This window comes from Pseudophryne corroboree, chromosome 7, assembly GCF_028390025.1.
Source record: "Pseudophryne corroboree isolate aPseCor3 chromosome 7, aPseCor3.hap2, whole genome shotgun sequence".
Classification (NCBI taxonomy): Eukaryota; Metazoa; Chordata; class Amphibia; order Anura; family Myobatrachidae; genus Pseudophryne; species Pseudophryne corroboree.
The window spans coordinates 494353981-494463443 of record NC_086450.1 but is presented as its reverse complement, the minus strand read 5'-3'; the positions used below and the strand labels follow the sequence as shown (position 1 = coordinate 494463443).

General features: G+C 50.8%; 2 protein-coding genes across 4 annotated transcripts; one reads left to right on the top strand and one right to left on the bottom strand.

Moving 5' to 3' along the window:
• Positions 1–15: 15 nt before the first annotated feature.
• On the bottom strand, positions 16–10946 carry FUS (FUS RNA binding protein). Of its 3 annotated transcripts, none has more exons than XM_063935185.1 (15): positions 10860–10946; positions 7981–8005; positions 7172–7335; positions 6949–7096; positions 6600–6850; positions 6324–6498; positions 5016–5050; positions 4099–4134; positions 3732–3838; positions 2638–2767; positions 1252–1356; positions 743–899; positions 557–654; positions 318–477; positions 16–225 (listed from the first exon to the last, which is right to left on the bottom strand). In XM_063935185.1, the coding sequence occupies exons 1-15, from the start codon at positions 10870–10872 to the stop codon at positions 186–188; spliced, it is 1644 nt and encodes a 547-aa protein (XP_063791255.1). In that variant the 5' UTR covers positions 10873–10946; the 3' UTR covers positions 16–185. The 3 variants fall into 3 exon arrangements, with proteins under 3 accessions (XP_063791255.1, XP_063791257.1, XP_063791256.1); XM_063935187.1 differs by having other exon boundaries at positions 1267–1356; positions 10860–10945; XM_063935186.1 differs by having other exon boundaries at positions 6600–6844; positions 10860–10945.
• A 31010-nt stretch (positions 10947–41956) lies between these two features.
• On the top strand, positions 41957–84688 carry LOC134945732 (up-regulator of cell proliferation-like). The gene is made up of 2 exons (XM_063935184.1): positions 41957–42119; positions 76350–84688. Exon 2 carries the CDS (start codon positions 76365–76367, stop codon positions 81060–81062), a length of 4698 nt encoding a protein of 1565 aa, XP_063791254.1. The 5' UTR covers positions 41957–42119; positions 76350–76364; the 3' UTR covers positions 81063–84688.
• The last annotated feature ends 24775 nt before the right edge of the window (positions 84689–109463 follow it).

Genomic DNA, 109463 nt, shown 5'->3' with positions numbered 1-109463 from the left:
ACCATATAAGAAATGTACGCATAAGGTCAACATTTATTGAGCAAGGACTTTACAAAGACGGGTAAAATTCACAGCGCACTGCGGAGGTAATACAAAGGACATCAATTCAGAACAGCAAGAATCCATAGGATACATTTCATATTAAAAAAAAACAAAACTGGAAACTAATAATGTGCACATCACAGCTAATATGGCCGCTCGCGCCTGTCCTGCCGGTGGTCACCCCTGAAATAGAAACAATACGGGGTCACACTTACTCCACTGTAGTCTCACATTGGTCTCAGAAACACTATTGTACACATTTCACTACAACCCACCTGGAATCCATTTTGCCTGGTCCAAAGCCACCACGATCACCACCGCGGTCACCACCTCTTCCACCCCGGAACCCTCCTCTGTCACCACCTCTTCCTCTGAAGCCACCTCGATCAAAGCCACCTCGTCCTCCGCCCCTTCTGTCATCACCAAAACCCCCACCTGAGATATTGCGGCAAGGTTCAGTAAAGTAATCTATGGAACGATCACTGCATATTAAGAGGTTAAAAGGAATCCTCACCCATGTTGGCACCACCTGGCCCTCCGGGCCCATCAGGCTTCGGAGCCTTGCACTGGTTGCACTCGTTTCGCCATGAGAAATTCATGTTCTCACAAGTCCTGCAGTAAAGGAACCAGAACAGGGAAGGTGAGAACGCCCAGCAAGGGAGAATACTCCACTTAGAATCCCCCAGCAACTGGGACTTACGGGTTTGGACACTTCCAGTCCCCAGCTCTCTGCTGTCCTCCACCTCCACTGGGGTAGCCGCCGCTGCTGCTGCCGCCGCCACCACCACCACCACTAGCTCCACGGCTACTTCCTCCAGTAGGGCTGCCACCGCCAAATCCACCACGTGATATGGGGCCTTTCAGACAAAGAAACTAATAAGCGAGTGTACAAAGTGCCCAAGCATGGTTCTTACAGAGCACTACAGCATTCCCAGGAACCACAAGACCAAATACACTGAAGACCCTACACACTCCTGCACTGCCTTTTGTAACACTCCTATGACACCAGTGATCCCTGGCACACTACTACCAGAGCAGAAAATAATCCCACATTGTGCAGGGGAAATTTACATACGGTTTTACAGTTAAGGGCACAATGTTGAGTTTTCCTGTAAAATGTTTAGGAGTCTGACCATCACCCACCTCCCCAGCCAATGCCATTAGCACTCCCGACCACCACCCACGTGGCTTACCACCACCATTACCCACCTCCCCGCCCTCTACCTCTGCCATTAGCACCACCGCCACGGCTTGTGAAGTCAGCCCTCCGTGTCGCAAAGGAGACCTTTATTGGGTTACCGGAGAACTCTTTCCCTAAAAGAAAAATAAAAGCACAAGTTAGTAACCGTCCAGTTGATGGCTGCATTTATACAATCACACAGAACATGTACCAACATATAGGGGGGCTTAGTAACTGCAAAGAACATAGGGGCAGATGTATTAACCTGGAGAAGGCATAAGGAAGTGATAAACCAGTGATATGTGCAAGGTGATAAAGGCACCAGCCAATCAGCTCCAATATGTAAATTAACAGTTAGGAACTGATTGGCCGGTGCCTTTATCACCTTGCACATATCACTGGTTTATCACTTCCTTATGCCTTCTCCAGGTTACTATATCTGCCCCATAGTATCAATACACTAAATCACTGCACCTCAAAATTCACTACCAGCATAGTTTTAAGGATATCCATCGCTTGATCACGTGACTTGATTTAGTCATCTGTGCTAAACATGGATATCCTTAAAATCTGGACTGTTAATGTGCCTTGAGAAGAGTTTAAGCACTGCGGTAAATAGCCACAGGACATAGCTACAACTAGGTAGTAAACAGAATCTGAAAGCACTCCTACAATGAATGCTGCAGGTGTCTACGCATGGGCCATCCATATACACAAGCTGACCTATTTAGTGCTGCTCATCTCAAACTGCGGCAGTGACCACTCAGCACCGATGGTGGGGAAACGCATCAAGATCCACAGGCAGCAGGACATTCTAAGCAGCCAACCAAGTGCAGAGGAAGAGTCCTCTCCTGCGGTAACCATTACAGCTACTATGGTCTTGAGGCTCTATTGGAAGGGGTCGGGCATTATAAGCAGGACATGAGGCCAGAGCATGTAGGGAGGTCTAATAGGCAGATCATTGGGTGTGTTGAGCATATAAATGGCAAATGTAGTGTTCAGATGGGCATTCTGTGGGCATGTAGAGAGCTCTGGTGGCACATCTGTTGGACAGATGGCAAATGAGGGCTGATGGGCATATAAATAGCATGTATCGTCCCCCTCTTCACTCGCGCATAACCATGTTCAGCCCCACATAACTGAAGCCAAGGATGGCAGGTAAGCACTATTCTCTGCTTTTAACCATTTTGCAGATACTCTCAGTAGGAAAATTTTGGCCACGAACAAAGACTAACGTGCTATAATCTGAGCAAGTTTGGAAACCACTAGCACAGAAGATAGCTGCACCTTGCCACTAAATAACTGCAGAGAAGATGCCACACCTAGCCACAAAACCACATGGAAGAGAGCTGCATCTAGGCACTAAATAACCGCACAGGAACTAGCTGCATCTAGGCACAGTGAGGAGAACCCACCATCAAACCAATCAATTGCAGCCTTAGCAGATGGAGGGTCATCGAAGGACACGGTAGCTTCTCCCTTTAGCTTGCCAGTCTCCCGGTCTGTGTACAGGTTGATCATTGGCTGCCCAGTCTTTTTGTTAGTCTGTTGGAGTAAATATATTGTTAGATTCAGAGCAAACCTCAGACTGCCCAGAGGGAAGAGCATGCTTTACAGTCCTCATTCCCACTGTCGAAGTCAAAAATATTATACAGAAAACATACAAACTCCACACATTACGAGTCTCGTGTGCGATAAATGGTAGCATACGCAGCGATAAATGGTAGCATACGCATTCACACAGACAAGCCACAAGTATATATTCACATATTTCATACCACACAAATTAAACATGTCAAGCACTAGTCATTATAATGTGTTAAATTATATAATGGAGTATAACATCATGTATAAGTATTATTGGAACAGAAGATAAACATGTCATGCTTGGTGTCAAAATAATCAGAGGAATGTGTGGATTAATTTGATACCTGTGATTAGGTTGTAGCACATTGCAATGAATAGTTATGATTGAATGTAGGAACATGAAGCCACAATTCTAATGACAAAGAACATTCCAAAGAAAGCATGTGTGGGCAGGAACCATTGGCCAACTCCTATGTCTGATTCAAGGCTGGACGTTGCTTGCATATGAACTGACCAATGACATCATGAATGAGAAAGTTACCTCCCCATGACCAATAACAGAAGACTCAGTCCCAAACCTGTACTCCCACAATATACACAGTGTATAAGCGATTCCAGTCACAAGTTCTGTTTGCTGGTGTTGAGGCAGATTCATAGATGGAGCGGAAGGTGCATTGAGCAAATAGGGTGAAGTATTGCTGGCTGTAATGTATTCTTTTGTATCTATCTGCTTCTTGAGTAATTGTAACCATGTTTAAATTCATCGATACACTGTTTAGCAATCATGTGCTACAGAGTAAAGCACAATGTGCAATAAGCTGTTCTTCGCTCACTACTTGTGGCACACGCTAGATCAGCTGAGATTACTAGACCTGTATACTTCTAACTACAGCCACACAGCCAAGAGAACATGCACACTGACCTTAATGATTCCAATCTGCTTGAAGTAGTCTGCAACAGACTCCACTGTGACACTTTCGCCCAGGCCTTGGACAAAGATTGTGTTGTTGTCTGAGTTGTCCTGCTCAGCTGTAACAGAAAACCAGTGCATTAGTGACCGGGAACACCACACTGGGTCTTAAGTGACCAGGACCACAAGGACAGATGTACCAAGCCTTAGAAATTGACACAGTGGAGAGGGACAAACTACCAACCAATCTGCTCCTTCTTGTAACATTGCAGTTAGGACTGAATTGGCTGGTACTTTATCTCTCTCCACGGCTTATTACATCACTTCCTGGGTCTTAGTGACCGGAAACAGGAGCCAGCATACACTTGTTAACACTTACCCATGTCTGGTCTGGGAGGTCCACCTTCACGGGGTCCTTGGAGAAGAACAGAAGACAGCCATATCAGACGTGTGAAACACCGTAATACACACAACCCTCCATATATATATACACACACACAAACACCTGAGTTCATTGTCACTACTCGGTACTCAGAGCCTGGCCAACAGACTTTAGTCCCGTCTGTGTTCCTAATTACCAGCCTGCCGACGGGCACGAAATAAGCCATTCCCAGCAGCACACCAACCTTTACATTTAGGCAACCATACCAAGTGTTGTACCCTACTACACACTATGACCACACAATGTGACATTTGTAATGATATATTCCATGAACGTACTGGTGTCTATTACACACTGTCTAGCCTGATATGCACACAGTAGAACCACGTCAGGGTTTGAATGACACTTGTATTTGTGAAGTTCCGGAACCATTGTTTTTTTTTTTTTTTTAGCACATCAAAAACCAGTTTTTAAAGGTAATCTATCTACCCAGTGATAATTTTAGCACCACACGTAGTCATTTTTTTTGTTTGCCATATAAACCTTTTAATAGCCATGGATTTGGTCAGACATTACTACGTCATCTTACACCTGTCAGGAGGACTGTTTTTTTTTTACCAGTTTGAGCTTTGAGTGCCACCAACACATGCATTTACCAATTCCTCCTGCCCAAATATTAACCAAGAGTCCCCAGCGGCTTACAGCAATTGTATTGTAATATGTATTTACTTGACCAACACAAAGGAGACTGAACGTAAAAATAAAAAGTGCACGGGCACCGACAGTGGAATGACGCTCTCCGGCACATCCAAAACACAGGACCCCCTTCCACCTCCCCATCCTGGGTATGAATGACCGCAAAGAAAATGAACAGTACAAGAATTTGTGTTGGAGATTTGCAACTCTTCACTTACCAAGGAATTTACCGAATGTTCCCCGCTCACCACCGCTGAGAAGACAATTAGGAGAAATTGAAGGGTTTGTTTTGAGACTCCCACGGCTACAGAAGATCTTATTCCGTGATACACAAAGTGTCTAGGTGCGCAAGTTACTCTTACTAATACACTGGCTGTCTTGTTGCTACATGAAGCCTTTGTTTCACTTTCAGCCACTTTGCGGCGTACGTTAAAAGGACACTCGTTACACGTTAGCGTCTTGCCTCCTATAGACTAATTAACCACATTTATCTCACAGCAGTGCAGGTACCTGTTTCTATGAGAGATTGCATTTCTGGCATTTGTGAGCAAAGGTTTACGTGTAATTGTGAGCAGTGTAACCAAGCACCATAGCATAAGACGAGTGCCTGATGCACATTGGTAGGTCTGTATAACGCTAAGCTTATGGCTAGATTGTGCGGATAAAGCTAGTGTGAAAGCTGACGACACCTTGAAAACCTGTAGCACATAAAATGCAGAATTTGTTAACACAAAGCAGAACACAGCATACATGATTGGTCAGTTTTATTCCTATCCCAGCGGCAGCCTCCCCCATACTCACCTCGCCCCCGCTCGCCCACCTACCTCCCCCCCCCAATTGTAATACACAATGCAGTATACACACCGTCACACAGACACCTATAGCCTCGGCAGTTTTGGATGGACAGACCCCTTTTATAGACGTTTAAATTATTGTCACATTTATCAAAACCAAGTTATTTCCTAATACAACTATTAATTCAGACAATGTCAGACTCTTCGTTTGGAGAACATCTTACACCTTTGACCATTAACTGCATAAAGCATTGTAACCGTTACACATACCAGAATATAACTTGCATATATACACCTAGTACCGGATATTACAGAGACCTATGTATTGTACACATCTGATTTCCGTACTCGTGTCGTACAGCTGTTTATTGCTTGCGTCACCTTGTCACCTGTTTACGTGGTAACCATGTTTCTCTTCCACTGATTGGAAGGCTTTGTGTTGTACACCATAATCAGACCATTACTGTACCCCACATCCTGCCTATAGGTCCCGCTGACCCGGGAGCTGATTGTTTTTACACACAGAACCTTCGTTGCAGACCTCTAGAACGCTAGACACCCCATCCTGTTACAGGTACAACGTGACACCACTTTCCTCTCTGTTGAGGCATCAGTATGCGGCCACTGTAAGTGGAAGGCTGGTGGATTTTACGGTCCCATACCTCCGGGGACGCTCGCTGCAGCTAGTCACACTCATACGTCCTCACACACCACGCAAAGTCAGACACCTACCCCATGGTGCCCCTCGTTCCACGCGTTCCTCTCCCGCCTCTGTCAAAGCCTCCGCGGCCACCGAACGATCCACGTCCCCTGCCCCGACCGTCTGGCCCACCATAGCTGCCCTGATCAGAGCCACCATAGCCGCCTCCGCCGCCTATGGAGGGAGAGTCCTGATTGTAGCTGCCGGCTAAGGGAAAAACAAAGGAGGCAACATTTTCCACCTGGTCTTGACCTGAAAAGAACATAAGACAAGAACATACAGTATAACGTGAAGACGAGACGACCTACCGCCTCCGCTGCTGCTGCTGTACTGGGACTGCTGCTGGCCGTAACCGCCCTGAGGAGCGCTGTAGCTGGACTGCTGACCATAGGAGCTTGGCTGAGAACCACCATAACCGCCCTGGCTCTGCTGCCCGCCGAAGCTGGACTGGCTTCCGTAGCTGCTCTGCTGGCTGCCGTAGCTGCCGCTGCTCTGCTGTCCGTAGCCGCTGCCCTGTTGGTCTGACTGGTAGGAAGAGGGCTGAGAGCTGCTGCTGTAGCTGGCAAACAAAGAGACCAATTAGGAAGCCACCCAAATGCCAGAGGCACATCAAACAGAACTAATAAGCAATATTACTAAGAGGGCGTAGCAACCCACCTTCCGGTGTTGCTGCTGGCTGGAGGCTGCTGGCTGTAGCTGGAATACGATGACTGGGATGACTGCTGCCCTCCGCTGTAAGGGGCTTGTGAGCTGCTGTAGTTACTGGAGCCGTAGCTCTGAGGTGCAGACTGGGAGCTGTATCCAGCTGTGTAAAACAGAGACCATCAGTAGCTGCACTGAGGCAGACAATAAGTGTCCGCAGTACCACCCATCTACTTACAGCTCTGCTCCTGTCCATAGGATGACCCGTAGCCTCCACTCTGGCCATAGGAAGAGGAGCCCGCAGACTGGCCATAGCCACTGTAGCCACTGCCCTGCTGCCCATAGGACTGGCTGCCCTGCTGGGAAAAGCTCTGTGCGGGCTGGGAGGGGTACGTCCCATACCTAAAGGCAGAGCATCAACAGGGAAAGGTCAAGGGGTGAGGAACGTCTGAAACATATGCCCACCCCTCTATACAGACATACACCCTGCTATACAGACATAACTAACGCTATAAGGACACACACATGCCTCCTTCCCCTGCAGACACGTGCACCCTCACAGGCAGACATACACCCCCCCCAGCATGCAGACACGTGAACTACCACCCCCCTGCAGGCAGACACAGGCACACCACCTCCCCCTGCAGGCAGACATGTGCATCCTCACAGACAACATGCCTGTCCCTGCAGGCAGAAGCTCAGGAGCACCGTCCCCCCTCAGACACACGCACGGCACCTCCCCCTGCAGGCAGGCAAAGGCACCCCACAGGCAGAAACATCGCAGGCAGACAGGCACCCCACCTCCCCCTTACAGGCAGACACAGGCACTCCCCCTCCCCCCTCGCAGGCAGACACCGGCACACCACCCCCCCCTCGCAGGCAGACACAGGCACCCCCCTCGCAGGCAACCACCTCCCCCTCGCAGGCAGACACAGGCACACACCTTGCAGGCAGACACAGGCACACCACCTCCCCCTCGCAGGCAGACACCCCCCCTCCCTTTTCCCATACGGACACTCCCCCTATAGACACATAGATGGTAAGTACCCTTGGCTGGCTTGCTGTGTGTAATCTGTAAGAAATAAGACACATTAGGTGTATAACCAGCAGGCAGGTCACGGTGTATAATACATAGTGTTGCGTTGCAGTTCCTGTGAGCCGCTGTACACATACAGGGGAGCCGAGCTCTGGTGTTACCAGGGCAGACTGGGAGACAATAAGGGAAGGGGGGGGGGGGGGGTGTACAATAACTGGCGACAGACTTCCGGTACACCCATCATGATGTATTGCCCCAACGGAAGGTGGATTTATATACCCCATCATATAGTACCCCTGGATAAGAGGAATTATTACATACCCCATGATACATTACTCTGGGGCAGGAGGGAGGGTTACATACCCCATGATAGGAGGGAGAATTGCATACCCCATGATTTATTACCCCAGGGCAGGAGGGAGGATCACATACCCCATTATGTATTACCCCCAGGGCAGGAGGAGGGAGGATTACATACCCCGTAATGTATTACTCTGGGGGGGCAGAAGGGAGGATTATATACCCCATGATGCATTACTCCGGGGTAGGATTACATACCCCATGATGTATTACCCCGGGGCAGGAGGGAGGATTACATACCCCATGACGTATTACCCCGGTGCAGGAGGGAGGATTACATACACCATGACGTATTACCCCGGGGCAGGAGGGAGGATTACATACCCCATGACGTATTACCCCGGGGCAGGAGGGAGGATTACATACCCCATGACGTATTACCCCGGGGCAGGAGGGAGGATTACATACCCCATGACGTATTACCCCGGGGCAGGAGGGAGGATTACATACCCCATGACGTATTACCCCGGGGCAGGAGGGAGGATTACATACCCCATGACGTATTACCCCGGGGCAGGAGGGAGGATTACATACCCCATGATGTATTACCCCCAGGGCAGGAGGGAGGATTACATACCCCATGATGTATTACCCCCAGGGCAGGAGGGAGGATTACATACCCCATGATGTATTACCCCCAGGGCAGGAGGGAGGATTACATACCCCATGATGCATTACCCCCAGGGCAGGAGGGAGGATTACATACCCCATGATGCATTACCCCGGGGCAGGAGAGGATTACATACCCCATGATGTATTACCCCGGGGAAGGAGGGAGGATTACATACCCCATGTTGTATTACCCCCAGGGCAGGAGGGAGGATTACATACCCCATGATGTATTACCCCCAGGGCAGGAGGGAGGATTACATACCCCATGATGCATTACCCCGGGGCAGGAGAGGATTACATACCCCATGATGTATTACCCCGGGGCAGGAGGGAGGATTACATTCCCCATGATGTATTACCCCGGGGCAGGAGGGGGGAATACATTCCCCATTACGTATTACTCCGGGGCAGGAGGGAGGATTACATTCCCCATTACGTATTACTCCGGGGCAGGAGGGAGGATTACATACCCCATGATGTATTACCCCGGGGCAGGAGAGAGTATTACATACCCCATGATGTATTACTCCGGGGCAGGAGGGAGGATTACAAACCCCATTATGTATTACACCAGGGCAGGAGGGAGGATTACATACCCCATGATGTATTACCCCCAGGGCAGGAGGGAGGATTACATACCCCATGATGTATTACCCCCAGGGCAGGAGGGAGGATTACATACCCCATGATGTATTACCCCCAGGGCAGGAGGGAGGATTACATACCCCATGATGTATTACCCCGGGGCAGGAGAGAGGATTACATACCCCATGATGTATTACCCCGGGGCAGGAGGGAGGATTACATTCCCCATGATGTACTACCCCGGGGCAGGAGGGAGGATTACATACCCCATGATGTATTACCCCGGGGCAGGAGAGAGGATTACATACCCCATGATGTATTACCCCGGGGCAGGAGGGAGGATTACATTCCCCATGATGTACTACCCCGGGGCAGGAGGGAGGATTACATTCCCCATGATGTATTACCCCGGGGCAGGAGGGGGGAATACATTCCCCATTATGTATTACTCCGGGGCAGGAGGGAGGATTACATTCCCCATGATGTATTACTCCGGGGCAGGAGGGAGGATTACATACCCCATGATGTATTACCCCGGGGCAGGAGAGAGTATTACATACCCCATGATGTATTACTCCGGGGCAGGAGGGAGGATTACAAACCCCATTATGTATTACACCGGGGCAGGAGGGAGGATTACAAACCCCATTATGTATTACACCGGGGCAGGAGGGAGGATTACATACCCCATGATGTATTACTCCGGGGCAGGAGGGAGGATTACATACCCCATGATGTATTACCCCGGGGCAGGAGGGAGGATTACATACCCCATGATGTATTACCCCGGGGCAGGAGGGAGGATTACATACCCCATGATGTATTACCCCGGGGCAGGAGGGAGGATTACATACCCCATGATGTATTACCCCGGGGCAGGAGGGAGGATTACAAACCCCATTATGTATTACACCGGGGCAGGAGGGAGGATTACAAACCCCATGATGTATTACACCGGGGCAGGAGGGAGGATTACATACCCCATGATGTATTACCCCGGGGCAGGAGGGAGGATTATATACCCCATGATTTATTACCCCGGGGCAGGAGGGAGGATTACATAACCCATGAGTCAGAGATTGGAGCAGAATATATAACAAATGCCCGTGGCAACACTAAACCCCTGGGGCCCCATAGCTACCCAGTCACAGCCACACTGGGGCACCCTCCATACACTCCGCGAAATGGCGCCGCCCTGCTCCACAAAATGGCCGCCGTGTCGCAATGCGCCGAGAGGACAAAGGAACGATTCGCCACGGGCCATCCCCGGACCGGGCACCGTACATACGGAGCGATAGCGGCCGCTCAGAGCCCCGCACCCCGCCAGTCTTACCGTTGGCTGCCATATTGTCCCGATCCCTGTGACACAGACTCCGGGTCCCTCACTGTCCGCACTGCACTGACCGGGGCGTGGCCACCGCAGCCTGCTATATACACTCGGGACGTACCATCCTGCCGGCGGGGCGGGGGGGGAAAGCGGCGGCTGTGTGTGGTACTGAGGCAGGCTGGGCGTGGTCACACGCTGCATGTGAGGAGGGGGTGTTAGTTACCGGCGCTGCTGCTGCTGCATAGCCCGGCATCATCATCAGTGTACTCACACTCAGCGCTGGGGGTGTTACCACATGGTACAGTCCCACAGCCTATACAACTGTATGGGGCATAGTAATTATCTATACATATCTATAGCTATAAGTGATAATATATATATGTATATTATAATATTTGTTATTACACACAGTGTTGTGTCAGCAGAATCCTCCTTCCCTACAGTATCCCACGCTGGGTGTCCTTTCCTGGCTAGTACAATGGCTTCCTGGCAGCCATCTTGTCCATTGTCCAACCAGCCCACATTATCCAGTGCAATAATTATAATTATAATCAATCTAACCATCTGAATAACCACTAACACACAACTTTTTTATTTTATTTTTACTTAGATTGCTACAATGTCCCCCTTTATGACCCCACTTCAGAGCAGCATGGCTAAAGTAATCTCTCAGATGAAAGGATATTGGAATCTGAGGCAGTGTGTGCCAGTTTCCTGTTACCTTGTGCCCGTCCCTTGGGCCCTTACTGACGTTCCCTGCGCGGGAAGCCCTGCCCCCGCCCGGTACATTTCCTATATATATATATTTATGCTGTGCTGCTGGTCAGTGCCTTGCAGTAATGTGGACAGACATGATGTGAATGAGGAACACAGACGGCCTGTAGGATAGACACGTTTGTCGTGTTACTTATGGGGCGCCTGGTTATGCACCAGGTGTGAGATGTCCTAGTGCCGAGTCCCCCCCCCCCCCCCGTCACCTCTATCCGGCTGCATCGCATCACCCTGGTTCTGCGGTATGGAACGGTTCCAGCGACAGCCGTGGTGCGCGCATGCGGGATGTCGTACAAACATGCAGTTAGAAACTTGTGACTGGAAATGCCCCTATTGTACGCTATGCCAATGTTTTAGCAGATTAGCGATTACCGCCAACTGTACGCTAGTCACACTCGTCAATATCCTTGTACGTAGAAGGGACCGTAGAAGACTGCTGCGATCCCTCTAGTCCTACCAGCAGCCGCACACTCCATAGGTTTCTATGGGGGATGCAATGCTGCCCGATTTACCAATATCCGCAATGTGATGCATTCCTCATATTGGTCCCCGCACCTACCGCCATCTTGGTAGCCCATTGTAGCCTATGGGCTATAGCACAGGTTCTCAAACTCGGTCCTCAGGACCCCACACAGTGCATGTTTTGCAGTTAACCCAGCAGGTGCACAGGTGTATTAATTACTCAGTAACACATTTTAAATGGTTCACAGGTGGAGCTCATTATTTCAATTGTGATTCTGAGAGGAGACCTGCAAAACATGCACTGTGTGGGGTCCTGAGGACCGAGTTTGAGAACCTGTGGGCTATAGAATGCACTTGCGGCTGGCAGAGGGTTTCCCTGGAAACCTCCCCGGGAGTGGCCTCTGTGCTTGTGCAGTCGAGCAGGATACGCGTGCGCAGCGTCCCCGGGAGCCGCCACCGCACATCGCAAGAGCCCCTGCTTGCGCACAATAATACATTCGGGGGATAGGATTGCCTATTGCAACGTGATCCTGGGTAAGATCCCACTCGGATCGCATTCTGTCTATAATCCTTGATAAATGGACACCAGAGTCTGGCTGAGCAGACATCGGTGATGATAAGATACTGGGATCTACATAGTAGCATCTTTGATCACTGTGTGTGTCCTGCACTGGAGCTGTTATTGCTGTGCGAGGCCGCAGCCTGTGTTCACACCCTTTGTGTACGGTAACACATGTAAGTGACGTTGTAGGGGAACAATGGCTGCCGCGGGTGGAGCGGTCCCAGTCATTGTACTCAGGAAGTGGCTGCAGTCTGTGACTCCCCTTCCCAGCATGATATCACAGCTGATACTGACACTGGAAGCCTACGCAAAGCTGGGAGTCCCTAAAACTACGTCACATTTACATTGGAGATTCCTTGGGCCTCCCTAAGTGCTGCCTGTATAGGAGGGGTGGGGAACCTTTTTCCTACCGAGGGCCATTTGGATATTTATAAAATCCTTCGGGGGCCATACAAAAATTCTCAACTTAAAAAATGACCCTGCCCCCCAGTAGGTCTGCCCCTTAGAGGTACTGTGTGTGCGCGCCGGAGGCGCGCGTGCCAAAAAATGGGTGTGGCCAGTTAAAATGGGACGTGATACACATATGCCCCCAATAGTGCGGTGCCAGATCCACAATTGCCCCCACAGTGCCAGGTATACAGATGCCCCCACAGTGCCAGGTATACAGATGCCCCTCACAGTGCCAGGTATACAAATGCCCCTCACATTGCCAGGTATACAAATGCCCCTCACAGTGCCAGGTATACAAATGCCCCTCACAGTGCCAGGTATACAGATGTCCCCACAGTGCCAGGTATACAAATGCCCCTCACAGTGCCAGGTATACAAATGCCCCTCACAGTGCCAGGTATACAGATGCCCCCACAGTGCCAGGTATACAGATGCCCCCACAGTGCCAGGTATATAAATGCCCCTCACAGTGCCAGGTATACAGATGTCCCCACAGTGCCAGGTATACAGATGCCCCCACAGTGCCAGGTATACAGATGTCCCCACAGTGCCAGGTATACAGATGCCCCCACAGTGCCAGGTATACAGATGCCCCCACAGTGCCAGGTATACAGATGCCCCTCATAGTGCCAGGTATAGAGATGTCCCCACAGTGCCAGGTATACAGATGCCCCCCACAGTGCCAGGTATACAGATGCCCCCCACAGTGCCAGGTATACAGATGTCCCCACAGTGCCAGGTATACAAATGCCCCCACAGTGCCAGGTATACAGATGCCCCCACAGTGCCAGGTATATAAATGCCCCTCACAGTGCCAGGTATACAGATGTCCCCACAGTGCCAGGTATACAGATGTCCCCACAGTGCCAGGTATACAGATGCCCCCACAGTGCCAGGTATACAGATGTCCCCACAGTGCCAGGTATACAGATGCCCTCACAGTGCCAGGTATACAGATGCCCCCCACAGTGCCAGGTATACAGATGCCCCCCACAGTGCCAGGTATACAGATGTCCCCACAGTGCCAGGTATACAAATGCCCCCACAGTGCCAGGTATACAGATGCCCCCACAGTGCCAGGTATATAAATGCCCCTCACAGTGCCAGGTATACAGATGTCCCCACAGTGCCAGGTATACAGATGCCCCCACAGTGCCAGGTATACAGATGTCCCCACAGTGCCAGGTATACAGATGCCCTCACAGTGCCAGGTATACAAATGCCCCTACAGTGCCAGGTATACAGATGCCCCCCACAGTGCCAGGTATACAGATGCCCCCCACAGTGCCAGGTATACAGATGCCCTGCCCTGCCCCACCCCCCTCCCACTGTGCTGCTTACCGTGCTGCTTTCGGCGGGACACGGAGGAGAGCGCGGCTATGTTGGGCGGCGGCGGCATGTAGGACTTGAAACCAGCCGCCGGTTCGAGAGCCAATCAGAGCTCGCGGACCGGCAGCCGCGGCTTCTGATTGGCTGCCGGTCTGCGAGCTCTGATTGGCTCACGAACCGGCGGCTGGTTTCAAGTCATACACGCCGCCGCTCCCACCCGACAGCCGCGCTCTCCTCCCTGTTCTGACAGCTGAGACACACTGCCGCCGGACTGAGCGGCAGCGTGTTTCACTGACACAAGCTGGTGGGCCGGACCAAACGGTTTCGCGGGCCTTATACGGCCCGCGGCCGGAGGTTCCCCACCCCTGCTGTATAGGATACGGGACTCATTTCTGAAGCACGATTGGTTTTAGTCCGGTACTTTTAAAGGATGTATTTTGCGCCTTCCTGTTGCACTTTGGTGGATAAGCTCATGTTTAAGCGCACTTTGGGGGTTATTCCGGTTCGTTAACAAACCAGAACAGCACCCTAATGGGCAAAACCATGTGCACTGCAGGGGGGGCAGATGTAACATGTGTAGAGAGAGTTAGATTTGGGTGGGTTATATTCAGTGTCGGACTGGGGCATGAGGGCCCACCGGGAGAATGCAGTTATAGGGTCACATACTTAGGGGTGTGGCTAGCCTAAAAAAGGGGTGTGGCCAGCCTCCACAGAGGCTTAAATTACTCAATAGTTTTGTGTAGTGTAATGCAACATATCTACCATGTATAATACAAGTGCACAGTCTGGAACCTGATCCCTAGAGGAAGGAGTGGGCCCTCAGGCAGTGGGGCCCACCGGTGGTTTCCCCGGTACCCCTGTGGGCCAGTCCGACCCTGGTTATATTGTTTCTGTGCAGGGTAAATACTTGCTGCTTTATTTTTACACTGCAATTTAGATTTCAGTTTGAACACACCCCACCCAAATCTAACTCTCTCTGCACATGTTACATCTGCCCCACGTGCAGTGCACAGGACTTTGCTCCAATTTGGAGTTAGTTAGGACATATGTCTCTCGTTAATGCTTTGCGTGCCAGCAGCAGTTGGATGCAACATTTAAAGTGTATTTATAGGGTAGGTGGGGGGCCCAGATCTACTAAATGGCTGCCCCCCCCCCCCCCCAATATGACATCACGCCATATTGGGGGCGTGCCATTTGCTGGGGTCGGACACATCCGCATAAATTGCAACTCTGTGTGCGTGCGCTAACTGGACGGAAGGGAAAAATCGTCAGTTAAGTGATTAATGGTGTGAGACTATGGGTCCGATTCAGACCTGAAGGCTGCTGTGCGTTTTTGCAGCAGTCTGCGATCAGACAGCCGCTGCCCATAGAGAGGGAAAACCCGCCCAGTGCAAGTGTGCGAATGCATGTGTACGCCGTGCGAAAATTCCGCCAGACGCCGGCCAGCTGCAAATTCGTTCGCAAGTCACTCACCATCTAATGTTTTTACCAGTGTGTGCTGTCTGTGTGTAGCCCGGGACTTACTCCTACAGTGCGATACAAACAGGCCGGAGCTGACGTCACACACCCGCCCTGAAAACGCTTGGGCACGCCTGCGTTTTTCCTGACACTCCCAGAAAACGGTCAGTTACCACACACAAATGCCTTCTTCCTGTCAATCAGCTTGCAAACGCCTTGCAATCGAAATTTTCGCACCATCCTGTCGCTGTTTGGTGTCGTGCCTGCTCATTGCGGTGCATGCGCAGTCATTTGATAATCGGCCGCTGTGTGATTACGCACAACAGTGGCCTGGTCTGAATCGGGCCCCATATTCCACGAAAATGCAAATATATAAATCCAGTGCTAATGGTGAAGCAAAGGTAAAATTAAAGTTAGCTCCTCCGTTCTGCAAAGATCAATTTCCCTGCAACCTGGCTGATTTGCAGTGAATATACAGCAGGGGCCAAATGTAATAGAGTGAGAGTTTCAGAAAGTGAGAAATTTGGTAAGGTTTTTCAGGTTTGTTTAAAGTGGCAATCATTTACACTGCAAAACCAGGTTGATCTTGCTGTGTAAATGACTGCCACTTTAAACAAAACTGAAAAACCTTACCAAATCTCTCACTTTCTGAACCTCTCACTCTGGGGGTCATTCCGAGTTGATTGCTAGCTGCCGTTGTTCGCTGCGTAGCGATCAGTGAAAAAAACGGCTAATCTGCGCATGCGTATGCTCCGCAATGCGCAAGCGCATCGTACGGGTACAAGGTCCATTGTGGTTTTGCACTTGTTATAGCCACGATTCCAATCGCACAGCCGGCCGCAAGGAGATTGACAGAAAGTGGGCGTTTCTGGGTGTAAACTGACCGTTTTCAGGGAGTTCTTAGAAAAACGCAGGCGTGGCAGAAAAAACCCAGGCGTTCGCTGGGCGGGTGTGTGACGTCAAAGCCGTCCCTCCATCGTTAGAATCAACGCACACGAAGAGTAACTACAGGGCTGCTCTTGTTTTGCACAAAACCATTTTGTAGGCGCTCTGCTGCACAGGCGTTCGCACTTCTGCAAAGCGAAAACACACTCCCAGTGGGAGGCGGCATAGCGTTTGCATGGCTGCTAAAAACTGCTAGCGAGCGATCAACTCGGAATGACCCCCTCTATTACATTTGGCCCCAGATATCTGAAGAGAGGTTTGTGCACACTGCCTCCGGCCTGTGACACATCAATGCAGATATACACATCTGTTGTGTCTAACGTTTATGTATACAGCACCAGCATGCACTGCAGCAATTTACAGATGAGGCAAAGAGGTGACAATGACAAAGGTTAGAGGTGACAATGACAAAGGTTAAAAGATAAAATGTAGGGAATAAAATAACACTCTTTGCCGGACCTCCTTGTGTCCGCAGCCTGTACTGCAAGTCACGTAATGACTGCATAGCTAAGTGCTACAGTATCCCCCCCTCCATGCAGCCGAATGGTTTCCTCTGCAGCAGCTCAGCCCTGTCTAGTCCCACATAAAGGACAAAGAGAAGGGGCGGAGGGGGGATTGTGCGGCTAGGGAATATGTAGGTCAGGGTAATACTGGAGTGACTGTGTAATGCGGGAAGACTAATTGGCAGGGGTTATTACGTGTCCGCTGAAGGGGGGCATATTTATCACAAGCCGCATTTTTAATGCAGATGTGATAAATATTTTTTAGTTTCTCTTTACCCGGGGCCCGACGGAAAGGGACCGTAAACATTTGCGAGACAGTAGCCCAGGATAACGCCATCTGGAGATGGCGTTATCCTGTCAGGGCCAAGTTGCTGATTGCTTCGCAGTCTGGAGCTTGGTAAATCTGACAGCTACCCAGTAAAACCTATGGGGGCTGCTGCTGCTGTCGGAAATGGAGGGACTGCAGCAGATTTGGGAGAGATCTGCTGCAGTACCTCCATGGTATATTCAGGGGGATATTTAATATTTGCAGGAACCCCGGCGAAAGCCGCTGTTTTCAGGGAATGTCCTGCAAATATTATTGCTAAATAGGTCCCTAAATCACCACTGTATCACCCAGACTACTGAACAAAGCTTATTATTCTAATTATCATTTATTGTTCATTTAGAAAGCACCGTTATATCCTGCAGCAGTATACGGATAGGCAATAAAGGGGGTATTCAATTAGTGCCGAAAGGCGAATTTGGATTCGCCCTATTCAATTTCAGTGCCCTTTGTTCGACTTGTCAAAAAAACGGCACTGGCAAAAAACACGCGGTCCGTTTTTGCCCATGCCATGTCACCTTTTTTTGGGTCAAATAAGCATGGGCAAAAACGGACCCAAAAAACGGAAAAAAAAATTATAAAAAAAAAGGCATGGGCCATTTGAATATGGTGGGTTGAATTAGTGACGTTTTTTCAGCTAGCCGAAAAAAAGCGTCACTAATTGAATACCCCCCCCCCCCCAAGACAGGTTACAGTGCAGGGACATCACATGAGACATGGGGGTCCATTTATCATTGAATATTTGCAGCTTAATACCCAAAAACACACATTTTCGGGGGTTAACTGCAAATATTAAGTATACCCCGAATGTAATATCTCCAATACCTTCTGCAATCCCTCCATTCCCGCTGACAGCCGAATCCCCCGTAGGTTTCTATGGGGATGCAATGCTGACAGATTTACCAGTATCCGGAGCTTGGCCCCCGCAGCTAGTGGTAGCTCATTGTAGCCTATAGTTAGCAGTTAGCGCTAATATCGCGCCCAGATCGCATTGCGTATGCATTTCTTGATAAATGGGCTCCTAAAGGAGAGTCCTGTTCACAAGAGCTCACAACTTATACTACAAGATACGTGCTTATTACACGGTGGAGTCACATTATTATGACCACCAGCTAATAGCCAGAGTAACCGGCGTGTGCGGCACGGACAGCAGCTAGACGGGCTGATCTGTCGCTTCAGACACACGTCTGGTAGCCCTGAGGTACATTGTGACGGTGAGCTGCTCCGCTGTAGCATGTCAGTCGGTCCTCACTCCTCACGCACCTCCGTAGCCGACATTCTCCTCTCACATAAGTGGCACGAGGTGCTCCGCAGTCTCCACGTCGGTTATTGGCAATGGTGCCATTTGTCCAGTCATGACACACCTTCACCGCAGCACAGGGCCGGTTCTACACATTGTGGCGCCCAGTGCGAAAGTTTCCACTGGCGCCCCCCCCCCCCCCCTGCGGCTAAACAGGGGCGTGGCTTCATAGGGGAGGGTCGTGGTCACAATTATGCCCCCAGTAGCTGTGCCCCCAGATTTGCCCCAAGTAGTTGTGCCCCCCAGTTGATTTGCCCCCAGTAGCAGTGCCCTCAGTATGTGCCCCCTGTAGTTGTGCCCCCTGTACTTGTGCCCCCCTGTAGATTTGCCCCCAGTAGCTGTGCCCCTAGTATTTGTGCTCCCAGCAGCTGTGCCCCCAGTTAATTTGCCCCCTGTAGCAGTGCCCCCTGTAGCAGTGCCCTCTGTAACTATGCCCTCTGTAGCAGTGCCCCCTGTAGCAGTGCCCCCTGTAGCAGTGCCCTCTGTTACTATGCCCCCTGTAGCAGTGTCCCCTGTAGTAGTGCCCCCTGTAGCTGTGCCACCAGTAGCTGTGCCCCCAGTTGATTTGCCCCTAGTAGCTGTTCCCCCTGTAGCAGTGCCCCAGTATGTGCCCCTTGTAGTTGTGCTCCCTGTAGATGTGCCCCCTGTATGTGCCCCCAGTAGTAGTGCCCCCTGTATGTGCCCCCAGTATGTGCCACCAGTAGTAGTGCCCCCTGTATGTGCCCCCAGTATGTGCCCCCAGTAGTAGTGCCCCCAGTATGTGCCCCTTGTAGTTGTGCTCCCTGTAGATGTGCCCCCTGTATGTGCCCCCAGTAGTAGTGCCCCTTGTTGCTGTGCCCCTTGTATGTGCCCCCAGTAGTAGTGCCCCCAGTATGTGCCCCCTGTAGTAGTGCCCCTTGTTGCTGTGCCCCCAGTATGTGCCCCCAGTAGTAGTGCCCCCAGTATGTGCCCCCTGTAGTAGTGCCCCTTGTAGCTGTGCCCCCTGTATGTGCCCCCAGTAGTAGTGCCCCCAGTATGTGCCCCCTGTAGTAGCGCTGCTTTGAAACCCTAAAAGAAAAATCACAATACTTACCAGCCTCGCTCCTGCTTCCGGACTGCTGCTGCCGCTGTCTCCGGCCGCCGGCTTCTCTCTATGGGAGAGACGTCATGACGTTTCTCCCATAGCAGTGCCGCACTGACACTAGGGGTCAATTTTGACCTCTAGCGTGAGTCAGCGACGCCGGCTGCAGCGGGCGCACACGGCGCTCGCTGCAGCCGGGAGCGGGGGAGGATAATTAGTAGCGGCTCTTGCCACGGCGGCGCCCTCAGGGTAGCGGCGCCCCGGGCAAAAAGCCTGCTTGCCCATGGTAAGAGCCGCTACTGCCGCAGCAGCACGCGGACAGGTCACACAATGCGCTGTGTCAGACATACTGCCATGCTAGGCCCGAAAGCCGATAATCATCCCTCTTTGCAACTTGGATAAATGGCCCCTTTTACCCATGACAGCAATGAGTGATATGTGTGCAGGCACATTGACAGGCAGAGGCGGTCGCTGAGCGGGAGGGGGGCGGCCCGGCGGCGTTTGGGGGGAGGGTGGGCCATGTCGGCTGCATGACGTCACACGCAGCCGCTGCGGCCCTCACAGCAATGCGTAACTCCTGCCAGCGCGCAGGGGCTGTGCTGGCAGGGAGTTACTCCTACAGTACAAAAGTACTTCTGTGACGGGGCAGGGCCTGACATGCGGGGCGGACTAGCTCTGTGCTGGGTGTCCCCCCGCATGTCAGGGAAGCTGATTGTAAATTTAGCACATCTACGATCAGGTCTGAATGAGGGCCCTCATCCTCAGAGGAGGTGTCCCTTGTACCCCTGTGGGCCAGTCCAACCCTAATGGAGTACCATCTACTGTCATTTCTGTTGCCATATTAGTTCTGTGTTTGGTGATTACCACGTCCTCCTTGGCTAGGGGGCCATCGAATAATGATGGTTTATTTAGTGTGCGTGCAAGATGAACAGCGGATGTTTGCTCATGATGTAAGCTCTCACGAGCAGGGCCCTCTTCCCTCACGTGATTATCCTTTTCTTACTTTAATAATCCTCAACTGCCCAAATCCTCCAGTTTTCGGCCACCCTGATACTTATCTCAGTATCATCTGCTGATGCAGCCATGTTTATTTACCCTGTACTTGTCCTATATTGTCATCAACTGTAAGTCACTGTTTTCCTGTTTGATTATTTATGTACTCTGTAATTGGGCGCTGCGGAACCCTTGTGGCGCCATATAAATAAAGGATAATAATAATGATCACAAGAGCTCTGCTGTGGACCTGCCTTCCTGGGGTTGGAAGCAGAATGGAAGCCAGTAGCCATCCGATCGATGAGCATCGGTTTCCGATGGCCACCCCTTGTCTTTGGTGACAGCAGCTGCCACAGAACATGGTGAGCAAATCTCCTGGCTTTGCTTCCAGCAGTGAGCTGTCTCCAGAAGAGCGTGGATGATAGATGGTGTAGGACCATTATGGGTGACAACAGAAAACTGAAAATTTAGACAGTGACTGGTTCGTGTTCCATGTCTCCATCTCTCCTCGTTCCAGTCGCCAATGCCGGAGGATGATACCGCTTCTGCCTTACAATACAGCCACCTCCAAATACCACATTGTGGGCCGGATGTACTAAAGCTTAAAATGCAATAAAACCCCTGAAAATCCAGTTTGGGGAGTTTTTACCACATTTCCACAAGTACCAAGCTCCAGAATGCAATACATTCTGGAGCTTGGAGCCGGTGGGTAATGCCACATAACGCCTACTGCGTGTGCGCAAATTTCCACCAAAACTCCAACTGTGTACGCTGTGATTGACGGGGACGGTATCAGAGATGTTTTGGAAATGTGCTGAGGGGTGACTGGCAGGTGACTAAACGCAGGAGTCCATATTCAGACAGGAAATCTCCACCAGGCGCTATTACAGTATCCAGGGCAGTCGAGAGCCGCGCTGGGCTCGGGTACTTTTCAAGGGGTGTGGCCTAATCACAGGAGGTGTGGTCATGCACCCGTACAAAAAAATACTGAAAAAAATAGTATTTTAAGCACCTCCATGGCCACACTGCAGCCCAGTAGACAGCATCATGTGCTGGGCTGAGGAGAAGAGCTGCGGCTGCTGCTGCCAGGGAAGGGGGAGGGGGCCCCTACTGGACCATCACTGGGCCCCTCCATCAAACCTGGGCCCAGGTAATTTGTACCCTCTCCCCCCCTCTCTCGGCACCACTGACAGCATCTAGAAACGCTGAAAGCGGGAGTACACTAAATAAGCTGCATAAAGTTGCAGACGGGCGACTGCCAAAAGATGCGTCTGCGTCAACCTCTCAATAAGGCCCAATATGCCCCACAGACCACAAATAACACTGGATCAGTCAGTTCTTGTCTGTACTATGTGTAAACCCTGGACTTGTTCTCTCTACACATCAGGAAGAAGACATGGCAATGCTAGGAGAGTCCGGACCATCGCTCAGTATTGCTCACCGCCTCTCACCATGTCATCCCTGATGTGGTATGGAATGAAGGGCACAACACTCCTATGTTACCTTCCTGGGCTGTGAATGACCAGTTTAATGCACAATCCTCCGCAGTGCAGGATCACCAGCTACCACGTTCGCTTGAGGGTCAGAGGAGCAGTCCCTAGATGTTCCAGACATTTTTGATCACAGACTATGACTGCCCATATGTGGAAATGGTGTCCCTGGATAGTGAACCCATCCAACTGACTGATGAGGATCGTCTGCAAATTGCTGACGGTGAGACACCTGGATCTTCTGCCTTGGTCCTACTTCGCACTCCAGAGGGCCAGAGAACCAGTTTCTTGATGGGCCTTAAACCTTTGAGAAGATACCATCATTGGTCAAGATTTTGGCTGGTGCCCCCTAGCACCACCGCTAGTTCCGCCTCTGACCCTGCACCCCTTTCCCAGCTCCATCACTCCTCATCCATAGCAGTCCTCATTTTGGCACTCCTAACCCCTATATTTAGGATCAGTACGCACATTCGGCGCACAGCTAAAAAAGGGGCGTGTTCTTGCTGGGTAGGGGCATGGCCACACAATAGTAACCCCAATTCATAATTAGGCCACACAGTAGTGCAACTTTATTCACATTATATCATGCGATAGTGTCCCTTATTCACGTTACATCACACAGTAGTACCATGTTACTTTATATACATTACTCCTCACAGTAGTGCCCCTTATTCACATTACATCAAACTGAATTGCTCCTTATTCACATTACACCGCACCATATTGCTCCTCATTCACATTAGACCACACAGTAGTTCCCTTTCTATACATTACGCCACACAGTAGAGCACCGTATACACATAATGCCACACATTAGTAACGCATTTATACACATAATACCACACAGTAATGCCCCTTACACATATGACACACATTAATAATGTCCTTATAAACATAATGCGCCTTACACATGCCAACCTTTATTAATGCCCTTATACACATAATGTCCCTTTCACATATGCCGCACATTATTAATGCCCTTATACACACAATGACACACATAATGTCCCTTTTCACATATGCCACACATTATTATTGCCCCTATACACATAACACGCATAGTGCCTCTTACACATATGCCAAAAAGTATTGCGCAACCAACCCACCACACACAGCACTCACAGCACACACAGCACTCACATGGCCGCTAACACTGTGACCTCTGCCTCTGCTTGGATACAGATGTGTCCTCATAAATCTTGCCTCAATATGCCATGCAGCCGGAGATGCCTGGCGTGAGTCCGCTGGCAGATCTGCTAACAGCAGGCGCCTTTTTTGACGAAAACACGTCTTATTTGCATTGCTATGTGGCTAGTGTGAAAACACAGCCGACGCGTTGTGTCGCACAGTGGTATAAGAGACGCAGTTACTTTCCTAGCCCTGGTCCTACCCATGGACTACACTTATTGCTGATCTGTATTTGGCTATATACTAGGCAATGTTGTATTATATTGTATGATGTTATTGTTACAAGTGTACAGTTCTGTTTATCTGTTATATTAGGAATATGCAGTTTATTTGGTTATACTGTGAGCAATGTGTGTGATTGTATTCCAGAGTGCTAGTAACATAGTTAAATCAGTTCATTGTAATGTAAATCCTCTAGCTGTACAATCAGATGTGATTAGGATGAGTAGGTTATGTAGTAAACAGATTCTGTATGGAGCTGCAGGTAATCTGATCCTATACACCCCATTGTGTGCAGGAGCCCAGACACCTTGGCCAATATTTACTAAAAATCCGAGTTTGTCCGATTTGTGTTTTTTTTTTCTAAGTCCCAACACGGGAATTCACTAAGCACCAATCTCGGCAGTGTTTGGGCTGTTCGTAATGGTTTGATTCGCAAAGTTCAGAAATACGAATGAATAGACCATTGGTTAAACGCGGCTGTTATTTCATACAACACGGGCATTCACTATTCATTCGTATTTGGGTGTTAGTCTCTGAGTGCTCAAGTGCGGGGTTATTTTTTTGGAATCGTTAAAAAAAGCAGCAAAAAAATAGACCTGCTTTTTCCAGGCGAGTTTGAATAACCATGCACGGATCAGTGAGATCTGTGCATGGTTATCTATGGGAAAGGGTCTGTTTACTGTAAAAACGTTGAAATTTTTTTGCGTGGGGTCCCCCCTCCTAAGCATAACCAGCCTCGGGCTCTTTGAGCCGGTCCTGGTTGAAAAAATATGGGGAAAAAAATGACAGGGGTTCCCCCATATTTGATCAACCAGCACCAGGCTCTGCGCCTGGTCCTGGTGCCAAAAATACGGGGGACAAAAAGCGTAGGGGTCCCCCCGTATTTTTGGAACCAGCACCGGGCTCCACTAGTCAGAGAGATAATGCCACATCCGGGGGACACTTTTATCTTGGTCCCTGCGGCCCTGGCATTAAATCACTAACTAGTCACCCTGGCCGGGGTACCCTGGAGGAGTGGGAACCCCTTAAATCAAGGGGTTCCCCCCTCCAGCCACCCAAGGGCCAGGGGTGAAGCCCGAGGCTGTCCCCCCCATCCAAGGGCGGCGGATGGGGGGCTGATAGCCTTGTGAAAAAAATAGAATATTGTTTTTTGTAGCAGTACTACAAGTCCCAGCAAGCCTCCCCCGCAAGCTTGTACTTGGAGAACCACAAGTACCAGCATGCGGGGGGAAAACGGGTTCGCTGGTACCTGTAGTACTAATAAAAAAAAAATACCCAACAAAAAACAGGACACACACACCGTGACAGTAAATCTTTATTACATACATGCACACCTACATACATACATACTTACCTATGTTCACACGAGGCTCGGCCCACTTCTCCATGTAGACTCCACGGGGTACCTGAGAAAAAAATTATACTCACATAATCCAGGGTAGCTTCTGTCCTCTTTGTAATCCACGTAATTGGCAAAAAAAACAAAACCGAAAAAGCCGAACAACGCACTGAAAGGGGTCCCATGTTTACACATGGGACCCCTTTCGCTGACTGCTGGGACCCCCCCTGACTCCTGTCAAAGAGGGTCCCTTCAGCCAATCAGGGAGCGCCACGTCGTGGCACTCTCCTGATTGGCTGTGCGCTCCTGTAGTGTGATTGAGGCTGCGCACTGAAGATACAATGTAGCGCATAGGCGCTCCATTGTATCCAATGGTGGGAACTTTGCGGTCAGCGGTTGACCACTACCAACAATAGCCCCTACCCCCTGGGTGCTGCCTCCCTGCTGCTTATTTGGGTGGTAGCAATGCTTATACACCTTTGTCCACATCCCGCAATGTTCTGTACTGTAAGTGACCTCTTTCTTGTTTTCATAATGTCTCTGCTCTCTGTACGGCACTGCCCACCCCTTGCACACCCTCCAACATTTTACACAGAAAAATCGGTACAAATTAGGAGAGGGGGCGTGGCCATGGGTAAAGGGGCGTGGCCACACCCCCTTCCTATACTTTCAATGAAAATTTGGAGAGTAAAAAAATCGGTACAAAGCCCTTTTTGGCTGGTATAGACAATTAAAAAAAGGTACAGTTGGAGGGTATGCCCTTGTGACGCCATATAAAGGATAATAATGATACTCATCCTAAATTCTGCACTCGCCCTGTGATGGGATGGCTACAGGAGGAGATAGCTGGCATTTTGTAGCCAGTTAAGTGTAGCAAAGAGAGGCAGAATTCTCTTCCTTAGGTGCCTCCAACAGGTCAGGCTCTTGGGACCAGGGCCTAGAGTTGAAAATCTTCAAAGGCCTATACTGAGAAGGGGTGTATTATGAGTTGCCGGCGGCCGGATCCCAACCGCCAGCTTGCCGACAGCGGGGCAAGCGCAAATGAGCCCCTTGCGGGCTCGCTGCGCTAGCTATGCTGCGGTCACGGTTGTGCTAGGCACGCCACGCTATCTATTCTCCCTCCAGGGGGGTCGTGGACCCCCAAGAGGGAGAAAAGGTGTTGGTATGTCAGTTGTCGGGATTCCGGCGTTGGTATACTGTGCGCCGGGATCCCAACAACCGGTATACTGAATACCACCCTTGAGAAAAAGTGGAGCTGTGACCAGTGCAGGGTGAATGTGACCAGGGGTGGGCAATTATTTCAGCTGAGGGGCCACTTGACATTTCCTGTCAGTATCCGAGGGCCACATACAAAATAGCAGCTCCCCCCACTTGCCAAAAATATAGGGACGTGCTTCATGTGGAAGGGGTGTGGGCAAAAAATAATACAGATTCATATTAGGCTGCACAATAGTCTCCATTATTCAAATTGTGCCACACAGCGCCACTTACACACATTACACCAGGTAGAGCCCCTTTTACACATTACAGCAGGTAGAGCCCCCTTTTACACATTAACATTTTATTTAGGATAATTATTGTGCAGCAAGCAAATTATCCAGTGTCTTATGGCCCCTGGGGAAAGGTGTGACACGGTGACAGAACACGGGGTGTGTGACACGGTGACAGAACACGGTGGGGGTGACACAGTGACAGAACATGGGGTGTGTGACACAGTGACAGAACACGGGGTGTGTGACACGGTGATAGAACACGGTGGGGGTGACATGGTGACAGAACACGGGGTGTGTGACACGGTGATAGAACACGGTGGGGGTGACATGGTGACAGAACACGGGGTGTGTGACACGGTGACAGAACACGGTGGGGGTGACACGGTGACAGAACACGGGGGGGGACAGAAAACGGGGGGGGGGGGTGACACGGTGACAGAACATGGGGGGTGTGACATGGTGACAGAACACGGGGGGGGGGGGGTGACACAGTGACAGAACACAGGGAGGGGGGGGTGACAGTGACAGAACACGGGGTGTGTGACACGGTGACAGAACACGGTGGGGGTGACACGGTGACAGAACACGGGGTGTGTGACACGGTGACAGAACACGGTGGGGGTGACACGGTGACAGAACACGGGGGGGTGACACGGTGACAGAACACGGGGGGTGACACGATGACAGAACACGGGGGGTGTGACACGGTGACAGAACACGGGGGGTGTGACACAGTGACAGAACACAGGGGGGGGGGGGGTGACAGTGACAGAACACGGGGGGTGTGACACAGTGACAGAACACGGGGGGTGGGGGGGCAGTGACAGAACACGGGGGGGTTATATGTGACAGAACATGGGGGTGACATGGTGATAGAACACGGGAGGGGTTTCTCTCACTCACTTTTCCCATTAACGTTACTGATCTGGCTGGCAGTGGCAGGAAGGATGGATCTGTTCTGTACAAGTCTGGCTCTTGTCCCGTGTAGCTCCGCCCCCTGAGGTCCCGTGTAGCCCCGCCCCCTCCTCGACATGTAGCTCCGCCCCTTTTTGGCTGAACCCAGCCGTTGTCACTGGGGACTCTGGAGGAGGGAGGAGGCTGCTACAACGCAGCAGCAGGGGAGAGAGGCGCCGCCGGCAGCTTGGAGGTACTGCAGCTCAGAGCAATGACAAGCAGCTCAGCCGTTTGGGCCGCTTGACATTGCTCGCTGGTGGGAGGCAGTGGGCCGGACAGGATCGGTTTGCGGGCCGCATCCGGCCCGCGGGCCGTATTTTGCCCACCCCTACCCTATACACTATGGGGGTCATTCCGAGTTGATCGCTAGCTGCCGTTGTTCGCAGCGCAGCGATCAGTCTAAAAATCAGCATTTCTACGCATGCGTATGCAGTGGCGCACCCATGGGGGGTTTCCGAGCACCCAGAAACCCCCCTCCACTAAAAAAAAAAAAAAAAAAAAAAATTTTTTTTTTTATTTAGCTGCATGAGTATTATTAATGGCTGCCTACCGTCCTCTGCAGCCTGCTGTCTTCCTGGTGGCACTTGTAAGTGCAATACAAGTTTACTTTATTTTAATTATAGTACATATATTACCATTTGCATACATACATATAAACACACACACACACACACACACACACACACACACACACACACACACACACACACACACACACACACACGTGATATATATATATATATATATACACATGTGTGTGCATATATATATATATATATATATATGTGTACTGTATGTGTGTGTACATATATATATATATATATGCATGTTTAATATGCTATGTATATGTGTATATGTATGTATGTATATATATATATGTATGTGTATATATATATATGTGTAGATAATGATATATGTATATATATATATATATATATATATATACACACACACAGACACACTAATTTTACGGACCCAGCATATACTGGGTCACCTCAGTCCCCGCCCCCGTGATTGGCTCCGCCCAGTTCTGGAAACCCCCCCTATGCAAATCCTGCGTTTGCCACTGGTATGCACCGCAATGCGCAGGCGCGTCGTACAGGTACAATGAGCATCGTGGGTTTGCACAGGGTCTAACGAACATTCCAGTCGCACGGCCGAACACAGGGAGATTGACAGGAAGTGGGCGTTTCTGGGTGGCAACTGACCAGTTTCAGGGAGTGTTTGGTAAAACGCAGGCGTGGCTGGGCGTTCGCTTGGCGGGTGTGTGACGTCAAAAGCCGTCCGTTATTAGAATCAACGCACACGAAGAGTAACTACAGGGCTGGTCTTGTTTTGCACAAAAAGATTTTGTAGGCGCTCTGTTGCACAGGCGTTTGCACTTCTGCAAAGCAAAAATACATTCCCCAGTGGGCGGCGACAATGCGTTTGCACGGCTGCTAAAAACTGCTAGCGAGCGATCAACTCGGAATGACCCCCCATGTGCCCCAATGTCTCACTAAATACATAAAATTGTATAAATTTGTGAGAAAACTACAAAAACAATTGTAATACTTCTGATTTATCATTGTTTGGTCAGCTGGGCACCTGGTGATCATCCTGCTGCCAGGGTGATGGGCCTATTTTTATGTGGAGGCCTGGAGCTGTAGCTCCATCCGCCCCATTGTTAATCTGGCCTTGGTAGGGACAACATGTCGCAGTTACACGTGTCGCGGCTTTGGGGCAGGGTCAAGCTTAGTAAATCTGCGGGATGCTATCCCACCGATAAACGGCTGCAACACTTAAACCTGCAGCTTAGTAAATCTCCCCCCCCCCAGACCGGTGGTGTGAGAGCCCCTGCTATAGGTAACAGTACACGGGTGTGATATGTGAAGCCGCCAGCAGAGGGCGTGACACCTCCTACCAGAAGAGAAAGTGAAAGTTACGCAGCGACTCCCTGTCAGTCTGTGAGGTGTTGGGCTGAGGAATGAGGAGCCGACATTTCCACTGACACTTCTCATACAGCGAATGAGCGGCGAGAACTCAGGTACGCACTCACCTGCCGGGGCTATAGCCTGATCGGGGTATTATGGGGGCAGTGTATTAATGTGTCCTGATCTCTCCAGATATCTGAGTGTCACAGCCGCTGCCAGGAGATCACTGAGTCAGGGATCTATGTACTAAGCCTTGGAGAGAGATAAAGTGGAGAGAGATACAGTACCAGCCAATCAGCTCCATAGGCGTGCGCACGTCACGCCAGGTGATCCGACCATCGCTGTCTATGTGCTGCTGTTGCAGCAACACTACTACAGCAACACACAGACAGCGATGATCGGATCACCTGCTGCACATCGCTGCCTGTTACACCGCCTCCCGCTGCGCCGGTAAGACTCACAGACTGTGGGCGGGTTGGTGGCTGGCCGCATAGCACACCTGACGGCATACCGCGCAGCCTCCCTCGGCTCTCTTCATCCCCACCCGCCCTGCGCCGTGCTCCCACCGGCCGTGCGCTGTCCTCTCGCCCACGCTCACAGTCAGTCTCTCCACTCCGTGTGTGACCGGCCCTGCCCTGCCATTGCTGCACTCCCCAGGACCCAGGAGCCTAGGACTCCGAGCCGCTGCTGGGGTAGGTGGGAGGGGAGGGAAAGAAAAGAACAGATATGTCCTTATGATTATATATATATATATATATATATATTTCTCTGACGTCCTAGTGGATGCTGGGACTCCGTAAGGACCATGGGGAATAGCGGCTCCGCAGGAGACAGGGCACAAGAATAAAAGCTTTAGGATCAGGTGGTGTGCACTGGCTCCTCCCCCTATGACCCTCCTCCAAGCCTCAGTTAGATTTTTGTGCCCGAACGAGAAGGGTGCAGGCTAGGTGGCTCTCCTGAGCTGCTTAGAATAAAAGTGTATTTTAGGTTTTTTATTTTCAGTGAGTCCTGCTGGCAACAGGCTCACTGCATCGTGGGACTAAGGGGAGAAGAAACGGACTCACCTGCGTGCAGAGTGGATCGGGTTTCTTAGGCTACTGGACATTAGCTCCAGAGGGACGATCACAGGTTCAGCCTGGATGGGTCCCGGAGCCGCGCCGCCGGCCCCCTTACAGAGCCAGAAGAGCGAAGAGGTCCGGAAAATCGGCAGCAGAAGACGATCCTGTCTTCAGATAAGGTAGCGCACAGCACCGCAGCTGTGCGCCATTGCTCTCAGCACACTTCACACTCCGGTCACTGAGGGTGCAGGGCGCTGGGGGGGCAGCGCCCTGAGACGCAATAAATCGATAAAAACCTTATATGGCTTAAATAAATGCATCACATATAACTCCTGGGCTATATGGATGCATTTAACCCCTGCCAAAATATACAGAAAAACGGATGATAAGGACGCCGAGAAAGGGGCGGAGCCTATCTCCTCAGCACACTGGCGCCATTTCCCCTCACAGCTCAGTTGGAGGGAAGCTCCCTGGCTCTCCCCTGCAGTCACTACACTACAGAAAGGGGTTAAAAAAGAGAGGGGGGCACAAATTAGGCGCAGTATAAACAATACAGCAGCTATAAAGGGAAAAACACTTATATAAGGTTATCCCTGTATATATATAGCGCTCTGGTGTGTGCTGGCAAACTCTCCCTCTGTCTCCCCAAAGGGCTAGTGGGTCCTGTCCTCTATCAGAGCATTCCCTGTGTGTGTGCTGTGTGTCGGTACGTTGTGTCGACATGTATGAGGAGAAAAATGATGTGGAGACGGAGTAGAGTGTCTGTAATAGTGTTGTCACCCCCTAGGGGGTCGACACCTGAGTGGATGTACTGTTGAAATTGCGTGACAGTGTCAGCTTTGTATAAAAGACAGTGGTTGACATGAGACAGCCGGCTACTCAGCTTGTGCATGTCCAGACGTCTCATACAGGGGCTCTAAAGCGCCCGTTACCTCAGATACAGACGCCGACACGGATATTGACTCCTGTGTCGACGGTGAAGAGACAACCGTGATTTCCAATAGGGCCACACATTGCATGATTGAGGCAATGGAAAATGTTTACACTTTTCTGATAATATGAATACCACCAAAAAAGGGGTATTATGTTTGGTGAGGAAAAACTTCCTGTAGTTTTCCTGAATCTGAAAAATAAAATGAGGTGTGTGATGATGCGTGGGTTTCCCCCCGATAACAATTGATAATTTCTAAAAAGTTATTGGCAGTATACCTTTTCCCGCCAGAGGTTAGGGTGCGTTGGGAAACACCCCCTACAGGGGATAAGGCGCTCACACGCTTGTAAGAACAAGGGCTCTACCCTCTCTTGAGATGGCCGCCCTTAAGGATCCTGCTGATAAAAAGCAGGAGGGTATCCTAAAATGTATTTACACACATACTGGTGTTATACTGCGACCAGCAATCGCCTCAGCCTGGATGTGCAGTGCTGGGTTGGCGTGGTCGGATTCCCTGACTGGAAATATTGATATCCTAGATAAGGACAGTATATTATTGCCTATAGAGCAATTAAAAGATGCATTTCTATATATGCATGATGCACAGCGGAATATTTATCGACTGGCATCAAGTATAAGTGCGTTGTATTCTACCAGTAAAGTGGTCAGGGATTCCAAACGGCATTTGGAAGTATTGCCTTAAAAAAGGGGATGTACCCTAGGTCGCCTCTCAAAATAAGACGCCGTATTATCAGGCGCAGTCCTGGTTGGCAAGCGGACAAAAGGGTTCCTCTTTTCTGCTCGTGACAGAGGGAGAGGAAAATGGCTGCAGAGATCAGCCAGTTCCCAGGAACAGAAACCCTTTTCCGCCTCTGCCAAGCCCTCAGTATGACGCTAGGGCTTTACAAGTTCAGGCACGGTGGGGGCCCGTTCTCAGTGAATTTCAGTGCGCAGTGGGCTCACTCGCAAGTAGACCCCTGGATCCTTCAGGTAATATTTCAGGGGTACAAATTGGAATTCGAGACGTATTCCCCTCGCCGTTTACAAAAGTCTGTTTTACCGACGTCTCCCGCTGACAGGGAGGCAGTTTTGGAAGCCATTCACAAGCTGTATTCCCAGCAGGTGATAATTAAGGTACCCCTCCTGCAACAGGGAACGGGGTATTATTCCACACTATTGTGGTACCGAAGCCAGATGGCTCGGTGAGACCGATTTTAAAATCTAAAATCTTTGAACACTTACATACAGAGGTTCAAATTCAAAATTGAGTCACTCAGAGCAGTGATTGCAAACCTGGAAGAAGGGGACTACATGATGTCTCGGGACATCAAGGATGCTTACCTTCATGTCAAAATTTACCCTTCTCACCAAGGGTATCTCAGGTTATGGTACAGAACTGTCACTATCAGTTCAGACGCTGCCGTGGGGATGGTCCACGGCACCCCGGGTCTTTACTGAAGTAATGACCGAAATGATGATATTCCTTCGAAGGAAGGGAATTTTAGTTATCCTTTACTTGGACGATTCCCTGATAAGGGTAAGATCCAGGGAACAGTTGGAGATCGGTGTAGCACTATCTCAGGTAGTGTTGCGGCAGCACGATTGGATTCTCAATATTCTAAAATCGCAGCTGGTTCCGACGACTTGTCTTCTGTTCCTAGGGATGATCCTGGACACAGTCCAGAAAGAAGGTGTTTCTCCCGGAGGAGAAAGCCAGGGAGTTATCCGAGCTAGTCAGGAACCTCCTAAAACCGAACCAAGTCTCAGTGCATCAATGCACAAGGGTTCTGGGTAAAAATGGTGGCTTCCTACGAAGCAATCCCATTCGGCAGATTTCACGCAAGACTTTCCAGTGGAACCTACTGGACAAATGGTCCGGGTCGCATCTTCAGATGCATCAGCGGATAACCCTGTCACCAGGGACAAGGGTATCCCTCCTGTGGTGGTTGCAGAGTGCTCATCTTCTAGAGGGCCGCAGATTCGGCATTCGGGACTGGGTCCTGGTGACCACGGACGCCAGCCTGAGAGGCTGGGGAGCAGTCACACAGGGGAAAAAATTTCCAGGGCTTGTGGTCAAGCATGGAAACATCTCTTCATATAAACATTCTGGAACTAAGGGCCATTTACAATGCCCTAAGTCAAGCGAAACCCCTGCTTCAGGGTCAGGCAGTATTGATCCAATCGGACAACATCACGTCAGTCGCCCACGTAAACAGACAGGGCGGCACGAGAAGCAGGAGGGCAATGGCAGAAGCTGCAAGGATTCTTCGCTGGGCGGAAAATCATGTGATAGCACTGTCAGCAGTGTTCATTCCGGGAGTGGACAACTGGGAAGCAGACTTCCTCAGCAGACACGACCTTCACCCGGGAGAGTGGGGACTTCACCCAGAAGTCTTCCACCTGATTGTAAACCGTTGGGAAAAACCAAAGGTGGACATGATGGCGTCCCGTCTAAACAAAAAACTAGACAGATATTGCGCCAGGTCAAGGGACCCTCAGGCAATAGCGGTGGACGCTCTGGTAACACCGTGGGTGTACCAGTCAGTGTATGTGTTCCCTCCTCTGCCTCTCATACCAAAAGTACTGAGAATCATAAGAAGGAGAGGAGTAAGAACGATACTCGTGGTTCCGGATTGGCCAAGAAGGACTTGGTACCCGGAACTTCAAGAGATGCTCACGGAAGACCCGTGGCCTCTACCTCTAAGAAAGGACCTGCTCCAGCAGGGGCCTTGTCTGTTCCAAGACTTACCGCGGCTGCGTTTGACGGCATGGCGGTTGAACGCCGGATCCTGAAGGAAAAAGGCATTCCAGATGAAGTCATCCCTACCCTGGTCAAAGCCAGGAAGGATGTAACCGCAAAACATTATCACCGCATTTGGCGAAAATATGTTGCGTGGTGTGAGGCCAAGAAGGCCCCTACAGAGGAATTTCAACTGGGTCGTTTCCTCCATTTCCTGCAAACAGGACTGTCTATGGGCCTAAAATTAGGGTCCATTAAGGTTCAAATTTCGGCCCTGTCGATTTTCTTCCAGAAAGAACTGGCTTCAGTACCTGAAGTTCAGACATTTGTAAAAGGGGTACTGCATATACAACCTCCTTTTGTGCCTCCAGTGGCATCTTGGGATCTCAATGTTGTTTTGAGGTTCCTTAAGTCACATTGGTTTGAACCACTCACCACTGTGGACTTAAAATATCTCACATGGAAGGTGACGATGCTGTTAGCCCTGGCTTCAGCCAGGCGTGTGTCAGAATTGGCGGCTTTATCATATAAAAGCCCTTACTTAATTTTTCATTCTGACAGGGCAGAATTGAGGACTCGTCCTCAATTTCTCCCTAAGGTGGTTTCTGCTTTTCACATGAACCAACCTATTGTGGTGCCTGCGGCTACTAGGGACTTGGAGGACTCCAAGTTACTTGACGTTGTCAGGGCCCTGAAAATATATGTTTCCAGGACGGCTGGAGTCAGAAAATCTGACTCGCTGTTTATCCTGTATGCACCCAACAAGCTGGGTGCTCCTGCTTCTAAGCAGACGATTGCTCGTTGGATTTGTAGTACAATTCAGCTTGCACATTCTGTGGCAGGCCTGCCACAGCCAAAATCTGTAAAAGCCCATTCCACAAGGAAAGTGGGTTCATCTTGGGCGGCTGCCCGAGGGGTCTCGGCTTTACAACTTTGCCGAGCAGCTACTTGGTCAGGGGCAAACACGTTTGCTAAATTCTACAAATTTGATACCCTGGCTGAGGAGGACCTGGAGTTCTCTCATTCGGTGCTGCAGAGTCATCCGCACTCTCCCGCCCGTTTGGGAGCTTTGGTATAATCCCTATGGTCCTTACGGAGTCCCAGCATCCACTAGGACGTCAGAGAAAATAAGATTTTACTTACCGATAAATCTATTTCTCGTAGTCCGTAGTGGATGCTGGGCGCCCATCCCAAGTGCGGATTGTCTGCAATACTTATACATAGTTATTGTTAACTAAATCGGGTTATTGTTGTTGTTGTGAGCCATCTTTTCAGAGGCTCCTTCGTTGTTATCATACTGTTAACTGGGTTCAGATCACAAGTTGTACGGTGTGATTGGTGTGGCTGGTATGAGTCTTACCCGGGATTCAATATCCTTCCTTATTATGTACGCTCGTCCGGGCACAGTATCCTAACTGAGGCTTGGAGGAGGGTCATAGGGGGAGGAGCCAGTGCACACCACCTGATCCTAAAGCTTTTATTCTTGTGCCCTGTCTCCTGCGGAGCCGCTATTCCCCATGGTTCTTACGGAGTCCCAGCATCCACTACGGACTACGAGAAATAGATTTATCGGTAAGTAAAATCTTATTATATATATAATTAGCTTCTATAGGCGCACACACAGGAAACTGTTTGTGTCAACTAATACAAACAAACAAAAACACACACACGTCTCGAAGTGGGCTGGTATGCAGCAGTATGGCATACCGGCACTTCGTTTTCACTGACGTTTTTTTTTATTGAATTAAAAAGAGTGCAGCAGGAGGTGGGGGAAGTAGCCAGCCTGATGCAATAAAAGGATGCCCAGCGCCCACCGAGGGTGCACCCAGCTCTCCTTCTCTGCTATCGCTGGATCGCCACTGGGCGCTCATGTAGGGGGTGCCCGGCTCTTGTCCCTGACGCCGCCGAAGCCTCACCAGGCGTCCACATGTGGTGCACCCTGCACTCGTCACTGCTGCCGGCGGAACCCCTGTACCTGCCAAAGTAGACTGGTACGCTTTAATATTAAATTACAGTTCCCAATATGTCCCTCTCACCCTGCACCCCCCTCTAACCGTGCATCCTCTCCCACCCAGCAACCCCCTCTTTCTCTGTCCCTCTCCCCAATATATCCTCCTCCCTCCCTGCATTACCCCTCTCACCTGGTGCCCCTCTCTCATCCTGCGTCCCCTCTCTTCCTCTGTCCCTCTACCCAATATGTCCTACTCACACACTGCATCCTCTCCCACCCTGCACCCCCTCTCACCCTGCACCCCCCTCTAACCCTGCATCCTCTCCCACTCAGCAACCCCCTCTTTCTCTGTCCCTCTCCCCAATATATCCTCCTCCCTCCCTGCATTACCCCTCTCACCTGGTGCCCCTCTCTCATCCTGCGTCCCCCCTCTTCCTCTATCCCTCTACCCAATATGTCCTACTCACACACTGCATCCTCTCCCACCCTGCACCCCCTCTCACCCTGCGTCCTCTCCCACACTGCACTCACCCTGCACCCCCTCTCCCCCTGCGTCCTTTTCCACCCTGCACCCCGTCCTCTTCCAAGCTGCGACCGCTAAGCGTGTGTGTAAAACCCCTATGTACTACATACACATTGCGTAAGCACGCCGTCACGCTGTAAGCACAAAGTAGCTACACGTGCGGCGGAATACACTTTATAACGCCTAACAGGATAGGAATGCGACACCAATTGTATATGTTATGTTGAGGTCCAACCCAGCAACAAATATTTTCTCAAAGGGGGTTTTAACAGTAATACAATCACATAAGAGAAAAGGCTACAACTCATGGATACATACGTTTGTTCGCCAGCGCCACCCGGTTCCGGTACTCAGTCAATCTGGATAGATGACCTTCAGAGAATGTGCATGACCGGCCAGGAGGCTTGGCTTTTATACATTAGTCCAAATCTTGAAACAATGGAAACTGTAATCTCTTCACCCATAGGTCAAAGGGCTGGTCATTTACAGTACAGGAGGGGTCATAGGCCGGTTTGAATAAGTGGGCGATGCCTGGTCCAGGTGCACTTGCAGATGTCCTCCACTGGGTTCCCGCCGAATATCAAGAGTACAGTAAATACAGTGTAATATTAATATTGTACTGCGCAGGAGCGTGCTACCTTCTGCAAACTGCTACCGGAATATTGCCCTTGAAATACTGTACAGCTGGATACCAAACACCACCTCCTAACCTAATTCTGTCCCCTCATATCCTGTAAAGTCGAATCCCTCTGTTGTTGTACTTTGAAGCAAATGTAACTCGCTGGTGTGGAGCGTGTAGACTATGTGTACATTATGTGCTATGTGGATTAAATATCAGATACGTCTTTGTGGCTTTTCCATGCGAATGCATATGCTACCATAATTACTCATACCACACGCTAATATGCATGACCTCGTGAGCCAATATACGCAACGTGCGAGTATGCGCACGCACGGCAGAACAAGCACGCGCACGGAGGCTACTTGTGTGGAGTTTGTACGTGATGTGGTGACCATAATATTTTCAACTTCAACAGTATGAATATATATAATGTGTGTCAGTGGAAGGCTGCGGCACTCACAGGTCTTGTAATCTGTATGCCAGTTATATACTGGTCCACCTCATCTTAGCATGTCACTCCAATCCATATACAGGTCAACACCTATGTGTATATATATATATATATATATATCTATCTCATACACATACATATATAGTACATACATCACCACTTAATACACTTTAGAAATACATGGTGGTATAAATACCACCAGGGACTGGGAGCGGGAGTTCTGTGATGAGGGAGGAAGGGACGGAGGAAGCTGCCACAGCCAGCAGCTCCCCCCCCTTTCACTTTCACTATGCAGAGAGCTGCGTACTGTAGCTCTCTGCTAGTGCTGCAGCAGCTCCACGGTCGCGATCGCGGCTTTTGCTGAGATGGAGACAGTGCTGTCTCCGTCTCAACAATAAAACATTTGGCTCATCAGGGGGGGTTTACAGGCACTCGGAAAGCCCCCTGCGTGCGCTACTGGAGCTATACACTTTTTAGCCTGCGATGGTTTGTGTACATTTCCGATGGTGGGATGCCTGCGATGGTTTGTGTACATCTCCGATGGTGGGGCGCCTGCGATGGTTTGTGTACCTCTCTGATGGTGGGGTGCCTGCGATGGTTTGTGTACATCTCCGATGGTGGGGCACCTGCGATGGTTTGTTTACAACTCCGATGGTGGGATGCCTGTGATGGTTTGTGAACATCTCCGATGGTGGGGCGCCTTTGATGGTTTGTGTACATCTCCGATGGTGGGGCGCCTGTGATGGTTTGTGTACATCTCCGATGGTGGAGCGTGTGCGATGGTCTGTGTACATCTCCGATTGTGGGGCACCTGCGATGGTTTATTTACATCTCCGATGGTGGGGCTTCGGTAATGTTTTATGCTCATCTCCGATGGTGGTAGGCCTGCAATGATTTGTGTACATCTCCGATGGTGGGATGCCTGCGATGGTTTGTGTACATCTCCGATGGTGGGGCGCCTGTGATGGTTTGTGTACATCTCCGATGGTGGGATGCCTGCGATGGTTTGTGTACATCTCCGATGGTGGGATGCCTGCGATGGTTTGTGTACATCTCCGATGGTGGGATGCCTGCGATGGTTTGTGTACCTCTCTGATGGTGGGGTGCCTGCGATGGTTTGTGTACATCTCCGATGGTGGGGCGCCTGCGATGGTTTGTTTACAACTCCGATGGTGGGATGCCTGCGATGGTTTGTGTACATCTCCGATGGTGGTATTCCTGCGATGGTTTGTTTACATCTCCGATGGTGGTATGCCTGCGATGGTTTGTGTACATCTCCGATGGTGGTATTCCTGCGATGGTTTGTGTACATCTCCGATGGTGGGATGCCTGCGATGGTTTGTGTACATCTCCGATGGTGGGGCGCCTGCGATGGTTTGTGTACCTCTCTGATGGTGGGGTGCCTGCGATGGTTTGTGTACATCTCCGATGGTGGGGCACCTGCGATGGTTTGTTTACAACTCCGATGGTGGGATGCCTGTGATGGTTTGTGAACATCTCCGATGGTGGGGCGCCTTTGATGGTTTGTGTACATCTCCGATGGTGGGGCGCCTGTGATGGTTTGTGTACATCTCCGATGGTGGAGCGTGTGCGATGGTCTGTGTACATCTCCGATGGTGGGGCACCTGCGATGGTTTATTTACATCTCCGATGGTGGGGCTTCTGTAATGTTTTATGCTCATCTCCGATGGTGGTAGGCCTGCAATGATTTGTGTACATCTCCGATGGTGGGATGCCTGCGATGGTTTGTGTACATCTCCGATGGTGGGGCGCCTGTGATGGTTTGTGTACATCTCCGATGGTGGGATGCCTGCGATGGTTTGTGTACATCTCCGATGGTGGGATGCCTGCGATGGTTTGTGTACATCTCCGATGGTGGGATGCCTGCGATGGTTTGTGTACCTCTCTGATGGTGGGGTGCCTGCGATGGTTTGTGTACATCTCCGATGGTGGGGCGCCTGCGATGGTTTGTTTACAACTCCGATGGTGGGATGCCTGCGATGGTTTGTGTACATCTCCGATGGTGGTATTCCTGCGATGGTTTGTTTACATCTCCGATGGTGGTATGCCTGCGATGGTTTGTGTACATCTCCGATGGTGGTATTCCTGCGATGGTTTGTGTACATCTCCGATGGTGGGATGCCTGCGATGGTTTGTGTACCTCTCCGATGGTGGGGTGCCTGCGATGGTTTGTATACCTCTCTTGATGGTGGGGTGCCTGCGATGGTTTGTGTACATCTCCGATGGTGGGGCGCCTGCGATAGTTTGTTTACAACTCCGATGGTGGGATGCCTGCGATGGTTTGTGTACATCTCCGATGGTGGGGCACCTGCAATGGTTTATTTACATCTCCGATGGTGGGGCTTCTGTAATGTTTTATGCTCATCTCCGATGGTGGTAGGCCTGCAATGATTGTGTACATCTCCGATGGTGGGATGCCTGCGATGGTTTGTGTACATCTCCGATGGTGGGGCGCCTGCGGGATGGTGGGATGCCTGCGATGGTTTGTGTACATCTCCGATGGTGGGATGCCTGCGATGGTTTGTGTACATCTCCGATGGTGGGATGCCTGCGATGGTTTGTGTACCTCTCCGATGGAGGGGTGCCTGCGATGGTTTGTGTACCTCTCTGATGGTGGGGTGCCTGCGATGGTTTGTGTACATCTCCGATGGTGGGGCGCCTGCGATGGTTTGTTTACAACTCCGATGGTGGGATGCCTGCGATGGTTTGTGAACATCTCCGATGGTGGGGCGCCTTTGATGGTTTGTGTACATCTCCGATGGTGGGGCGCCTGTGATGGTTTGTGTACATCTCCAATGGTGAAGCGCGTGCGATGGTTTGTGTACATCTCCGATGGTGGGGCACCTGCGATGGTTTATTTACATCTCCGATGGTGGGGCTTCTGTAATGTTTTATGCTCATCTCCGATGGTGGTAGGCCTGCAATGATTTGTGTACATCTCCGATGGTGGGATGCCTGCGATGGTTTGTGTACATCTCCGATGGTGGGGCACCTGCGATGGTATGTTTACATCTCCGATGGTGGGGCGCCTGCGATAGTTTGTGTACATCTCCGATGGTGGAATGCCTGCGATAGTTTGTGTACATCTCCGATGGTGGGATGCCTGCGATGGTTTGTGTACATCTCCGATGGTGGTATGCCTGCGATGGTTTGTGTACATCTCCGATGGTGGTATGCCTGCGATGGTTTGTGTACATCTCCGATGGTGGTATGCCTGCGATGGTTTGTGTACATCTCCGATGGTGAGATGCCTGCGATGGTTTGTGTACATCTCCGATGGTGGGATGCCTGCGATGGTTTGTGTACATCTCCAATGGTGGGATGCCTGCGATGGTTTGTGTACCTCTCCGATGGTGGGGTGCTTGCGATGGTTTGTGTACATCTCCGATGGAGGGGCGCCTGTGATGGTTTGTGTACGTCTCCTGTGCGGGTCCTGCGTCGTTGCACACAGCGCCCCCTGAGCCGCAGCCTGTCACCGTTTGTGGGCGGGGAATACAGAGACCCATAGCTCCGGCAGCCGCAGCGAGACACGTGCTGGGTCTCTTGTTATTAGACATGTGCGCGGATCCTCCGGTATTTCTTTATTTCTTTCACTATTGATGAAAACATCTACAATCATGTGACGTGGACGCACTGGGGCTAATTCAGATGTGGACAGAGCTGCGTCCTGATGCGCAAAGTATCGATATCCGCAGTACTTATTGCATGCGCAGGACTCGGTCTGTGCGTGCGCGAACGGATCCTGCAACACAGGACGCAGTGCGGCATCAGCAGACTGTCAGTGATTTTCAGGCAATTTTACAAACCGATTGTTAGTAAATCTCCGATTTTGCATTGAGCTCGATAGTAAAGTACCGATGTAGCATTTGAATGCAAAGTTGTTCTGCTGGTCCCAGCCTGACCTCCCCCCCCCCTTCCCTTCCCTTCCACACAGAAACCAATTTACCGGGTCAGGTATTGACACGGGTATTTCCTCTGTGTGAATGGGGTATAATTAACCCCCCCCCCAGACTGGTGGTGTGAGAGCCCCTGCTATAGGTAACAGTACACGGGTGTGATATGTGAAGCCGCCAGCAGAGGGCGTGACACCTCCTACCAGAAGAGAAAGTGAAAGTTACGCAGCGACTCCCTGTCAGTCTGTGAGGTGTTGGGCTGAGGAGCCGACATTTCCACTGACACTTCTCATACAGCGAATGAGCGGCGAGAACTCAGGTACGCACTCACCTGCCGGGGCTATAGCCTGATCGGGGTATTATGGGGGCAGTGTATTAATGTGTCCTGATCTCTCCTGATATCTGAGTGTCGGAGACTCAGTGTCCGATTCCTGGGGGTAATTCTGAGTTGATGGCAGCAGGAACTTTGTTAGCAGTTGGGCAAAACCATGAGCACTGCAGGGGAGGCAGATGTAACATGTGCAGAGAGAGTTAGATTTGGGTGTGGTGTCTGCAATCTAAATTGCAGTGTAAAAATAAAGCAGCCAGTATTTACCCTGCACAGAAACAATATAACCCACCCAAATCTAACTCTCTCTGCACATGTTATATCTGCCTCCCCTGCAGTGCACATGGTTTTGCCCAACTGCTAACAAAGTTCCTGCTGCGATCAACTCAGAATTACCCCCCCTGTCTCTGCCGCCTCGGGGTGAATGTAACAGCCTGCGCCACGCAGGCATCGGCGAGTTTCCGGCGAGTCTGCCCGTTAGTTTAGGGCCACTCACTGGTTCTGCCTTTTGTTACAGAGCAGCAATCACCCTTTATCATTAACCGGGGCCATAAAGACTTTGTGTTTTATTAATATTTCTCTATCGTCCTAAGTGGATGCTGGGGTTCCTGAAAGGACCATGGGGAATAGCGGCTCCGCAGGAGACAGGGCACAAAAAAAGTAAAGCTTTACTAGGTCAGGTGGTGTGCACTGGCTCCTCCCCCTATGACCCTCCTCCAGACTCCAGTTAGATTTTGTGCCCGAACGAGAAGGGTGCAATCTAGGTGGCTCTCCTAAAGAGCTGCTTAGAGAAAGTTTAGTTTAGGTTTTTTTCTTTACAGTGAGTCCTGCTGGCAACAGGATCACTGCAACGTGGGACTTAGGGGGAAAGTAGTAAACTCACCTGCATGCAGAGTGGATTTGCTGCTTGGCTACTGGACACCATTAGCTCCAGAGGGATCGAACACAGGCCCAGCCGTGGAGTCCGGTCCCGGAGCCGCGCCGCCGACCCCCTTGCAGATGCTGAAGCGTGAAGAGGTCCGGAAACCGGCGGCTGAAGACTCCTCAGTCTTCATAAGGTAGCGCACAGCACTGCAGCTGTGCGCCATTTTCCTCTCAGCACACTTCACTGGGCAGTCACTGAGGGTGCAGAGCGCTGGGGGGGGGCGCTCTGAGAGGCAAATATAAACCTTATACAAGGCTAAAAATACCTCACATATAGCCCATAGGGGCTATATGGAGATATTTAACCCCTGCCTGACTGGAAAAATAGCGGGAGAAGAACCCGCCGAAAAAGGGGCGGGGCCTATCTCCTCAGCACACGGCGCCATTTTCTGTCACAGCTCCGCTGGTCAGAACGGCTCCCAGGTCTCTCCCCTGCACTGCACTACAGAAACAGGGTAAAACAGAGAGGGGGGGCACATTAATGGCTATATATATATATATTAAAGCAGCTATAAGGGAGCACTTAATATAAGGATATCCCTTGTATATATAGCGCTTTGTGGTGTGTGCTGGCAGACTCTCCCTCTGTCTCCCCAAAAGGGCTAGTGGGTCCTGTCTTCATTAGAGCATTCCCTGTGAGTTTGCGGTGTGTGTCGGTACGTGGTGTCGACATGTATGAGGACGATATTGGTGTGGAGGCGGAGCAATTGCCAAATATGCAGATGTCACCCCCCAGGGGGTCGACACCAGAATGGATGCCTTTATTTGTGGAATTACGTGATGGTTTATCTTCCCTTAAACAGTCAGTTGAGGACATGAGGCGGCCGGACAATCAATTAATGCCTGTCCAGGCGCCTCAAACACCGTCAGGGGCTGTAAAACGCCCTTTGCCTCAGTCGGTCGACACAGACCCAGACACGGGCACTGATTCCAGTGACGACGGTAGAAATTCAAACGTATTTTCCAGTAGGGCCACACGTTATATGATTTTGGCAATGAAGGAGACGTTACATTTAGCTGATACTACAGATACCGTAAAACAGGGTATTATGTATGGTGTGAAAAAACTACAAACAGTTTTTCCTGAATCAGAAGAATTAAATGACGTGTGTGATGAAGCGTGGGTTGCTCCTGATAAAAAGTTGATAATTTCAAAAAAGTTATTGGCATTATACCCTTTCCCGCCAGAGGTTAGGGCGCGCTGGGAAACACCCCCTAAGGTGGACAAGGCGCTCACACGCTTATCCAAACAAGTGGCGTTACCCTCTCCTGAGACGGCCGCACTTAAGGATCCATCAGATAGAAAGATGGAAGTTATTCAAAAGAATATATACACACATGCAGGTGTTATACTACGACCAGCTATAGCAACTGCCTGGATGTGCAGTGCTGGAGTAGTTTGGTCAGAATCCCTGATTGAAAATATTGATACCCTAGATAGGGACAATGTTTTACTGTCGTTAGAACAAATAAAGGATGCATTTATCTATATGCGTGATGCACAGAGGGATATTTGCACACTGGCATCTCGGGTGAGTGCTATGTCCATTTCAGCCAGAAGAGCCTTATGGACACGACAGTGGACAGGCGATGCGGATTCAAAACGTCACATGGAGGTTTTGCCGTATAAAGGGGAGGAGTTATTTGGAGTTGGTCTATCAGACTTGGTGGCCACGGCTACTGCCGGGAAATCCACTTTTTTACCTCAAGTCACTCCCCAACAGAGAAAGGCACCGACTTTTCAACCGCAGCCTTTTCGCTCCTACAAAAATAAGAGAGCAAAGGGCTTGTCGTACCTGCCACGAGGCAGAGGAAGAGGGAAGAGACACCAACAGGCAGCTCCTTCCCAGGAACAGAAGCCCTCCCCGGCTCCTGCAAAAACCTCAGCATGACGCTGGGGCCTCTCAAGCGGACTCGGGGACAGTGGGGGGCCGTCTCAAAAATTACAGCGCGCAGTGGGCTCACTCGCAGGTAGACCCCTGGATCCTGCAGATAATATCTCAGGGGTACAGGTTGGAATTAGAGACGGATCCTCCTCATCGTTTCCTGAAGTCTGCCTTACCAACCGTCTCTTCCGAAAGGGAGAGGGTGTTGGAAGCCATTCACAAGCTGTACGCTCAGCAGGTGATAGTCAAAGTACCCCTATTACAACAAGGAAAGGGGTATTATTCCACTCTATTTGTGGTACCGAAGCCGGATGGCTCGGTAAGGCCTATTCTAAATCTGAAGTCCTTGAACCTCTACATAAAAAAGTTCAAGTTCAAGATGGAGTCACTCAGAGCAGTGATAGCGAACCTGGAAGAAGGGGACTTTATGGTATCCTTGGACATCAAGGATGCGTATCTACACGTTCCGATTTACCCCGCACACCAGGGGTACCTCAGGTTCATTGTTCAAAACTGTCACTATCAGTTTCAGACGCTGCCGTTCGGATTGTCCACGGCGCCTCGGGTCTTTACCAAGGTAATGGCCGAGATGATGATTCTTCTTCGAAGAAAAGGCGTATTAGTTATCCCATACTTGGACGATCTCCTAATAAGGGCAAGGTCCAGAGAACAGCTGGAGACAGCTTTAGCACTATCTCAAGAGGTGCTAAGACAACACGGGTGGATTCTGAATATTCCAAAATCCCATTTAATCCCGACAACTCGTCTGCTGTTCCTAGGAATGATTCTGGACACGGTTCAGAAAAAGGTTTTCCTTCCAGAGGAAAAAGCCAAGGAGTTATCCGATCTGGTCAGGAACCTCCTAAAACCAGGAAAAGTGTCAGTACATCAATGCACAAGAGTCCTGGGAAAAATGGTGGCTTCTTACGAAGCAATTCCATTCGGCAGATTCCATGCAAGAATATTCCAAAGGGATCTGTTGGACAAATGGTCAGGGTCGCATCTGCAGATGCACCTGCGAATAACCCTGTCACCAAAGACAAGGGTGTCACTTCTGTGGTGGTTGCAGAAGGCTCACCTATTAGAAGGCCGCAGATTCGGCATTCAGGATTGGATCCTGGTGACCACGGACGCCAGCCTGAGAGGCTGGGGAGCAGTCACACAAGGAAGAAACTTCCAGGGAGTATGGACGAGTCTGGAAAAGTCTCTTCACATAAACATTCTGGAACTAAGAGCAATCTACAATGCTCTAAGCCAGGCGGAACTTCTCCTGCAAGGAAAGCCGGTGTTGATTCAGTCGGACAACATCACGGCGGTCGCCCATGTAAACAGGCAGGGCGGCACAAGAAGCAGGAGTGCAATGGCAGAAGCTGCCAAGATTCTTCGCTGGGCGGAGAATCACGTGATAGCACTGTCAGCAGTGTTCATCCCGGGCGTGGACAACTGGGAAGCAGACTTCCTCAGCAGGCACGATCTTCATCCGGGAGAGTGGGGTCTACATCCAGAAGTCTTCAACATGTTAATAGACCGTTGGGAAAGACCAATTGTAGACATGATGGCGTCTCGCCTCAACAAGAAACTGGACAAATATTGCGCCAGGTCAAGAGATCCACAGGCAATAGCTGTGGACGCACTGGTAACTCCTTGGGTGTACCAGTCAGTGTATGTGTTTCCTCCTCTGCCGCTCATACCAAAGGTATTGAAGATCATACGGCAAAGAAGAGTAAGAACAATACTAGTGGTTCCGGATTGGCCGAGAAGGACTTGGTATCCGGAACTTCAAGAGATGCTCACGGACGAACCGTGGCCTCTACCTCTGAGAAGGGACCTGCTACAGCAGGGTCCCTGTCTTTTTCAAGACTTACCGCGGCTGCGTTTGACGGCATGGCGGTTGAACGCCAGATCCTAAAAGGGAAAGGCATTCCAGAAGAAGTCATTCCTACCTTGATTAAGGCACGGAAGGAAGTCACCGTGAAACATTATCACCGCATTTGGCGAAAATATGTAGCGTGGTGCGAGGATCGGAAGGTTCCGACGGAGGAATTCCAACTGGGTCGTTTCCTACATTTCCTGCAATCAGGATTATCTATGGGTCTCAAATTGGGATCCATTAAGGTTCAAATTTCGGCCCTGTCAATATTCTTCCAAAAAGAATTGGCCTCTGTCCCTGAGGTCCAGACTTTTGTCAAGGGAGTACTGCATATACAGCCTCCTGTGGTGCCTCCGGTGGCACCGTGGGATCTAAATGTAGTTTTAGATTTCCTCAAATCCCATTGGTTTGAACCATTGAAAAAGGTGGATTTGAAATATCTCACATTGAAAGTGACTATGTTACTAGCCCTGGCCTCTGCCAGGAGAGTATCTGAATTGGCGGCTTTATCTTATAAAAGTCCTTATCTAATCTTCCATTCGGATAGGGCAGAACTGCGGACTCGTCCGCATTTTCTCCCTAAAGTGGTATCAGCATTTCATCTGAACCAACCTATTGTGGTGCCTGCGGCCACTAGCGACTTGGAGGACTCCAAGTTGTTGGACGTTGTCAGAGCCTTAAAAATATACATTGCAAGGACGGCTGGAGTCAGAAAATCTGACTCGCTGTTTATATTGTATGCACCCAACAAGTTGGGCGCACCTGCTTCTAAGCAGTCGATTGCTCGTTGGATTTGTAACACAATTCAACTTGCACATTCTGTGGCAGGCCTGCCACAGCCTAAAACTGTAAAAGCCCACTCCACAAGGAAGGTGGGCTCATCTTGGGCGGCTGCCCGAGGGGTCTCGGCATTACAACTCTGCCGAGCAGCTACGTGGTCGGGGGAGAACACGTTTGTAAAATTTTACAAATTTGATACCCTGGCAAAGGAGGACCTGGAGTTCTCTCATTCGGTGCTGCAGAGTCATCCGCACTCTCCCGCCCGTTTGGGAGCTTTGGTATAATCCCCATGGTCCTTTCAGGAACCCCAGCATCCACTTAGGACGATAGAGAAAATAAGAATTTACTTACCGATAATTCTATTTCTCGGAGTCCGTAGTGGATGCTGGGCGCCCATCCCAAGTGCGGATTATCTGCAATACTTGTACATAGTTATTGTTAACTAATTCGGGTTATTGTTAAGGAGCCATCTTTAAGAGGCCCTTTCTGTTGTCATACTGTTAACTGGGTTTAGATCACAAGTTGTACGGTGTGATTGGTGTGGCTGGTATGAGTCTTACCCGGGATTCAAAATGCCTCCCTTATTGTGTATGCTCGTCCGGGCACAGTACCTAACTGGAGTCTGGAGGAGGGTCATAGGGGGAGGAGCCAGTGCACACCACCTGACCTAGTAAAGCTTTACTTTTTTTGTGCCCTGTCTCCTGCGGAGCCGCTATTCCCCATGGTCCTTTCAGGAACCCCAGCATCCACTACGGACTCCGAGAAATAGAATTATCGGTAAGTAAATTCTTATTTTTATATATTCATTTTTAGGGGTTTATGTACTAAGCCTTGGAGAGAAATAAAGTGGAGAGAGATAAATAGACCTATGTACTACGCCTTACAAAGTGATGACGTGCAGACGGATAAAGAGAGATAAAGTCCAGCCAATCAGCTCATAACTGTCATTTTTTCAAACACACCCAGTAACATGACAGTTATGAGCTAATTGGTTTGGTACTTTATCTCTCTCCACTTTGTTTCTCTCCAAGGCTTAATAAATAGACCCCTAAGTTACATAGCACATTCCATTGCACCTTTACAGATTTGTGTAGAAAGGGACAGACATAACGGAGCAACAATTTGTATTATCCATCTCTGTGAAAACCTTTGAATAAGCCTAAACCCCCTCCCCTCGCAACCTAACCCTAACCCCCCTCCCCTCGCAGCCTAACCCTAACCTCCCTCCCCTCGCAGCCTAACCCTAACCCCCCTCCCCTCGCAACCTAACCCTAACCCCCCTCCCCTCGCAGCCTAACCCTAACTCCCCTCCCCTCGCAACCTAACCCTAACCCCCCTCCCCTCGCAGCCTAACCCTAACCCCCCTCCCCTCGCAGCCTAACCCTAACCCCCCTCCCCTCGCAGCCTAACCCTAACCCCCCTCCCCTCGCAACCTAACCCTAACCCCCCTCCCCTCGCAACCTAACCCTAAACCCCCTCCCCTCGCAACCTAACCCTAAACCCCCTCCCCTCGCAACCTAACCCTAACCCCCTTCCCTCGCAACCTAACCCTAAACCCCCTCCCCTCGCAACCTAACCCTAACCCCCCTCCCCTCGCAACCTAACCCTAAACCCCCTCCCCTCGCAACCTAACCCTAAACCCCCTCCCCTCGCAACCTAACCCTAACCCCCTTCCCTCGCAACCTAACCCTAAACCCCCTCCCCTCGCAGCCTAACCCTAACCCTCCTCCCCTCGCAGCCTAACCCTAACCCCCCTCCCCTCGCAACCTAACCCTAACCCCCCTCCCCTCGCAGCCTAAACCTAACCCCCCTCCCCTCGCAGCCTAACCCTAACCCCCTCCCATCACAGCCTAACCTTAACCCTCCTCCCCTCGCAGCCTAACCCTAAACCCCTCCCATCGCAGCCTAACCCTAACCCCCCTCCCCTCGCAGCCTAACCCCCCCTCCCCTCGCAGCCTAACCCTAACCCCCCTCCCATCGCAGCCGAACCCTAAACCCCTCCCCTCGCAGCCTAACCCCCCTCCCCTCGCAGCCTAACCCTAACCCCCCTCCCCTCGCAACCTAACCCTAACCCCCTTCCCTCGCAACCTAACCCTAAACCCCCTCCCCTCGCAGCCTAACCCTAACCCCCTTCCCTCGCAACCTAACCCTAAACCCCCTCCCCTCGCAGCCTAACCCTAACCCTCCTCCCCTCGCAGCCTAACCCTAACCCCCCTCCCCTCGCAGCCTAAACCTAACCCCCCTCCCCTCGCAGCCTAACCCTAACCCCCTCCCATCACAGCCTAACCTTAACCCTCCTCCCCTCGCAGCCTAACCCTAAACCCCTCCCATCGCAGCCTAACCCTAACCCCCCTCCCCTCGCAGCCTAACCCCCCTCCCCTCGCAGCCTAACCCTAACCCCCCTCCCATCGCAGCCTAACCCTAAACCCCTCCCCTCGCAGCCTAACCCCCCTCCCCTCGCAGCCTAACCCTAACCCCCCTCCATCGCAGCCTAACCCTCACCCCCCTCCCCTCGCAGCCTAACCCTAACCCCCCTCCCATCACAGCCTAATCCTAACCCCCCTCCCATCGCAGCCTAACCCCCCTCCCCTCGCAGCCTAACCCTAACCCCCCTCCCATCGCAGCCTAACCCTAACCCCCCTCCCCTCGCAGCCTAACCCTAACCCCCCTCCCATCGCAGCCTAATCCTAACCCCCCTCCCATCGCAGCCTAATCCTAACCCCCCTCCCCTCGCAGCCTAACCCTAACCCCCCTCTCATCGCAGCCTAACCCTAACCCCCCTACCCTCGCAGCCTAGCCCTATCCCTCCTCCCCTCGCAGCCTAACCCTAACCCCCCTCCCCTCGCATCCTAACCCTAACCCCCCTCGCAGCCTAACCCTAACCCCCCTCCCCTCGCAGCCTAACCCTAACCCCCTCCCCTCGCAGCCTAACCCTAACCCCCCTCCCCTCGCAGCCTAGCCCTATCCCTCCTCCCCTCGCATCCTAACCCTAACCCCCCTCCCCTCGCAGCCTAACCCTAACCCCCCTCCCCTCGCAGCCTAACCCTAACCCCCCTCCCTTCGCAGCCTAACCCTAACCCCCCTCCCCTCGCAGCCTAGCCCTTTCCCTCCTCCCCTCGCAGCCTAACCCCCCTCCCCTCGCAGCCTAGCCCTATCCCTCCTCCCCTCGCAGCCTAACCCTAACCCCCCTCCCCTCGCATCCTAACCCTAACCCCCCTCCCCTCGCAGCCTAACCTTAACCCCCCTCCCCTCGCAGCCTAACCCTAACCCCCCTCCCCTCGCATCCTAACCCTAACCCCCTCCCCTCGCAGCCTAACCCTAACCCCCTCCCTTCGCAGCCTCACCCTAACCCCCCTCCCCTCGTGCCTAACCCCCCTCCCCTCGCAGCCTAACCCTAACCCCCCTCCCCTCGCAGCCTAACCCTAACCCCCTCCCCTCGCAGCCTAACCCTAACCCCCCTCCCCTCGCAACCTAACCCTAACCCCCCTCCCCTCGCATCCTTACCCTAACCCCCCTCCCCTCGCAGCCTAACCCTAACCCCCCTCCCCTCGCAGCCTAACCCTAACCCCCCTCCCCTCGCAGCCTAACCCTACCCCCCTCCCCTCGCAGCCTAACCCTAACCCCCCTCCCCTCGCAGCCTAACCCTAACCCCCCTCCCCTCGCAGCCTAACCCTAACCCCCTCCCCTCGCAGCCTAACCCTAACCCCCTCCCTTCGCAGCCTCACCCTAACCCCCCTCCCCTCGCGCCTAACCGCCCTCCCCTCGCAGCCTAACCCTAACCCCCTCTCTTCGCAGCCTCACCCTAACCCCCCTCCCCTCGCGCCTAACCCCCTCCCTTCGCAGCCTCACCCTAACCCCCCTCCCCTCGCGCCTAACCGCCCTCCCCTCGCAGCCTAACCCTAACCCCCTCTCTTCGCAGCCTCACCCTAACCCCCCTCCCCTCGCGCCTATCCCCCCTCCCCTCGCAGCCTAACCCTAACCCCCTCCCTTCGCAGCCTCACCCTAACCCCCCTCCCCTCGCGCCTATCCCCCCTCCCCTCGCAGCCTAACCCTACCCCCTTCCCCTCGCAGCCTAACCCTAACCCCCCTCCCCTCGCAGCCTAACCCTAACCCCCCTCCCCTCGCAGCCTAACCCTAACCCCCCTCCCCTCGCATCCTAACACTAACCCCCCTCCCCTCGCAGCCTAACCCTAACCCCCCTCCCCTCGCAGCCTAACCCCCCTCCCCTCGCATCCTAACCCTAACCCTCCTCCCCTCGCAGCCTAACCCTAACCCCCCTCCCCTCGCATCCTAACCCTAACCCCCCTCCCCTCGCTGCCTAGCCCTATCCCTCCTCCCCTCGCAGCCTAACCCTAACCCCCCTCCCCTCGCATCCTAACCCTAACCCCCCTCCCCTCGCAGCCTAACTCTAACCCCCCTCCCCTCACAGCCTAACCCTAACCCCCCTCAACCTCGCTGCCTAGCCCTAACCCCCCTCAACCTCGCTGCCTAGCCCTAACCCCCCTCCCCTCACAGCCTAACCCTAACTCCCCTCGCAGCCTAACCCTTACCCCCTTCCCCTCGCAGCCTAACCCTAACCCCCTCCCCTGGAAGCCTAACCCTAACCCCCCTCCAATCGCAGCCTAACCCTAACCCCCCTCCCCTCGCGTCTAACCCACCTCCCCTCGCAGTCTAACCCTATCCCCATCCCCTCGCAGCCTAACGCTATCCCCCTCCCCTCGCAGCCTAACCCTAACCCCCCTCCTCTCGCAGCCTAACCCGCTCCCCTCGCAGCCTAACCCTAACCCCCTCCCCTCGCAGCCTAACCCTAACCCCCCTCCCCTCGCAGCCTAACCCTAACCCCCCTTCCCTCGCAGCCTAACCTTAACCCCCCTCCCCTCGCAGCCTAACCCTAACCCCCCTCCCCTCGCATCCTAACCCTAACCCCCTCCCCTCGCAGCCTAACCCTAACCCCCTCCCTTCGCAGCCTCACCCTAACCCCCCTCCCCTCGTGCCTAACCCCCCTCCCCTCGCAGCCTAACCCTAACCCCCCTCCCCTCGCAGCCTAACCCTAACCCCCTCCCCTCGCAGCCTAACCCTAACCCCCCTCCCCTCGCAACCTAACCCTAACCCCCCTCCCCTCGCATCCTTACCCTAACCCCCCTCCCCTCGCAGCCTAACCCTAACCCCCCTCCCCTCGCAGCCTAACCCTAACCCCCCTCCCCTCGCAGCCTAACCCTACCCCCCTCCCCTCGCAGCCTAACCCTAACCCCCCTCCCCTCGCAGCCTAACCCTAACCCCCCTCCCCTCGCAGCCTAACCCTAACCCCCTCCCCTCGCAGCCTAACCCTAACCCCCTCCCTTCGCAGCCTCACCCTAACCCCCCTCCCCTCGCGCCTAACCGCCCTCCCCTCGCAGCCTAACCCTAACCCCCTCTCTTCGCAGCCTCACCCTAACCCCCCTCCCCTCGCGCCTAACCCCCTCCCTTCGCAGCCTCACCCTAACCCCCCTCCCCTCGCGCCTAACCGCCCTCCCCTCGCAGCCTAACCCTAACCCCCTCTCTTCGCAGCCTCACCCTAACCCCCCTCCCCTCGCGCCTATCCCCCCTCCCCTCGCAGCCTAACCCTAACCCCCTCCCTTCGCAGCCTCACCCTAACCCCCCTCCCCTCGCGCCTATCCCCCCTCCCCTCGCAGCCTAACCCTACCCCCTTCCCCTCGCAGCCTAACCCTAACCCCCCTCCCCTCGCAGCCTAACCCTAACCCCCCTCCCCTCGCAGCCTAACCCTAACCCCCCTCCCCTCGCATCCTAACACTAACCCCCCTCCCCTCGCAGCCTAACCCTAACCCCCCTCCCCTCGCAGCCTAACCCCCCTCCCCTCGCATCCTAACCCTAACCCTCCTCCCCTCGCAGCCTAACCCTAACCCCCCTCCCCTCGCATCCTAACCCTAACCCCCCTCCCCTCGCTGCCTAGCCCTATCCCTCCTCCCCTCGCAGCCTAACCCTAACCCCCCTCCCCTCGCATCCTAACCCTAACCCCCCTCCCCTCGCAGTCTAACTCTAACCCCCCTCCCCTCACAGCCTAACCCTAACCCCCCTCAACCTCGCTGCCTAGCCCTAACCCCCCTCAACCTCGCTGCCTAGCCCTAACCCCCCTCCCCTCACAGCCTAACCCTAACTCCCCTCGCAGCCTAACCCTTACCCCCTTCCCCTCGCAGCCTAACCCTAACCCCCTCCCCTGGAAGCCTAACCCTAACCCCCCTCCAATCGCAGCCTAACCCTAACCCCCCTCCCCTCGCGTCTAACCCACCTCCCCTCGCAGTCTAACCCTATCCCCATCCCCTCGCAGCCTAACGCTATCCCCCTCCCCTCGCAGCCTAACCCTAACCCCCCTCCTCTCGCAGCCTAACCCGCTCCCCTTGCAGCCTAACCCTAACCCCCTCCCCTCGCAGCCTAACCCTAACCCCCCTCCCCTCGCAGCCTAACCCTAACCCCCCTTCCCTCGCAGCCTAACCCTAACCCCCCTCCCCTCGCAGCCTAACCCTACCCCCCTCCCCTCGCAACCTAACCCTAACCCCCCTTCCCTCGCAGCCTAACCCCCACCCCCTCCCCTTGCTGCCTAGCCCTAACCCCCTCCCCTCGCAGCCTAACCCTAACCCCCCTCCCCTCGCAGCCTAACCCTAACCCCCCTCCCTTCCCAGCCTAACCCTAACCCCCTCCCCTCACAGCCTAACCCCCTCCCATCGCAGCCTAACCCTAACCCCCCTCCCCTCGCAGCCTAACCCTAACCCCCCTCCCTTCCCAGCCTAACCCTAACCCCCTCCCCTCACAGCCTAACCCCCTCCCATCGCAGCCTAACCCTAACCCCCTCCCCTCGCAGCCTAACCCTAACCCCCCTCCCCTCGCATCCTAACCCTAACCCCCTCCCATCGCAGCCTAACCCTAACCCCCCTCCCCTCGCAGCCTAACCCTAACCCCCCTCCCATCGCAGCCTAATCCTAACCCCCCTCCCATCGCAGCCTAATCCTAACCCCCCTCCCCTCGCAGCCTAACCCTAACCCCCCTCTCATCGCAGCCTAACCCTAACCCCCCTACCCTCGCAGCCTAGCCCTATCCCTCCTCCCCTCGCAGCCTAACCCTAACCCCCCTCCCCTCGCATCCTAACCCTAACCCCCCTCGCAGCCTAACCCTAACCCCCCTCCCCTCGCAGCCTAACCCTAACCCCCTCCCCTCGCAGCCTAACCCTAACCCCCCTCCCCTCGCAGCCTAGCCCTATCCCTCCTCCCCTCGCATCCTAACCCTAACCCCCCTCCCCTCGCAGCCTAACCCTAACCCCCCTCCCCTCGCAGCCTAACCCTAACCCCCCTCCCTTCGCAGCCTAACCCTAACCCCCCTCCCCTCGCAGCCTAGCCCTTTCCCTCCTCCCCTCGCAGCCTAACCCCCCTCCCCTCGCAGCCTAGCCCTATCCCTCCTCCCCTCGCAGCCTAACCCTAACCCCCCTCCCCTCGCATCCTAACCTTAACCCCCCTCCCCTCGCAGCCTAACCTTAACCCCCCTCCCCTCGCAGCCTAACCCTAACCCCCCTCCCCTCGCATCCTAACCCTAACCCCCTCCCCTCGCAGCCTAACCCTAACCCCCTCCCTTCGCAGCCTCACCCTAACCCCCCTCCCCTCGTGCCTAACCCCCCTCCCCTCGCAGCCTAACCCTAACCCCCCTCCCCTCGCAGCCTAACCCTAACCCCCCTCCCCTCGCAGCCTAACCCTAACCCCCCTCCCCTCGCAGCCTAACCCTAACCCCCCTCCCCTCGCAGCCTAACCCTAACCCCCCTCCCCTCGCGCCTAACCCCCCTCCCCTCGCAGCCTAAACCTAACCCCCTCCCCTCGCAGCCTAACCCTAACCCCCTCCCTTCGCAGCCTCACCCTAACCCCCCTCCCCTCGCAGCCTAACCCTAACCCCCTCCCCTCGCAGCCTAACCCTAACCCCCTCCCTTCGCAGCCTCACCCTAACCCCCCTCCCCTCGCGCCTAACCGCCCTCCCCTCGCAGCCTAACCCTAACCCCCTCTCTTCGCAGCCTCACCCTAACCCCCCTCCCCTCGCGCCTAACCCCCTCCCTTCGCAGCCTCACCCTAACCCCCCTCCCCTCGCGCCTAACCGCCCTCCCCTCGCAGCCTAACCCTAACCCCCTCCCTTCGCAGCCTCACCCTAACCCCCCTCCCCTCGCGCCTAACCCCCCTCCCCTCGCGCCTAACCCCCTCCCCTCACAGCCTAACCCTAACCCCCTCTCTTCGCAGCCTCACCCTAACCCCCCTCCCCTCGCGCCTATCCCCCCTCCCCTCGAAGCCTAACCCTAACCCCCTCCCTTCGCAGCCTCACCCTAACCCCCCTCCCCTCGCGCCTATCCCCCCTCCCCTCGCAGCCTAACCCTACCCCCTTCCCCTCGCAGCCTAACCCTAACCCCCCTCCCCTCGCAGCCTAACCCTAACCCCCCTCCCTTCGCAGCCTAACCCTAACCCCCCTCCCCTCGCAGCCTAGCCCTATCCCTCCTCCCCTCGCAGCCTAACCCTAACCCCCCTCCCCTCGCTGCCTAGCCCTATCCCTCCTCCCCTCGCAGCCTAACCCTAACCCCCCTCCCCTCGCATCCTAACCCTAACCCCCCTCCCCTCGCAGCCTAACCCTAACCCCCCTCCCCTCGCAGCCTAACCCCCCTCCCCTCGCATCCTAACCCTAACCCTCCTCCCCTCGCAGCCTAACCCTAACCCCCCTCCCCTCGCTGCCTAGCCCTATCCCTCCTCCCCTCGCAGCCTAACCCTAACCCCCCTCCCCTCGCATCCTAACCCTAACCCCCCTCCCCTCGCAGCCTAACTCTAACCCCCCTCCCCTCACAGCCTAACCCTAACCCCCCTCAACCTCGCTGCCTAGCCCTAACCCCCCTCAACCTCGCTGCCTAGCCCTAACCCCCCTCCCCTCACAGCCTAACCCTAACTCCCCTCGCAGCCTAACCCTTACCCCCTTCCCCTCGCAGCCTAACCCTAACCCCCTCCCCTGGAAGCCTAACCCTAACCCCCCTCCAATCGCAGCCTAACCCTAACCCCCCTCCCCTCGCGTCTAACCCACCTCCCCTCGCAGTCTAACCCTATCCCCATCCCCTCGCAGCCTAACCCTATCCCCCCTCCCCTCGCAGCCTAACCCTATCCCCCTCCCCTCGCAGCCTAACGCTATCCCCCTCCCCTCGCAGCCTAACCCTAACCCCCCTCCTCTCGCAGCCTAACCCGCTCCCCTCGCAGCCTAACCCTAACCCCCTCCCCTCGCAGCCTAACCCTAACCCCCCTCCCCTCGCAGCCTAACCCTAACCCCCCTTCCCTCGCAGCCTAACCTTAACCCCCCTCCCCTCGCAGCCTAACCCTACCCCCCTCCCCTCGCAACCTAACCCTAACCCCCCTTCCCTCGCAGCCTAACCCCCACCCCCTCCCCTTGCTGCCTAGCCCTAACCCCCTCCCCTCGCAGCCTAACCCTAACCCCCCTCCCCTCGCAGCCTAACCCTAACCCCCCTCCCTTCCCAGCCTAACCCTAACCCCCTCCCCTCACAGCCTAACCCCCTCCCATCGCAGCCTAACCCTAACCCCCTCCCCTCGCAGCCTAACCCTTACACCCCTCCCCTCGCAGCCTAACCCTAACCCCCTCCCCTCGCGCCTAACCCTAACCCTCCTCCCCTCACCACCTAACCCCCCTCCCCTCGCAGCCTAACCTTAACCCCCTCCCCTCGCAGCCTAACCCTAACCATCCTCCCCTCGCCGCCTAACTCTTACCCCCCTCCCCTAGCAGCCTAACCCCCCTCCCCTCGCGCCTAACCCTAACCCCCTCCCCTCGCAGCCTAACCCTAACCCCCCTCATCTCGCAGCCTAACCCTAACCATCCTCCCCTCCTCCCCTCCCATCGCCGCCTAACTCTTACCCCCCTCCCCTTGCAGCCTAACCCTAACCCCCCTCCGCTTGTAGCCTAACCCTAACCCCCTCCCCTCGCAGCCTAACCCTAGCCCCCCTCCCCTTGCAGCCTAACCCTAACCCCCCTCCCCTCGCAGCCTAACCCTAACCCCCTCTCCGCCTAACCCTAACTATCCTCCCCTCGCTGCCTAACTCTTACCTCCCTCCCCTCACAGCCTAACCCTAACCCCCCTCCCCTCGCAGCCTAACCCTAACCCCCACCCCTCGCAGCCTAACCCTAACCCCCTCCCCTTGCAGCCTAACCCTAACCCCCCTCCCCACGCAGCCTAACCCCCTCCCCTCGTGCCTAACCCTAACCCTCCTCCCCTCACCACCTAACCCCCCTCCCCTCGCAGCCTAACCTTAACCCCCTCCCCTCGCAGCCTAACCCTAACCATCCTCCCCTCGCCGCCTAACTCTTACCCCCCTCCCCTAGCAACCTAACCCCCCTCCCCTCGCAGCCTAACCTTAACCCCCTCCCCTCGCAGCCTAACCCTAACCATCCTCCCCTCGCCGCCTAACCCTAACCCCCCTCATCTCGCAGCCTAACCCTAACCATCCTCCCCTCCTCCCCTCCCATCGCCGCCTAACTCTTACCCCCCTCCCCTTGCAGCCTAACCCTAACCCCCCTCCGCTTGTAGCCTAACCCTAACCCCCTCCCCTCGCAGCCTAACCCTAGCCCCCCTCCCCTCCCAGCCTAACCCTAACCCCCTTCCCTCGCAGCCTAACCCTAACCCCCCTCCTCTCGCAGCCTAAACCCTCCCCTCGCAGCCTAACCCTAGCCCCCCTCCCCTCGCAGCCTAACCCTAACCCCCCCTCTCGCATCCTAAACCCTCCCCTCGCAGCCTAACCCTAACCCCCCTCCCCTCGCAGCCTAACCCTAACCCCCTTCCCTCGCAGCCTAACCCTAACCCCCCCCCCCTCTCGCAGCCTAAACCCTCCCCTCGCAGCCTAACCCTAGCCCCCCTCCCCTCGCAGCCTAACCCTAGCCCCCCTCCCCTCGCAGCCTAACCCTAACCATCCTCCCCTCCTCCCCTCCCCTCGCCGCCTAACTCTTACCCCCCTTGCAGCCTAACCCTAACCCCCCTCCCCTCGCAGCCTAACCCTATCCCTCTCCCCTCGCAGCCTAACCCTAGCCCCCTCCCCTTGCAGCCTAACCCTAACCCCCCTCCCCTCGCAGCCTAACCCTAACCCCCCTCCCCTCGCATCCTAACCCTAACCCCCTCCCCTCGCAGCCTAACCCTAACCCCCTCCCTTCGCAGCCTCACCCTAACCCCCCTCCCCTCGTGCCTAACCCCCCTCCCCTCGCAGCCTAACCCTAACCCCCCTCCCCTCGCAGCCTAACCCTAACCCCCTCCCCTCGCAGCCTAACCCTAACCCCCCTCCCCTCGCAACCTAACCCTAACCCCCCTCCCCTCACATCCTTACCCTAACCCCCCTCCCCTCGCAGCCTAACCCTAACCCCCCTCCCCTCGCAGCCTAACCCTAACCCCCCTCCCCTCGCAGCCTAACCCTACCCCCCTCCCCTCGCAGCCTAACCCTAACCCCCCTCCCCTCGCAGCCTAACCCTAACCCCCCTCCCCTCGCAGCCTAACCCTAACCCCCTCCCCTCGCAGCCTAACCCTAACCCCCTCCCTTCGCAGCCTCACCCTAACCCCCCTCCCCTCGCGCCTAACCGCCCTCCCCTCGCAGCCTAACCCTAACCCCCTCTCTTCGCAGCCTCACCCTAACCCCCCTCCCCTCGCGCCTAACCCCCTCCCTTCGCAGCCTCACCCTAACCCCCCTCCCCTCGCGCCTAACCGCCCTCCCCTCGCAGCCTAACCCTAACCCCCTCTCTTCGCAGCCTCACCCTAACCCCCCTCCCCTCGCGCCTATCCCCCCTCCCCTCGCAGCCTAACCCTAACCCCCTCCCTTCGCAGCCTCACCCTAACCCCCCTCCCCTCGCGCCTATCCCCCCTCCCCTCGCAGTCTAACCCTACCCCCTTCCCCTCGCAGCCTAACCCTAACCCCCCTCCCCTCGCAGCCTAACCCTAACCCCCCTCCCCTCGCAGCCTAACCCTAACCCCCCTCCCCTCGCATCCTAACACTAACCCCCCTCCCCTCGCAGCCTAACCCTAACCCCCCTCCCCTCGCAGCCTAACCCCCCTCCCCTCGCATCCTAACCCTAACCCTCCTCCCCTCGCAGCCTAACCCTAACCCCCCTCCCCTCGCATCCTAACCCTAACCCCCCTCCCCTCGCTGCCTAGCCCTATCCCTCCTCCCCTCGCAGCCTAACCCTAACCCCCCTCCCCTCGCATCCTAACCCTAACCCCCCTCCCCTCGCAGCCTAACTCTAACCCCCCTCCCCTCACAGCCTAACCCTAACCCCCCTCAACCTCGCTGCCTAGCCCTAACCCCCCTCAACCTCGCTGCCTAGCCCTAACCCCCCTCCCCTCACAGCCTAACCCTAACTCCCCTCGCAGCCTAACCCTTACCCCCTTCCCCTCGCAGCCTAACCCTAACCCCCTCCCCTGGAAGCCTAACCCTAACCCCCCTCCAATCGCAGCCTAACCCTAACCCCCCTCCCCTCGCGTCTAACCCACCTCCCCTCGCAGTCTAACCCTATCCCCATCCCCTCGCAGCCTAACGCTATCCCCCTCCCCTCGCAGCCTAACCCTAACCCCCCTCCTCTCGCAGCCTAACCCGCTCCCCTCGCAGCCTAACCCTAACCCCCTCCCCTCGCAGCCTAACCCTAACCCCCCTCCCCTCGCAGCCTAACCCTAACCCCCCCTTCCCTCGCAGCCTAACCCTAACCCCCCTCCCCTCGCAGCCTAACCCTACCCCCCTCCCCTCGCAACCTAACCCTAACCCCCCTTCCCTCGCAGCCTAACCCCCACCCCCTCCCCTTGCTGCCTAGCCCTAACCCCCTCCCCTCGCAGCCTAACCCTAACCCCCCTCCCCTCGCAGCCTAACCCTAACCCCCCTCCCTTCCCAGCCTAACCCTAACCCCCTCCCCTCACAGCCTAACCCCCTCCCATCGCAGCCTAACCCTAACCCCCCTCCCCTCGCAGCCTAACCCTAACCCCCCTCCCTTCCCAGCCTAACCCTAACCCCCTCCCCTCACAGCCTAACCCCCTCCCATCGCAGCCTAACCCTAACCCCCTCCCCTCGCAGCCTAACCCTAACCCCCCTCCCCTCGCATCCTAACCCTAACCCCCTCCCATCGCAGCCTAACCCTAACCCCCCTCCCCTCGCAGCCTAACCCTAACCCCCCTCCCATCGCAGCCTAATCCTAACCCCCCTCCCATCGCAGCCTAATCCTAACCCCCCTCCCCTCGCAGCCTAACCCTAACCCCCCTCTCATCGCAGCCTAACCCTAACCCCCCTACCCTCGCAGCCTAGCCCTATCCCTCCTCCCCTCGCAGCCTAACCCTAACCCCCCTCCCCTCGCATCCTAACCCTAACCCCCCTCGCAGCCTAACCCTAACCCCCCTCCCCTCGCAGCCTAACCCTAACCCCCTCCCCTCGCAGCCTAACCCTAACCCCCCTCCCCTCGCAGCCTAGCCCTATCCCTCCTCCCCTCGCATCCTAACCCTAACCCCCCTCCCCTCGCAGCCTAACCCTAACCCCCCTCCCCTCGCAGCCTAACCCTAACCCCCCTCCCTTCGCAGCCTAACCCTAACCCCCCTCCCCTCGCAGCCTAGCCCTTTCCCTCCTCCCCTCGCAGCCTAACCCCCCTCCCCTCGCAGCCTAGCCCTATCCCTCCTCCCCTCGCAGCCTAACCCTAACCCCCCTCCCCTCGCATCCTAACCCTAACCCCCCTCCCCTCGCAGCCTAACCTTAACCCCCCTCCCCTCGCAGCCTAACCCTAACCCCCCTCCCCTCGCATCCTAACCCTAACCCCCTCCCCTCGCAGCCTAACCCTAACCCCCTCCCTTCGCAGCCTCACCCTAACCCCCCTCCCCTCGTGCCTAACCCCCCTCCCCTCGCAGCCTAACCCTAACCCCCCTCCCCTCGCAGCCTAACCCTAACCCCCCTCCCCTCGCAGCCTAACCCTAACCCCCCTCCCCTCGCAGCCTAACCCTAACCCCCCTCCCCTCGCGCCTAACCCCCCTCCCCTCGCAGCCTAAACCTAACCCCCTCCCCTCGCAGCCTAACCCTAACCCCCTCCCTTCGCAGCCTCACCCTAACCCCCCTCCCCTCGCAGCCTAACCCTAACCCCCTCCCCTCGCAGCCTAACCCTAACCCCCTCCCTTCGCAGCCTCACCCTAACCCCCCTCCCCTCGCGCCTAACCGCCCTCCCCTCGCAGCCTAACCCTAATCCCTCTCTTCGCAGCCTCACCCTAACCCCCCTCCCCTCGCGCCTAACCCCCTCCCTTTGCAGCCTCACCCTAACCCCCCTCCCCTCGCGCCTAACCGCCCTCCCCTCGCAGCCTAACCCTAACCCCCTCCCTTCGCAGCCTCACCCTAACCCCCCTCCCCTCGCGCCTAACCCCCCTCCCCTCGCGCCTAACCCCCTCCCCTCACAGCCTAACCCTAACCCCCTCTCTTCGCAGCCTCACCCTAACCCCCCTCCCCTCGCGCCTATCCCCCCTCCCCTCGCAGCCTAACCCTAACCCCCTCCCTTCGCAGCCTCACCCTAACCCCCCTCCCCTCGCGCCTATCCCCCCTCCCCTCGCAGCCTAACCCTACCCCCTTCCCCTCGCAGCCTAACCCTAACCCCCCTCCCCTCGCAGCCTAACCCTAACCCCCCTCCCTTCGCAGCCTAACCCTAACCCCCCTCCCCTCGCAGCCTAGCCCTATCCCTCCTCCCCTCGCAGCCTAACCCTAACCCCCCTCCCCTCGCTGCCTAGCCCTATCCCTCCTCCCCTCGCAGCCTAACCCTAACCCCCCTCCCCTCGCATCCTAACCCTAACCCCCCTCCCCTCGCAGCCTAACCCTAACCCCCCTCCCCTCGCAGCCTAACCCCCCTCCCCTCGCATCCTAACCCTAACCCTCCTCCCCTCGCAGCCTAACCCTAACCCCCCTCCCCTCGCTGCCTAGCCCTATCCCTCCTCCCCTCGCAGCCTAACCCTAACCCCCCTCCCCTCGCATCCTAACCCTAACCCCCCTCCCCTCGCAGCCTAACTCTAACCCCCCTCCCCTCACAGCCTAACCCTAACCCCCCTCAACCTCGCTGCCTAGCCCTAACCCCCCTCAACCTCGCTGCCTAGCCCTAACCCCCCTCCCCTCACAGCCTAACCCTAACTCCCCTCGCAGCCTAACCCTTACCCCCTTCCCCTCGCAGCCTAACCCTAACCCCCTCCCCTGGAAGCCTAACCCTAACCCCCCTCCAATCGCAGCCTAACCCTAACCCCCCTCCCCTCGCGTCTAACCCACCTCCCCTCGCAGTCTAACCCTATCCCCATCCCCTCGCAGCCTAACCCTATCCCCCCTCCCCTCGCAGCCTAACCCTATCCCCCTCCCCTCGCAGCCTAACGCTATCCCCCTCCCCTCGCAGCCTAACCCTAACCCCCCTCCTCTCGCAGCCTAACCCGCTCCCCTCGCAGCCTAACCCTAACCCCCTCCCCTCGCAGCCTAACCCTAACCCCCCTCCCCTCGCAGCCTAACCCTAACCCCCCTTCCCTCGCAGCCTAACCTTAACCCCCCTCCCCTCGCAGCCTAACCCTACCCCCCTCCCCTCGCAACCTAACCCTAACCCCCCTTCCCTCGCAGCCTAACCCCCACCCCCTCCCCTTGCTGCCTAGCCCTAACCCCCTCCCCTCGCAGCCTAACCCTAACCCCCCTCCCCTCGCAGCCTAACCCTAACCCCCCTCCCTTCCCAGCCTAACCCTAACCCCCTCCCCTCACAGCCTAACCCCCTCCCATCGCAGCCTAACCCTAACCCCCTCCCCTCGCAGCCTAACCCTTACACCCCTCCCCTCGCAGCCTAACCCTAACCCCCTCCCCTCGCGCCTAACCCTAACCCTCCTCCCCTCACCACCTAACCCCCCTCCCCTCGCAGCCTAACCTTAACCCCCTCCCCTCGCAGCCTAACCCTAACCATCCTCCCCTCGCCGCCTAACTCTTACCCCCCTCCCCTAGCAGCCTAACCCCCCTCCCCTCGCGCCTAACCCTAACCCCCTCCCCTCGCAGCCTAACCCTAACCCCCCTCATCTCGCAGCCTAACCCTAACCATCCTCCCCTCCTCCCCTCCCATCGCCTCCTAACTCTTACCCCCCTCCCCTTGCAGCCTAACCCTAACCCCCCTCCGCTTGTAGCCTAACCCTAACCCCCTCCCCTCGCAGCCTAACCCTAGCCCCCCTCCCCTTGCAGCCTAACCCTAACCCCCCTCCCCTCGCAGCCTAACCCTAACCCCCTCTCCGCCTAACCCTAACTATCCTCCCCTCGCTGCCTAACTCTTACCTCCCTCCCCTCACAGCCTAACCCTAACCCCCCTCCCCTCGCAGCCTAACCCTAACCCCCACCCCTCGCAGCCTAACCCTAACCCCCTCCCCTTGCAGCCTAACCCTAACCCCCCTCCCCACGCAGCCTAACCCCCTCCCCTCGTGCCTAACCCTAACCCTCCTCCCCTCACCACCTAACCCCCCTCCCCTCGCAGCCTAACCTTAACCCCCTCCCCTCGCAGCCTAACCCTAACCATCCTCCCCTCGCCGCCTAACTCTTACCCCCCTCCCCTAGCAACCTAACCCCCCTCCCCTCGCAGCCTAACCTTAACCCCCTCCCCTCGCAGCCTAACCCTAACCATCCTCCCCTCGCCGCCTAACCCTAACCCCCCTCATCTCGCAGCCTAACCCTAACCATCCTCCCCTCCTCCCCTCCCATCGCCGCCTAACTCTTACCCCCCTCCCCTTGCAGCCTAACCCTAACCCCCCTCCGCTTGTAGCCTAACCCTAACCCCCTCCCCTCGCAGCCTAACCCTAGCCCCCCTCCCCTCCCAGCCTAACCCTAACCCCCTTCCCTCGCAGCCTAACCCTAACCCCCCTCCTCTCGCAGCCTAAACCCTCCCCTCGCAGCCTAACCCTAGCCCCCCTCCCCTCGCAGCCTAACCCTAACCCCCCCCTCTCGCATCCTAAACCCTCCCCTCGCAGCCTAACCCTAACCCCCCTCCCCTCGCAGCCTAACCCTAACCCCCTTCCCTCGCAGCCTAACCCTAACCCCCCCCCCTCTCGCAGCCTAAACCCTCCCCTCGCAGCCTAACCCTAGCCCCCCTCCCCTCGCAGCCTAACCCTAGCCCCCCTCCCCTCGCAGCCTAACCCTAACCATCCTCCCCTCCTCCCCTCCCCTCGCCGCCTAACTCTTACCCCCCTCCCCTTGCAGCCTAACCCTAACCCCCCTCCCCTCGCAGCCTAACCCTAACCCTCTCCCCTCGCAGCCTAACCCTAGCCCCCTCCCCTTGCAGCCTAACCCTAACCCCCCTCCCCTCGCAGCCTAACCCTAACCTCCTCTCCCCTCGCCGCCTAACCCTAACCATCCTCCCCTCGCCGCCTAACCCTAAACCACCTCCCCTCGCAGCCTAACCCTAACCCACCTCCCCTCGCAGCCTAACCCTAACCCCCTCCCCTCGCAGCCTAACCCTAGCCCCCCTCCCCTCGCAGCCTAACCCTAACCCCCTTCCCTCGCAGCCTAACCCTAACCCCCCTCCTCTCGCAGCCTAAACCCTCCCCTCGCAGCCTAACCCTAGCCCCCCTCCCCTCGCAGCCTAACCCTAGCCATCCTCCCCTCCTCCCCTCCCTTCGCTGCCTAACTCTTACCCCCCTCCCCTTGCAGCCTAACCCTAACCCCCCTCCCCTCGCAGCCTAACCCTAACCCCCTCCCCTCGCAGCCTAACCCTAGCCCCCCTCCCCTTGCAGCCTAACCCTAACCCCCCTCCCCTCGCAGCCTAACCCTAACCCCCTCTCCCCTCGCCGCCTAACCCTAACCCCCACCCCTCGCAGCCTAACCCTAACCCCCTCCCCTCGCAGCCTAACCCTAACCCCCCTCCCCTCGCAGCCTAACCCTAACCCCCCTCCCCACGCAGCCTAACCCCCTCCCCTCGTGCCTAACCCCCCTCCCCTCGCAGCCTAACCTTAACCCCCTCCCCTCGCAGCCTAACCCTAACCATCCTCCCCTCGCCGCCTAACTCTTACCCCCCTCCCCTAGCAGCCTAACCCCCCTCCCCTCGCAGCTTAACTCTAACCCCCCTCCCAGCCTAACCCTAACCCCCTTCCCTCGCAGCCTAACCCTAACCCCCCTCCTCTCGCAGCCTAAACCCTCCCCTCGCAGCCTAACCCTAACCCCCCCTCTCGCAGCCTAAACCCTCCCCTCGCAGCCTAACCCTAGCCCCCCTCCCCTCGCAGCCTAACCCTAACCCCCTTCCCTCGCAGCCTAACCCTAACCCCCCCCTCTCGCAGCCTAAACCCTCCCCTCGCAGCCTAACCCTAGCCCCCCTCCCCTCGCAGCCTAACCCTAACCATCCTCCCCTCCCCTCGCCGCCTAACTCTTACCCCCCTCCCCTTGCAGCCTAACCCTAACCCCCTCCCAGCCTAACCCTAACCCTAGCCCCCTCCCCTTGCAGCCTAACCCCCCTCCCCTCCCCTCGCAGCCTAACCCTAACCTCCTCTCCCCTCGCCGCCTAACCCTAACCATCCTCCCCTCGCTGCCTAAACCCTCCCCTCGCAGCCTAACCCTAGCCCCGCTCCCCTCGCAGCCTAACCCTAACCCCCTTCCCTCGCACCCTAACCCCCCTCCTCTCGCAGCCTAAACCCTCCCCTCGCAGCCTAACCCTAGCCCCCCTCCCCTCACAGCCTAACCCTAGCCATCCTCCCCTCCTCCCCTCCCCTCGCCGCCTAACTCTTACCCCCCTCCCCTTGCAGCCTAACCCTAACCCCCCTCCCAGCCTAACCCTAACCCCCTCCCCTCGCAGCCTAACCCTAGCCCCCCTCCCCTTGCAGCCTAACCCTAACCCCCCTCCCCTCGCAGCCTAACCCTAACCCCCTCTCCCCTCGCCGCCTAACCCTAACCATCCTCCCCTCGCTGCCTAACGCTTACCTCCCTCCCCTCGCAGCCTATCCCTAACCCCCCTCCCCTCGCAGCCTAACCCTAACCCCCACCCCTCGCAGCCTAACCCTAACCCCCCTCCCCTCGCAGCCTAACCCCCACCCCTCGCAGCCTAACCCTAACCCCCTCCCCTCGCGCCTAACCCTAACCCTCCTCCCCTCACCACCTAACCCCCCTCACCTCGCAGCCTATCCTTAACCTCCTCCCCTCGCAGCCTAACCCTAATCCCCCTCCCCTCGCAGCTTAACTCTAACCCCCCTCCCAGCCTAACCCTAACCCCCTCCCCTTGCAGCCTAACCCTAACCCCCCTCCCCTCGCAGCCTAACCCTAACCCCCTCCCCTCGCAGCCTAACCCTAGCCCCCCTCCCCTTGCAGCCTAACCCTAACCCCCCTCCCCTCGCAGCCTAACCCTAACCCCCTCTCCCCTCGCCACCTAACCCTAACCATCCTCCCCTCGCTGCCTAACGCTTACCTCCCTCCCCTCGCAGCCTAACCCTAACCCCCCACCCCTCGCAGCCTAACCCTAACCCCCACCCCTCGCAGCCTAACCCCCCTCCCCTCGCAGCCTAACCCTAATCCCCACCCCTCGCAGCCTAACCCTAACCCCCTCCCCTCGCGCCTAACCCTCCTCCCCTCACCACCTAACCCCCCTCACCTCGCAGCCTAACCCTAACCCCCCTCCCCTCGCAGCTTAACTCTAACCCCCCTCCCAGCCTAACCCTAACCCCCTCCCCTCGCAGCCTAACCCTAGCCCCCCTCCCCTCGCAGCCTAACCCTAACCATCCTCCCCTCCTCCCCTCCCCTCGCCGCCTAACTCTTACCCCCCTCCCCTTGCAGCCTAACCCTAACCCCCCTCCCCTTGCAGCCTAACCCTAACCACCCTCCCCTCACAGCCTAACCCTAACCCCCTCCCCTCGCAGCCTAACCTTCCCCTGCAGCCCCCCCCCCCCCTCTTCGCAGCTTACCTCTCCGGCAGCCAGCAGGCGATTCTTCGGGATTCCGGTGCCGGTGTTGTGTACCTTGTCGGGATGCCAGCGTCGGCATTATGAGGTGTGTTGGGATTCCGGTGTTGCCATTTTGACTGCCGGGATCCCGTCCAGACTGGATCTCTTTTTATATGTATCTGCAGATCTCCATAGTTAGCTTTTGATAGTTCTAAAGGCAGGGAAGTGCAACTTGCCCAAATAAATAGGGTGCACCGTGACATCACTAGCTCTCCCTCTTGTGCAGCAGCAGAACCAGGCAGCCAGAATGCTGGCAGGACAGTAGAAACACTGGAATATCTGGTTTCATGAGCTACCAACGTAGCTTCCCAGAGATAGGGTGGAGAGAGATAGGAGGGTGGAGAGAGATAGGAGGGTGGAGAGAGATAGGAGGGTGGAGAGAACTGTAAGTGACACAGGGATCCCAGCTTCTCCTCCTCACTGCCTGGGTATCTGAGTCCTGTGTAGAATAGTTGTCTTTGAATTATATGGAGCAATAAACAGTGCCCAGGCATTATTAAACTATCATCAAAAGATTTATTCATCAGGTTCAGGAAAAACAATTTAACCTCACGGGGGACAGAAAATTCCTTCCTCACCCACTGGAATTGTTTTTTTTTTCAGTAGAGTAACCACACAAGAAGTAAACTTTAATTGCTTTAAAAAAATCTGCGCTGTCTATTATTATATCCGTCCAGGGAAATTCCCATCACCGTCACCTCTTCCCATACAGGGAATTTCACAGATAATAGTGAAAAATAATCATCCCTGTCACCATATGAAGTATCCCTGTCACCATATGAAGTATCCCTGTCACCATATGAAGTATCCTGTTACCATATGAAGTAGCCCTGTCACCATATGAAGTATCCTGTCACCATATGAAGTATCCTGTTACCATATGAAGTAGCCCTGTCACCATATGAAGTATCCCTGTCACCATATGAAGTATCCCTGTCACCATATGAAGCATCCTGTTACCATATGAAGTATCCTGTTACCATATGAAGTATCCTGTTATCATATGAAGTATCCTGTTATCATATGAAGTATCCCTGTCACCATATGAAGTATCCCTGTCACCATAAGAAGTATCCTGTTATCATATATAGTATCCCTGTCACCATATGAAGTATCTCTGTCACCATATGAAGTATCTCTGTCACCATATGAAGTATCTCTGTCACCATATAAAGTATCCGTATCTCTCTCACCATATGAAGTATCCTGTCACCATATGAAGTATCCCTGTCACCATATGAAGTATCCCTGTCACCATATGAAGTATCCCTGTCACCATATGAAGCATCCTGTTACCATATGAAGTATCCTGTTACCATATGAAGTATCCTGTTATCATATGAAGTATCCCTGTCACCATATGAAGTATCCCTGTCACCATAAGAAGTATCCTGTTATCATATATAGTATCCCTGTCACCATATGAAGTATCTCTGTCACCATATGAAGTATCTCTGTCACCATATGAAGTATCTCTGTCACCATATAAAGTATCCGTATCTCTCTCACCATATGAAGTATCCTGTCACCATATGAAGTATCCCTGTCACCATATGAAGTATCCTGTCACCATATGAAGTATCCCTGTCACCATATGAAGTATCCCTGTCACCATATGAAGTATCCTGTCACCATATGAAGTATCCCTGTCACCATATAAAGTATCCGTATCTCTCTCACCATATGAAGTATCCTGTCACCATATGAAGTATCCTGTCACCATATGAAGTATCTCTGTCACCATATGAAGTATCTCTGTCACCATATGAAGTATCCTGTCACCATATGAAGTATCCGTATCTCTCTCACCATATGAAGTATCCTGTCACCATATGAAGTATCCTGTCACCATATGAAGTATCCTGTCACCATATGAAGTATCCGTATCTCTCTCACCATATGAAGTATCTCTGTCACCATATGAAGTATCCTGTCAACATATGAAGTATCCATATCTCTCTCACCATATGAAGTATCCTGTCACCATATGAAGTATCCTGTCACCATATGAAGTATCTCTGTCACCATATGAAGTATCTCTGTCACCATATGAAGTATCCTGTCACCATATGAAGTATCCGTATCTCTCTCACCATATGAAGTATCCTGTCACCATATGAAGTATCCTGTCACCATATGAAGTATCCGTATCTCTCTCACCATATGAAGTATCCTGTCACCATATGAAGTATCTCTGTCACCATATGAAGTATCCTGTCAACATATGAAGTATCCATATCTCTCTCACCATATGAAGTATCCTGTCACCATATGAAGTATCCGTATCTCTCTCACCATATGAAGTATCCTGTCACCATATGAAGTATCCCTGTCACCATATGAAGTATCCTGTCACCATATGAAGTATCCTGTCACCATATGAAGTATCCCTGTTACCATATGAAGTATCCCTGTTACCATATGAAGTATCCCTGTTACCATATGAAGTATCTCTGACACCATATGAAGTATCTCTGTCACCATATGAAGTATCCCTGTCACCATATGAAGTATCCCTGTCACCATATGAAGTATCTCTGTCACCATATGAAGTATCCCTGTCACCATATGAAGTATCTCTGTCACCATATGAAGTATCCCTGTCACCATATGAAGTATCCTGTCACCATATGAAGTATCCCTGTTACCATATGAAGTATCTCTGTCACCATATGAAGTATCTCTGTCACCATATGAAGTATCCCTCCCTGTCACCATATGAAGTGTCTCTGTCACCATATGAAGTATCCCTGTCACCATATGAAGTATCTCTGTCACCATATGAAGTATCCCTGTCACCATATGAAGTGTCTGTCACCATATGAAGTATCCCTGTCACCATATGAAGTATCTCTGTCACCATATGAAGTATCCCTGTTACCATATGAAGTATCCCTGTTACCATATGAAGTATCCCTGTCACCATATGAAGTATCCCTGTTACTTCATATGGTAACAGGATACTTCATATGGTGACAGGGATACTTCATATGGTAACAGGATACTTCATATGGTGACAGGATACTTCATATGGAGACAGAGATACTTCATATGGTAACAGGATACTTCATATGGTGACAGGATACTTCATATGGTGACAGGATACTTCATATGGAGACAGAGATACTTCATATGGTAACAGGATACTTCATATGGTGACAGAGATACTTCATATGGTGACAGAATACTTCATATGGTAACAGGATACTTCATATGGTAACAGAGATACTTCATATGGTGACAGGGATACTTCATATGGTAACAGGATACTTCACATGGTGACAGAGATACTTCATATGGTGACAGATATACTTCATATGGTAACAGGATACTTCATATGGTGACAGAGATACTTCATATGGTGACAGGGATACTTCATATGGTGACAGAGATACTTCATATGGTGACAGGATACTTCATATGGTGACAGAGATACTTCATATGGTGACAGAGATACTTCATATGGTAACAGGATACTTCATATGGTGACAGAGATACTTCATATGGTAACAGGATACTTCATATGGTATCTCTGTCACCATATGAAGTATCCTGTTACCATATGAAGTATCTCTGTCACCATATGAAGTATCTCTGTCACCATATGAAGTATCCTGTCACCATATGAAGTATCTCTGTCACCATATGAAGTATCCCTGTCACCATATGAAGTATCTCTGTCACCATATGAAGTATCCTGTTACCATATGAAGTATATCTGTCACCATATGAAGTATCTCTGTCACCATGTGAAGTATCCTGTTACCATATGAAGTATCCCTGTCACCATATGAAGTATCTCTGTCACCATATGAAGTATCCTGTTACCATATGAAGTATCTCTGTCACCATATGAAGTATCCTGTTACCATATGAAGTATCTCTGTCTCCATATGAAGTATCCTGTCACCATATGAAGTATCCTGTTACCATATGAAGTATCTCTGTCTCCATATGAAGTATCCTGTCACCATATGAAGTATCCTGTCACCATATGAAGTATCCCTGTCACCATATGAAGTATCCTGTCACCATATGAAGTATCTGTCACTATATGAAGTATCTGTCACTATATGAAGTATCTCTGTCACCATATGGAGTATGGTAATGGGGATGATTATTTTTCACTATTATCTGTGAAATTCCGCAGATGCGCCTCGGGGGAGTAGGGCGGAGCATAGTGAAGCTTTTCTACAGAAATGTGACATTTTGGCCCCACCTCTATGTGAGGGGGCAGGGCCTGCATCTTATCTCCTGGAATCTTCCAGAGAGGAATCCGCTAGACTAATTAAGTATGCCTATTACTGATTACTTCATTGACCACTGCTCACAGCAATTATTATAATATAATGTACAATGCATTTTGCTGTTAATTTAACCAACATTTTTGTTCATTTACAAATAAATTCCTGTTTTTATTGCTATCATTTGGTTACTGCAGTCCTTGCTGTAGGCTGCTATGTGGGTGCTATGTATTATCGGTGTAGCAGTGTCAGGCCAGTTGTATGTAAATGATATGGAATGTATTGTTCAGCGCTCACCTGTGAATGACCTTTATGAAAGCGTGAATGAGGCACAAGGTAAATGTAAAATATTTTATTTAATAATTCAGTATATATATATATATATATATATATACAGAAAAGAAATGTGTACAGGTGTGCTGGTGGTTATTTAGTCTCAGTCCACAGGTATAAGCACAACACTGGGCTGTAGCACCGGAGTATGGTGGTCATTCCGAGTTGTTCGCTCGCTCCCATTTTTAGCAGAATTGCTAATAGGCTAAAATCCGGCAGTTCTGCGCATGCGTATGCACAGCAGGGCGCACGCGCTAGGCAATTTTACACAAAACTATGCTATTTTACTCACGGGCAAATGAAGCTTTTCAGTCGCTCTGTTGATCGGAGAATGATTGACAGGAAGTGGGTGTTTCTGGGTGGTAACTGAGCGTTTTCCGGGAGTGTGCTAAAAAAACGCAGGCGTGCTAGCAGAAAACGCAGGAGTGGCTGGAGAAACGGGGGAGTGGCTGGCCGGACGCTGGGCGTGTTTGTGACTTCAAACCAGGAATTAAACGGACTGAGGTGATCGCAATCTAGGAGTAGGTCTGGAGCTACTCAGAAACTGTAAGGAAACACTTAATAGCAGAATTGCTAATCTTTCATTAGCAATTCTGCTATACTAAGAAACGCTCCCAGAGGGCGGCGGCTTTGCGTTTGCATTGCTGCTAAAAGTAGCTAGCGAGCAAACAACTCGGAATGACCACCTATATTCACAGCGCAGCAGTTCTCCTCATATAGCTCAGACTCTCAAGAGCAAAGTATCTGGAAATGGCAAAAGGAGAATGCGCTCATAGGGGGTAATTCCAAGTTGATCGCAGCAGGAATTTTTTTAGCAGTTGGGCAAAATGTGCACTGCAGGGGAGGCAGATTTAACATGTGCAGAGAGAGTTAGATTTGGGTGGGGTGTGTTCAATCTGCAATCTAATTTGCAGTGTAAAAATAAAGCAGCCAGTATTTACCCTGCACAGAAATAAAATAACCCACCCAAATCTAACTCTCTCTGCACATGTTACATCTGCCTCCCCTGCAGTGCACATGGTTTTGCCCCACTGCTAAAAAATATCCTGCTGCAATCAACTTGGAATTACCCCCATAGTGCAAATCAATTTAATTCATAAACCACACATATGCACAGAATAGCTGAATTGAATAGCCTGGTACCAGGCGCTTCTTGTTCCACATGAGCTATCATTCCCGCCTTCACTCGGTACAGGTGTCCTGACGAATCGGTCGCTGAAGCCGGTGCGGTGCATGGTCCCAGATCCAGGTGCAGCTGGCTGCAGCCTTTGCCTTGTGGTTTTATTTCTTATGTGATACAGAGTGGGCTATCAGGGTACGAGTCCACTGCTATTCAATTGACCTATCCTGTGCATATGTGTGGTTTATGAAATAAATTGATTTGCGCTATGAGCACATTCTCATTCTTTTGCCATTTCTATATATATATATATATATACACACACACAATTAGTTATGCAAACCAATGAACAAAATAAATATGGGTGTAACAATAACGTTACTGTTCTAAATGAGGGGGTGAGGGAAGAGAGAGAATAAAGGGAGGAAAGAACCGACACTGAAAAGATGTGGAGAAGGATTCCCCGCTGTACGCATCTGGATCATGCATATTGGGACCTACTAACTAGACTGATTAACATGATTCACTACCTCCCCCCATTACCCCCATCCCCCTCCTTAACTCCCACTTAGAACAGTAACTTTATTGATACCAACATATTTCCAAACTCTCATCTCTGCTCAAACCGACTTTTTGATACATTTATGTCACTTCTTGTCCCTCCCTCACCCAACCCACCAGCCACTATCAGTGCACAAGAACTTGCTTCCTACGTCAAGGACAAGATTGATGAGATCTGAAATAAAATAGTATGCTCTTCCTCAGCCAGTGACCTGCTCAATTCCCTTCCTAAACCATTTGCCACCTTCTCTTCATTTGATCCCACAAATGAAGATAAAGTATCTGCACTCTTCTCATCTGCCTACTCTACTACCTCTTCTCTTGATCTTATACCCTCACACATCAGTAAAGCTCTATCTCCGGTTCTCATCCCAACCTTAACTAACATCTGTAATCTCTCTGTAGATCTTTAAATTCTGACCCAAACTTTCAAACTACCGCCCTATCTCTCAGTTCCCATGCCTCTCCAAGCTACTTGAGAGACTAGCCTACACTCGCCTCACACACTTACTTAACTCACACAGCCTACTGGACCCACCTCAGTCAGGATTTCGTGCCCAACACTCCACAGAGATAGCACTGACTAAGATAGTGAATGATCTGGTCACTGCAAAGTCTAAAGGCCATTACACACTTCTTATTCTTCTAGATCTCTCTGCTGCTTTTGACACGGGCCCTGATTCCGAGTTGTTCGCTCACTAGCTGCTTTTAGCAGCATTGCACACGCTAAGCCGCCGCCTACTGGGAGTGAATCTTAGCTTTGCAGAATTGCGAACAAAAGATTAGCAGAATTGCAAATAGAAATTTCTGTGCAGTTTCTGAGTAGCTCGAGACTTACTCTGCCACTGCGATCAGTTCAGTCAGTTTCGTTCCTGGTTTGACGTCACAAACACACCCAGCGTTCGCCCAGACACTCCCCCGTTTCTTCAGATCCTCCCGCATTTTCCCCAGAAACGGCAGCATTTTTTCGCACACACCCATAAAACGGTCAGTTTCCGCCCAGAAACACCCACTTCCTGTCAATCACACTCCGATCACCAGAACTATGAAAAATCTTCGTTAGGCCGTTAGTAAAATACCAAACTTTTGTGCTAATTTACTCGGTGCAGGCGCACTGCGAACATTGCGCATGCGCAGTTTGCGACTGATCGCTCCGTTGCGGAAAAATGTAACGAACGAACAACTCGGAATGAGGGCCACTGTTGACCACTCTCTTCTCATACATACAAACACTGCAATCCCCAGTTCTCCAGGACACAGCCCTTACTTGGTTCTCATCCTACCTATCTAATCGCACTTTCAGTGTGTTCTTCTCTAAATCCACCTCCTCTTTGCTACCTCTCTCAGTTGGAATACCGCAGGGCTCGGTCTTAGGTCCTCTACTTTTCTCTATCTATACCTCATGTCTTGGTAAACTAATCAGCTGTTTTGTGGATGATACTCAAATCTACCTATCCTCCCCAGATTTGTCACCATCTGTATTGGGCCGTGTCACTGAATGCATTTCTGCCATTTCATCTTGGATGTCATCTTGCCACCTCAAACTTAATATTTCCAAAACAGAATTATTATACAGTATTTCCACCGACCAATAGTACTTACCTACCTGATATCTTTATCACTGTTGAGAACTCGACAATCATCCCTACCCCACAAGCTCGCTGCCTAGGTGTCATCCCTGGCTCTGAACTATCCTTTGTTCCCCACGTTCAATCTGTCTCAAATCCGACAGTAATTCTAAGCCGCTTGAATTACTGTCCATCTGCGAATCCGGCCCAATATCATACAGCCCACCAAGAACCTTTTGCAGTCTGGACCATTATGCAATAGATAGCACCTAACCTTGTTTATCAAAGCCTATTTCCCTACAGAGTTTAAGTGTGCGAGCAGGGCCTTCCTACCTTTATGTCTGTCTGTTATTACCCAGTTTTGTTCTGTCACTGTCGTTTCCAATTGTAAAGTGCAAAGCAATATGCCGCGCTATGTCTATGTAAGAAACTGTCAAGAAATAAAATAATTGATACACCCATATTAGTTGGGTCCATTGGTTTGCATAACTAATTGTATACTTAATGATATGTTTCAACAAAACAATTTGAAATATGAACAGTAATAGGGTCCAAGTTGCCTGAGGTATGGGACTTTGAGTGAGAATGCCATATTTTTAAAGCGCCAATCATTTACAAGGTAAATCCAGGTTGGTTTTACCTTGTAAATGATTGCTGCTTTAAATATATGAGCACTCTCGCTCGAAGTCCGCACCTCCGGCAGCTCGCACCCTATTACATTTACTTCTTTAGATTTACCTTGTGCTCATTCACACTTCCATAAAGGCCATCCACAAGTGAGCCCTCAACTACTGTATTTTTCAATATTGTATATTGGGGATTTTTGGTGACCCCTTTTATTTAGCAGTCTAGCTCCCACACCTAGTCGGTTTATGAACACCCAACGTTATAACTATAACTGTATGGAAAAGATGAATATAAAGGGGACTAATTATTATTATATATTTTTTTTTTTAGGCCAAAATAAATCCAATGGATGCTCTACTGTCAGAGCTGCAGCTGGTGGAGCACAGGAACTCCAAGCTCACTCTAGAACATGTGTTGTCTATCAGAAAGGAGAACGTGGCTGGATCCTCTTTGCAGCCCTCTCTACCATGGAGCTTCCTCATAAAACTTATCGCATTTGATGAAACTGCCCGAAATACAATGCTGGGTGACGCTAAAGAAGACATATGTGGCTTCAGCACTGATGATGATCGGTACGAGTCATTTGATGCGCTGTCCACAATTGCGTCACGTTCCGTCCACCCTCTAGATGTTCTGTGCGCTCTCCTGCATTGTTCAGACAGTTTTCTACAACAGGTGATTTTTTCCAAAATGTCCATGTGCCAATTTGCTGTCCCTCTACTGCTCCCTGCTGGTGGTGGCGGCCCGGGTACCATTTTGCTGTGGCCCATGAGGGACATTGTGAAGAAATGGAGGCCACCTTCTTTACAAAGTACTAAAGGATTTAGAGAGGAAAGCTTGATGAATATTTCTATGCCTGTCTTCTCCTTTATGAGATTAGGCAACTGCAGCTTATCGAAGTCAAAAATCATCAATAAAGTCCTGAGCCCAACTTCCAATCATCATGAGTTTTTTGTACACCAGGCTATGGAGAGTGGCTACCGCCCAAGAACCATCTCAGAAGGTCTGCTGGAAATGTCCTGGTTCTTTCCTGGAGGGAGCGAAAACGCTAATATTTTCCATGAGCCCACCGCTGTCATGAATCTACGGGGAGACCTGTGTTCCAACAAGACACAGCTAAGCTTTCTAACACGGATCTCTTCTGCTGTTTTTATTTTTGCCGAAAAAATACAGGAGAAACAGTGCCACTTGTTAGCATGTTCTGGACCAGACAGTTCAAACTACTATTTTATTGTTTGTCCAACTAATGGCAATCGTGACAGCAAAGAAACAAAGGAGTCACTAAAAGTGTTATCAAAATTCCTAAACGTGAGGACTAACCATATCTTAGTGAAAGACCAAAGAAAGAACGAAGCTGAAATCGTGAAAGAAATACAAAATGTAGTGAAAAATGTTTCTAAGACTTTTCCTAAACCAATGACACTGGTGGAAATTGGGAATGTAGCTAATGAACTTGGGATCCATTTAGATGAGAGCTTGGAAGAGTGCCAGAAGGCCAAACGACTTGCTCTGAAAATCACTAACAAAATAACAGATGTGGCACGGTATAAGAAGGAAACCATGACCCTGCAGGGGGAGGTCTGGAAAAAAATAACTAGCAATGAAAAAGAACTTTGTAGGATGAGAAAACAAGGAGACGTTCATGGGGAAATTTACAGGTCGGAACTGAAAAGAAAAATCTTGGAGTTGCGTCAGCAGCAGAGTCAGCAGGAACTTCAAGGAGACATGAAAACATTTCTGTCTGCACTCACTGATCTGTGTCACATGGAGAAAATGTATTTTTTGAAGTGGATGAAGCTGTTTCTGGATGTTATTGCTCGATCAAACTCAGAAGAGTTACAGACTCAGTACATTAAATATTCCACCAATGTGGTTATACTAAAACAAATAGATCAAAGGATATCAGCTAGTTCCCTTGGTATTGAACATTTCCTACGTGAAGTAGGGCAGATGCATGAGTCAAATGTTCTTACACTCAATCAGACACAACCAGAAGGAAAATTCAGTAACCTCCCATCAATTGCTGCTGATCTTCTCCTGGATGGGTTCCCATTGGAGCTGATTGATGGAGACGCCTCCAACATTCCCATGCAGTGGATAACTGATGTCTTGACTGAGCTGGACACCAAGATGGGAGGACACTGCAGAATGAGAGTAATAACTGTGCTAGGAGTACAGAGCACGGGGAAATCCACCCTTCTGAACACCATGTTTGGGTTACAGTTCCCTGTGGCCAGTGGGCGATGCACACGGGGAGCCTTCATGACTCTTATTAATGTGGAGGAGACCTTCCAGGAGGAGCTAGACTGTGACTTCATTCTGGTGATTGACACTGAAGGGCTGAAAGCTCCTGAGCTGGCTTCTCTGGAGGACAATTACGAACATGACAATGAGCTGGCCACAGTAGTGGTCGGTTTGAGTGACATCACCATAATTAACATATCGATGGAAAACTCATCAGAAATGAAAGATATTTTACAGATTGTGATCCACGCATTTCTCCGGATGAAAACAATTGGGAAGAAACTAAACTGTCAGTTTGTACATCAGAATGTGAGTGATGTGTCTGCTCATGTCATGGGTATAAGAGACAGAAGTAAACTTCTGGAACATCTGAATGAAATCACAAAAGCTGCTGCAAAAATGGAAAAATTGGACGGGGTAGTATCCTTTAGCGATGTTATGGATTATGATCTTAATGAACACACATGGTACATTCCTGGCCTTTGGCAAGGAGTCCCACCCATGGCTCCCATAAACACTGGCTACAGTGAAGAAATTATTTCCCTGAAGAGATATTTGCTTGAGTACATGAAAAAGAAATTTGAAAAGCCACAGAATATCCCAGATTTTCTTGAGTGGGTTAAAAGTTTATGGAATGCCGTGAAACATGAAAAATTTATCTTCAGCTTTAGAAATAGTCTGGTAGCTGATGCCTATGACCAAGTGTCGGTAAAATATTCTCAGCTGGAATGGACCTTCCGTAAAAATATATACAACTGGATGATGGAGACTTTGACCTCAATCAAGAATGAGCATGAAGAAAAACTGACGGTGGAAGCAATAGCATTTTCTATGTCGGAAATACTCAACAAAGAGGGGAAACAAATGCAGGACTTGTTGAACACATATTTTGAAAGTGAATTGGAAAATGCACATCTGGTAGAAAGATACAAAGACGATTTCTTCAAAAGTATAAAAAGTCTTAAGACTGAGCTTAGTGAAGAATGGAAAGGAAAGAGTAATCAAGCCATTCGTGTACAAAAAATTAAGCGACAAATACAAGATTTGAAGGATGACTTTACTGTGAAAATAGAAGAAAAAGTTAATTCACTTCTTAACTCATGCAAGAGTAGAACTCAAAAGCTTGATGACAAAGAATTGGAAGCAGAATTTGAAGCCATGTGGCAGGGCACAATTAGAGGCTTTCAGGTGAACATTATAGCAAGACAAGACATTGGCCAACAAATGCTCCAGCAGCTGCGGAAAGAGATGAGCCACAAGTCGGGGAGTATAACTCAGAGGTTGCTTGGAATTAAGCAGATCTCTCAATTTGCAGAAGCATCTTTTCGGGTGCAAGAGGAGCATATTGATCTTCAATGGTACAAAAAGTGTCAAGACCAAATCTGGTACAAAGCAGCAGGTGTTAAGGATTTCTACAAACAAGAATACAGCTTTAAGACAGAGCAGATAGCGGAACACCTAATGGATAGAAGTTCCCGCTATGTAGACCAACAGGTCAAGGAGGAAGAGAATTATCATGATACATTTTGTCAAGAGTTGCTGAATATGGTCAATGAAAGAATAAGACAGAAAGATGTGAAGAATCTTCACACCACAGACGAGTATGAGTTTGACCTCAAACTTCTCCTACTAGGTAAAGCAGCCCCAAAGTTTCAGAAAATGCATGACCATTTTGTCCAGATTCATGACCCTTACTTGTGTCTAGAAGCCTTAAAATCTCAGTATTGCTCTATTTTCAAAAGTGTATTCCAGGAGAAGGATGAATGCAAGAACAGAGCAAAACTCTTCTGTGAACGGTGCCTCAAGCCAGCAATAGTGACATATCTGAAGAATCACCTTGGCAAGGAGATAGTGAACGACATACTGGGCAGTGAAGACAGCATGAAATATATGAGTCGTACCTTCTTTCAGTTGCATGTGCTCTGCAAACTGCTGGATGACCATTCATTTGACCAGTATATTCAATACATTAACAACTACGAGCGTTTTGTCAAGAACTGTATTTTGGAGCTCATTAAGGAGAAATATGAAAGATCCAGTTTTCTTGAATCTTTACAATCCAACATCCTAATGTCGATTATTAAGAAACTTAGAGGAATCCTTCAGAATCCACAGATACTGGAAAACACAAACACGTCAGGATTCCTAAAAAACTTCTGTGATATGTTGCACAAGGATCTAGTCATTTCACAAGACGAAGTGAAAGTGATCATTTTTCAGAATTGCTCACCCGTTACTGTCTTTTCTGCCAACATTGAGTCCTGTCTCTCCGAAACTGGAGATGAAATCATGTCAGAAATGGGAGCTTTAGACATAGTGTCTGTTCTCGCACAAGTAACCCTGAAACCAGAAGATGAATTGTTTAAGAAGGTGATTGGATGCGGGCAGCAGTGCCCATTCTGTAAAGTGCCCTGCGAGGCTGGGTGTGCCGAGCATACAGAGCACTTTGCTACAGTTCATCGCCCTCAAGGTCTCGGCAGATACAGATACGTGGACACCAATGTTCTATGCTCCTCACTATGTTCTACAGATGTTGTCACAGAAGCTTCATTCAGAAACACAGCTACAGACTGGAAATTTCACCCATATAAGGATTATCGCACATTTTACCCAGACTGGATGATTCAGCCGGACACCAGCATCAGTGCCTCTGATTACTGGAAATTCATTTTCAAAGAGTTTAATTATCAATTTGCAAGAGAATACAAGGCCAAGCCGGCAAAGTTACCAGAAGATTGGCACAAAATCACCAGAGAACAGGCTCGTCAAAGCCTTAGGGAATCATTCCACATGAAATAGTATCAGGACTTCAGAAGATCTAAATACTGGCTCACTTGTACTTATCATCTACAATTCATGAGGAGATCCGAGAGCTAAATCTTTAAGACATTTACATTTATCTAATCTTTAAGATTTTACTCTTCTTTTCCTTGCTCCCCATATGGAATTCGGTTAAGTTTTTTTTGTATGGTATTTACTTTCACTCCTGTTATGTTTGGTTTATATACTGTACCTTGCTGATGCTTTTTATTTTTGGCTAGATGGTTGGGGTTTTTATTTTAATTGTTAAAGGGCTGAACACCCCTAATAAAGGCAGGTTAGCATTGTCCACATTCCATATGCAGAAAGCCAATGTGGTGGCTTTGCAAGATACTCACTTTTCCTCTTTGGGTCTGTGCAGTGTTCCGTGATCATAGATACCCACTGAGTTACTTTGCTAATGGCCTGCTCAAGTACAATGGGGTTGCTATCATCCTATCCTCTTTCGGCCTGAAGCATCCTTTGTTTTACACTCTTAAGTGGGAAGATAAAAGTGGGCAATACCTTATATTAACTGGTCTCCTGGAGGAAAACTAGGTCACTTTTGTTGTCTCTGTTTATTCTTCCAACTGTAGCCAAGTTTACATTTTTGGTTTGTTTAACAGTGCAGAAGATTAGGAGGGGTACCTTATTGTTCTTGAAGATCTCAGTTTAATTCTAGATCCCAAATTAGATAGCTCTTGAAAACTCCTTACACTTTTCGGCCACAGATGGTACCCTCCCTGGCTTTCTATAACCTACAAGCAGAATTTAATTTATATGACATACAGTATTGAGGTTGCAAAATCTGATAGGATTATACCTACTTTACTTCAGTTCATCATTCCTATTACTGCATTAATTGAATTTTGTTTTGGAACATACTAAATCAGTATCAATCTTACCAATTACATGGTCTTGCCATGTAATCAATAATTGTTGACGCTAAGCAGTCTTTAGACAATAGCCATTAATTATATTTTGACACTAATTCTCTGACTGACAATTCTATTATTAACTTCTGATTTGCCCTCAAAGTGGTGGCTAGAGGTTTGGCCATTGAAACGGGTGCTTGAATCAAACAGCAAGTTGCCCAATCTCAGATAGAGTTGGAAGCTCGGCTTTGAGAGATAGAAAACCAAAATAAATGTCACCCCTGCTACATAAGGAATTGTCCTCTATTAGAAGTCATTTACAATAGCTCCTGATAACATGTACCCAAGTTGCTCTTAACTGACTGCACCAGAAGTTTTATTCGATTGGCACTAGAGCTGGGAAACTGTTGGCTCATAAATTGAGGGCCCAGAATTGGATCCAGTATGTTATTTCCCCCACGGAAGTTAAGATAGCCAATCCAACTGCTATTGCCATTCAATTTGCCAATCACTATGCACAACTTTATAATTTTGCCCCTGACCCGTCTACTCTTCAACTCTCGGCTTCTCCTATCCAGGACTTCTTGGAGGGTCTTAACTTACCCTCTTTGTCCACAGACCACCTGAGTGTCTTGAGTAACTGGCTCTTTATAGTGCCCCTGCTGCAGGTGTATTTAGTAATGAGTTTCTGTTTAATGCATGCCCTATCACTAGTGACACCCGCTTTCCCCTCTCATTTTTGTTTTGCCCATCAAACTCCTTATTATGGGGGGGTTCCCTGGTGTAAAGGCTGGTAATACAATTCACAGAGGGTCTCTCCCTTTTATTACAGAGCCCTTAACTTCGTTGACCTGTCTTCAGAATTTGTTAGATGGCTATAGCCTCCTACTACAAATTGAATACTTCTAAGGGGTCTATTTACTAAGCCTTGCGTGGAGATAAAGTCGATGGAGATAAAGTACCAGCCAATCAGCTCCTAACTAACATTTTTTAAATGTAGCCTGTGAGATGGCAGTTAGGAGCTGATTGGTTGGTACTTTATCTGCATCCAAGGCTTAGAAGATAGACCACTTAATCTGATGCCTTTGTCTATTAATCTCCCGGAGACTAGCGTGTCTACACTCCGCTCTAGTTTTATACACATTTGGCAGACCACTTCTCTTTTATAGTTAGGTAATCAAATTCCTCCAAATCTGTCCTCTGTATTTGATGTTAATCTCCCACCACTTATTGAGAAATGATTATCTCTAAATCCTGGTGTTCATCGGATATTTCCTGTCTGGACCGTTTAGCGGCATTTAAGATGTCCCTACTTCCCAAGCTTGTGCATATGTTTTGCGCAATTCCACTTACTTTCCCCAGGAAATACTTAGACAGGTGTCAGACCATTTTAACTAAATATGTATGGGTGAATCAATACCCAAAAATTGCATATTCTTTCTAAAAATCAGGGATGTTTGGCATGACAGACCTTGGTAGATAACAGGAGGCTTGTCTTCTTGTTTAACTTTGAGACTGGACATTCCTACCAGCAGCCAAGCGTTGAGTGGCCCTGGAGGTGACAGCCTGCATGGGGTGACCACTGATGGATCTCCTGTGGATGTCTAGGTGCTTGTATCCTTCCAGGTCCTTGACTTTCTCTTCCATGAGATCCTCAGTGCAGGCCTGGGGTAGGTTCCTTTTTTTAGCTTACAGATGTCTCTTTCTCTACTGCTAGCATCTCCATTTTTTTGCTCCTTCAAAATTATTCCCTTATTTGCATTGATCAATTTGGCAATCTGGTGGCATTAAGTCCCTAGGGGATATTTTAGATGGTGGCTTCTTGCTCTCATTCTCCTGTTTGCAGGATCGTTATTCCTAACCCTCCCAGGACTTAAAGTATCATCAAATTGCCCATTGGTTTAAGAGTGCTGCTCTTTCTCCAGGGACAATGTGTATGCCCCCCAAGACTTGTACTCTTGTTTCATTTCAGTCAATGCAAAAGAGATATATCATAGTGTTATCTTTTCTTCTGACAGTTATGCCCTTGTGTTAAATCAACCTCTCAGACCCACCATAGACAAGACCTGAGTCACTCTATGGAGTTAATATATGCAATGTGTTATGTTTGTTTGTGCAATGTCCTATTGTGTGAAATGCATGTAATATTGTTATGTAGGCTTTGCCTTACTCCTGACTGCTTACATAGTATGTGGCCAACACAGTCTAAATTTTGCAGGAGTAATTGTAGGACGTCATCATGTTTCCCATGTTTTTTTGGACTCGTCCCCTGCTCTTTTAGGATGAGTTTCTTTTCTCTTATAAAGTGCTGGAACTACCCGTACCTGCTCTGCCTAAATACTCCACAAGTGCAATCTCACCAGGGGTATTTTATAGGTCATTGTTTTTATAGTATCACAGGTCACTATAGCTCAGTGCTGGAAACAGCCTCTTCAGTTCAGTTTTACTTTATGATGGAGACAGCCTGCGTGCCATATTCATCTTCAGCTCCTCCCCTATCCTGACGTGGTTTGCTTGGCGTGACTATGTCGCACACATACGTCAATTTAGTTTGAATAAAAGTGATTGCCCTTGGCTGTACATGCTTGTTTTTGTAAACATATGATGGATATCGCCTTAAAGATTATCTTTCCATTTGTATTGTGTATATTGGATTTCCCAGTATGCTCCCCTTACCCTACCCCCTCCCCTTTTCTTTTCTGTATTCCTTATATTGTTACTTTTCTCAATAAAAACTGTTTATGATAAAAATATATTATTTTGATTTTAATAATAACAATAATTTTATTTATATAGCGCTTTCTCCAACAGGACTCAAGGCGCTTTACAGATATAAAAAACAATGCACATGATACAGAGGATTTGAGTAATACAACAATAGATAAGCCACACAGACATAAAAGAAAACCTTAAGCACACAGAAAGCATAATGCATTAATGGTGTAGGCGTTTTGGGTAATAACTTCCAAGGGTTGTGTATTCCACCCTCACAAGGTACCAAGAGCGGCAGCCATCTTGAGCGCTCAGCGTAGGATTACCAAGGGTGGAATAGTCCATCCCTCAAAGAGATGACACAAAATGGGGGTGATTTCAGAGTCCTACAGTTCAGAGTAGGGATCCATCCAAACCATCAGGCCTATGTATTTTTCATCCCATCCACAAGTGTACCATATGGGGCAGCCATGTTGGGCGCACTTTGAAGGTTACACTGTGGGAGGTGAGCAATAAAAGGGCCAAGTTATATATGGGAAAACTGGCGCTTATGTAGTAGTATGATGTACCCTGTATGTAGGGCACAACGGCAAGGTGTGCAATCAGTGGAGGTAAACATTACAGGAAAAACACGGTGTGGTGGAAGAGAGGAATGGGAAAAAAATGGGGGATGGGGAATAAACAATAGCAGGTGGCAGAAGTAGAATAGGGATAACATTATTTGGATAAGATCACAGTACGGGCATACTTGCCTACCTGACCCTCTCCATGAGGGAGAAAATGCTCTGTTCCTGGACTTTCCTGGTAATGTATGATTGCCATCACCTGTGGTGAGCTGGGTAATTGATAAGAAAGGTGTTTCACCACAGGTGATGGCAATCATACATTACCAGGAAAGTCCAGGAACAGAGCATTTTCTCCCTCATGGAGAGGGTCAGGTAGGCAAGTATGAGTACGGGTGGGTAGGAGAATGTGGGGGGCACACTCAGGAGCAGTGGGGGATGTCCCTGCTCAGCCTGGTGCTGTGCCCCCCACAGTTCCCTATTCATCTTGAGGGTTAGGCCCAGGGGCAGACTTGATGTTCTCAGCCAGAGAGGTGGTAAGCCTGGTCCTGGAGATCTCATTGTAGAGGTGAGGAGAGGCCACATAAAGATACTGAGTTTTGTGGGTGTAACGCAGTCCTTCTGGTATCTTGTTAGTTTGTTTGCCTTCTGTTTTCCTTCGGTTTAACACAGGTATAACACTGCTATTGATTTTAGCTGCCACTTTATAACTAGCCACTACATAAGGGACTGTCGTCCTGACCTATACTGAATAAATAAGTCTACAGACACAGGTTCATCCTGATTACAACCCCCTCCTCCACACAGCAACCCTCCACCTCCAGCAAAAGGTGTTAATCACATCTAACAAATGTAAGGTCAGAAAACCCCACTCAATCACTATAAGTTTTTTGCAAATTACATATATTAATCCACTTAGAACAACTTTCTAAACTTTTAACCATGCAATGTAATGTGCAATAGTCTGCAGCATTTACTGAAAAAAACTTTAGGAAGAAAGTTGCAATAGTCTGCAGTATTTACCGGATAAAACTTTAAAACTTTAGCAAGAAAGTTGCAATAGTGTTAGGGTCTCCTGCCCTGTGCTGCCATGTCGTCATGGCAACCGGGAGACAAGTGCTAGCGGAGTAACCTGAGCGCAGCTGATACTCCGGTTCGGGTCTTTTGCTGTGCAGTGGTTACAGGCTCTGTACACGGCAGGGGATCCGGTGCTGTTTTTTGTGCTCACAGTCTGTGAGGTCTGAGTGGGGCGTGGACAGCACCTGCTTTATAAGGCCTCTTCTCAGGTTAAGCAGATGCTGCTGAATCTTTGTTGGTTAGTTAGTTCCTGAAAGTTAGCCAGTACTGTGTAGCTTTGTATTTGTTGTTGCTTACTGCAAATAGGCCTGGGGATTTGGTACTACACTCTGCCAATCCAGACCTAGCAGTAAGACTGGAGTCAGTCGTTTAACTTGCTGGGGTTCTTTTGCTAGGGAGGGGCCTTAGACTGCACACCTATAGCTGCCAGTAATGTGAGGTGCTACCTACTGAAGAAAAAGGGGGTGTTGTAGGTGCACTGTCTCTAGCATTACTGATATCATACAGCTTAGCATATAATAAATAGTGGAGTTTAGTTATGAATTGATCAATGCATTAAGCTGCAGCCCCGCGGCAAGGGACTCCACTCTGCTGCAGTACCTAACACTATAGGGGTTCAAACCTAGGGCACGGGACCCCCCAAAAAACCACAGCCAAGCAACCCAAGGGCATCGCAGGAAATAATTATGTGTAGTGAGAAGGATTAAGGGATAGGTGAGAAAAAAAGGGGGTGCTATGGGGTGAATTAATATAAGTGAAAAAAGTGTGTAACATGTATAATAAACAAACAGTGAAAGTGCCAAATTAAATGTAATGCTGCGATGCCCTGTTGTCACCCAGCCACGGCAGTCCAGGAGGCCCCGCACCCCAGGAGCCACCCCATTGCTGACCTATTGTTCAGAATAATTGGACTTACCTAGAATTGTGCCATATTCACAAGTGCAGTCATGCTAGGTACCCTAGTTAAAATAAATGAGGGTCAGGTGCGGGTGGGTGCAAGTCTAAGAATGAAGGTGTCTCACTGCTTCAGGTGTGTCTATACAAAACACTTTTAGTTTGCTAGGGAGGGGCCTTAGACTGCACACCTATAGCTGCCAGTAATGTGACGTGCTACCTACTGAGACTTGTAGTTCAACAGAAGAAAAAGGGGGTGTTGTAGGTGCACTGTCTCTAGCATTACTGATATCATACAGCTTAGCATATAATAAATAGTGGAGTTTAGTTATGAATTGATCAATGCATTAAGCTGCAGCCCCGCGGCAAGGGACTCCACTCTGCTGCAGTACCTAACACTATAGGGGTTCAAACCTAGGGCACGGGACCCCCCAAAAAACCACAGCCAAGCAACCCAAGGGCATCGCTGTATGCTAAGCTGTATGATATCAGTAATGCTAGAGACAGTGCACCTACAACACCCCCTTTTTCTTCTGTAGAACTACAAGTCTCAGTAGGTAGCACCTCACATTACTGGCAGCTATAGGTGTGCAGTCTAAGGCCCCTCCCTAGCAAACTAAAAGTGTTTTGTATAGACACACCTGAAGCAGTGAGACACCTTCATTCTAAGACTTGCACCCACCCGCACCTGACCCTCATTTATTTTAACTAGGGTACCTAGCATGACTGCACTTGTGAATATGGCACAATTCTAGGTAAGTCCAATTATTCTGAACAATAGGTCAGCAATGGGGTGGCTCCTGGGGTGCGGGGCCTCCTGGACTGCCGTGGCTGGGCGACAACAGGGCATCGCAGCATTACATTTAATTTGGCACTTTCACTTTGTTTATTATACATGTTACACACTTTTTTCACTTATATTAATTCACCCCATAACACCCCTTTTTTTCTCACCTATCCCTTAATCCTTCTCACTACACATAATTATTTCCTACGATGCCCTTGGGTTGCTTGGCTGTGGTTTTTTGGGGGGTCCCGTGCCCTAGGTTTGAACCCCTATAGTGTTAGGTACTGCAGCAGAGTGGAGTCCCTTGCCGCGGGGCTGCAGCTTAATGCATTGATCAATTCATAACTAAACTCCACTATTTATTATATGCTAAGCTGTATGATATCAGTAATGCTAGAGACAGTGCACCTACAACACCCCCTTTTTCTTCTGGGGTTCTTTTGCTACTCTGTGAACTTAGCAAGTTTGCGGCTGTATTCTCAGACTTGCCTGCCTAAATCCTGTCTCACTGTGCAAGGTGTTCTGGTGTCAGTTTAGTGGCAGTAAACTGAACCTGTGCACTGCAAGTGAGGATTAGGATTGTGGAGACTCTCCTTGTGTCTATCATTCCATCTCTGACCAAGGAGTTTACTGCCACACCCGTTGGTAACCCTTTAGGGTTTTGCTGTTGCCCTTAGCAACAGCATTTCGGGTTCTCTACGTATTAAAACACAACATCTTGCTTTTTACATCTGAGCATTCCTAATACTAGGGAGACACCCAGTTTCTTAGCCTCTGGGCTTCTCTGTTCACTTTGTGTTTATTTTGTTACCCTATCACCTTCTGTGTACATAATGTCATATTCCCCAGTCTGTCTGTGAGTTCATTTGTTTTGCATCCCTATCCGTTCAGACACCAGTACATTCCTGCAGGCACTGGTGTGCAGAACAGTTCAGACACCAGTACATTCCTGCAGGCACTGGTGTGCATAACAGTTCAGACACCAGTACATTCCTGCAGGCACTGGTGTGCATAAAATATTCAGCAGCCTAATACTCCTGTTGAAATTTTGTGGGAATATGGAGCATACCCCTCAAAATACGTTGCAACAGGTGGTCGATCAGGTGCAGGTCCTGACTCGACAATTTAATGATTTGTCCATTAAAATGCACACCTCCCAGGCCGCTGGCGGAGCTCCCGCAGCAGCAGCACCTTCAGGGGTTAAGGAGCCTAAAGTAAATCTCCCGGATCGTTTTTCTGGAGATCGCTCGCAGTTCTTTTGTTTCAAGGAGAGCTGCAAGCTATACTTCCGGCTTAGGCCTCAGTCTTCTGGGTCGGAGATTCAGCGGGTGGGCATAGTGATTTCCTTGCTACAAGGAGACCCACAGGTCTGGGCATATGGGTTGCAGCCTGACTGTCCGTAGCTTAAAAGTGTTGATGCTTTTTTTACGGCACTGGGCATGTTGTATGATGACCCTGACAAGACGGCCTCAGCCGAGGCTCAGATTTCGATCCTTAAGCAAGGACGAAGGCCAGTTGAGGTTTACTGTATGGAGTTTCGGAGGTTGGCCCATGATACCCAGTGGAATTACCCAGCCCTGAGACACCAGTACCGAAGAGGTCTTTCTAACCAGATAAAAGACCAACTGGTACAATATCCCTTGCCTGATAGCTTGGATCAGCTCATGCAGTTATCCATCCGGGTGGATAGATGGCTGAGAGAGCGTAGGCTTGAAAGGGAGACCGAGGTTTCCTTCTTTCCCAAGGGAACCTCAGACTCTGAGGAATTTTCCGAGGAGCCTATGCAGATTGGGGCTACCCGCCTCTCCTCACGTGAGAAGACGCGGAGGAGACAGCAGGGGTTGTGTTTGTACTGTGGGAATAAAGGTCATGTGGTAGTATCATGCCCAGAAAAGCCGGAAAACTTCAGGGCCTGAGGGTGATGGGAAATATCCTGTCAGGCCAGAAGTCAGAATTTCCCAAGAAGACCTTTATCATTCCGGTGACCTTGAAGATCCTTGGTCAAACTGTCAAGACTGAGGCCTTTGTGGACAGTGGGGCCGACGGAGTTTTTATGGACCGCCAATTCGCCCTGAAACACTCTGTTCCCTTAGTACCCTTGGCATTGGAAATTGAGATTTGTGGGTTAAACGGGGAACCATTATCCCAAGGTAAAATGACCTCTTGCACTAGCCAGATTTCTTTGTTTATTGGAGCCACACACTCTGAAAAATTGTCCTTTTATGTGACTGTCTGTACTTTTGCCCCATTGGTGTTGGGGTTACCCTGGTTAAGGGCCCACAATCCTCAATTTGACTGGGTCTCTGGGGAGATTCTTAGTTGGGGTACTGATTGTTTCAGGAGTTGCTTGAGCCTTCCAGTCAGGCTCTCGCAGGATTGCCAGGGTGTTATGCAGATTTTGCGGACGTGCTCTCCAAAAAAGTTGCAGAGGTACTACCTCCCCATCGCCCCTATGACTGTGCCATTGATTTGTTGCCAAATGCTAAGCTTCCTAAGAGCAGGTTGTACTCCCTGTCACGTCTGAGACTCAGGCTATGGCAGAGTACATTCAGGAGAACTTGGCTAAGGGATTTATCAGACCTTCACAGTCTCCAATTGGGTCGGGGTTCTTCTTCGTGGGTAAAAAGGACGGTTCGCTGCGACCCTGCATCGACTTCAGGGAATTGAACCGTATCACGATTAAAAACTCATACCCACTGCCTCTCATTTCGGTCTTGTTTGACCAGCTTCGTACTGGCACCATTTTTTCTAAGATTGACCTACGCGGCGCGTACAATCTAATCCGAATAAGAGAGGGGGATGAATGGAAGACTGCCTTTAATACCCACTCAGGGCATTATGAATATTTGGTGATGCCTTTTGGGCTCTGTAATGCCCCGGCAGTCTTCCAGGATTTCATGAACGATGTACTCAGGGAATATTTGGATAGATTCTTAGTTGTATACTTAGATGACATCCTAATCTTCTCCCATTCCCTGGAGGAACATCGGAAGCATGTACGCTTAGTCCTCCAGAAACTCAGAGACCACCGGCTTGGGGCGAAGCTGGAGAAGTGCGAATTTGAAGTTCAGCAAATCGCATTTCTAGGATATATTATCTCCCCAGAAGGTTTCCAAATGGAGGGTTCCAAGGTACAGGCAGTCCTGGATTGGGTGCAGCCCACTAGTTTGAAGGCGCTTCAGCGTTTCCTGGGCTTTGCGAATTTTTATAGACGATTTATCGCTGGATTTTCGTCTATAGTGGCGCCCTTGGTGGCACTCACTAAGAAAGGGGCGGATGTTGCTCACTGGTCTTGTGAGGCTAAAGCGGCTTTTGCCCGTCTCAAAAGGGCATTTGTCTTGGCTAAGGTGCTGCGACACCCAGATACAGAGCGTCCTTTTGTGGTGGAGGTGGATGCCTCTGAGATGGGTATTGGGGCAGTGCTCTCTCAGATGGGAGTGTCTGATAATCGCCTTCATCCCTGTGCTTACTTTTCCCGTAAATTTTCGCCTGCCGAGATGAATTATGACGTGGGTAACCGGGAATTGTTGGCTATTAAGGATGCACTCGAGGAGTGGAGACACTGGCTTGAGGGGGCTAAGTTTGTGGTCTTAATTCTCACCGATCATAAGAATCTGGCATATTTAGAGTCAGCGAAGCGTCTCAATGCCAGGCAGGCACGATGGGCTTTGTTTTTTGCTCGCTTTAATTTTTTGATAACATATCGCCCTGGGTCAAAAAACATCAAGGCTGATGCGCCCTCGCTGAGTTTTGCTCCAATCCAGGAGACCACCGAGGAGCCATTGCCCATTGTGTCCCCATCATGTATTAAAGTGGGCATTACCCAGGACCTCTTGTCATTAGTCCTTAGAGCACAGGAGCAGGCTCCTCCAGACCTTCCGGTAGGTCTTTTGTTTGTGCCTCCTAGGTTAAGACAGCGAGTGTTCCTGGAATTCCATGCCAAGAAGTCGGCAGGTCACCCGGGTATTGCCAGAACCCGGGAGTTGCTATCTAGGGCAGTGTGGTGGCCCTCGGTGGCTAAGGATGTGAATCAGTGGGTTCGGGCATGTGACATCTGTGCCCGAAATAAGACTTCTAGAGGGGTTCCTGTTGGCCCATTACATCCACTCTCTATCCCATCTAAGCCATGGACCCACATTTCAATGGATTTTGTGGTGGACTTGCCCAAATCCTCGGGGATGACAGCCATCTGGGTTGTCGTTGACAGGTTTTCGAAGATGGCGCACTTCGTTCCACTGGTTGGGCTGCCATCGGCCAGACGCCTGTCTGAATTATTTATGCTGCATGTTGTGCGTCTCCACGGGTTGCCACTTGATGTGGTCTCTGACCGCGGATCCCAGTTTGTGGCCAAATTCTGGAGGGCATTTTGTTCTGATCTCCAGATTTCTGTCAGCTTGTCGTCAGGCTACCATCCGCAGTCTAATGGGCAGACTGAAAGGGTGAACCAGTCCTTGGAGCAGTTCCTCAGGTGTTATGTCTCCAAGTGTCAGACTGACTGGGTTGCTCATCTGTCCATGGCGGAGTTTGCCTATAACAACGCGGCTCACTCTGCTACAGGGATCTCTCCCTTCCTTTGTGTGTATGGGCATCATCCTAAGGCCAATTCTTTTGACCCCCTGGACTCCACGCCTGGTGGTTCCTCTGTGGTTTCGGTCCTTAGGGGTATTTGGAGGAAAGTGAAGAAAGCCCTTGTGTCTGTGTCATTAGTGACCAAAAGGGTTTTTGATAAGCGGAAAAGACCCTGCAGCTTCAAATTAGGAGACTTCGTCTGGTTGTCTACCAAGAATTTGAAGTTGAGACAGCCATCTCATAAGTTAGGCCCCCGGTTCATCGGCCCTTATAAGATCACCAGGGTTATCAATCCGGTGGCATTTCAGTTAGATCTGCCCCGTTCTTTGGGTATCAATAAAACATTTCATTGTTCCCTTTTAAAACGGGCGATTAGTAATCCTTCTTCCAGTGGAAGACCTTCCCCTCTTCTGATACGTGGCCAGAGGGAGTTTGTTGTTGAAAGGATTCTTGACTCCAAGATGGTTCGGGGTCGGCTGTCATTTTTGGTGCACTGGAAGGGGTATGGCCCGGAGGAGCGGTCGTGGGTGCGCAGTTGTGATCTTCATGCCCCCAGACTGATACGCTCTTTCTTCTCGCAGTTCCCCGATAAACCCGGTGGTAGGGGTTCTTTGACCCCTCGTCAGAGGGGGGGTACTGTTAGGGTCTCCTGCCCTGTGCTGCCACGTCGTCATGGCAACCGGGAGACAAGTGCTAGCGGAGTAACCTTAGCGCAGCTGATACTCCGGTTCGGGTCTTTTGCTGTGCAGTGGTTACAGGCTCTGTGCACGGCAGGGGATCCGGTGCTGGTTTTTGTGCTCACAGTCTGTGAGGTCTGAGTGGGGCGTGCACAGCACCTGCTATATAAGGCCTCTTCTCAGGGTAAGCAGATGCTGCTGAATCTTTGTTGGTTAGTTAGTTCCTGAAAGTTAGCCAGTACTGTGTAGCTTTGTATTTGTTGTTGCTTACTGCAAATAGGCCTGGGGATTTGGTACTACACTCTGCCAATCCAGACCTAGCAGTAAGACTGGAGTCAGTCGTTTAACTTGCTGGGGTTCTTTTGCTACTCTGTGAATTTAGCAAGTTTGCGGCTGTATTCTCAGACTTGCCTGCCTAAATCCTGTCTCACTGTGCAAGGTGTTCTGGTGTCAGTTTAGTGGCAGTAAGCTGAACCTGTGCACTGCAAGTGAGGATTAGGATTGTGGAGACTCTCCTTGTGTCTATCATTCCATCTCTGACCAAGGAGTTTACTGCCACACCCGTTGGTAACCCTTTAGAGTTTTGCTGTTGCCCTTAGCAACAGCATTTCGGGTTCTCTACGTATTAAAACACAACATCTTGCTTTTTCCATCTGAGCATTCCTAATACTAGGGAGACACCCAGTTTCTTAGCCTCTGGGCTTCTCTGTTCACTTTGTGTTTATTTTGTTACCCTATCACCTTCTGTGTACGTAATGTCATATTCCCCAGTCTGTCTGTGAGTTCATTTGTTTTGCATCCCTATCCATTCAGACACCAGTACATTCCTGCAGGCACTGGTGTGCATAACAGTTCAGACACCAGTACATTCCTGCAGGCACTGGTGTGCATAACAAATAGTCTGCAGTATTTACCTCTTGACAAAAAGGAGAGACAGGAGTCAATACAATGTTGAAAAAATAATACCCCCAAAAAGCAAAACATAAAGCAGAGTGGGAATATTGTTTTTTTTTTTTTAAAACCCCAATAAACAAACACATCACTCCGCTAGAGAGCCATCTTTGTATTAATTTAATTTCTGTTAATATCTGACATTCCACTGCAGGTCCGTTAAAAATGATGTAATATTACTACCCACTGGCTTTATTGTGATCAAAAAGTGGATCAGGGAGAAATTTGGACAGAGGATTTCTTTATAGGACACATTTAGCTGTTTTGCTGGTAACACATTCAAGCAAAATGTTCACAGCCTTACACCTACATTTTTGTAGTGCATGGATTAATGCTGTCTACTAAAATCATTAATGTAGCACCAGAAGAGTGTACCAGATGTGTTACTGTGTATAAGTATAATGCTTCAAGCCACTGCACAAAGCAACTATCTGGATTCAGAGAAATGTTGGCAATTCATTTATTCATATCCTAGTCTGGAAACACAGTGCTGACAGCTAGATACAATGTTGAAATACAGCAGATTCAAAACTTGTGTGTAATCAGTACTCCAATAACATCACCCATTTGCTTTTGCAACTGGTTGACCAATATTGACACAGTTAATCACAATGACATGATCTGATATAATATGGGACATGCTGCTGGTATACTGCCAACGCACGTTTCAGTGACTGTAGCTCTTTCAAGGTGTAAGTCAGGGTGCTGCAGAGCTCCACATTTGTGGATGCACAGAAGAAGGCCATTGGTGTCTAATCACAGCTTTTTATATTGCTTGTGATTTTATGCCTTTGTATATATATATATATATATATATATATATATATATACTACACTAGTTGATGTGACCCGTTTCACCCAGGTAGACCTTAGATATTTACTGTTTCCCCTTCCCATCTTAACTAATTTGCTTAGTTCATTTCATGCCTCTGTTGTAAGGGAGCATGGCATTATCAACATTAAATAAATTAAGGTATTTAAACATTTTCAATAATGAATTGAAGGTGGGTCATTATACTGTATGTAAGCCTTTTTTTCTCTACTTAAGGATCTCTTTGTAAACCACATCGGTGGTTCCACCCTCAGGTACTAGGATCACCAGACTGCTGGGTGAGATCACTTTGGAGCAGGCCATGTAGAACTGGCCATGTGAGAAGCCGTCTTCCCTTATGTCAACCCCTGCCACCTTCAGAGACTGCCCCTGGGACTTGTTGATGGTCATTGTCAGGGCTTAAAGTGGTCCTGGTGAGGTGGTGGAACTCGTGGAGGAGGACCATGGAGGCACTAGGACCTGAAGAAGGAGTAGGTGGCTGCAGCTCATCAGTAACACTAGTGCTGCCTGTATCATCGATTGATGCAGATGATGGGGTGGACTTTTCTGTTGGAATTACTGTGCAGGGCAATAGAGATGGTGGAACTAGTTCCCCCTACCATTACAGGTGATGGAATCCAGTTCCACCTTGTCCCCCCCCCCTCCCCACTTTAACCCTTGGTCATTGTGAAGCAGACCTTTAGTGGGAATTCAGAATTAGAGATACTCCCGCACCAGATTATTTGATGATCAATATTATACAGGGAATATTAATAGCATGGGCATTTATGTTGACAAAACACATATTTCAACATAAAACACATAGAAGTGGTGCTGCTTATTGATTCACTATACATGTACAGACTTAAAGGAGAAAAAAAGAGAATCAACTTTTCAGTAGCGGCACTCTTTCCCTTCACAAGAAAATGAATTCTTCTTTCTTATAGGCCCTACACCAGGCATGTCCAAACTGCGGCCCTCCAGCTGTTGTGAAACTACATATCCCAGCATGCAATGACACAGTTTTGCTATCCGAGAATACTAAAGCTGTGTCAGGGCATGCTGGGATGTGTAGTTTCTCAACAGCTGGAGGGCCGCAGTTTGGACATGCCTGCCCTTCACACTTGGCGATATTATGAAAGATATGAACGATCTCGTTCATAAATGAATGAGAACTCGTTCATATCTTTCAGTGTGGAGACTCCAGCGATGAACGATGTGCGTCCCCGCGCTCGTTCATCGCTGGTCTCCCGTCGGCTGTGCATGCAGGCCAATATGGACGATCTCGTCCATATTTGCCTGCACTTCAATGCAGCCGCGTGACGGGGGGAGTGAAGAAACTGCACTCCCCCCGTCACTGCTCCTCCGCCGCCGGGTCGCTCGTCGGCCGTATCGGCCGTCGGGCACCTCGGCGGCACATCGCCATGTGAGTAGGGCCCTTTAGAAATAACATAATTTATACTTTATTGATAACCTTAGAAAATCAAGAAGACGTTTCAATACCCATATGTGATGTAAATTTCTTTATTGTTGTCACATATGATGTATATTATATGTCCCCCTATTTTAAGGAGGTCATGTAGTGTGAAATACAGAAATGATAGAGACAGAATAACGTGTGGAAAATAAAATAAATTTGTAGTGAATAAAAAGTGGTTTAAAATATAGCAGTATTTTCATTATATATGCAAATTCTTCATTCAGTGATCCAAGTGCAACATTTGTTGCTTTATAGTGGTATGATAGAGATATTTAGAACAACACTGCAGTGTGAGATATATTCCTGTTTTCAATAGCTGGATAATGATAAATCTTCCTACTTTCTAGACGCTGGGTCATTCCAGCTGTTATTTAAATGACTGTTCTATATTGCTGAATTATTCCAGGGTTATTTGTCCAGAAATGGTGCCAGTATACAAATCTATATTCCTAACAAGCTTAAATAAATATAAAGCAGACTAAACATGCTGTCATGTTATTTCTACCTCATATATCCAGATAACAATTTTATTGCCTATTCATACATAAGTACAAGGCTCGGATTGCTCTATATAGCACGGCTATGCATTCCCATGCTTAGAAATGTCTTGGTCTTACACACTGGATCATCATCCAGCACGTGAGAGCAGGAATATATCCCACATTGCAGCGATGCACTAAACCTCTTTATTATGCTACTATAAAGGAACAAATGTTGCACTCTGATCACTGAAGGAAGAACCTGTAACCACTATGCAAATATCGCTACATTAGTAACTCTTTACATGTATCACTGGCAGGAATAGTCAGTGGTTATTTGAAGAATCATAAAATGAATGTGTAACATCACAGTACAACCCAATAAAGAGGCGTTAAGAAGGGTTAACAATTTAGTATAAGTGGCCAACACTTGCTCTATATATGTGAGTGTCAAACAATATCAACACATCTAAATAGTGGCACCTCATATAAAATCCAATGTGTAAGAACAAGCCATTTATAAGCATGTGAATGCATACCCGTACTATATAGAGCAATAGGAGCCTTGTACTTATATATGAATAGGCAATACAATTGTTATCTGGATATATAAGGTAGAAATAACATGGCAGCATTTTTAGTCTGCTTTATATTTATTTCTCTGACGTCCTAGTGGATGCTGGGAACTCCGTAAGGACCATGGGGAATAGACGGCTCCGCAGGAGACTGGGCACATCTAAAGAAAGAATTAGGACTATCTGGTGTGCACTGGCTCCTCCCCCTATGACCCTCCTCCAAGCCTCAGTTAGATTTCTGTGCCCGGCTGAGCTGGATGCACACTAGGGGCTCTCCTGAGCTCCTAGAAAGAAAGTATAATTTAGGTTTTTTATTTTACAGTGAGACCTGCTGGCAACAGGCTCACTGCACCGAGGGACTAAGGGGAGAAGAAGCGAACCTACCTAAGTGGTGGTAGCTTGGGCTTCTTAGGCTACTGGACACCATTAGCTCCAGAGGGATCGCACACAGGACCCGACCTCGTCGTCTGTTCCCGGAGCCGCGCCACCGTCCCCCTTACAGAGCCAGAAGCAAGAAGGTCCGGAAAATCGGCGGCTGAAGACTTCTGTCTTCTCCAAGGTAGCGCACAGCACTGCAGCTGTGCGCCATTGCTCCTCATGCACACCACACACTGCGGTCACTGATGGGTGCAGGGCGCTGGGGGGGAGCGCCATGAGCAGCGATAAATAACACCTTGGCTGGCAAACTGACACCATATATAGCCCCAGAGGCTATATAGGTGTATATTAACCCCTGCCAGAAATCTTAAAATTGCGGGAGAAAGCCCGCCGAAAAAGGGGCGGAGCCATCTCCCTCAGCACACTGGCGCCATTTTCCCTCACAGCTCCGCTGGAAGGATCGCTCCCTGGCTCTCCCCTGCAGTCCTGCACTACAGAAAGGGTAAAAAAGAGAGGGGGGGGGGGGGTCACAAATTTAGGCGCAGTATAATATATATGCAGCTATAAGGGGAAAACACACTTTATAGGTGATATCCCTGTGGTATATAGCGCTCTGGTGTGTGCTGGCATACTCTCCCTCTGTCTCCCCAAAGGGCTTTGTGGGGTCCTGTCCTCTGTCAGAGCATTCCCTGTGTGTGTGCTGTGTGTCGGTACCGCTGTGTCGACATGTATGATGAGGAAAATGATGTGGAGGCAGAGCAAATGCCTGTAAGTGTGTTGTCACCCCCTGAAGGGTCGACACCTGTGTGGATGGACTTATGGAAGGAATTACGTGACAGTGTCAGCTCCTTACATAAAAGGTTTGACGACATAGGACAGCCGGCTACTCAGCTTGTGACTGTTCCAGCGTCTCAAATGTCATCAGGGGCTTTAAAACGCCCGCTACCTCAGATGGCAGACACAGATGTCGACACGGATACCGACTCCAGTGTCGACGACGATGAGACTAATGTACCCTCCAATAGGTCCACCCGTTACATGATTGAGGCAATGAAAAATGTATTACACATTTCTGATAGTACCCCAGGTACCACAAAAAAAAAGGGTATTATGTTCGGTGAGAAAAAACTCCCAGTAGTTTTTCCTGCATCTGAGGAATTAAATGAGGTGTGTGCGGAAGCCTGGACTTCCCCCGATAAGAAATTGATAATTTCTAAACGGTTATTGGCAGCGTACCCTTTCCCGCCAGAGGAAAACATCCCCTAGGGTAGATAAAGCGCTTACACGTTTATCAAAACAGGTGGCACTACCGTCTCCGGATACGGCCGCCCTAAAGGATCCTGCCGATAGAAAGCAGGAAGCTACCCTAAAAGCTATATATACACACACGGGCATTATATTGCGACCAGCGATTGCATCAGCATGGATGTGCAGTGCTGCTGCTGCGTGGTCAGATTCCCTGTTGGATAATATTGATACCCTGGATAGGGACAATATTTTGCTGACAGTAGAGCATATAAAAGACGCTGTCTTATACATGCGTGATGCACAGAGGGATATTTACCGGCTGGCATCAAAAATAAGTGCAATGTCCATTGCCGCCAGAAGGGGGTTATGGACTCGGCAATGGTCAGGTGATGCCGATTCAAAAAGGCACATGGAAGTTTTGCCTTATAAGGGGGTGGAACTGTTTGGGGATGGTCTTTCAGACCTCGTTTTCACAGCTACGGCTGGGAAATCGACATTTTTGCCACAAGCTACCCCACAGCAAAAGAAAGCACCGTATTATCAAGTACAGTCCTTTCGGCCCCAAAAACACAAGAGGGCTCGAGGCGCGTCCTTTCTGCCGAGAGGCAAAGGTAGAGGGAAAAAGCTGCAGCATACAGCCAGTTCCCAAGAGCAAAAGTCCTCCCCCGCGTCCGGTAAGTCCACAGCATGACGCTGGGGCTTCACAGGCGGACCCGGGTACGGTGGGGGCCCGTCTCAGAAATTTCAGCACACAGTGGGCTCTCTCACAGGTGGATCCCTGGGCCCTTCAAGTAGTATCTCAGGGGTACAGGCTGGAATTCGAGACGTCCCCCCCCGCCGTTTTCTAAAATCTGCCTTACCAGCAACTCCCTCTGCCAGGGAGGCAGTGTTGGTGGCTATCCAAAAACTGTATTCACAGCAAGTGATTGTCAAGGTACCCCTCCTTCAGCAAGGAAAGGGTTACTATTCCACAATGTTTGTGGTACCGAAACCGGACGGTTCGGTGAGACCCATCTTAAATTTAAAAGCCTTGAACACTTATATCAAAAGGTTCAAGTTCAAGATGGAATCGCTCAGGGCGGTTATTGCGAGCCTGGACAAGGGGGATTACATGGTCTCCCTGGACATCAAGGATGCGTACCTACATGTCCCCATTTACCCCCCTCACCAGGAGTACCTCAGATTTGTGGTACAGGACTGTCACTATCAGTTCCAGACGCTGCCGTTTGGGTTATCCACGGCACCGAGGGTCTTTACCAAGGTAATGGCCGAAATGATGATACTCCTTCGCAAGAAGGGAGTTTTAATTATCCCGTACTTGGACGATCTCCTGATAAAGGCGAGGTCCAAAGAACAGTTGGTAGTGGGGGTAGCACTTTCTCGGGAAGTGCTACAACAGCACGGCTGGATTCTCAATATTCCAAAGTCACAGCTGGTCCCGACGACACGTCTTCTGTTACTGGGAATGATTCTGGACACAGACCAGAAAAAAGTGTTTCTTCCAGTGGAAAAAACCGAGGAGTTGTCATCTCTAGTCAGAGACCTCCTAAAACCGGGACAGGTGTCGGTACATCAATGCACACGAGTCCTGGGAAAAATGGTAGCTTCGTACGAAGCGATTCCATTCGGAAGGTTCCACGCAAGGACTTTCCAGTGGGACCTGTTGGACAAATGGTCCGGGTCCCATCTCCAGATGCAACAGCGGATAACCCTGTCGGCAAGGACCAGGGTGTCGCTGCTGTGGTGGCTGCAGAGGGCTCATCTATTAGAGGGCCGCAGATTCGGAATACAGGACTGGGTCCTGGTGACCACGGATGCCAGCCTTCGGGGCTGGGGGGCAGTCACACAGGGAAGAAATTTCCAAGGACTGTGGTCAGATCAGGAGATTTCGCTTCACATAAATATTCTGGAGCTAAGGGCCATCTACAATGCCCTAAGCCAACCAAGGCCCCTGCTTCAGAACCAGTCGGTACTGATCCAATCAGACAACATCACGGCGGTCGCCCATGTAAACAGACAGGGCGGCACAAGAAGCAGGAGGGCAATGGCAGAAGCCACAAGGATTCTCCGATGGGCGGAAAATCATGTGTTAGCACTGACAGCAGTGTTCATTCCGGGAGTGGACAACTGGGAAGCAGACTTCCTCAGCAGGCACGACCTCCACCCGGGAGAATGGGGACTTCATCCAGAAGTCTTCCAAATGCTGGTATACCGGTGGGAAAGACCACAGGTGGACATGATGGCGTCCCGCCTCAACAAAAAGCTAAAAAGATATTGCCGCAGGTCAAGGGACCCTCAGGCGTTCGCTGTGGACGCTCTAGTAACACCGTGGGTGTACCAGTCGGTTTATGTGTTTCCTCCTCTGCCTCTCATTCCCAAGGTACTGAGAATAATACGAAGGCAAGGAGTGAAAACTATACTCGTGGTTCCGGATTGGCCAAGAAAAGCTTGGTACCCGGAACTTCAAGAGATGCTTTCAGAGGACCCTTGGCCTCTGCCGCACAGACAGGACCTGCTGCAGCAGGGGCCCTGTCTGTTCCAAGACTTACCGCGGCTGCGTTTGACGGCATGGCAGTTGAACACCGGATCCTGAAGGAAAAGGGTATTCCGGAGGAAGTCATTCCTACCCTGATCAAAGCCAGGAAGGATGTCACCGCAAACCATTATCACTGCATTTGGCGAAAATATGTTGCTTGGTGTGGGGCCAGGAAGGCCCCAACAGAGGAATTTCAACTGGGTCGATTCCTGCATTTCCTGCAAACAGGGGTGATGTTGGGCCTCAAATTGGGGTCCATTAAGGTCCAGATTTCGGCCCTGTCGATTTTCTTCCAGAAAGAACTGGCTTCCCTGCCTGAAGTTCAGACTTTTGTCAAGGGAGTTCTGCATATTCAGCCTCCTTTTGTGCCCCCAGTGGCACCTTGGGATCTCAATGTGGTTTTGGAGTTCCTGAAATCACATTGGTTTGAACCACTTAAGACTGTGGATTTGAAATATCTCACGTGGAAAGTGGTCATGCTGTTGGCCCTGGCTTCGGCCAGGCGTGTGTCAGAATTGGCGGCTTTGTCCTATAAAAGCCCTTATCAGATTTTCCATATGGATAGGGCAGAATTGAGGACTCGTCCTCAGTTTCTCCCGAAGGTGGTATCAGCGTTTCACTTGAACCAGCCTATTGTGGTGCCTGCGGCTACTGGGAACTTGGAGGATTCCAAGTTACTGGACGTAGTCAGGGCCCTGAAAATTTATGTTTCCAGGACGGCTGGAGTCAGGAAAACTGACTCGCTGTTTATCCTGTATGCACCCAACAAACTGGGTGCTCCTGCTTCTAAGCAGACTATTGCGCGCTGGATTTGTAGCACTATTCAGCTGGCGCATTCTGCGGTAGGACTACCGCAGCCTAAATCTGTAAAAGCCCATTCCACAAAGAAGGTGGGCTCATCTTGGGCGGCTACCCGAGGGGTCTCGGCTTTACAACTTTGCCGAGCTGCTACTTGGTCAGGGGCAAACACGTTTGCAAAATTCTACAAATTTGATACCCTGGCTGAGGAGGACCTGGAGTTCTCTCATTCGGTGTTGCAGAGTCGTCCGCACTCTCCCGCCCGTTTGGGAGCTTTGGTATAATCCCCATGGTCCTTACGGAGTTCCCAGCATCCACTAGGACGTCAGAGAAAATAAGAATTTACTCACCGGTAATTCTATTTCTCGTAGTCCGTAGTGGATGCTGGGCGCCCATCCCAAGTGCGGATTGTCTGCAATACTTGTAAATAGTTATTGTTACACAAATCGGGTTATTATTGCGAGCCATCTGTTCAGAGGCTCCTTTTGTTATCATACTGTTAACCGGGGTTCCTATCACGAGTTATATGGTGTGATTGGTGTGGCTGGTATGAGTCTTACCCGGGATTCAAAATCCTTCCTTATTGTGTCAGCTCTTCCGGGCACAGTGTCCTAACTGAGGCTTGGAGGAGGGTCATAGGGGGAGGAGCCAGTGCACACCAGATAGTCCTAATTATTTCTTTAGATGTGCTCAGTCTCCTGCGGAGCCGTCTATTCCCCATGGTCCTTACGGAGTTCCCAGCATCCACTACGGACTACGAGAAATAGAATTACCGGTGAGTAAATTCTTATTTTAAGCTTGTTAGGAATATAGATTTGTATACTGGCACCATTTCTGGACAAATAAACCTGGAATAATTCAGCAATATAGAACAGTAATTTGAATAACAGCTGGAATTACCCAGCGTTTAGAAAGTAGGAAGATTTATCATTACCCAGCTATTGAAAACAGGAATATATCTCACATTGCAGTGTTGTTCTAAATATCTCTATCATACCACTATAGAGCAGCAAATGTTGCACTTGGATCACTGAATGAAGAATTTGCAAATATTATGAAAATACTGCTATATGTGTAACCCTCTAGACGAATCATTGGGAAAATAGTCTGTGGTCATTTGAAGAATCATAAATCAATCTGTAATATCACAGGTACTTGATTAACTTACAGAATAAAGACAGCGTACTAGCTCTTTCTTATAAACCACTTTTTATTCACTACAAATTTATTTTGTTTTCCACACATTATTCTGTCTCTATCATTTTTGTATTTCACTCTACATGACCTCCTTAAAATAGGGGGACATCTAATACATCATATGTGACAACAATAAAGAAATTTACTCACATATGGGTATTGAAACTTCTTGATTTTATAAGGTTATCTATAAAGTATAAATTATGTTATTTCTAAGAAAGAAGAATACATTTTCTTGTGGAAGGGAAAGAGTGCCGCTACTGAAAAGCTGATTCTCTTTTTTTCTCCTTTAATTCTTTAGTGGGAATTGCAGGCACTTGGACTTGAAGGGGTACTTTGATGGTATGAGTGGTATGTGGGGTATAAACCAGGGACGTGTGGTGAGCTAAATGGCTCAGGAGGCACTGACTAGTACCAGAGCCAGATTTACACACAATATATGAGCCAAAGGCTACATGTGGGCATTATACACAGGTGCAGCAGTATATACATGTGGGCATTATACACAGGTGCAGCAGTATATACATGTGGGCATTATACACAGGTGCAGCAGTATATACATGTGGGCATTATACACAGGTGCAGCGGTATATACATCTGGGCATTATACACAGGGGCAGCAGTATATACATGTGGGCATTATACACAGGTGCAGCAGTATATACATGTGAGCATTATACACAGGTGCAGCGGTATATACATGTGGACATTATACACAGGTGCAGCAGTATATACATGTGGGCATTATACACAGGTGCAGCGGTATATACATGTGGACATTATACACAGGTGCAGCAGTATATACATGTGAGCATTATACACAGGTGCAGCAGTATATACATGTGGGCATTATACACAGGTGCAGCAGTATATACATGTGGGCATTATACACAGGTGCAGCAGTATATACATGTGGGCATTATACACAGGTGCAGCAGTATATACATGTGAGCATTATACACAGGTGCAGCAGTATATACATGTGGGCATTATACACAGGTGCAGCAGTATATACATGGGAGCATTATACACAGGTGCAGCAGTATATACACATGTGAGCATTATACATAGGTGCAGCAGTATATACATGTGGGCATTATACACAGGTGCAGCAGTATGTACATGTGGGTATTATACACAGGTGCAGCAGTATATACATGTGGGCATTATACACAGGTGCAGCAGTATATACATGTGGACATTATACACAGGTGCAGCAGTATATACATGTGGACATACACAGGTGCAGCAGTATATACATGTGAGCATTATACACAGGTGCAACGGTATATACATGTGGGCATTATACACAGGTGCAGCAGTATATACATGTGAGCATTATACACAGGTGCAGCAGTATATACATGTGGGCATTATTCACAGGGGCAGCAATATAAACTCCTGGAAATTTGGTGAGTTTTGATCAGAGATGTGTGCCTCACCTGTCATAGACTTATTACTCCAGAATTTTGGCTATAAAAATGATTAGAATAATACAAAGAAGATATTTAGAACAAACACTTTATTCAGTTAAAACTCTGGCACAAACGTTAGTATGACAGGATAGGCTCTGCCTCACCCCACTGCACATCATTGGTATAAACACTGACTCCCCTTGAGCATAGCCAGTGAACACTGTGGCCTCAATGACGTTCCTGTGGAAGGTCTTCAATCGCAGCCAGGTGCCATTACAGAGTTTGGGTGGGTTGAGGTTCCGCAACAATATCACTGGAACCCTCACTTTGAGGAGAAGCTTGTGGGCTGGGAGACCAGGAGGGTTACGGAATTCCATAGGGTAGCGGACTGTGCCATCCATTTGTACTACCGAGTCCACAAACCTGTACTCCATTTCTGCCTTCGAATGACTGAAGTAGTGTGATTAATGATGGTAGCCTTGTCATTTTTGGGGGTAAGAATGGCACCCCCGAATCCAGATTTGCCACTGTTGGGGTTGAATAGGACAAATTCCTGAAGTAAGTTTTTAGGTATTTTTGTGGGAAACCTTTGTAAGCCAAAACCAAGTCGATATCTCAACGGTCCTAAGAGATATTGACCAATCAGTGAAAACACATTTTACCCCTTTTCACCCCCTTAGGGGTCGAATTTCAAAAATTCCCTGTGTAGTGGGTGCTTACGTCATGGACAGAATATACGTCCTGAATTTCATGTTTCTAGGTCCCGGGCCTTGGTCTTAGCATTGAGAGAAGGTCAGGCAGTCAGGACATTTGTTTTTATATATTAAAATTAGATAAATTAGCATCATTTTAGAAGTCAACATTCTGCCTATTAAATACACATAATTACACATAATTAATGTTTATTTTATAGATAATTTGAGGCCTCTTACATTCAGTATTTTCCTTCTTGTGTATATGTGTCTGCGATGTGGCCCATGCTCTGCATAAAGCGTCTCTCACCACAGTGGGGCAAGTCTATGGGGTATATTCAACTGAAGTCGAAAGCTGCCGTCTGTCGAAAAGACGGCAGTTATCGACTTTTTTAGGTCGGACGGGGTTCCGACCTATTCATTATAACCCCAAATCATTTGACAAGTCAAGGAATTCAACTTGTCCAAAAGCATGTGGATCGGCGGAATACAGCTGCCGTGTGTGCTTGTGTCGAAAGGTTTTGGACCCCTTTTCAACCATCTCAATTTGACTTTAAAAAAAGCCGAATTGAGATGCAGGAGCAGAGACGGGGGAGAGAAGGAGACGGGGAGGGGGGGGGGGGGAGAGCCACGGGCAGGGGGGGGGGGGGAGAGCCCCCCTCCCCGTCTCCCCCGTCTCAGCTCCCGCATCTCATTTAGACTTTTTTTAAAGTCGAATTGAGATGGCATTGAATAGCCCTGGTCGGATCCATTCCGACAAATGAATGTCAGCATGGATCCGACTTCAATTGAATATTGATTACCGGCTCATTGAGCGGTAATGGGTAGGGAAAGGAGACGCGCTGCAGCTGTCCGTTATTAGTTATCATTGTAAAGCCGCTTACTGAACATAACGGACAGGGATTTGAATTTCTGGTTGGATTTAGTGATTGGTTTAATCCACTCCAATCTCTTTTGATTGGCTCCAAAAAAGTTTTAATATGCTTCCTGAGGCGGGCGCCATGTACTATAGTCCTGACGAAGCTTAGTAAAGTGAAATGCGCATAGGCATTGCTGTGCGCTGTCTGCACTGTTATTATGTATAATTAAATCCTGTGCGTTCTTATGGTATTATTCACCAAATAGGTGTAAAGAAGGGTGAATTATTTAGCAGTGCTCCAACTATGTGTGCACCAGGTGTGCCTGGCACACAGCGCAGTCGCCCTGAGGGCGCAATGGCCAGCGGCATATAATGAGTCAAATTGACTCATTACAAGCCACCTCTGCTGTGTGCGCTGCGCTGGAGAAACCGGAGGCAGGGGAGGAGAGCAGCAGTGCTGGAGGCAGGGGAGAAGGAGGAGGAGGGAGGGGGACTGGAGCCGCAGCAGCGCTATGTAATTGGTAGTGGCGCCGCTGCAGCAGTCCCCACTCCTTCCGCATTGGCTGCCCGGCGCTGCTGTGAATGCTGGGATGCGCTTCCCTCATCCCAGCATTCACAGCGGCGGCAGCGGCCAGCGTATGCGGAAGTAGAGGGGACTGCTGCTGCAGCGCCTCTACCAACTACATAGCGCTGCCGCGGCTCCAGTCTCCCTCCCTCCTCCTCCTCCTCCTCCCCTGCCTGGGATCTGCCAGCACTGAGGAGCCTGACTGCCAGCGGGGAGAGATGGTAAGTATCTCTCTCTCTCTCTCTCTCTCTATCTGTCTCTCTCTCTATATATATGTCTCACTATCTATTCTGTCTGCCGCAATGTGTAAAAAAGGGGACGCTGTCTGCCGTAATGTGTAAAAAGGGGGACTGGCTGCCGTAATGTGTAAAAAGGGGGACTGACTGCCGTAATGTGTAAAAAGGGGACGCTGTCTACCGTAATGTGTAAAAAGGGGACGCTGTTTGCCGTAATGTGTAAAAAGGGGACGCTGTCTGCCGTAATGTGTAAAAAGGGGACGCTGTCTGCCGTAATGTGTAAAAAGGTGGACTGTCTGCAGTAATGTGTAAAAAGGGGGACTGGCTGCTGTAATGTGTAAAAAGGGGATGCTGTCTGCCGTAATGTGTAAAAAGGGGACGCTGTCTGCCGTAATGTGTAAAAGGGGCTCTAGATAGACCAACGCTGGCGTTATATATGTGATAATGTGAGAAGGGGAGACTCATCTCCCTGTGTCATGCTCTAATCCCTACACCAGTGGTGGAACTAGCGAGCGGTGGGCCCAGGTGCGACGAAATGCTTTGGGCCCCCCATCCCATCCAAGTCCACCCCCCTCACCCCTGGAGAGGATCTGGTGAGGGGGACCTGCTCAGGGCCAGAGAAATGGATACCTAGCAACAGTGCCGTAACTAGACATTTTAGCACTGTGTGCAAGAAACAGCATTGGAGCCCCACCCCTGCATGCAAAACAGGGGCAGTGCGCGGCGTAGGTGCGCGCAATAATACATAGTGGTGTGGCTTTGTGGGGAAGGGGTGTGGCCACAAAATAATACCAATTCATAAAACGGTGCACAGTAGTCTCCATTATTCAAATTACGCTGCACAGTAGCACCACTACACCAGGTAGAGACCCTTTTACACCTTACAGCGGACAGATTCCCCTTTTTACACATTACGGCAGACAGCGTTCCCCTTTTTACACATTACGGCAGACAGCGTTCCCCTTTTTACGCATAACGACAGACAGCATGCAATTTTTACACATAGTGGCAGACAGCGTGCACTTTTTACACATAACGGCAGACAGCGTGCACTTTTTACACATAACGGCAGACAGCGTCCCCCTTTTTACACATAACGGCAGACAGCGTGCCCTTTTTACAAATAGCGGCAGACAGCGTGCACTTTTTACACATAACGGCAGACAGCGTCCCCTTTTTACACATAACGGCAGACAGCGTCCCCCTTTTTACACATAACGGCAGACAGCGTGCCCTTTTAACACATAGCGACAGACAGCGTGCACTTTTTACACATAACGGCAGACAGCGTCCCCTTTTTACACATAACGGCAGACAGCGTGCCCTTGTTACACATAGCGGCAGACAGCGTGCCCTTGTTACACATAGCGGCAGACAGCGTGCCCTTGTTACACATAGCGGCAGACAGCGTACCCTTTTTACACATAACGGCAGACAGCGTGCCCTTGTCACACATAGCGGCAGACAGCGTACACTTTTTACAAATAACGGCAGACAGCGTGCCCTTGTTAAACATAGCGGCAGACAGCGTACCATTTTTACACATAACGGCAGACAGCGTGCCCTTGTCACACATAGCGGCAGACAGCGTACACTTTTTACACATAACAGCAGACAGCGTGCCCCTGTTAAACATAGCGGCAGACAGCGTGCCCTTTTTACACATAACGGCAGACAGCGTGCCCTTTTTACACATAACGGCAGACAGCGTCCCCTTTTTACACATTACGGCAGACAGCGTGCCCTTGTTACACATTACGGCAGACAGCGTCCCCTTTTTACACATAACGGCAGACAGCGTGCCCTTGTTACACATAGCGGCAGACAGCGTGCCCTTGTTACACATAGCGGCAGACAGCGTGCCCTTGTTACACATAGCGGCAGACAGCGTACCCTTTTTACACATAACGGCAGACAGCGTGCCCTTGTCACACATAGCGGCAGACAGCGTACACTTTTTACAAATAACGGCAGACAGCGTGCCCTTGTTAAACATAGCGGCAGACAGCGTACCATTTTTACACATA

Coding starts and splice junctions, on each gene's coding strand:
- FUS (XM_063935185.1), bottom strand. Junction 7,336..7,980: donor ACACAGCAAGCCAGCCAAGG/GTACTTACCATC, acceptor CTCTGCCTTTAG/GTATGGGACGTACCCCTCCC. Junction 3,839..4,098: donor ACCTCCCAGACCAGACATGG/GTAAGTGTTAAC, acceptor TTTCTGTTACAG/CTGAGCAGGACAACTCAGAC.
- LOC134945732 (XM_063935184.1), top strand. CDS start 76,365: ATGGATGCTCTACTGTCAGAGCTGCAGCTGGTGGAGCACAGGAACTCC.